The sequence below is a fragment of the Lynx canadensis genome, chromosome X (genome assembly GCF_007474595.2).
Source record: "Lynx canadensis isolate LIC74 chromosome X, mLynCan4.pri.v2, whole genome shotgun sequence".
Taxonomy (NCBI): Eukaryota; Metazoa; Chordata; class Mammalia; order Carnivora; family Felidae; genus Lynx; species Lynx canadensis.
Window position 1 is genome coordinate 109,974,946 of NC_044321.2, and position 144,179 is coordinate 110,119,124.

At 46.4% G+C, this 144,179-nt stretch overlaps 2 protein-coding genes and 1 long non-coding RNA gene across 7 annotated transcripts in view; 1 reads left to right on the plus strand and 2 right to left on the minus strand.

Moving 5' to 3' along the window:
- The window catches only part of CD40LG (CD40 ligand), an 11,100-nt gene extending 9,392 nt beyond the window's left edge, over positions 1-1,708 (plus strand). The window contains exon 5 of the mRNA XM_030305717.1: positions 994-1,708. Within this exon, the coding sequence (XP_030161577.1) occupies positions 994-1,370 (377 nt within the window). The 3' untranslated portion in view covers positions 1,371-1,708. The remainder of the gene's footprint in view (positions 1-993) is intronic.
- Positions 1,709-1,896: 188 nt separating this feature from the next.
- LOC116737901 lies at positions 1,897-3,820 on the minus strand. The gene is made up of 2 exons (XR_004343229.1): positions 2,977-3,820; positions 1,897-2,409 (listed from the first exon to the last, which is right to left on the minus strand). It is a non-coding gene; the product is annotated as an uncharacterized LOC116737901 (long non-coding RNA).
- A 9,325-nt stretch (positions 3,821-13,145) lies between these two features.
- Positions 13,146-114,904, minus strand: ARHGEF6 (Rac/Cdc42 guanine nucleotide exchange factor 6). 5 transcript variants are annotated; one of them, XM_030306338.1, is made up of 22 exons: positions 114,502-114,904; positions 113,252-113,335; positions 84,327-84,411; positions 81,344-81,465; positions 79,787-79,988; positions 69,478-69,548; positions 55,263-55,357; positions 52,171-52,266; positions 50,412-50,534; positions 34,247-34,385; positions 31,924-31,983; positions 29,494-29,640; positions 26,692-26,778; positions 25,943-26,021; positions 25,180-25,325; positions 23,926-24,051; positions 22,435-22,455; positions 21,234-21,327; positions 19,922-20,011; positions 17,869-17,968; positions 16,129-16,183; positions 13,146-15,572 (listed from the first exon to the last, which is right to left on the minus strand). In XM_030306338.1, the coding sequence occupies exons 1-22, from the start codon at positions 114,664-114,666 to the stop codon at positions 15,432-15,434; spliced, it is 2,328 nt and encodes a 775-aa protein (XP_030162198.1). In that variant the 5' UTR covers positions 114,667-114,904; the 3' UTR covers positions 13,146-15,431. The 5 variants fall into 5 exon arrangements, with proteins under 5 accessions (XP_030162198.1, XP_030162202.1, XP_030162201.1 ...); XM_030306342.1 differs by lacking the exons at positions 113,252-113,335; positions 114,502-114,904 and adding an exon at positions 105,786-105,841; XM_030306341.1 differs by lacking the exons at positions 113,252-113,335; positions 114,502-114,904 and adding an exon at positions 104,494-104,541.
- Between the last annotated feature and the right edge of the window lie 29,275 nt (positions 114,905-144,179).

The following is a 144,179-nucleotide window of genomic DNA, read 5'->3' on the forward strand; positions in this document are numbered from 1 at the left end:
TTTCAGGACGCCTTTCCTGTTACCGAAGGATGAGTCTTGACAGGTTGAATCTGACACCCCGATAGACCACCAAATAGGAAATTAAAAAAAAAAAAAAAAAGAGCTCAAGGAAGCAAATGATCGATACTTTCACTTCTCCCCAACCCCCACAGCCGGCAGTCTAGCTCTCTGTGGGAGCTGAGATTTGAAATCGGGCGCACACACTACTTTGAACCCACTCAACATCTCAGCCGAGAAAATGGCACACTGTTGGTGGGTACTCAGGTTTCGCCACAAGAACACAGGTACTTTCAAGTTGGTGACGCCCCACTACAATGGAAGATCAAAACACACAGTGAAATGACAGGTTTATTTTCATACTTCCTTGCCTAATTTTAGTCCTTGCTGTGGGAGGCAGGTCGGGCTTGCGACAGCACGATCGGGGAGGAAGAAATGGGGTCTCTCCCCTTGTGGGCTAAGGCTGAGCTACGTGGAACGGGCAGCTCTCGGACTTTGTGAAATCCCAGGAGAGCAAGATGCCAGTGTTCCTGTTAGCAAGGGCTTTGTCTGACCGGGTTAGCGTGCGTGACTTATGACGTGGAATTTTGAAATCACTCACACCTTAAAGTTCACGGGCAAATCGGCTTCCAAAGCTCTAAAGGAAGAAGGAAACTCACCGCGTTCAGTGGCTGTACTTAATCCTCAGAACAAGTTTCTGAAAGACGCTGTGCTACCAGCCCCGTGTTACAGAGGAGGAACTAAAAAGCTCAGAGAGGTTAAGTGACCTGTGCGGGCTTGCACGACGCCCGGATTGGAACCCAGCTCCGTCGGAAGCCGCTGCCGAGTTGTCAGTAGCTGCTCCGTGGACGGAGGTCCGGAAGGGTCCTCAGGAGCCCCTCTCCCCCCAAACTCTCATTCGTAGAGGCAGCCAGGTCCCACATTAGACTCTGTGTTGTGTTAGAATGCGAACCACGTACGCGTCATCTCACCATGAATCTCCCCTCTCCATTGCAGTTCTCCAGTGGGCCCCCAAAGGCTACTACACCATAAGCAGCAACTTGGTAACCCTCGAGAATGGGAAGCAGCTGGCCGTTAAAAGACAAGGACTCTATTATATCTACGCCCAAGTCACCTTCTGTTCCAATCGGGAAGCTTCGAGTCAAGCTCCGTTTATAGCCAGCCTCTGCCTGCATTCCCCGAGTGGATCCGAGAGAGTCTTACTCAGAGCTGCGAATGCCCGCAGTTCCTCCAAACCCTGTGGGCAGCAATCCATTCACTTGGGAGGAGTCTTCGAACTGCATCCAGGTGCTTCGGTGTTCGTGAACGTGACTGATCCGAGCCAAGTGAGCCACGGGACGGGCTTCACGTCTTTTGGCTTGCTCAAACTCTGAACACTGGCACCTCGCAGGCCGCGGCTGAGCTCACGCTGGTGGTCTTCTAGTACAGCAGAGCAGTTAAGCCCACCCCCTGTTGAACTGCCTATTTATAACCCTAGGATCCTCCTCGCGGAGAACTATTTATTATACACCCCCAGGCCTGTAGGGCTGCGACTCGCGAACCGCGGGGCCAAGCAGCCCAAGCAGGCCCCGGTCCGTCAGAGTCTATAGTCTGAAGCGACAAGCCCCCCCACCCCCCACCCGAGGCAGACGTCCGGAGAGCCCCACGAAAAGACGAGACCATTATGCACAGATTGAGTTCAGAGTAAACGGCAGAAAATTCGTCAAGTTTAGTTTTGTGTCTTTGCGTGCAGTGTCTTTCCGTGGGTGATGTCTTTGATTGCCGAAGACGTTGGTTCCGGGTTCCTGCGGCCCCTACGATGGAGGGGGCAGGCTCTAGAAAGTCTGCTGCAGCGGAGAACTGAAAAACCCTGCCCCCCCCCGCCTCCCCCCCGCCCCACACTCATTCTCTCCCTCCTCCGCCCCCCTCATCCGCACACAGTCAGGCTGTTACTACTCGGTTCTCTTATTTCAACCCTGTCCCGTCTCCACCACTGTAGGTGGGAGGAAGAGAGCAGAGGCAGCCGCTCTCAGCCTGCCCACTCCTCCTCCCGAAATGACTGTATTTAAAGGAAATCTCTCGTATCTACCTGCAGGCTCCATTGTTTCCAGAGTGAACTTGTGATTATCTTGTTATTTATTTTTTGAATAATAAAGAGCCCTTAACATTACTGCTGTGATCCAGCCCCTCGAGCCCGCGGCCGCCGGGTTGGGGGCGGGGGTGGTGGGTGGGGGGTGGGGGGATCTTTCCGAGGGGGTCTCTTTCCGACCTTGGTGATGTTTTCGCAAACTCGGTTCTCAAGCTCGGTTGCACCACAAGGTATCTTGGTGACAGCACAGTCCCCGGAGGTCTGCGATAGCCTTTGATGAATGATGTGAAGCCCGTTCAGGGAAAAGCGATCGGGGTCTTTATCTCCAGCCTGCTCTGGAAAGGCTGCAGGAGATTAAAAAGAGACTTTGTTTTTCCCTTGATCAATCACAATTTAGCGAGGCTGGAGGTGGGGGGGGGGGTGCTTAGATGAGAAGCAGTTGCCTTACCTTTTTATTTTTAATTTTTTTTTCTAATGTTTATTTATTCTTGAGAGAGAGAGAGAGAGCATGAGCAGGGGAGGGGCAGAGCGAGAGAGAGGCGCAGAATCTGAAGCAGGCTCCGGGCTCCGAGCTGTCAGCACAGAGCCTGATGCGGGGCTCGAACTCACAAGCCGTGAGATCATGACCCGGGCTGAGGTCAGACGTTTAACCCACTGAGCCACCCAGGCGCGCCTGCTTTACCTTTTTAATAGCTGCCTAGGTGGTTCTACCTTAGGCGAGAGGGCCTGGAGCTGGGAAACTGGCCCTCCATCCTTCCACCGAGGCCGACAGGGCCATTCTTTGTCCCTTGAGATAGAGGGATTTTTCACATAAGAGACCCAGAGTGGCTGTACTTGCTCGGCTGCGCACTTCCACAAGAGAACTTTGGTGTGAACAGAGGTGACATGTGTTGACTCGGGGACCCACGTACCGATACGTCCACAGTGCCGTCTTGTCCTCCGGAGCGGAATATCTTGCTTCCGCGTTGTCCTCCGCATGGGACGCTTGAAGGAGGTGGGGCAGCGGCCATGACAGCAAGGAGACGTTGCTCGTGAGGTTCTTATAGATGTCAGGCTCCCGTAGGAAGGCCAGGACCCCAGGTCCAGCTGAAAAGAGGGCTTGGCCTGGTCCAGAGAAAAGAGACCATACACCGGGCCGTGACTCTCCCTGCCTCGCGGTAGCTCAGTGCCACTTTGTGCACAGTCACAGTTGCCTGGCGGGGTCATGGGGGCGGGGGAGGGCGAGAGGCATCACCCCTTTGGTAGGCTTCCTCCAAAGGGAACCTACGTCCAGCCTGGACGAAACGTTTAGTCTTCGTATCCTCACCTCCCGGGTTTAAACATCGCCCCTGCACGTCACCCCGCCTTCTTCTTCTTTGGGAATGGTATCTCCCCATTATCTTGGCCTCTGGCGACCGAGTTGCTGACCACATCTGTTACCAGAAGGAATGCTCTAGATACAAAGACTACATTTTCTAGTCTATTTCTCCTGCTCTCATACCTCCTACTGCTCCCTAAAGGACACCTCCCGTAGCTCCGGCCCAGAACCTTCTTTCCCCTGAGCGTCAGCCTCACCAAGCCAACTGCCTTCACCCCTCAGAGTACTTCCTCATGAGGACACCCTGTCCTTTCCAAGAACTCCAGGTCCCACCCGTTACCCTCTTCTCTTCCCGTCCCACATGCTCGCAGCAGGCCACCTCCCCCGCTTTGCCAGCTCATGGGTTCGAGCGCCACCTTCATGCCTGCAGTCCTGACCTGCCCCCCTGGAGTCTGTCCCCAACTGCCTGCATCTCCAAATGGTGGGCCCAGGCCCCCCAGCCCAATGGGTCCAAAGGGAACTGTTGACCCCTCCCCCAACACAACGAGACACGTGCTCCCCAAGCCAGAAACCTGGCTCGACTCCTTCCCACTGTGCTCACTCCACGTCCACACCGGCATGAACACAATCAGCTCTCTTTCTGGAACAGTTCCTACGTTAATCTACTTCTTTCTATCTCGGCTGCCACTATCCTAAGTCCGCGTCACTGTCACCTCGCTTCCTGAATGCCACACCAGGCTCCCAGCCTCCCCACCTCCAGTCTTGCTCCCTGTCATTTGACCTCCACACACAGCCAAGGTGACTTCTTGTGTGTTTTTTTTTGTTTTTAATGTTTATTTACTTTTGAGACAGACCGAGACAGAAGGCGAGTGGGTTAGGGGCAGAGAGAGAGAGGGAGACACGGAATCCGAAGCGGGCTCCGGGCTCTGAGCCGTCAGCACGGAGCCCGACGCGGGGCTCGAACTCACGAGCCGTGACATCGTGACCTGAGCCGAAGTCGGCCGCTCAGCCGACTGAGCCACCCAGGCGCCCCCAAGGTGAATTCTTAAACACAAGTCTGATTTCTCCACTCCCCTGCCTCAGCGTCTCCTGCCAATACGCCTCTCGGCGGCGTCTTAAGTTCCAACCCTCGGTACCGCATGTGGTTTACTCTGCTTGGAACACCCCTCCCCCTCCCCCTCCCCCACCGCGCCCACAGCTCTTAGCCAAGTGGAAGACGTCCCTACTCTTCTGTGAGCTTTTTGAGGACCAAGACTGTGTCCTATTCACCTGTTCATGGTGACTTCGGTGTCTACCGCAGGGCCTGACATAGAATTGGCTCTTTATTTATCGCATGAAGGAAAAATGAATAAATGCAGCTGCTTATCACTCGGTGAAGTAGCTCATGAAATAATTCTGGGGGTTGGGTAAAGCAAAAAAAAAAAATTTGCAATACTGTAAAAATAGTTTATGTCGACAACATTTCTATGATAAAAACGTACTCGGGGAGTAGAGAATGAGAATTATAGTGTAGATAAAAATAAATAATCTATTTCTATGGGGCGCCTGGGGGGCTCAGTCGGTTAAGCGACCGACTTTGGCTCAGATCATAATCTCACGGTCCATGAGATCGAGCCCCGCGTCGGGCTCCGTGCTCACCGCTCAGAGCCTGGAGCCTGTTTCCGATTCTGTGTCTCCCTCTCTCTCTGACCCTCCCCCGTTCATGCTCTGTCTCTCTCTGCCCCGAAAATAAATAAATGTTAAAAAAAATTAAAAATAAATAAAAATAAAAAAATAAAGAATCTGTTTTTATTATATAGTTCATGGTAGGTCGCAAAACGGTACATGCAGTTGTTCCAAACTTGAACATTTTCAAAGTTGTTCTACTAAATGAGGAGGACCTGAGGACATTTCTGGTCTACCTATAACGTTCTGATTGTAAATTATCTAACTTCATTCCATTTTTTTTTTTAATTTTTTTTTCAACGTTTATTTATTTTGGGGACAGAGAGAGACAGAGCATGAACGGGGGAGGGGCAGAGAGAGAGGGAGACACAGAATCGGAAACAGGCTCCAGGCTCTGAGCCATCAGCCCAGAGCCCGACGCGGGGCTCGAACTCCCGGACCGCGAGATCGTGACCTGGCTGAAGTCGGACGCTTAACCGACTGCGCCACCCAGGCGCCCCTCCATTTTTTTTTTTTAACAAACATGTTACTTTTACATTCCCTCTAAGGGTTGGGGGAGGGAAGGCTTGAAATGACCAATGCTTTTTATTTCCAAAGAAAGAGAAAATGAGCCTAGTATGAAATATTCACGATCTCTGTTACCTGGTAGGAAGCAAATGTCTACAAAATGCAGTGTGCTCCTCGTACGGGGAAATCGCACTTAAACGAAGGCAACAGAAACGCGGAACATGAAACTAAGTACAATTTTTTTCTCTGTGAAACCTCCAGTTAAAAAAGAAAAAATTGGAGGGGAGCCTGAGTAGCGCAGACTCTTGATTTTTGGCTCGGGTCATGACCCCAGGGTTGTGGGATCGAGCCCCACATCGGGCTCCATGCGGAGCGTAGCACCTGCTTGGGATTCTCTGTCTCCCTCTTCCCCTCTCCCTGACTCTCTCTCTCACACACACACACACACTCTCTTTCTCTCTCTCTCTCTCTCTCAAATTAAAAAAAAAAATGTTTTAAAGCAGAAATACTCACTGCAATGTAATGATTGTGTCTGGAGTCAGATACAGTTTTAATCGAGGCTCTGCTATTTCACTAACTTTATAACCAGGGCAAATCACTTCTCCTCCTGTGGGCCTCAGTGTCCACGTCTGGAAAGTGGGGATGATAATACCTGCTTGACAGGGTTGGTGAGGATTTAATGAGGTCGTTCCCCGAGAGCGCCCAGCAGAACCTGGAGTCCAGAACGGACCGTCATAGGCAGCAGCGCTCAGGTGGGTTTCCACGCGGCCCCCAGAACACCTGCCTGCACCCAGCGGTGCAAGTGCACAGGAAGGCATCTTAAAATGGTTGAGATGTAGGAGACCAAGGAAAATAGGCCTTGCCCAGGCAGTAGACCAAAGACCACACCCACATTGAGGGTATTTAGGAAGGTTTCTTTTTTCTTTTAATTTTTTTTGTTAATGTTTTTATTTATTTTTGAGACAGAGAAAGACAGAGCATGAGCAGGGGAGGGGCAGAGAGAGAGGGAGACCCAGAATCGGAAGCAGGCTCCGGGCTCCGAGCGGTCAGCACAGAGCCCGACGCGGGGCTCGAACTCACGGACTGCGAGATCACGACCTGAGCCGAAGTCGGACACTCTCAACCGACGGAGCCACCCGGGCGCCCCTAGGAAGGTTTCTTTTTAAAAAGACTGTAATCTGGGGCGCCCGGGTGGCTCTGTTGGCTGAGCACCTGACTTCGGCTCAGGTCACGATCTGCTTGTGAGTTCGAGTCCCGCCTCGGGCTCGCTGCTGTCAGCGCGATCCTCTGCCTCCCTGTCTCTCTCCCCTTGCCCCGCTCACACACACTCTCTCTCAAAAAATGAATAAAAAAGCCTGCGACCCTTGATTTCCAATCTAAAGGACATCAGCACGCAAATGTACCCCCTCCAGACCACACTCCTCTGAGTAACCCCAGCAGGCGATTCGGCAACTCTCAAGAACGCCAGTGAAATGCGCAGGGAACTTCCCACGGCCCGCTCCTGGAGCTCCTCTGAATTCTCCTGCACGCTTTCCTGTGGACTTGAGCCCCACTTGAGTCCAATAATCCGTCACAAACCCTACTCCTCTCTCCTGCACCTCTCTGCTGTGCATGTCTCGAACGCGCAGCCTTTAACTCAGATTTGATGCCCATTTCTGGTTACTGTTTCTTTTTGTTGTTGTTGTTACCCATCCGGCCACCCATCCAACGCTGATCGACGGTACGTGCAGTCTTCTGCACGACACCTGTGCAAGCTCCGGGAGCGGTGGCACAGACTGGGTCCTAAAGGATGTTGGGGTGGAGGAAAGGAGCCCCCGGGGGAGAGCACGGAGCACACAAGACCGCAGAGGTGTGCGCGTGGATGAAGGGTCTGGGGGCGCGGGCCGGAGTCAGCTCACCGCGGGCATCGTGTGCAGGGCAGTCTTGGTGTCCGGGCTGACTTCCCAAGCCTGCAGGGTCTGGCCAGTGACCCAGCCTCCTGGCCACTTCCTCACAACTTGCCCCGCAGACAGCTCAGACCCCCGGTTGGCTTCCACTCAACACATACGGCGTAGGTACTACGGACTTGACCCTGTATCGGGCTCTGAATTTACGTACAGGAAAGGAGAGAAGCTCTCCTCTTAAGGTACGTCACGTTAGGTGTGGAAAAAGACACAAGCAAATGAAGTGCAAGGCGGGGACACGGAAAAGGGGTGTTGGACTCTGGATTCCCTGAGGACGCAATCAATACTTGAGCTTTTTTTTTTTGTTTTTTTTAGAAATTCTTTCAGGGGCGCCTGGGTGGCGCAGTCGGTTAAGCGTCCGACTTCAGCCAGGTCACGATCTCGCGCTCCGTGAGTTCGAGCCCCGCGTCGGGCTCTGGGCTGACGGCTCGGAGCCTGGAGCCTGTTTCCGATTCTGTGTCTCCCTCTCTCTCTGCCCCTCCCCCGTTCATGCTCTGTCTCTCTCTGTCCCCAAAATAAATAAAAAACGTTGAAAAAAAATTAAAAAAAAAAAAAAGAAATTCTTTCAAAGTTACGGAAAAGTTGCAAAAATACTAATATAAATACCAAGTGTATCTTTTTTCTGAACCATCTGAGGTTTTGTACATCATGGCCTCGCCCCTGAATATTTCGGCGTGTATTTTCTTTTTTTTTTTTATTTAAAAAAAAATTTTTTTTAACGTTTATTTATTTTTGAGACAGAGAGAGACACAGCATGAACGGGGGAGGGTCAGAGAGAGAGGGAGACACAGAATCTGAAACAGGCTCCAGGCTCTGAGCCGTCAGCCCAGAGCCCGACGCGGGGCTCGAACTCACATACCGCGAGATCGTGACCTGAGCCGAAGTCGGACGCTTAACCGACTGAGCCACCCAGGCGCCCCTCGGCGTGTATTTTCTAAGAAGAAAGATATTCTTGTTTATAACCACAGCCCAGGTGAGCCTCAGATAACACAGGTTTTAAGTATGTGGGCACACTTACATGCAGGAAATAGGGTACAGTACTACAAACGTATTTTCTTTTCCTTAAGATTTTCTTAAGAAATTTCCTTTTCTCTAGCTTACTTGGTTGTAAGAATATAGTGTGTGATACATACAACATACAAAATATGTGTTGGCTGTATGTTATCAATAAGGCTTCTAGTCAATAGTAGGCTGTTGGTTTCGTTTGGGGAGAGTCAAAATTATACGTGGATTTTTGTGCGGGGGAGTTGGCGACCTCGCCCCCCATGCCGTTCAAGAGTCAACTCTACACTTGATCAACTTCCGTAAATTTAACGCTGATACTGATCTGCCATTTGTATTCCTGAAAATTCTGTTAAGTGATACAATAATGTCCTTTAATATCATTTTCCCCTTCCAGTAGGATCCAGTCTGGGGTCAGGTATTGAATGTAGTTGTCATGTCTCTTTAGTCACCTTTAATCTGGAACATTTCCACAGCCTTTCTTTGTATTTAATGACATTGACATTTCTAAATAACAATCTCTCCCCTTTAAAACAAAAAAGAATGTTCCGGGGGCGCCCGGGTGGCTCAGTCAGTTAAGCGACCGACTTAGGCTCAGGTCACGATCTTGTGGTTTGTGGGTTCGAGCCCCGCATCGGGCTCTGTGCTGACAGTTCGGAGACTGGAGCCTGCTTCCGATTCTGTGTCTCCCTCTCTCTCTGCCCCACTCATTCTCTCTCTCTCTCTCTCTCAAATAAACATTAAAAAAAAAAAAAGAATGTTCCTTATTTTGTCTGATGTTTCCTCATGCTTAAATTCCAGTTATGCCTTCCTGGATGGAAAACTACATACACGATGTTGTGTTCTTCTCAGGGTTCCTACCACATCTGGACGCACACAATGGCCATCAGCCTCTCATCGCTGATGTGAATTTTGATCACTCGGTGAAGGTGTTGTCCAAGGTCTCCATTCTATAGTTACCATTTTCCCCTTTGTAACTAGGAAGCAGTCCCAGGGGGAGACACTCTGAGACTACGCAAGTATCTCTCGCATCATCATCTCCCCCTTGATTTAGCATCTGACAGTCATTTTTGCCTGAATCAGTCTTTAGTACGCTGGTGGCGACGTGATGGCTTTCTCGCTCCCGTGTCCCTTGCGCGTCTACGAGTCAACACTAACCAGGGTCTGTACACAAGAGCTTGCTGTTTCTCCCCACTTATTGATTAGTATGGACTCACAGACTTCTACTGTTTCCAATGCTCTCTAATTCATTACTGTTCTTATTTTGGTGCCCAAACTTTCCCTTATGTGGCCAGTGGGAGCCTCTTCAAGTTGGCCCCTGCGTCTTTGAAACATGGCTCCATCGGGTTCTTTTTTTAGCATTCTGTTACTTTCTGGCACAACAAGATGTTCCAGGCTCATCTAGTACCTTCCCTGCGTTAGCCATAGACTCAGCCATTTCTCCAAGGAGCTCTGCTGCCTTTCAGCACGGAGTAGAAGTGCTTACTGCTCCCAGGAAACATATATATACACTAATTATATAGTGAGAGACTAAATATATATAAGAATAAACTAAGAAATATAAATATATATTTTATATACATGCACACATACAAAAGCTGTCAGAGTTAGCAAATAAAAATTCAGGAGACCCACTTATATTTGAATTTCAGGTAAACACTGAAAACCTTAGTATACATACATCCCATGCGATATTTGGGACATGATCTCTACCAACGTTATTTGTTGTACAGCTGAAACTCAAATTTTTAAAAAGTGAGTGAGCTCTACGCCCTTCGTGGGGCTTGAACTTGAGACCGCAAGATCAAGAGTCACATGCTTTACGGACTGGGCCAGCCAGGTGCCCCATCTGAAATTCAGATTTAACTGAGCACCTCGTATTTTGTCTGGCAATCGTAATACATACAGACACACATTCACATGCAGAGACATGCCTATATGCACGCATTTTAGAAATTGTGAGTTCACATAGATACTTGAGCTGCCCTCTAATGGAAAGGGAAGAATTTGCTCAATGGACAGGTATGGGAAAGGGATTTTAGGAAGGACAAAAGGCATATTACAGGACTTAGGGGAAATTCACGGAGACTAAATTTTGCTGTGTGCTGGGGAATAGCGAGAGATTAAATTTTGAAACAGAGGAGTGACATACATCTTGCAGGTAATCACTCTACTGGCACGAAAGAGGACAGACTGGAGAAGGTGACACAAGAGGGAAGGAGGTGACAAGTGCCAAAAATAGGCGATGGTCAGGAGGATGGAGAGGAATTCAGACGACACAAGAGAGTTAAAACTGGTAAGATGGATGGCTAGACTTATAAAGCATTGATGTATAAACTTATACACAGTTGAGGGAGAAGACAGAGTGGAGGAGAATGCCCATTTTCCTGGCTGGGGCAACGAGGTGGCCAGGGGTGCTGTTCACTGGGATGGGAAACACTGGACGAACAGACCCGGGAATGCAAATGAGGAGTCCAGCTTTGGATATGTTGAGTTTGAGGTGCTGAAGGACACCCAAGCTGAGACCGTCCAGCAAAAAGCTGCATCCATGGGTCTGGAACTCAGGAGAAAGATCGCGATGGGAAAATACGGACGCGGGAGTCACCTGCGTTGTGATAAATGAAGTTACAGGGGTAGACAAGGCTGTCCAGGAAGAGGCTATAGAAAGGAAGAGGAGAAGAAAAGTGTCGAGGATCAGCCAATGTTCAAGGGACAGGCAAAGGAGGCAGAGCCAGCAAAGGAGACGGGGTTGGTCAGGTTGGATGAATGCCAGAAAAGTTGGGCTCATGCAAGCCAAGGAAGATCTATTAAGGAGGCGAGGGTCAAACACTGTGGAGAGATCAAGATAAGAGTTGAAAAGGCTTCCCTGGATTTTCCAATTAAGAGCTCAGTAGTCTGAGGGTTGATGGGGGGTGGGATGGAGGGGAGGGGAGGTGATGGGCATTGAAGAGGGCATCTTTTGGGATGAGCACTGGGTGTTGTATGGAAACCAATTTGACAATAAATTTCATATATTAAAAAAAAAAGTTCAGTAGCGACTTCAGGCGAGTAGACGGCTGAGGCAGAAGCTTACTTAGCAGGTGCCAAGTATAGAGGAGGAAACGTGGTAGAGACAGCACGGATCCAAGAGGCAGACAGACCAGGGTTTCACGTCCCGGCTCCACACACCCCGCTATCTTGTTCAACATCTGCGCCTCTGTCCATTTGTAAGATGGGGATAACCAATACCCCATAGGGTCGCTGGGAGGGTTTTGTGAGCTTAGCCATGTAAAACACTTAGGATAGAGCCTAGCACCCGGGAGGTGCTGCGTCGTAGCTACGACTTCAGAGTAGGAAACGTAAACTGCCAAAGGCATGGTGAGCAGAAAGGTAATACTAGGTGCCTGCAAAGTCACTGGCTACGGAAGTGAAAGTCGGGGGGCCTCCATTGGACGGATGGATTCAAGGTCATGGTTGCTGCTGCTACGGTCTCCCATGCACAAAGCTGCACCCTCTAGAAGCTGGGGTACAGAAACCACCAACAGGTCCCTGGAACCACCCACATTGTATACGGAGCCTTAGCTGCAAGGGAGCCTGGGATAGGTCTTTTTTTTAAGGCTTCTGGGGAGAAACATAAGAGGGGGCACAACTCAGGAAACAGGTGTTGACGAGGATGCGGAGAAAGGGGAACCCTCGTGCGCTGCTGGTGGGAATGCAAACGGGTGCAGCTGCTCTGGAAAACGGTGTGGAGGCTCCTCAAAAAATTAAAAGTAGGACTTCCCTCCGACCCAGCAGTCACGCCACTAGGTATTTCGCCAAAGGATACATACAAAAATGATGATTCAGAGGGGGCACAGGCACCCCAATGTTTATAGCAGCGCTATTGACAACAGCCAGATGTCCATCGACTGACGAATAGATGAAGAAGACGTGGTATGTATACACGGTGGAATATTACTTGGCGAGCAAAAAGAACGAACGCTTGCCACATGCAACAACGTGGATGGAACTAGAGGGTATTCTGCTAAGTGAAATAAGTCCGTCAGAGGAAGACCAGTACCATATGATTTCACTCATATGTGGAATTTGAGAAACACAACAGATGAACACGGGGGAAGGGAAGGAAAAATAAGATAAAAACGGGAAGGGAGGCAAGCCATAAGAGACTCTTAAATACAGAGAAGAAACTGAGGGTTGCTGGAGGGGTATTGGGTGGGGAGATGGGCATGAAGGAGGGCACTTGTCGGGATGAGCACTGGGCGTTATACGTAAGCGATGAATCCCTGGGTTCTACTCCCGAAACCAATGCCACGCCGTATGTTCACTAGCTTGGACTTAAATAAAATGAAAAAAAAAATTTTTTTAAGGGGGCAGGACCAGATGCATCTGTCTCGAGGGGGAGCAAATATTTTCATCGTGACTGCTGACACCAGCATTCCAACTGTGGGCAAGATAGAGGCCACCACTGGTTGACGAAAGCCCTACACCGGGCGGAAAATGGTGTAGACAGGTCGTAGGCTGGGGCCAGAAGGAGAGGGGCGGAGAGGTTAAGGAAGGTCCCGTCTCATGGCATGAAGTATCTCTGTAAAGTGGGGAGCAAACGTCCCCTGCCCTGAGTGGAGACACGCGGGAGGAAACTGCCACCAGCTGGTGGGGGCGGGGGGAGAAAAGGAAAGAAACACAGGACTTAGTTTATAAAGCACTGTTATTCTTGTTTATTGAAAATGTCCGTTGGAAAAGTCTTCAAAATAAAAACAAGTTAGAAAATCTGAGCTTGTGTCAGAGGGACGCGACGGAAGAGGAGCTACAAAGCCTCTAAGGGCAGCGGTTTAATTACAGGGTGACAGGAACCCACTTGTAGAGTATTGTCAACGACACAACTACGGAGACACTGCTCTCGGGCTAACATGGCTTCGTTTCCTTTATATTATTGTTTAACGTGCGAGTGCGGACATCACTCGGCGCAAGCTTCAGTACCCAGCGTACCGAGGGCCTTTCCTGAGAAGGGCCGGGTTCCAGACACATGCATAGGTACACGTCACTTTAAAATAAAGACCTTTCGCTACGCTAAGCAATCCTACACCTTATCAACTAAAGGATTTCGCAATCGCAACAATGTTCCCTAGGGGTATAGTTTGTGCCATTCACTGCAAGCCATTGGTTAACCCCAGACGGGGCGGACGCTAAGATCTGTGTGGCTGTTGTTGAGTTTTAGGTGAAGGACGGCACATCTAGACTGCTGGGCTACCACAGCCTGGGGTTGGCTGATGGTGGGCGGCGGGAATAGTCCGTTTCCCGTGGATGGTGTGTGTCATTTCTGCCGGGTGGCAAGCAGTCAACAGCCCCGTACTGTGCAGCTGTGGGAACTTGAGACCCCCGCTACCAAAAAGGGAAAACGGGCTTAGCAGGCTGGGGGTGTTCAAGCTTCAAGTTTGGTTTCTAGACAACACTTGCAAAACCCACATTTATAGGCACCCGTCAAACGTATCTGGAAGACAACCTCGACCGGTCCATTGGCCCTCTGCCTCTCTTTCCAGTGATCGTCCCTGCCTGCCCAAGGGCACCTGTCTTTGGGAGAGAGAGGGGCGGGTTGTGCTGCTCTGTCCCGGAGCCTCGTGCCAACGTTCGATTGTGTCGAATTCGGATGGGTGCTGCTCTTCTGTGACCCTCTTCTAAACCGGGTTTACGTGGTGCTCATGTTTGAGACACTTACAGAGGCGATCACTTGATTCGAAGGGCAACTTTGGCGAACCGGTTCCAAACACTCAGCTTCACTAGTAACCAGCGCACGACCGCCGGAGGGGTCCTTTCTTTCTGGATGTACAAACCGGACCAATAGCACATCTCTGCAAATGATGCTTCGAGCCCTACTCGAAGAGGCTGACGAACATACAGCTTCTCACAGCGTATCTGGGAGGGCAATACGGGGAATTAAAGCCGTCTACTAGGGCACAATATCTCCTCAATGCAGATCGTTTTGAAGGATGAGAAGTCGCGAGGCGAATACGCAGTGTGGATGAAGGAGCGGCTCACAGTCCGTGTTTTTTAAAAGTAAGCAAAGCGCACACTTACTAGTTTACGCACCACTTGGTATGGTTGGCTTAAAGCACTGGGGAGACATAAACCTTACGCGGGAGGCAGAAGGTTAGGGGAGGAAACCTATCATGCGCTGGGGAAAGATGGCCAGCTCTGCTGCTGAAGGGGAAGATTGTCTAGTGCAATTTGCTAATGGGTGTGGCGTTGGCATGGATGCGTGGGGCTTCTGCCCCGTAGAGTGAAAATGTCAACCCGCACAAAAGAAATAAGGGTGCTACTGTCTTCTTGGCCCTACAGACAACACAGGGCGGTAACAATAATAATCATAATAATAATAAAAAGTGTGCATTGAGGGGTGGCACATGATCACCCGGGGAAGGGTGGCTGGGTCATTGGGCAAATGTGCTAGTCTTCTACTCACCCTACCCTAGTCACAGCTCGGGGAGCTTCGCCTTCATTAAATTGGGTACTGAGGGGCTTCCAGATACAAGAAAGCGTTCGAGAAAAAGTCAAGTTCACATTTACTAAGCCACGGCCAGCCACTTTGCTCTGGTAGCCAGCCGCAAAAGAGTGACCCAGGGGTAATGGCTGGTAAAGAGGCACTATGAATTGAAGGCCATCTGAAGACCATTTAAGTCACTTGCCTACACTAGGTTTCCCTTTTCTCATCGGATGGAAAAGACTCTGGGGAGATTTCTACCACCTGTCAGAAGGATCTGTCAGAAGGAAAACAACCAACCAATAACCAACCAACCAACACTCAAGCAAACAGGGAGACAGAGAGAGAAAGCGAAGGAGAGAGAGAGAGAGAGAGAGAGAGAGAGAGAGACTGACTCCGATACAAAATGAAAACCGAAGAAGTGAGCAAACAGAGCGTTTGAAGCTGGACATTTCAAGATGTCCCGAAGGCAACATCTGCCCAGCTGCACAGTGATGGTTATGGAAGGATGGAGATCTTGCTACTGGACTCGGCCCGAATACACTCATCAGTTTGCTTCAACAGCCTCCGGACCAGCTTTTCTAGGTCCCTCCTTGATTTCAATTCTTCTTCCAGGCATTGCTTCATTCTTTTATTTTCCTGTGATGGGAAAAGACTTGTCAATTCCCAAACCAAGTGGCCCCTTCTCAGGGCTCCTCCTGCTTATCCTGTTAGCAGCCGTCACCACTGACTGTACTTTCCTTTCTCGTGCTCCTCTGTCTCACCCTGAGTTTTGTGACAACCTCCCGAGTGTTCTTCCAGTCTCTGTTCTCCCCGCTCCAGTCCATCCTTTACCCCGTCACCAGGCACAGCCAGTCCCCAAACACTGGGAAGAGTGTGCATCATGAAACAGCGGGTCACATCTCTAGAGGAGCCCACAACTCAAGATTTATGGTTCTCTTTACACTTATCCACTCACGGATGACTTAGCTTTGTAAAAAAAATTCTGTTTACAAATGTCCGAGAGCGTGAAAGTTATAACTAAGTTGGGGACCCTTTTGTAAACTGCTAAATAGGTATATGAGCAATCCTGAGAAATTTAAACCCAAGACCACATGGGAAAACCAACAAGACCCACCTTGAAGACACAAGGAAAATAAAAATCCCCACCTCATCAGTTCTATGAGCTGAGAAAATGACTTTTATATTTCATTACCTGTTTCAGTTCTTTGACCTCATCCTTCAAGGCATAAACAGTATCGACAAGACTCCTAGAATATAAAGTTCAGAGTTTAACAGCTGGCACTGAAATACTGCTAAGCAAAACGTAACAATAAAAGCAGCTTTCTAGAAATACAGATCCTGAAAAGCAGTGGACTTTCCAGCTGGTTGGGAGACATAACCGCCAAGAACGGTCCTCGTGGGGCCCTATTTTTGTGGGTGAACAACCATCAGCACACGTGGTCATTCAAACACGATGTCATTACACCTTTTCTACACTGCCCTCCTCTTTGGCCACTTGCTTCCCAGCTGGGTGAACACAAAAGAAGAGACTAGGGCTCATCAAAAGGTTTCGATTCTTTCTCTGGGGCAGGAATGAACATCACCGAACATACAATGAGGGCCGTCATGAGGTCCTGCCTATCCTACAAGATCTGTGCCATGGCATTGCACTTTTCATCTCTCTGACCCTACATGACACAAAGTCAGAGGCATTATTTCTGGAAGATTCCATCTATTCCGAAAGAGAATTAAAGTGCCCTGGCTGAGGCAGGACAGTCACTTCCCGGCTGGCTCTCTTCCTGGACAAGAACTTTGGAGATCTGGGTTCCAGTTCTGATCCTACCACCCACCAGTCCTCCAACCTTGGGTAACCTTGGGTACCTTGGGTACCTTGGGTAGTTTCTTTCTCCTCCTCTCCTTGTCTTAACTTTCTTCACCGACAGAATGGGGATAATAGTACATTCCCCAAAAACCTCACAAAGTTATCGTGGGGATTAATATAGCTACAACAATTATAATGACAATGATTATCATCTATTAAGTGATGACCATGTGCTAGCCTTTGTATTTATTTTTCCATTTAACCTCACAACAAACCTTAAAGTAGTACTATCATACCCATTTACAGATGAGGAAACTGAGGCACAGAGAGGTAAAGAGGTTTGCACCTAGGCCATACAGCTAACATGATGCAGAATTTGGACTTGAACCAGGGCTGTCCCCTTGAGCCCAAGTGCCTTACCATTTTGCCACATCACTTCATGTACCAGATGGAAAAACACATCAACGATGTCAAGCACTTTGAAATATGCTGTCCTAGGCAAATTTAGGCCTGACTTCAGAAACGACTCCAGTTTAAACAAACCATTTGGCTGGCCACTTTGTGTTTATTTTATGAGCCCATGGGTACTTAACCTGCTTCTCGCCCATTAGGTCACCGTCCCTACTGTGCAAAGGTAGACCAGGGACATCATCTCCCTGAACCCCAGCTTCCTCTCCTATAGAAGTGGTGAACATAAAGCTTATCTCACTGGGTTTCTGTAGGATTCTAAATAGGTCAAGTATGTGAAAGTCCAGTGTTTGACTCAGTATGCATGAGAAGCATCCATGTGGGCAAGGAAATTGGTGCTGTGGCCTTCCCCGGCACCATCTAGTTTCATCTAGAGTGCTATTCTTGTGTGCCCTGAAGCACCGTACCGTATGAGGGACCTGATCCCAGGGGCAGCCACCAAGCAGAGAGTTCTGGCCGCTTGGCCTCCCTTTCCCCCTTCCCTTTGTTGGGGGGGGGGGGCAGCCCTCCCACCGCTCCCAACTGCATGAGAGCAAAGAGGGCTATATTCCCGGAGAAGGACGGACTATCCTTCAGTGCAGGCTTTGCAAGAGACCCACTGCCCTGCCAGAACCTTCTTTCTGGCCCCCAGACAGATCAGAAACAGCAGCCTGCTCTACTCACTTCTCTTCAATGATGGTCTGGCCGTTGCTCCTGGTTTCTTCAATGATGAGCTTCTCTTCCTCGGGGAGTAAGACCTGTGGAAGCGAATCTTTGCGAGCACCTACAAACAAGGATTGAGAGAGGGCGGAAAGGGGACAGTTACTGGAGACTATTCTAGGTGTTGGCCCCTTCCACTGTCGTCATCGAGGGGTCTTTGTGGATGGCATGCTGCTGCCTTGCACCCCAGAGAGCAGTCACCCAACATTTGGTGACTACACGTTCCCGACTGAGGAAACGGCCAAATACACCGATTCAGTCTCGAAGCGGGGGGCCGGGGTGGGGTGCGTTCAGTCAGTCAAGGCCATTTTGGTCAAGGGTAGAGCGGGGGTTGGGGATTATCACATCAGCTCAAAGATGTGGGCATCCTTAGGGCTCTGCTCAGACTGCCTCGAGGCTCTGGGACAGAAGAGGTGACGGAACAGACAAGGGACCTGGCCAAACAGCTCTCCTGTATGTCCAACCTCCCCCTCGCTTCCGGATCCTCCCTTTCAGAGCTCAAGCCCTTACACTTCAGTCTCCCTGAGCCACTGGCGTCCTCTCTTCGAAGCCTAATTCCTTCAAGTTGTGAGTGCTCACTGCCTCTCCTTTGCTGAGGTGGCCCTGTGTCTGCCTTCCACGGGGCCCAGCGCTTGGTAGGTGCCTAATAAGGAGACAGCAGACCGACTGACTGATCGGTTAAATGCAGCAGGAAACAACAGCAGTCGTTTCCAGGGAAGCACGACTTCTGGCCGGAGAGGGACAGAGGATGGGAGGTCACCATGATGCTAGACGCTTGCCACGTGTCAGGGGCAGGCTGGGCAGGAGGGGCGGAAACGTGACTCTTTAGGCCACAACACCTGCCTGCCCCGTGACACATCTACAGACACTGTCGACATGAAGAGAGCGGGTTCGGGGAGCAGGTGAGGTCAGGTTTTGCACGAGGGAGGCTTCTTCTGGGGCCTCCCTGTCCCCCTCGCTTTCCTAGTTTTCACGACAGACATTGCTCTCCCTTTCCTTTCCTGCCTCCTCAAAACTTGTTCTCAGAGCTGGCCACGCCCAAGGCCACAGCCAGGATTTGTCTGTGAACTACATGGTGTGACAGTCCTCCCTTCACCGTCAAACGTGTCAAGTTCGACATCAAACATCTTCCTCCTGCCAGCCTCAGGGACAAGTTACTCTGAAGGCATCGGTCAAGGCAACCCACCAAACTGATCCCCTCCCCCCCCACCCAAGTGATTGGGCAGTGGCTGTGTTACGGAGCACTCGTGTCTTAGGCAAATGCAGACAGCAGACACCTCACTTGTGGTCCCCTGAACGCCTATAGTCACGGAAGACTCGTGTCTATGTGACTCGGTTTGGAAAAAAAAAAAAAAAAAAAAAGCTCAAGGATCAATCAGAAAACATCCGCTTGCTTTCCTTTGGTGCCTGAAAGTTGCTGGGGGGAGGGGTGCGGGGAGGGGGGGGATTACCCTCCCCCAATAGCTCCCTGTAAATTGCACCCATTCCAAACAGCCCCGGCTAAGCAGCTACATTTCCAGAATTTCAGAGCAACTTTGAAACTTGAGCTTGGTGAAGCACTGTTCGCTTAAATATGCAGCTGATCGGAGATAGTATTGTGACTTCCTTTCCAAATCTGCCCATGAGAAGAGATTAGCATCAGTTCACAGACACAGGAACTCTCTGGGTTCTTTAATTCCTAACTAGTGCTGGTGAAGGCATCTGCGTACTTCAAAGGAGAATGACTTTTTAAAAAACTTCTTTTGTTTTCATTTCTATCACCTCCAGCTTTTTTACTCTTGCGTGTCTCTTTCTCTCCGGGTGAAAAGAAAACACTGCGTAAACAAACCGCCGGGCAGCTAAAAGCCCCTTATCGGAAAGATGCAGTTCTGCTCTTCTGCTCGCTGCTCCTCGGCACGAAGTCACCTGCTCTCCACGCCCTGCAACCCAGCTGGGCTGCTTTTCTCTTCTTCAAAGAGGCGCCGAGCAGTAAAGAAGAAACGGGGCTCATTAGAGAAAGTGGTTTGGGGGAACCTACTTGAGCCATGGCCTTGTTGAAAGTTTGCGCTGGTGCAGTAGGCTTCGATCACTTTCAGGATCTGAGCATCTTCTTCCAGAGCAGCCGTACCTGTGAGATTTAATTACCAATGAGTTTGCAGAGACATCTACGCCCCTGGACCCTCAGAATCAGTGGCTTTCTTTCCAGTTTTCTTTCCTGAAGAAATGTCCTCATCACTTTGGGGCTTTTGGTTTTAAGTTTATTTTGAGAGAGAGAGAGAGAGAGAGTGTGTGTGTGTGTGTGTGAGAGAGAGAGAGAGAGAGAGAGAGAGCGAGAGCGGGGAAGGGGCAGAGAGAGAGAGAGGAAGACAGAGTCCCCTCCACGTTGTCAGCACAGAGTCCGACGCGGGGCTCGAACTCACGAACCTCAAGATCACAACCTGAGCTGAAGTCGGACGCTTAACCGACTGAGCCACCCAGGCGGCCCTGGGGCTTTTACTAGACTCTTAGAGGCCGCAATGACAGCCCTAGCCTCAGTTCTCATCCGATATATACCACAACCTGCCTCTCCCTCAAACTTCAAGGCTTCCCTTCTCTGGGAAGCTTTCCCCCATAGACCTCACCCGTTTTTCCAACCAGCCAGCAGAGTCATTGATTCCCCCTCCTGCCTCTCCTCCTCCAACTCATTCTTGAAATGACTGGAGGGCGAAACCCTGCTAGCTAGTGGGGCGGCGGATGCGCACATCCCGGTGGGGGGTGGGGTGGGGTAGATGCAGAAGCTGGAGTCCAGCAGATCTTTCCAGACTGTATTTTTGGCCGGGACGCACAGATCCGTCACCCCTTGGTGATACATCACTTACTCCTTCATGCGTGTCCCAAAGGACCTCGTTCCCAGCCATAGAGGCAAATACATACATATCCACTGGCTGACCGACTCTGCAGCCTGACTCTGAATCCAGCTGCTTCTATGCAGCAGCTGCCCGATTCCTCGGCTAACTCAGAGAACGTCACTGAGCATTAACCTTCCAGAAGGATTTCAGCCTTCAGGTCTATTTAGTGTATCCTGGTAGAGGAAAATATCTTGGGCATCAGAAACTAAGGGAAAAAATGTATCCGTAGCAAACAGGTCCCTTTAGTGGTTCTCAACCAGGCGGGGCAAGATATTCGAAACGAAATCATACAGGCGGCAGCTGACTCAAAAATCTTAGAGGTGACCAAACCCTTGAATGCATGCATTTTTTTCTTCACGAAACAGGGGGTACGGAGGACAAACTGCTCTAATCATCTGCTTTCAAAAGAATCCTTCTGCTAGTTCATCCATAACCGACCTTCCAAAAGTACAAAACACATACTTTTCCGAATCACATACTCCTCCTCCGATGGCTTTCTTTCCGTCTTTCTTTTATGAAGAAACTTCTTCATCGTTTTGGGGCTTTTACTAGACTCCTGTAAGGACAGAGGTTTGTTTAGGAATTAAAATTCTCCCCCCAAGACAAATTAAAAAGAGCAAATGAAATGAAACCGAATGGCTCTCTCTTATTTTGACAGTCCCAAAAGGGCATCAAAGTTTAATAATGTACACAATAAAAAATGGCTCCAAGAAACTCTAAAAGCTTCCATAAAACAGAGGCAGTGACACTGGCCTCTCAATCGCCATAGGGACGGGTGCCGTGTGCAGAGAAAATAGTGGGTGTAGATCCTAGGGAAACAACCGCATTCCTAACTTGGTTTATAGTCCTCGCTGATACAGTTTCCAGGGAATCAAGTAACAGTTGTAAATACTAATATGGTACATACTGCTTTTCAAGGAGCTTCAAAGCTTTTTAAATACATTTTCCTTAGCGACAGTCCCACAAAGAAGAATATTAATTTCCATTTGTCAGATGGGAAAATTAAGGGACCAAATAATTTCCCTGAACTCAGAGAGAAGAGCCAAATGAGGGATGTCCTGATAAATAATTTGGCGTCAGGAGCGATGGGTGTAGACCGAAGCTTAAATGTACATACAGAAAGCCGTATTTTTAATTAGCAGATAAAAGAGCCATGGATTACTGAATTTGCTTTTGCCGGATAAGTAACCGGTGCTCATTATCAGGTATCCAAACAAAGAGATGAGAATCTCAGACCCTAGTGACCGTCTTATCCCAATGTCCCATGCAAGGTATATACGTGATGGGTGGGTCATAATTAGTACCTTAAAATATATGGGACAAAAGAATTTAATTTCTTCCGCTTAGCCACAGCGACCCACTTAGACTTGAAAACGGACATGGAAAACTCACATGTGACAAAAAGGATCGGAAAAAGAGTGTTTACCAAAAAGACACAAGGAAAACAGGCATTTTCAAGGCGTCTAAGACAACATTTTCATGTGGATTTCACAAGAGGCTGCTTTCTGAAGAAAGTACTTACATGTCAGAACTGCATCTTCGTACTTTAGCCACCAATGAGAACAAGGGACAAAACAAGCATAAAGGAAAAGCTTCATTCATCAGAGGTGACAGCACAGCATTATGAGGCCACTGTAAGCCAAAGATATTGTTCTACCCTTACCTTTAAGATATAAGACATCCTCTAAAGTGAATATGTAAAGAAAGAGAAAATGAGCGTGAGAGGTCGATGGTTATAATGATCAAATCCATTTATCAGTAATTCTAAAACAACAGTCAAATGTTAGTGTCATCATCAATTACACAGAACATCATCATGTTTCCTGCATTAGTCTCAGATGCAATATTGTCATGCGAAAGCCCAAGGAATACAGTTCTGTGCAGAATAACAAATACTGAAAATAACTGAAATACACACTATACGGTAAGAGTATATTAATAGCTCTCTTCTCCCAGCAGAAACAACGTGATCATGCCTTAGTTTTAATGGATTAGTTCTGCGAAGGATTAAGTTAACTGGACCCTTCAAGGCTCACCTGAATTCGAACTTAGGAACTGACAATTACAAAATAGCGATCGTTAAAAAGGGGACCCAGATAACTACGATTTTCCCGGGTCGATTTCCACAGCAAACCTGTGGGACTGTTTCCTGGCCCAATTCTGAACAGAGGTACATAATAAGGATTCAGCTCAAACATTATTTCTCCTGTCATGCCCAGTTGAAACGATCAAAAATTCCTCCGGTGTCAATACCGCTCTATTTTTACCGCACTCGGAGGCAACAATTAATCGAGACAGTAGCACAGTGTTTGAAATCAAAACAAACTTGAGATTGAGCTAAATCTGTGTCGCGCATCAAAACACACAGTCGATATGGCAATATATGCTGTCTTTGCTCCCTAATTCTAAGATGCGTCTCATAACCGCCACGATCTTAAACCTTCACTCAGGAAGACCTAGTTAAAGAACAGTTACTTATAAATGAGGCTCTTTACTGAAAGCTGAAATGATGATTAACATCTTAGGGAAACAAAACAAAACAAAACAAAACACCATTTGGATGGAAAAACTAACACTCCACACAGTTACAGAAGCCAGTGACTGACATTTCCTGACTGCGACTTTGAGGAAAAAAATAGAAAGAACCTTGAAGTCCCCACACTACCCAAATATCCAATGTTGCTTAGAAGCCTCACTTGAAAAGACATTCTTTTCATTAAATTCTTTTCCCTTTCCAACTGCAGCAGAAGGTCCAGACTCTCATAGTTCAGACTTATGCCTTGGTCCCATAAGACTTTCCTGATTTGGCTTTAATAGATCAAAATGATCCAAAATGCAGAACTGGGTCTGCTTGGTCGCAAACTGAACTCCAAGGAAGTGGCTTCTGTTTAAGATGTGTGGACATTATATACAATTATCAGGAAGGGACCGGGGAACCCAGGCAGTGCACATAAACCCTTCTGGATAAATATTTGCACAGGGACAATGGGGAAATGGAAAATTAAGAAATAAAAACATCCCCGAGTCTAACGATTCACGACTGACTGACATGTATCACCCAGCATAAATTCTAGCACATCCCCACAGAACTCTTCGGAATAAGCTGTGACATTAGCTTGACAGACACATTTTATACCGTATGTAGCAAAATTACCTCTTTATAACCTAGTGCTGCTGATGGTCTAAGTGGAGGTGCGGGTCGTAGACAACTTAAACTCCACGGTTTTATAATTTGAGGAGGCTCCAAGGGTCCTCGGGGCTGTCCGGTAGAGCTAAAAGACTGGGAAAATGTCTGATGAGATGCTGGCGATCTGCCACCTGAACCCGACCTTGTGCCGCGCGGCAAGAGAACAATAGTTTCATTGGATCAGCAAAGCCAACCACAGGAAAGGAAAGGTGGGAAAACAAAAGTCCAGATGATGGGGTCTCTAGGGAACGGCACAAAATCGACTCAACATCCTACGGGCCTGTCTTCCCTCTCTCTTCTGGAATTTGATTCACTAAAGTCAGGGGTGGCTTTCCTTCATAAGAGAGGAGAGTGGAGTCAGCACTGGATGGCTTCAGTCGGGCGCTTGGCACTCTATCAGGTGCTGAAATAGGTTATCTCAGCAGAACTGCCTACGACAAACCTTAGCGAAGTGAAGTAACTAACTAGCTGGCAATTGACAAAGCCAAGATTTGACCTCAGATCTGATGCCGGAGCCCTTGTTCTTCCCACCACATCGCACAGTGCCTGAGACTGGAATTTTGGCATCACCGGTTGGAGTGTTAACAGCACTGCAATCTTCGCTCTCACTCAACAAGTACAGTAAAATCTCATCAATTCCAAGTCCAGGAATTCCAAATTCGTGATGACTTGGAAGAAGGCAGCGGCTGCAAGTTTACCCTTGAAGGTTGCCCGGTGAATGTGGTAGCCTAAATGAGATTACGTGGAGATGGTGAAGTACTTGGGCAGGTAAACTATCTGTTTTTTGACTCAGCACACAACAAATAGGAGAATAACGGCTGCTAATTAACCCGTTGGGATGAGCACTGGGTGCTGTATGGAAACCGATTTGACAATAAACTATACGTAATAAAAAAGAGCGAAAAAAAAAATAAATAAATCTCGTTTACCGCTAAAACATCTCAGTGGGACTTCTGATTAGACAAAACTTTGCGGGCAGTTGGCGGGAGCTCCTCAACGCCGTCCGACAAAGCCGCACACCTCTACGTAAAACCTCTCATTAATTTGGATGGACCTCCCTCCACAAGTAATCAGAATTAGTGAGGTTTAACTGTACTTCAAGACCTACGAATATAGACAACCCAAAGACTAAGGGCATGCTCACTGCTTCTTGTAAGTCCTCTGCAGGCAGGTGTGACGAGAGACTCAGGAGTCCCCGGACCGCACAAGTGGACAACTTACGGAATGAGCACCAGAAGACGACGACGATGTTTTGGATAACGAGCTGCAAGAGGCAGGTCCCCTGATCAGTCTGCACAGCTGCTCCAGCCATTCCTGGAAGTCCTGGCTGTTGTTGCAATGGACCACAGTCCTCTCTACTAGGTTACCTGCATTGCCCCATTGGGAGCATTTGGAGACAAAAGACACGGAGGGCCTTGAGTTCACCTCATTCATGAACACACGTCGAGCAACTAAGGCTGGGGTGTCTGTTTCCATGAGTGTCCACACCGATGAGATAACCCCTGTTGAAACCCCTGCTGAAGCAAGGCCAACATCCGATCTCAGGCTCCCTACTGGGGAACGAAGGGGGTAAGGCCCGGGGCCACCATCCCAGCGTGAGCTGCTGCGCCCTCTCGGTGCAGAGCGCAACCGTCACATGGAAATCACACGGGCCTGGCAAAAGGGACCGTAGGCCAAAAGGTCAGGCCTTACCAGGCCTGCTCAATTTGTGCCTCTACATCAGTCCATTCTGTTAGTTCTAACAAGTAGCTCCGACGCAAGAAAAGATTGAAACCAATGGCCACGCTGAGGCTTTTGAGTGGCCAGGAGACTTGCTTCTATCGCCGGACCCTAATTATCCCAGAAAATGGAAGACACCTTGCTGTGGCCAGGTAAAACTTGCTCACGGACTTAGAGCAGAAAATAATAGCTTTTACTTACTCGAATCCCACTTTATTCCAAAAAGGATTTCAAGTAGCTACTTGAAAAAGACAAGAGTGCCTACCTGTGATTTCAAATGTGTAGTCATTTCCTTCGATTTCATCTAATCTGGTCACCACGATTCCCGCGACTGGTATTTTTCCCTATCAGAAAAGGAACATTCCCATCAGTTCTGTGGTTAGATGTGCCCCGGCTTATGTCTATTAGATTTTCTGACCCTCTCGGAAATCACTGCTGATTCAGGGCTCGACATATTTCTCTGGCCTGCATGCTTCCCTGCTTTCAAATGTGATCAGACGAGAAAGCAAGGGGGCAATGTGGCTTGTGTTTTGCTAACACATCCTAAACCATACGGTCAGGATTTACAAACAGGCTTACTTGTTTTCTAACACATTTTCCGGAGAATCAGTCAACAGAGTAAAGATTCAAAAAAAATTTTTTTTTCCAGTTTCATGAACATTAGTCATTGCTAGGCCAGCTATAATAAGCAACAGTAACTTATAGCACTCCATATTTGGGGAGCGGACTGAAGGAAGTTTAATTTCCCAACGAGTGGAAGGACTTCTATCGGAACATTCGTAACCTAGCTCACAGCCAGCACGATGGACGTTCAAGATAAACTCATTACAGCAATACAAAGGTTTTCCATCTAAGGAACATCTGCTCTTATAAGCTGTATAATTACAACAAAGGGTCGGAACATTCTGCATTTTCTGGCTGGAGCTTTTAGTGCCATAGAACAGATATTGCAACGGGATGCAAACCTGTTTTCATTCTGGGTCCTGCTGTTTGTTTTATATGAAATCTACTGACCTGATAGATAAAGCCACTCATCCGAGGACTTGCGGATAACATTATCAAGACACTTGAAAACAACATGAGGTACCGCTCCTCTTTTTCCTAAAGTGAAACGGAAAATATTAAGTGGAGGACAGAAAGTGGACATTTTGTTTGTTAAGAATTTGTGGAGTCACTGTCGTATATCACAGGGCTTATATAAGGCAACGAAACGTGAACAGTGACCTTTTAAAAAAGATACCCAACTTAAAAGCACAAGACTAGTTGAATTCGACTTCGAAGTGAATATAAAGCCACAGTTTATCCCTCTTTTTCCTATACATAACGGTTAAATACAAATAACGTGCCTGTTTCCCAAGTACGTATGCCTGAGCAGTCACACAGTTAATGCCTTGCTACGCAAGCTGTAGCCAAAGCACAAGTCTCTAGGTTCACAAAATGAAAATGATTTTACTCTGAAAAGTAGCAAAACAGAAGGGGCTTTCAGGTAGGAAAGCCTGAAATAGGAAATGTATTATGCTCTGGCATGTGTGTTAAGATCTTATCCATAAAATTACTTTTAATCAGTAAGAACATGGAAACTATCGTACTCATGTGAAACAAAGAAATAAATACCTTTTGAAAATGGCACCAAGGGAGATTTTACACGTGAGGGCTTCTCTGAACTCTACAAACAGATGCACATGTAGTAGATGCGGAAAAAATTACATCCAGGGGTGCCTGGGTGGCTCAGGTCACGATCTCACGGTTCGTGAGTTCGAGCCCCGCATCGGACTCTGTGCTGACAGCTCAGAGCCTGGAGCCGCCTTCGGATTCTGTGTCTCCCCGTGTCTGTCTCCCTGTCTCTGTCTGTCTCTCTCTCTTTCACAAATAAATAAACATTAAAAAAATTTTTTTTTAATTACATTCGGCTTACATGTCCAGCCATGTTAGCTCCAATTATCTCCATGCCCTTCTACAGACACTTAATCTCTTCTTCCTCCTTCCAGCAGCGTCGCCTGCTTAATGAGCTTTTCCTCTTTTGCCTTTAACATACGCACATCTCCTGTCCTAACAGGCCTTCCCGGGCCCCCGTGGCGCCTTCGATATAATACAGGCCTGCCTTGTTTTCTTGCGGTTCACTTCATTGCGCGTCACAGGTAGTCGTGTTCTTTAACAGACTGAAGGCCTGTGGCATCCCTGCGTTAGGGTAATTGTTGCCATATTTCAAGCTTTTTCATTATTACTGTATTTGTTATGGGGATCTGCGATCAGTGATTATGACTCACGGAAAGCTCAGACGATGGTTAGCATTTTGTAGCAATAAAGGATTTTTGATTAAGGTAAGCCCGTTTGGTAGACTACATGGCATTGCACACTTAATAAACCACTGCGTAGCGTGGAGATAACTTTTATACACACCGAGAGACCGCTCTGGAACCAAACCCCCAGGATCTCCCGAGGTATGTCAGTACCCTGTTTCTCGGTATTTTATGGCCAAGTGACTTGCTGCCTTCATTTTTCTCCTCATTGATTCCTCCCTAACTGCAGCCCCACCGCTGTCTCCGAGCCATCAATAACTGCCTTCTAGCAAAATCCGATGGCTTCTTCTTGGTCTCCATACTGCTTGACCTTTGAACCTTCTGCAGCACCCACCAACCTTCCCCAGGGTATCTGCGTCTTAAATGAGATTGCTTATTAACCCAAAGTAATGAATCTCTGACAGAGACCTGCCAGGGAGTATAGGAAGATGTCTGGGGACGGGGAAGGCAATTCTAACAGCCGATAAATCAGGCCAGGTGACATAACCAACCTTCCCCCCTCGCTGGACTGCCCCCTTCCTAAAAGACCTATTCCATCTCAGCCCTCCGTGCTTCTCTCTGGATACTTACTTCCTAGGAAGGCACATCTGTCAGGGACATCTAATTCCCTGCCTCTAACTCTGACCTCCCGCCCACGTTTCTCTACTGTTTTAATGGCCGCCCACAAGACATCTCCCCCTGGAGACCCACGGTCACTTGGAAGTTAAGAGGTCTAAGATGGCAGCCATCATCTCCTCCAGCCCATACGTCACTGCTTCCTATCGGCTTTCCCTCCTAAATGGGGCTCAGATTTGGCCCCGAAGTTTCATTTTCTGCCCCCACCAGCTTCGTGGGGAAGCGGGGGGGTACTGCTCACTTGCCAACCCAGCCGGTCCTTCTGTTTACCTGACGTATGTGGTAGTCAGGTTAAGTATCATAAACACCCCTTTGCTCCCGTTTCTCTACTACTCGAGCCTCTAACAGTTCCTTGTTGCCTGCTGGGTGGATCCGAACGACTCTTGCCTGACGCCCAGCGTTCTCATAACCTGACTCGGTCTCGCTCCACGGCTTTCCCTCTCCCAACACACTTCCTCTGCTCCCGAGAGACCGGCTTCCTCGCCTTCCTGCAGCAAAAGGCCACGCTCCTGTTCTCTCCTGAGATAAGAAGGACCTCTACCTTACGACATGCTCGCCTTTTCCCTTCGTGGCCCTCCTCCTCGAGTCCCCTCTCCACAGCCTCCTTGCTCTCTCCCTTCTCTGAGCTTCCGTGCAACCCACTGTTGAGGCGCACCATCTACACTGACTAGCTGGGTTCGTTTTCTGGCCGCAGCCTGTGTTTTCATCTGTTTTTAAGGCACGGCTCATCGCGTGGTCTCTCCTCCTCTCTCCCACAGCACCTAGCAGAGTGTGGGGCAAAGAAGAGGCACTCGGTTTCCTGGCACGTTCGAGCAACCTGGCCTGGACGGACGGACGAACGAATCAAAGAAGAACGAGAGGAAAGATGGCAGCAATGGCGTTGAGCTGTGAAACCTCTTACCTCACATGTTCCATACTGCACCATTACTTGTGACATAAACAGAACATTCCCCAAGGTTTTAATACTCTCTCCTTCCCACGCCTGAATAGGTTCAGAAAGTATCTGCAACTCCAGCTGTTTTCTCTTCCTTAGATCTTGGCACTGCCCCTATGGAACCAAAACAGAACGTACTGGAAGAGGAATTCTTGCGAAACAGACCGAAAACAAGAGCAGAGTTAGAGGAAGCTTTGGGCTCTCAGATTTCCACAGCGTCCTGATTCCTCACCACGAATCCCATCACCAGATCCGTTCCTCACGGACAGAGAGACCCACGGCCCTGAAGCTCTAGCCTGGGGCCCCCAGAGGTTTTGCGAGGAAGAGCCACCTTTCTCCATGCCAAAACGAGTGGCTGGCTGGGGTCCCTGCTCTAGCTCCTTTCCAGCTCGTCACCAAGCCGTTTTATTTTCCTAACACACGCTCAGTTTCCAACCAAGCGACAGCTTAGTAAAGCAAACAAACACAAAATGACTCCAGGGGCTCTAGAAAAAGGGAAAACTAAATTTCTCCTGCCGCAGTGAATCAAATAGACCTTACAACGAAACAGAGGCACTGCCTATACTTTGTTTAGGGACTGGGAGTAGGTTGGTATGGAGAAAAAATACTACATTAATTCTGTTCCTAAAAGAATTGTAAGAAAGAGATACAACTGAATTTTATGAATACAAAGTGAAAACACAAACCAGGAAACAAAATGTGGGGTATGAATACTATATCTATCTACCTATCTATCTATCTATCTACATATAGATAGATATAGATCACTGTTTCAGAAAATGTGAAGTCATCTTAGAATAATTTTTTTTTTTTATTTATTTTTGGGACAGAGAGAGACAGAGCATGAACGGGGGAGGGGCAGAGAGAGAGGGAGACACAGAATCGGAAACAGGCTCCAGGCTCCGAGCCATCAGCCCAGAGCCCGACGCGGGGCTCGAACTCACGGACCGCGAGATCGTGACCTGGCTGAAGTCGGACGCTTAACCGACTGCGCCACCCAGGCGCCCCCATCTTAGAATAATTTTTAACAGTATTTACACATTTGTTAAAAAATGTAACAGCCTTTACTCCAAATTGAATATGAAAATAAGCATATGGTTAGTTATGTTACTGTTTCTAAATAAATGTCACAGTTCCTTGGGGGCTGTGTTTTCTATAAAATCTCTGCTGCCCCTTTCGGCTAAATGGAAACTTGAAGAAATCAGTTCACTGGACACATGTTTCTGAAGCATCTAAAGTGGGAATAAATATACTAGAACCATCAAAGCAAGCTTCACAACATGTACTATGGTCAGAAAGAAATATTGTTTTCAAAAGGAATTTTATATTCCATTTACGTAGGACAAAATAAGAGGGACCCAAATAGTAATAAATGCCATGTAAAACTGCCAAGATTAAACTGTTTGTGACCTATGACGACAAAAGGTATTTAATGTAATACCTTACTCTGGACTTCAACTTGCTGTTTACCTGTGGACGCATCAGGTACTGATCTTTCGACAGCAATAAAAATGAGGTGATGGCGAATGTTGCATCACAACCTTATAGCAAGAAGCGACAACTAACCATGGATCCCAATCCCTTGGAATGCTACATTAATGTCTAGAATGGGGGCACCTGGGTGGCTCACTAGGGTAAGCGTCTGCCTCTTGGTTTCAGCCCAGGTCATGATCTCACCGTTCGTGGGTTCGAGCCCACACTGACAGCCTGCTTGAGATTCTCTCTCTCTCTCTCCCTCTCTCTGCACCTCCCCTGCTTGCTTGCTCTCTCTCTCTCAAAATAAATACATAGACATAAAAAAAAAAAAAGAAATGTCTAGAATGAAGCTAAACTTAATCAATCACCCAAAGTGATGCTTTGTTTTCTCCTAAAAGGCCACCAAGTGCTTTTACATCAGTGGGTTCAAGAAGACATTAACAATCATGCTCAAGATACAAGATTACAAAACAGTTGCATTTTAGTAGGGTTTTTTTCCTTTTAGATTTGATGAAGGACTTCTTTTTCATACGCAAAGAGTAAAACTCACACCCTTTGGCATAAATAGATGAATCCAGCACCGATGGCTATCAGTGAGTGACAAGTCGCACAGACACAAGGTGAACGACACGGGGGCAAAGACAAAGAGACAAAAGGAAACCCCCCACCTACACAACAATGCTTAATGTGGCAGAGACTTCAAATGTGAGTGCTTTATACCCTCGGCCCGGCAACCTTTCATAGGTGAGCATGATTTTTGGAAGACAAAATTAAATGAAACAATCACTGCGATACTGTCGCCAAAGCTTATTGTTTCCACTCTAAAGACCTTTGCATTGGGAAAGAGACGTTACACACAAATCACTCTTTTAGGAACAACGCATACACAACGGAGAATCATAATTTGAGAGCATCACCTACCATGAGAGTTTTGAACGCTACGATTGCTTTCAGAATATCCTGATGATCTGGATGTGTATCCTAGTAAAGGAATACATTGTAAAACAACGTTAAAGGAGAACAGATGAGCGGTCGCCAGGGGTTAGGGGTGGGAGGAGGGCTGCGGCTGCAAAGAGAGGGGAAATCCGAGGGGATGACGGAACCGTTCTGGATCCCCGTTGTGGCGGTGGTAACACAAATTTAAAGACTGCATAATACAACAGCACTTGAGCCTTTGGAATCTCGGCACCTCCGATTATCAGGCGAGCAAGAAATTAAGACAGCCGGTAACACATCATGGGTTTGGCAACAACATACCAGGTGCGGTTATTGGGGCCAGAGCTCTCGTTTCCCCTTTTGCTGCTATACTTGAGATAAGAAATAACCATGAGTTGGCGGGGGGCATCGTCAGGCCACGTTGTTAATAAGTGACCAGAGGTAGGGAGTTGCGGAAACAGAGGAGTGGTCGGAGAAAAATCGATCCAATCTCGTTTCCTAAAATGCCTCCATTTTCTTTCGGCGGGTTCAACGTGGCAGACGGGGAAAACAATTCCAAGCTTCATACCGTGTGTTCTTTTGCAAGCGAGGTTCTTACATATGGTCCGCAATTCCACGGTACTTACAACCCCGAAGAGTGGACAGCTTCAAAAACTACTACGAAGGGAAAGGGGTGATGCTTGGGGAAGCTGTATACCTAACATGGGGGGCACGTGGGGTGCAGCTGCGTACCCCACCTTGGGGGTATATGTACACCTAACCTTTGGAATTCAGCTGGAATAAATGGAAGGGGAAAATCCGCCGTTCGGCCAGCCTTGGGTCACGAAACGCGGCTGAACAGACCAGGGGTCTGCCCCAAGCCAAGAACTGGAAGCAACAGAAAAGGGAGAGAGGAGGGAACACGGGTTCCACTTCAAGGAAGGTCAAGAGAGAGGATCCCGGCAGCGGGGGCATCTGGGGAGTCTTCTCCTCAAACGGAGCCCATATTAGCGCCTCAGCCCTGAGCCGTAACAGAAACTGGTGCCGCTGCTTTCTGGATTTTTGCTCAGAGTACATGCTTTCAATCCTTACAAATGCTGACGAGACCGGCAGCGTGCAACCTTTTTCTTTAAAGATAATCAAGCCCTTTAAAACCGCAAAACCTTTCCCCAGACACAGGAAGAGCAACTAGGGTAAACGCCGCCTCCCCCAGAGGGCCCTCCTCTCCCACCCACACCACCTCCGGCGCCCATGCTCGATGGCACAAGGACAATTCTGGAAGCTATCCCTGTCGATTGGTTTTTAAGAAAAGGATTGGGCCTCTCAATGAAATAATATTCAGTTATCAGGCCTCGGTGCAAACCTTAATATTCAGAGAAGATTATAGCGATGCCACGGCTGGGGCAAGCCAACTAGAAGTTTATAAACAAAAACGTGAGGGAACTTTGGTGTAGATCTACGATGCGTAGACAGATAAACTAATATTGGACCCGTCTATGGATCTTTAAGGAAATACCAGAATCTTCCAGTGTCATCCAGGGTCAGAAAGCTGAGTGATCACAGGGCTGTAGAGATATCGACCCCTGTCTATAGTGAAAGCGGTATTTCTATTTTCTGACGTTTTGCTCTGTTTGTCTCCCACAGTCAGGTTGGTTCATATACCGGAACAAGGGAAGATCTTGGTTGATTTTGATTGAACTGCCGTCTACAGATGAAGAAAACCTAAGTCAACCGGTTAGCATGGGCTTGAGAGAAGCGGCTGGACCGAGAAGGGGAATGATCATGAATACTGAGTAGTGAAGGAGGTGGGACCTTTGGTCATAAGATGAATAAATTCGGGGGATCTAATGTGCAGCGTGGTGGTCACAGTTTACACCACTGTGTCGTTTACTTGAAATTTACTGAGAGTCTATCCTGAGTGTTCTCATCCTCTCTGTGAGGTGATGGAGGTGTGAATTCACTTGCTCTGGGAATCATTTCACAATGTAGACATATATTAAACCATCATATTGTAACACTTTAAAACTCACAATGTACCACCTAAATATACACAATTTTTATTTGTCAATCAGACCCCAGTAAAAGTGGGAAGATTAAATAAACTAAGTAAAACTTTAAAAAAAATCTCCAGAAGGGGGAAATAAAGGAATGCTCCCCCCCCCCCTTATTTTGCTGCATAATGAGGAAAACTAGAAGCCCAGGGAAGCGGGAAGATTGAATCAGGTAAAATTTGAAACCCAGGCCTTTTCTGAATTCCTCGACAAGCTTAGTCTGGAAGGAGACTGGCTGCTTCTTCCAGAGCACAGGCCCATGCGTGGCCTTCCCTTACCTCCATATGGCGTTCCAGCTCTTGCAAGAGAGTAACATACTTTTCCAGTCGCATGAACGGTTTGCTGAGGCTGGTTGTTAAAATGAGGATACCTGGGCTGGACGCACCTTGACTTTCCATAAATTGTTCCAGATCATCGCTAGAAAAAGAACGAACGTGGCTTTGCTATTGCTTCATGTTCTATGCAAAGAATTATCAACCAAGCATCATTTTCCCATGTTTCGTACAATATAAAACCAAATAGAAGTTAGTCGCGCTAATCCAAATGCTGTCCCATTCACATCAGTGCAAGTCGGGGAGGGGCAGAGAGAGAGGGAGACACAGAATCCGAAGCAGGCTCCAGGCTCGGAGCTGTCAGCACAGAGCCCGACGCGGGGCTCGAACTCACGGACCGTGAGATCATGACCTGAGCCGAAGTGGGACACTCAGCCGACGGAGCCACCCAGGCGCCCCAACATACGGTTTTAAAAAGTATTTTCTCAGTCGCCGCAAACATTCAAGTTATTGGCTGGTCAAAGGCACAGGGTAGCGACTCACCACATGCTCCCTATCACCGGGCACCCACTCATAATGTTCAGAATCAAGGTGAAAATTCGGATAGCTGCGTGTTTGTGTGACTAACCACAAAGTCACGGAGCCTAGGATCTGAAACCAGTGCGGCAGGCGACACAGACAATTCCCATAAGGCAACAACTCGGTTAAAAGAAAAACGCTATTCATATGTTGTGAACTGTGCCCAGGAAGCTCGTGCTTCTTCTGCCTTTTTGCACCATCTGGATTGTCTCCTTTCCCCCCCCCCCCCCGCATGATATTGAGGCCTGGGGCTGAAAGATCATTTTAATATTCATTTATGCAAAATAAAATTAAAGAAGGACACCCACTGCCTACCTGCCAGCCTATTCGGAAACTTCTGCTTATTACTTGGCCCCTTTTACCTCTTGGCTTGCCCGGGCGTATCCAATCAGTCTCGCGTTTATTCCTCTGCATTCCTGCTGCCACTGCCTTGCTTCGGACCTTTCTTTCATCCCATCTGGTTCACTCCAAGAGCCCAACTGGTCTCCTGGCTTCCGGGCCTTTTTGCTTCCAAGCCGTCCTGCAGACCACGGCTCTAAGCCTCTTCCTTTCTCACTCAAGAACCTCTGCTTGCCTCCAAAACCAAGCCTTAACTTTGTAGACTCCTACTGGTCCCACCAATCTTTCTCATCACCCTCGATCAGGAACCTTCTCCTACAAAATGACCTACTTCCTTGTGTTCAAGGAAACTTGGGGAGGGGGTGCATGGCAGGTCACCCCTATTAATAGACACCCTCCCTCCTTGGGCTTTTGTGAGTGAGAGAGAAAAGGATGGCGTTTCAGCTGATGTCCCAGGAACATGCCGTGCAGGGAAAATGGGCTGGGAGTCACTGCCTTAACGGAAGCTGGATCGCATGGGAGAGGTCACACCTGACAATCCACACCGAGGACTGTCATCGGTTGTTGCAGTCTGGCCCCCGAAGCCCCTGAGAGGAGAGAAGTACCCTGACCTGCAGTCGTAAAACAGGTCTGGTCACCCTGGATTGCTTACCTAGCCTCAGCTGACTCATCTGTACAACAGAGATAAAACCCACTTCCTAGGGGCGCCTGGATGGCTCAGGCGGTTAAGCGCCCGACTTAGGCTCAGGTCATGATCTCATGGTTTGGTTCGTGAGTAACGGTTCGGTTTATGAGTTGGAGCCCCGCATCAGGCTCGCTGCTGTCAGCACAGAGCCCCCTTTGGATCCTCTGTCCCCCCTCTCTCTCTCTGCCCCTCCCTCGCTAGCCCGCGCTCTCTCTCTCTCTCAAAAATAAATAAACACTTTCAACAAAAAACCAAGGGGGCCTGGGTGGCTCAGTCAGTTCAGCGTCCAACTTTCGGTGTCAGCTCAGGTCATGATCGCACAGTTCGTGAGTTTGAGCCCCGCAGTCGGGCTCTGCGCTGGCAGTGAGGAACGGGCTTGGGATTCTCTCTCGCCCTCTCTCCCTCCGCCCCTCCCCAACTCCCGCTCACGCTCTCGCTCAAAATAAAGAAATAAACTTAAAAAAAAACAAAAGATAAAAACAAACAAAAAAAAACTACTCCCTACTAAAATTCTGAAGATTCGGTATTGGGGTTTAGAAGGCTACTGTTTCATGCTAAGATCTTTGCACACATTCATTCTTATTTAATATGGATGCCAACACTTCAAAACAGATGTTACCCTCATTTTACAGATGAGAAACCTGAGATTCAGGAAGAGAGAGTACTCCTGAGTAAGTAGCTAAGTTGCCTCTGTACAGAAAAGTATTTTGTAAACTTCAGCCCGAAAATGCATCTTTATTACTATTATTACTATGCCAAGGCAAATACCTTTTGCTAAAATCACATCTTTAAAAACTACCATTAAGCTGTGATTTCCAGCTTAATGGAAATTCAATTGATGTTAAGTTTCCAACCAAGAGCACAAGGAGGTCTAAAAATTCATTACATAAAAAATATAATTAGGAAAATAACTTGAACTTGGAGAAGGCATCTGAGAAGAAATGTAATTTAGAGAAAATCACTTTCCTAATTTCTTTTCAATTGGGTAAACAAGTTTTTCTATGACTACAGAATTGCCCGCATCCTCAATATTCTAACTCTAATTGATACAGGGGTTACAACAATTAAAAGCAAATGTTAGCATGTACTTTCTTATTACTTTCCGTGCAGCATTCCAACTTCTAGGCTTGCTTAATATTATAAGAGAATTAAAATTTTTTTTCCATTTAACATGAGATCATCGGCTATCAGGAAGAAATGAACATTTGACGAGTGCAACGGAAGAACAAAATGGTCTTAATAAAGCCACTGCCCATTACAATTAATAGGTCCTAAAAGACACATTTTACTTAGCCCGATAAATTTAATGCACAAATTAATATCGTTATACAAAAATGAAACACTCAAATATATATTGTGATACCAAAGAACAAGCTGTCTTGAAAATGCAGTTTTTAACTTTATGCAGCCTATTGGAAATGTCAACGGGCTGACTTGTTTTTCAAGCTTAACATGTTCTGTACACGTGATATTATAAAACACAAGCAGTTGTCAAGGTATGGATGCCGTTTTAGACTCAACATATAGTGTACCTCACAGAATGCATGGTGGATGGGGCTCTGGGACGTTCTGGGTAGGGCTGGAAAGCTCCAGAAAACTATCTTACCTTATAGTACCTATACAGAGCTTAACCACATCATATAAGAGTGTTTCTGTGGAATCTTTGCAGAGATTTCTACTTTTTTTTTTTTTTAACATTTATTTATTTTTGAGACAGAGAGTGTGAGCAGGGGAGGGGCAGAGATAGAGAGGGAGACACAGAATGGAAGCAGGCTCCAGGATCTCAGCTGTCAGCACAGAGCCCGACGCGGGGCCCGAACCCATGAACCGTGAGAACATGACCTGAGCTGAAGTCGGATGCTTCACCGACTGAGCCACCCAGGCGCCCCAGAGATTTCTACTTTGAATGATGAGAGGTCTACCTAGAGCAGCTGGAAAAGGATCAGAGATCTCCCCTCCACAGCCCCCTCCTTCCCACTCCCCTTTCATGGAAATCACTCTGTTGGAGGCCCCGGGGTGGGGGTGGGGAGTCTGGCCAGTGGAAGACCCCAGGGATGCCACTCAACTGGGCTGGGTGGATCCCTATCATTCCTTTTTCATTCACCTCGTCCCACAGACCAGGCTGTCTGCTTCTCTTTTGTTCCCACCACTTTTTTTTTCTGACCAGTCTCACTTGACCCCTTCCCCGGTTCCTCCAAGACACAAACGGAACAGAAGTTACTTTCAGAATGTTCCCAACGCTCCTTGTCCCGAGGCAAATACACAACACAGTTCTTTGGGTTTTTCTCAAAGTCTTCTGTTGCTGACAACATGGTAAACAGAGGGTGAAAACTCACAAGAGGGAAAGGGCCCAGCGGTGTTTGTCGCTGCAATGGAGACAGAAGTAGGTAGGGTTCAGACCTGTCTTAGCGCTCATTCTCCCATCTCCTTGCTCTCTCTTTAAATCCGGGCCCCTCTCTCTCGTCAAAAGGATGGGAGCCACACCAGAGCGCGGGAGAGAAGTGGGTATTTTTGTAAGGGAGAGGTTAATCCCAGGAAGAAGGAAGAGCTTCAGTAATAAGCCTGAAGGGGAGAGAGAGGGGAAATCCCAAAAGACCTCAACCAGGGGATAACAAAAGACTGGGGCAGCCATTCAAATATATGTAAATATGGGGACACATCAAGGTGGGGGTCTGCCTCTATATCCAAATTCAGATAATACATTACTGCATTTTTCACCAGGTGCTAACACGCCATGAATTTTAAAGCCTTAGACCTCATGGCCCATTGTCAGGCGCATTTCTGGTATGATACTGCCACCTGCAGGCTGAAAGGGAGAAGTTCGACTGACTGGCCTGCCCAGGCTCCAGTGATTTTCCAGCGTCTGACCATCCACAGATTCGGCAGGCAAAGAACAGAAACCCACCAGAGTCCTTATTTCATCTGACAGCTTCGTCTAAAACAGGATTTTAGACTGAAATTTCTGGAAATTTCATTCAACTACGCCTCGCCTTTACTGTGTCAGCATAAATCGCCACAAAATGCATGTAAAACAGCTGAGATTATGTTAGAACCACGTCTGGGGAAACCCCCCAAGTATTTCAATTTAATTTTCACTCCTTACATGCAAATCAAAGGTTCGATAAAAATTCCGTTCTATGGGACTCCAATGAGTCCTCCATCATTTCAAGGGATAGTATAAAATTCTCAAAAAACATCACCAACCCAAAGGAAGCAAACCGGATACAATCCCCCCCCAAAAGTTGAGAACCTCTAAATTAACTATGTGACAAACTTTAAATCATAATGTTTGAAGGAGTTTCTACGGTTATTCATAACATTAAATTCCGAATATGGGGAAATGCAGTCAGTAACATTTTAACACACAGTTACAACAGAAACTTCTCTGAACACTACGGAAGTCTGCTACTTGAGGCACACTGTTTCTGGAATTGCTACTCTCAGGTTAAAAGGAAAAGAATATGTGCTCATAAAAATGGTAAGCGAACATGAGGGGGATCTCTTTTTTCCATGTTTAGTTTATAATTGAGAGAGAGAGAGAGAGAGAGAGAGAGAGAGAGAGAGAGAAAGCAGGTAGGGGGCAGAGAGAGAGGAAGATACAGAATCCGAACCAGGCTCCAGGCTCCAAGCTGTCAGCACAGAGCCTGACACGGGGCTCGAACTCACGAAAAGTGAGATCATGACCTGAGCCGAAGTCAGACGCTTAACCAACTGAGCCACCCAGGCGCCCCAGAGGGATCTCTTTTTATTGGTATTAAAAAAATTGCCCTTTGGGCACCTGGGTGGCTCAGCTGGTTAAGCGTCCAATTCTTGGTTTGGGCTCAGGTCATGATCTCACAGTTCGTGAGTTCAAGCCCAACGTCGGGCTCTCTGCTGTCAGCGCAGAGCCTGCTTTGGATCCTCTGCCCCCCTTTCTCTGCCCCTCCCTTGCTCGCACTCTCCCTCTCTCTCTGAAAAATAAACAAACATAAAATTAAAAAAAAAAGAAATTTTCCCTTTTACACACAGGATGTTTATGTATCTGCCACAAGAAAAATGTCTCTGAACCATTTTTTTTTCTTTTTTTTTCTTTTTAAATTTTTTTTTCAACGTTTATTTATTTTTGGGACAGAGAGAGACAGAGCATGAACGGGGGAGGGGCAGAGAGAGAGGGAGACACAGAATCGGAAACAGGCTCCAGGCTCCGAGCCGTCAGCCCAGAGCCCGACGCGGGGCTCGAACTCACGGACCGCGAGATCATGACCTGGCTGAAGTCGGACGCTCAACCGACTGCGCCCCCCAGGCGCCCCCCATTTTTTTTTCTTTATTGAAGATGGGTGGTAAAGTATGAGAGCGTTCCTGGAAATGACAGAAACAAATCCAGGACTGCGGTCCCCTCCGGTGAGGGACGGAGAAGCAGGAAATACGAGGGAGCACACACACAGAACTCCAGCTGCAGCTATATTTTGTTTTATAAGCTGAACGGTGGCTACCTGGATGGGATTTATTTTATCTCTGGTTTTTGTGTGCTGGAAATATTACACACCTTTTTTCTAAAAAGGAACTAGCAGCTCGCAGCAGATGAATAAAGTCGAAATAAGGGGTGGTGACGACTACCTTGGTTTTGCTTTAAATTTGTTTATTTTGAGACAGAGAGAGGTGGGAGGCAGAGAAAGCGAGGGGCGGGGGCGAGAGAATCCCAAACAGGCTCTGTGCAGTCAGCACAGAGCCCAATGTGGGACTCGATCCCATGAACCATGAGATCATGACCTGAGCCGAAATCAAGAGTCGGACGCTCGACGGACTGGGCCAGCCAGGGGGGGCCCGAAGCCAGAGACTTTGGTGTACATTACTTCATTTAACCCACAAACCTGCAAGCTGGTGGAAACTATAAAAGCAACCATTTAAGGCCTCTAGAAACTGTCCTAATGGCATAACGATAAGTGAAAAAATACGTATTCGAGAAAACATTCTTATACTCACACAGAACGGGGAGAGTTCATGGCCCCTGAGCCAGGACCTGCTCGCCTCGCCTCTCCTTCCTTCCCAGCTCAGCCTGACAGAGACCCTAGTGGCCAAGAAGACAGGTGCCCCTCTCCCCTTCGCTTCCAATCCAAGGACACCATATCTCACTAGCATATCTCATGTGCTTCAACGTTGAACTGAAAAAGCCAATTCCTGGCAAGGGTGGCTGAGAGGCCGGAGGCTTCCTTCTGTGCTCAGCACCCCCACAGACAGACATAGGGAGGGGGCTCTACCCAGGAGTGGCAGGCTGAAAATACCGGGGCCCCGCACCCTCACCCCCACTCACTGTTGGGCACAAGTTCTGTGCGGGGTGAGGCAAGCAGAGAAAGGCAGAGGCTAGTGCCGTGCCCAGACCACTGGCACAAAGATTTTGCCAGGGGAGGAGGGCAGCCTACAAGAACAGAGGGCTCTGGAGCTCTCCCCAAAGGAACTGGTTTTAGTTGAAAAAGAGCGTGGGGAGGAGCTCGGGGCTGGCTCTGTCGGTAGAGCATGAGACTCTTGATCTCTGGGTCATGAGTTTGAGCCCCACATTGGGCACAGAGCCTACTTTAAAAAGAAGAAAGAAAGAAAGAAAGAAAGAAAGAAAGAAAGAAAGAAAGAAAGAGAAAGAAAGAAAAGAAAGAAAGAGAGAGAGAGAGGAGAAATCCAAGCCTAAAGGCTCTTGCAAAAACAATGAAGATTTTGGTGGTGAGCAAATGAGAGGGCGCTGGCAGCTTTTCTTAATTAAGAGCAAGAATGTAAACCATAGGCCACTGAGGTCACTAGACAGAACCAAGGAAAGAGACAGCTAAGAACGTCAGAACAAACTTCAAAGACTGGTCTCAAAAACAACCCCTGCGCAAACTTAATTGGATCAGATGACAGATCAATTTATGCCCCCAGGGGTAAACAGCTTAACAGGAAAATCAGGGAGAGATGGTCAAAGAGAACCCCGCTAAAACCACTGTCATTTCGGGGTGACTGTGTGTGCATGACCAAGGCTGTGCCCTCTGAGGCGTGACCTCAGCGGATGCACGCTGTGGGCAAAACAGACCTCACTAAGACAGTCCAGTCAAGTCACTAAACAAACAAATAAGCAAACAACAACAACAACAAAAACATCCCCCTCCAAGAGGGGAGAAAAGAATCCGTATCCAGAGTTGCTAAATCGAAAATTACATAAAGTGCCTAGTTTTCAAAAAAAAAAAAAATATGTACGACACTGGGGCACCTGGGTGGCTCAGTTAGTTCAGTGTCTGACTTCAGCTCAGGTCACGATCTCGTGGTTCGTGGGTTCAAGCCCCGCTCCAGGGTGGGTGACGGCTCGGAGCCTGGAGCCTGCTTCGGATTCTGTCTCCCTCTCTCTCTGCCCCTCCCCTACTCGTGCTGTCTCTCAAAAAAATGAATAAACGTTAAGAAAAAAAAAATTTTTTTAATGTAACACACAAAGAAAAAGGAGTGTGTGACCCATACACAGGAGATAAAAAGAGACAACAGAAATTGTGAGAGTGACAAAATATCAGATTTAACAAAGACTTCAAAGTAGCCATTATAAATGTGTTCTAAGAACAAAAGGAAACCATGCTTAAAGAATTACAAGAAGCTATAATGACAATGTCTCATCAAACAGAGAGTATCAGTAAAGAGATAGAAATTATAAAAAAAAGAACCAAATGGAAATTCAGGCTATAAAGTACAATCATCGTGGGGCGCCTGGGTGGCTCAGTCGGTTAAGCATCCGACTTCAGCTCAGGTCACGATCTCTCAATTTGTGAGTTTGAGCCCCACACTGGGCTCTATGCCGACAGCTCGGAGCCTGGAGCCTGCTTCACATTCTGTGCCTCCGTCTCTCTCTCTGTCCCTCCCCCGCTTGTGCATGTGTGTGTACGTGTGTGTGTGTGCGCGTGCACGTTCTCTCCCTCTCTCTCTCCCTCTCTCTCAAAAATAACACATTTTTTTCTAAAAAATTAAAATGAAGGGCACCTGGATGGCTCAGTCAGTTAAGCCTCTGACTTTGGCACAGGTCACGATTTCGTAGTTCGTGAGTTCAAGCCCCACATCTGGCTCTGTGGTGACAGCTCAGAACCTGGAACCTGCTTCGGATTCTGTGTCTCCCTCTCTCTCTGCCCCTCCCCTGCTTTGTCAAAAATAAATAAACATTTAAAAGAAAAAAAGAAAAATGAACAAGCCTCAGAGAAATGTGGGACATCTTTAAGCACAACAACACGTGCATCATGAGGGTCCCAAAAGAGAGCATGAAGCAGAAAAATATTTGAAGAAATAATGACTGAAAACTTTCCCAAACTTGAGGCAAATGTTAATCTACACATCCAAGAAATTCAATGAATTCCAAGTAGGAAAAATGCAAAGAGATCCATATATAAATTATCGTAAAAATGCTGAGAGACAAAAGCAAAGAGAAAATCTTAAAAAGAGAAAGAGAAAAACAATTCATGGTGCGCTAGGGAACCTGAATAAGATTAACTGCTAATTTCTCATCAGAATTAATAAGGGCAAGGAGGCAGTGAAATGATATACTCAAAGTAAAGGAACAAAACTGCCCACCAAGAATTCTATATCCATCCAAACTATCTTTCAAAAATTTAGGTGGAAAAGGGGCACCTGGGTGGCTCAGTTGCTTAAGCATCTGGCTCTTGATTTCGGCTCAGGTCATGATCTCTCAGTTTGTGGGTTCGAGCCCCACATAGAGCCCTGAGTCAGACTCCATGCTGACAGCACAGTGCCTGCTCAGGATTCTCTCTCTCTCTCTCTCTCTCTCTCTCTCTCTCTCTCAAAATAAATAAATAAACTTAAAACAAAATTTAGGTGGAATGAAAATATCCCCCAATAAACAAAAACTGAAAGAGCTCTTTGCTGGAAGACCCACCTTACAAGAAATACTAAAGTTACATGATAAAATCAAGTAAATCCAGATGTAAACTCAAATCTACCTGTAAGAAGAAGAGAGATGTAAAACGACCTATCATAAAAGACAGTAAAAATACATATGTCTCCTTCTTCTCTTAACTAATGTAAAAACAATTGCATAAAGCCTGCAACATATAGAAATGTAATGTATTTTACAACCACAGCACAGTAACTCAAATCCACAGGAAGAAATAAACACATAGTCAACGAGAATGTTAATGTAACTGATGCGATACATACATCCTTGCCCTCTTTTCTTCTCTCGTTTTCATTATTACACATAAAATAGTATTTGTAGCAATATACTATTGGGCTTGTAACTTACAGATGTAATATGTATAACAATTGTAGCCCAAAAAGGGAAGAGGAAACAGAGTTATACCAGGAATCACATTCGTATATCTCACTAGAATTAACTTAGTGTGACTTATAGAGGAGATTCTGATAAGATATATATGGAAAGCATCAGAGCAACTACCAAAGAAAGAATTCAAAAAAAACACAAAAAAACAAAACAAATCACTGAAGGACTTCTGGTTTCAGCTCTGACATGTAGAGTTCGGAAGGCATCATTACTATTCTCCCAAGTAAAAAACTAATTGAAAAATCAATGACTTTTCTTAGATCTACTAGGAATTGGGATCACAGGGAAACCACCACCCCCAAATCTGGAAAGACAGGTAAATACAGAGACTTAAAACAGAGATATGTTTCCCTGAAGGACAAACCACTGGCTCCAGTAACTGGCAGAAACATTCAAATGCTAATTTTAAGAGTCTGTTGGGGCCTGGAGCCTGCTTTGGATTCTGTGTCCTCCCCCAAGCCCAGCACTCTCTCTGCCTCTCCCCTGCCCGTGCTCTGTCTCGCTCTGCATCTCAAAAATAAATATTAAAAAAAATTTTTTTTAAAGAGTCTAAGTGTGGACGACCTGGACAGTTAAAAAAAACCCCAGCAACTCAGTCTCAGGATCCAAATATTTTTGTGGGTTTTGCATCCAAGAGCCCAACCAAGTTCTCACGGTAAAGATCAGGGGAAAATCCTCTCGTGTGATCTTTACACTTAAAAGTTTGTTAAGAGGACAGATCTCATGCTACATGTTTTTGTTTGTTTGTTTGTTTGTTTGTTTGTTTTGGTCACCATAAAAATAAAAGAGAAAAAAATTAAGTAGAGGAGAAATAAAACTTCCCCAGGCACACAAAAACTGAGGGAAACTATCGCCAATAGACCACCTTTGCAAAAATTGTTAAAACAAGTTCTTTGGAGAGAAGGAAACTTGGACCTACATACAAAAGGAAGAGTGTTGGGGTGCCTGGGTGGCTCAGTTGGTTAAGCGTCCAACTCTTGATTTTGGCTCAGGTCATGATCTCACAGATTGTGGGATCGAGTCCCACATCGGGCTCTGTGCTGACAATGTGGAGCCTACTTGGGATTCTCCCCGCTCTGTCTCTGCTCTCCCCTGGCTTGTGGGAACACTCTCTTTATCTCTCAAAATAAATAAATTTTAAAAAAGGAAGAGTGTTAGAGAATAATAAATTCAGGTAAAAGAAAACCTTTTCTTCTTCTGATTCTTCGTGGATCTAATAGATAACTTTTAAAAGTAATAATAGTGACGATATATTAGGTGGTTTTACCTTATGGAAAAATAAAATGAATGAGCACAATGTTATAAGAGATGACGGAGAATTGAGAATACTCTTTTATAAAGTACCTACACTACCTATGAAATGGTAAAGTGTTATGTGAAAGTGCTGTTAGATTAGTTATAAATGGATATTATAAACTCTAAAGCACTAAAGTTTTTTTAGAAGTATAATATGCTAGGAGAGAAGATAAACTGAAATCATATAAAACATTTAACTAAAATCAGAGAAGTCAGTAAAAGCGGGGGGGGGCGGATAGTAAAGAAACAAAGAACAAGTGCAATGAATAGAAAAGTTATAAACATGGTAAACATGAATCTGACTATATCAATAAGCACTTTAAATGTAAATGGTCTAAATACACCAATTAAAAGACAGAGACTGTCAGGGTGGGTTAAACAACAAGACTCAACTGCATATTGTCTACAAGACACAGACAGAATACAAGGAAAAGGATGCAAGAGATATATCATATTAACGGTAATCAAAAAAATAGCTGGCTTCAGGGCACCTGGGTGGCTCAGTCAGTTGAGCATCCGACTTCGGCTCAGGTCATGATCTCTGGGTTTCTGAGTTCGAGCCCCATGTCGGGCTCTGTGCTGACAACTCGGAGCCTGGAGCCTGCTTCCGATTCTGTGTCTCCTCCTCTCTGTCCCTCCCTTGCTCGTGCTCTGTCTCTCTCTGTTTCTCAATAATAAATAAACGTTAAAAATTTTTTTAAAAATGCTGGATTAGCTATATTAATTTCAGAAAAAGCTGATATCGGAATAAGGAAAATTATCAGGGATAAAGAGGAAGCATTACATAGAGATAAAAGGGCCAATCCCCAATAAGACAAAATAATCCTTAACATGAATACACCTAAGAAGGGAACATCAAAATACACAAGGCAAACACTGATAGAACGGACAGGAGAAATAGATAAATCCACTATTATGGTTAGAAACCTCAACATCTCTCTATCAATAAACAGATCCAGCAGATAGAAAATTAGTAAGGATATAGTTGAATTGAACAGCACCATCAATCTAGTGATCTAGTTGACATTTATAGAATACTTTATCTAATCACAGCAAAATATAAATTCTTCTCAAGCTCACATGGAACATTCACCAAGATAGACCCGATTCTGAGACATAAAACACAGTATAACAAATTTATAAGAATAGAAATCAACAAAAGGTGCTGGGACATTAGACATACACACACAAAAGAATGAAGTTGGACCCCTACCTCATACCATATGAAAAATTAACTCAAAAATAGATTAAACAGGGGCACATAGGTGGCTCAGTCGGTTAAGCATCTGACTCTTGGTTTCAGCTGAGGTCATGACTTCAAGGTTCATGAGTTCAATCCCCACATCGGGCTCTGCGCTGACAGCTGTGGAGCCTGCTTGGGATTCTCTGTCTCTCTTTCTCTCTCGGCCCCTCCCCTGCTCACTCTTTCTCAAAATAAATAAATAAACATCTTTTAAAAATAGATTGAAGAGCTAAAGGTAAGAGATAACACTATAAAATTCTTAATCAGGCATAAATCCTCATGACTTGGATTCGGCAATAGTTTTCTTAGATAGAACACCAAAAGTGCAAGCAACAGAAGACAAATTCGAAATTAAAACTTTTGTGATTCAAAAGACACCATCAAAAAACAAACAAAAAAGGACCCCATCAAGAAAGTGAATAGAAAATCCACAAAGTGGGAGAGAATTTCTGCAAATCATATATCTAATAAGAGGATATAAAGAAGAATATGTAAAGTATTGCAAGTCAACAGTGAAAAGAGGAATAACCCAACTGAAAAATGGGCAAAGGATTTAAAAAAAAAAATTTTAATGTTTATTTATTTTTAAGAGAGAGAGACAGAGTGCAAGCAGGGGAGGGGCAGAGAGAGAGGGAGAAAAGGAGGCTCCAGGCTCCGAGCTGTCAGCGCAGAGCCCAATGCGGGGCTTGAACTCACGAACCGTGAGATCATGACCTGAGCCGAAGTCGGAAGCTTAACCGACTGAGCCACCCAGGTGCCCCCAAAATAGGCAAAGGATGGAGGTACCTGGGTGGCTCAATCGGTTAAGCGTCCGACTTCATCTCAGGTCATGATCTCAGCGTTCATGAGTTTGAGACCCGCATTGGGCTCTCTGCTGTCAGCGCAGAACCCACTTCAGATCCTCTGTCTCCCTCTCTCTCTGCCCCTCCCCCACTCACTTGCGCGCGCGCTCTCTCTCTCTCTCTCAAAAATAAGTAAACATTAAAAACAAATAAAATAGGCAAAGATCTGAATAGACATTTCCCCCAAAGAAGCTATACAAATGGCCAAAAAGCCCATGAAAGATATTTAACAGCATCCTTCATCAGGGAAATGCAAAGCAAATCACAATGAGATATTACTTCACACCCGTCAGGATGGCGACAATCACAAACGCTGATGATAAAAAATGGCGGGAATGAATATAAATTGGTGCAGCCACCTTGGAAACCAGTCTGTCAGCTCCTCTAAAGGTGAAACATAAGTTTTCATATGACCTAGCGATTTCACGCCTGGGTGTCCACCCCAGAGAAATGAAAACATGTCCACACAAAGACTTGTAGCTAATGTTCATAGAGGCATTATTCACAATCCATATGTCCACCACCTTGAATGGAAGAATATTATGCTGTATATTGCATATAGTATATTGTATATTGTATGCTGTATATTGTGTATCTAAACAATGGAATCTTTTTTTTTTTTTTTGGTGATTTAAAAAACAAGGTACTTAGGGGCACCTGGGTGGCTCACTCAGTTGAGTGCCTGACTCTTGATTTTGGCTCAGGTCATGATCTCACGGATCCTGAGATCGAGCCCCGTGTCATCGGGCTCCAACAGGGTGGAGGTGACTTGGGATTCTCTCTCTCCCTCTCTCTCTCTGCACCCCCCACTTGCATGCTCTCTCTCTCTCTCTCAAAAATAAATAAACTTAAAAAAATAAAAATTAATAAAGACCAAGGTGCTAATAAGTGCTACAACACGGATGAACCTGGAAAACATTACGAGAAGGGAAAAAAGCCAGACCCAAACGGCCCTGTGCTGTGTGATTCCACTTAAATGAAATGTCCAGAGTGCCAACGAGTGCCTGGCAATTAGGATGGGTTTGTTTTGGGAGTGATAAAAATGGTCTCCAACTGATTGTGGGGATGGTTGCACAACTCTGAATATGCTAAGAATAATTTAACTGTATGTGAATTCGAACCCAGTAAGCCTGGTGTATAAAAAAGGAAGTGGTAATGTTTTATTTCTTAAGCTGGGTGGTGTGTACCATGGGTGCTCACTTTATTGCAATTCCTTAAATTTGCATTTAAGTCATTCTTTGTAGGTAAAATATATCTTAACAAACATATCTGTTTAGAAGTCTGGCAGACCTGGGTTCTAATTCTGGCTCAACCGCTTAACGGCTATGGGTTCTCAGGCAGATTCCTTGACCTTCCAATGTCTTATCTGTAAAGCAGAGACGGTAATAATAGTAATTCCCTCATAGGCTCTTACATCATGTGCCTGGCACACTATCAGTGCTATTATTAGCTAATATTAGCTCTAAGGAGTTGAGCCACTTGCCTAAATAACTCAGATTCACGGCTCCGCTTTCTTTAAACTCCAACTTCCGGGTTTGCTATTCTACAAGAATTCACGACGTTGGTCAGGGAAATAAAAACTGACCTTCGAGTAGGACCCACTGAATTCTACCTTAAAAATGCCCTTACTTAACGGCTCTATGAAGTCAATAACGCTCCTAACAGAGCAGGACAAAACCCAAAATTCCACCACCTCCGAGGGTTGGTGTTGACTAGTGTTCCAGTCCGGCTCTGGGAGTTCAAGTCTGAGCCAGATTGAGAGAAGAATATTCCTCTTGGCCGTGAGCAGTCTCTATAACTCCTATCCATTCTGAATCTAGTCTCCAGGTTAAGTCCTGAGAGACTCTGTGTGTTGTACTTGCTACTGTCCCCACCACGTCAGATTTCTAGCACATGATTTCGGAGTTCGAACGGCATCTTTAAACCTATCGTACAGGGGCACCTGAGGGGCTCACTTGGTCAAGCACCTGACTCTTGATCTCGGCTCAGGTCATGATCTCGTGGTTCATGGGATCGAGCCCCATGCTGGGTTCTGTGCTGACAGCGCGGAGCCTGCTTGGGATTCTTCCTCTCCCTCTCTTTCTGCCCCTCCCCTCCTCGCTCGTGCACTCTCTCTCTCTCTCCCAAAATAAATAAACTTACAAAAAAGAAACCCACCATACAGCGTGCTGGCCCAGATGAATGCATCAGAAAATGTGTCAGGGACAGGGAGCCCGAGGGTCAGGAGGGGTAGGAGAGAGAAGCATTTATCAAGGTCCCTTGCGAGGACTCTGAAAGGAGACACTATTCTGTTATTCCCCACGAATCTGAAACAATTTCTAATCCTGTACAATTATTATCACAACCCACTGCATAAAGTACCTGCCAGGTAGTTCACACCGCTCGCGTCCTTCCGCCCTCCATGTTAGTAAATATCTGCCTTCCAGTCACAGCACTGCTTGAGACGTCCCCCACCAGACAAAGGGAAAGTGAAACCGAGATGACCCCTGGCACTTGAGCTATTTGTCAGCAACTCAGAAAAACCATTCATAGGGGCACCGGAAGACTACACCAAAGGATCCAAATAGAGTTTCGCTTCAGGAAGGCCTTCCCTGAGCCTCCCCTCCCCCCACACTAAGCTGATACCATGTTGCACAGTCTAACACCATTCTTTTCATTACCCTTTTGTCCTACAACACGTTTATGGTGTTTGATTTCACGTCTGCATTGCTCTCAAGAGTCTATGCTCTGAGGGGAGGGACTTCCTCTTCCTTGCTTGCTGCTGTATCCCCATCAGCCAGTACAGGACCTTGCACATAGCAGCTGCTCAGTCATCAAAAGTTCAGCTGGCGACCTTGGACTTCCAAAGGAAGCAGTCCTAGGAAAGGATCTCGCTGTAAAGCAGCCTAGTTGGGGAAATGGTAACAATTTACCTGTGCTGCGTGAGTACATTGACAGCTGAAGGGTGGTTTGCGCAGTAAGCCAGATACATAGATTTAAAATGAGGCATGAGGTTCAGTAGACAGCCTCCTACTTTGTGTTGGTTTTCTGGAAACCTGTAAATAAAAACAGATGAAACACAGAATGTAAAATAATAAACGCAATAAAGGAAGATGGCTCCAATCAAACCTGGCAACGTGCAAACCTTTGGAATTCTTTTGCCAAAATTAAAAGAGAAACTCTATTGTAATCACTTCCTCCATGAAATGGAAGTTCTCGACCACCAAACACAGCACCGATACATAAGGTCAGGTACTTACCTGGAATTACGAAGTAGGGTGTTTTGGGTTTTTTTTTTTTAAGATATTTATTCAAGGGCGCCTGGCTGGCTCAGTCGTTAAGCATCTGACTTGGCTCAGGTCGTGATCTCATGGTTCGTGAGTTCGAGGACCACATCGGGTGAGCTCGAGCTCTGCTTCGGGTGAGCCTGCCTCTCTATCTCTGCCTCTCCTGGGATTCTCTCCTTCTCTGCCTGTCGCGCACTTGTGCCTCTCTCTCTTTCTCAAAAAAGGTATTTATTCAAATTATAATATTCAAGTTTTTGGCCAGGCACACACAAAAATACTGTCGGCTAATTTATATGAAGTTCAAGTACAGACACAACTAATCAACTCCAAAAATGACATATCACAAAAGAGTATTATGTAGTCTTAGTGACCTGGTGGTCCCTAGGCAGGATGGCCTCAAGATTTTTTTAATTAATTTTTTTTAAGGTACAAGCCACCTGTTTTTATTTGTAGAAAAATCAGAAACGTGCAAGAAAGAAAAAATATTACCCAGAACCCCACCATTCAGGGATAGCTATTATAATAATTTTGGCATTTTCCTTGGACTTCCTCCTACCTCTTTCTCTATAAAATGGAAAACGAAGATTACAAATCTAGTTTGTGATCTGCTCTTCTCACCCGGTGACTTCTCTTCCCTCATCAACAAGCGGGATCCCTATGCGCATTGAGGATGGCTCCACAGGTCTCTTTGGTGTGGGCTCTTACCATCTTCCTTCCTGGATGACCACCCGTGTCCCAGAAAGCTCAAGAAACAGGCAATCCCTCCAGTTTCGCTATAGACGATGAAAGTTGCCGACTTCTCCAAGATACACTGCTTGGAAAATGAATCTTGCTACAGAAATATACTGCCTGATGATCATTACAGCCCATTTCATAGTTGAACACTTCAACTATCGAGCTAGCCATCAAATATGTATTGTGGTTCACACAAAGATATACTTTCCTTTCCCCACTTCTTCAAGTTTCAACTGTTAATATAACAGATAAGATCCTGGGTGTGATTTAAAGAGAAGCAGCAGCTTGTGCAACCAAATGAGTCATCTGACTAATTTTCCATTTGCAATGTACAAAAGAAAATATCTAATCAATGTCAAAGGCATCATCCGCGGTCGATCGAGACCTTATTTGGCTCTTACACTGCCCAGGAGCAGTAAAAGCAATACAATTTTTCAGTAAAGTCAGGAACAATTTACTGCACGTAGAGCCCTGATATATACAACTAATGGTTTGGCCCTGTGAATGCCACCACCTAGTGTATTTTCTCTGTACCGGGACCGTTTATCAAAGTTGTAACAAATGAGTAAACATAAAATGCCCTTAATCTAAGACAACAGTTAAAAGGAAAACAAAACACGCCAAGGAAGCGATGTTGCTGGCTATCTTGATGGCAATATGTGACACTTACTTTGAACATTCTTCCAAGGCTTGGCAGAGCGTCTGTTGAAATGAGCATACTTCTTCAAAGTTCCCCAATAAAGATGTAAACTCCACAGTACTCAGACTGGGAAAAAAAAAAAAACATACATAGTTTCAGTGGCTAGAATTTAAGGATGACTCTAGTTATCTATCTCTGGTCTAGCGAGCTGATGATTTGCTAATAACTGGCAAAGGGGACAAGGGAAGCAACCCCTAGATTTTAACTTTCGCTTTTTAATTTACACCAAGTCCGTGTTCTTAAACAATTTGTAAAAGCATCTTTACTTGGGGTGCCTGGGTGGCTCAGTTGGTTAAGCATTCGACTCTTGGTTTCGGCCCAGGTCGTGATCCCGCGGTTTCGTGAGTTCAAGCCCAGCGTCGGGCTCTGCACTGGCAGCATGGAGCCTGCTTGGGATTCTCTCTCTCCCTCTCTTTCTGTGCCCCGCCCCCCGACGCTGTCTCTGTCTCTCTCAAAATAAGTAAATAAACTTAAAAAAAATAAAAGTGAAAGCGTCTTTCCTTGATTTTCTTTTCCTGCAGTAAGAATAATGATCGTCAAGCAAACGAAGGTTTATAAAAGCCATTTAGGCATTTTACAGTGCAACGAGTGAACGAATTACAACTGCATACTATCTAAATATCTTAATAGGCAAAATGCATCATAACGGGGGATAAACGTAAAGCATTTTGAGTCTTCTAGAGCCGCTGGGAGAGCAATCGAAGGATAGTATATATGCTCGCAGAATGCACAGGGGAAAAATCACAAAACCCAGTTTCTCCCAATTTGCGATGCTCATAAATCAACGAAAGGAAATGTTTAGGAGAGGAGGTCCAGGAGAAGAAACTAGTACTGATTTGTCTGTGGAGTGGAACGGAGCAGATAAAGGCAAACGGAACAGTTTTATCCAGAGCTTCCGCGCTGTGACTTCTGTCCATTCCTCCCCTACCAGACGGTACATGATAACAGACGCGCCAACCACACTCACCCGGCACTTAACACGGAGGCGGGCGTTTCACACATAACGCACCGTAACCTGCCCACAACTTTATGAGGTCGGGACTGTTGCCTCCGTTTTTAATTAATTTTTTAAGTGTTTTTTTAAATTTATTTCTGAGACAGAGAGAGACAGAGCATGAGCAGGGGAGGGGCAGAGAGAGAGGGAGACCCCGAATCGGAAGCAGGCTCCAGGCTCGGAGCTGTCAGCCCAGAGCCCGAGGTGGGGCTCGAACTCACGGACTGTGAGATCATGACCTGAGCCGAAGCCGGACGCTTCACGGACTGAGCCGCCCAGGCGCCCCTGTTGCTTCCGTTTTACAGGTCAGGAAAGCCAGGCACAGAGAGGTCCAGCAAATCGCCCGGAGTCACAAAGCCAGTGAAGGGTGAAGCCAGAATGCCAATCAAAACATTCTAGCTCCAGAGTCCATGCTCCTAGACCGTTTCGGGGAGGAGGCTTTTCTGAAGACTTAAAAGGCCTTTCTTCTTCATGTATTAATACCAGGGGCGTGTTTCCCAGAGAGTCATTTTTGCTGACAAAGAAAAGGAACACCCAAACAAACGTTACCCGAAACCCCTCGGGCATAAAAAGCTGCCAGCTTCTCTGCCCCCATCGCCCTCCTGAACCACACGCTGGAAAACCCCTATGATGGGGAGTCAAAAGCAAAAACCTTCAGCCAGCCAGCTTCCCTTTCCTCTTACTGTTTCCAGCTTGCTAATCAGTCACTCCTTCATTTGAAATCTCACCATCTCCCCTCCCAGGGTCACCGCCTCCGTGTCCTGCCTCTGCCCGTCACCTCCGCGAAACGGAAGGCACGTGTCACCGGTGGCAGGAGGCACAGTGGGTCGAGCGTGGCCACTTCCTGGCTGTGTGATGGGTACGGCAGTAAAGCCCTTCTGGACTTGAGCTTTCTTATGCGTTCAATGGGGATGGTGATTTCTTCCCGGGCGCTGGACCCAGTGATTCACTGGGGTTCCTTCCATTCAGCTCAAAGAAGCATGATTCACAGAATTCACTTCGTGCTTTACATAATAATAACAAAGGACACTTTGTTGTTGATCGCGTTTAAGCTCTTACAAAACATAGGACTATAAAATCCTTTCACGCTGGAGTAATGTTCCCATAGTGCCGTGGAAAATTCCCAATTGGGAAATTCAGCCAGGCTTTACGCCTTAGCAAACATGATGTGGAAAAAAGGGAGAAAAATCGTGAAATATATGAAACATATTTCCCTGACTGAAGCCCAATACTTCAGGCAGCTGTCCAGCAAAAGTAAACTCTTCCCCAGGAAAAAGAGGAGGCTTTTGTCCCCCATTACATGGGCCAACTGCTACATTTTCTATTTGACTTATAGATCGTAATCTCCAGTAAAGGGTAATCAAGTAAGATATAAACACAAACAAATGCAGTTAGCCACTGTTTAATATGCTATTCTAGAAGCGCACACACACACACACACACACACACACACACACACCCAAAATGAGCGGTCGATATTTTTCTTTCACGAAGACTAAGTTTTCAATTCCAGCCTCAGACAGTCACTTCGAAGACCAGAATAAGGTTTGAATGTTTTGTTTAAAAAACAAAAACATTTTAACATCTCTATCATTTCTCTTTTTGCCTGGCTGAAATACAGGCTTGAAGTGCCCTTATGAACATTCACAAAATGCCACACTCTTTCCGCTCTCAGACCGCGGGAAAGAGTTTCTGCCCTGGCAAGAAAAGGTCACGGGGAGCACGAAAGTTTCCAGTTTACATGTTTGCTGCATAGAAACACCAGCAGGCCCTCTTGGGGCGAGGTAAAACCGCATGTGTCGCTTTTAGGATGTACAAGATAAAAATTGTGACAGACAGAAATGCGGATCCGCTCATTCCTTCCACAGCCCAAAGAGACAGAAAGCCAAGCTCTCCAGCAGCAACGTCTTGCGTAATTTCCGTTGCCTTGACCGTGTTTCTTGGCAACCTGTGATCTGTGGAAATTCTTCTAAAGGGCAAAATCAATTATTCAGTGACATAAGAGTAATGACTCGATGCTGACATTATCTTGCTTTATTTAGCAACCGGTTTAAAACGTAAATCTTACTTGTTATTGGCCTGCAGGGGTCTTAAGTAAGTGACAAGTAGAGACTGAAGTTCCTTAGCATAATCCTTTTCCGTGTCCAAAATGTTCTGTAACACCTATGGAGAAACAAAGGTCAGGGTCTTGTATTTGTCAGGACAGTCCCAGGTAAGAAAGAGCTTTTAACCAAATTATGAGGCTAGCACTGTAAGTGAGAAGCACAAAATCCGAATGCCCTTTGTTTCATTCTAGCAAACTACTTTAATGATTATGGTTATATTGCATAAGTCATATGAATACAATTTTTCAAAGTCACCCATAACCGGAGGGGCCTGGCCATTTACACAGTACTGTTGAGAATGCTTTTGTTTGGGTACCAATTTGACAGTAAAATATATTTAATAAAAACAGAGAGAGAGAGAGAGAATGCTTTTGTGTGCTTAAATCATTGATCCTCGGGAAAGGGCTCAGTTAGCTAACAAAGGATCGTTATTCCCATTTTATGGAGGAGAACGTGGAGACCAGCCACCTTAGAACGCGCAGATTCAATGTCAGGACAATTTAATGAAAATGGACGTCAAATGCCGTCAAATGTCTTTACGTTTTTGGTGAGACCTTTAGGGGACAAAAATCTGAGGCCACGGTGAATTTTTAAGTAGAGCTAAACCTAGTCTTTCAAAAAAGGTAAAAGGTGCTGGGATGAACGATTCCAAGGGAAGAGGAAGCAGGAGTGTGAGGAATTTGGCAAGGGAAACAAAGCCTACCGGTATTATGAATTAAAACCAAATTAAAATCCTCTGGGCAAAACAACCCACGTACGGTCCACAGTCTCTCTTGCCCCACCAGTGCTAGGCCCCACCATGCCCCAGCCTCTTCCGGGGGCAGCTCCAACCTTCCCTTCAAGCTCCTCGAGACACACAAGCTAACATTTTCATACCTTTCCTCTCCTACCTCCTAATTCATTCAACAAACATGTACCGAACGCCTTCTCTGGGCCGAATGCCGCGCGGCCTGCCGGGAGCTTCCATGACGATCTGCCTTCGAAAGTTGGAGTGAGCAAGGCGAGCGGAGGCCCGGGCGACTGTGGGCGTTTGGGGGGACACAACCGGACTGGAGGGTGGTCGTCGGGGCTCTGCTCCCGACTGACAGCCTGGCTACAGTTTTAAGGCTTCACCCGCCTCACCTCAGATTGTGACATTTCACCTACCTCAGGGACCATTGTGAAGAGGCACTGAGACACTGGACAGGTAGGTGCTAAGTGAGCAGGAGACAGTCCCACCAACGTAAGGGGGCAAGAAAAGGTTTCTCCGCGGCAGCGCTATTGACATTTCAGACCAGATAACTGTCCGCTGTGAGGGGGCGCCCTGTGCGTTACAGCAGCCTAGCAGCATCCCTGGCCTCTACCCGAGAGATGCTAGACGCCACTAGCCAACCCCTGCTCCAGCCTGGCGATGACACACGTGTCCCGGCATTGTTCAGTGTCACCGAGGGACAATACTGGCCCTAGGTCAGAATCCCTGCTTTAGAGGGAAGCCGCCCACAGGGTGGCTTCTGAAGCGAGGACTGAGGTCACACGGCCTTCTCCTCAGCCACTTCTGTCTCCTTTCAGTTCCTGTCTTCCTCAGAAACCACTGTCGAAAGGTGTTAGTGGAAACAAATCCCGGGGCCTGGAGGTTCCACTGCTCCCTGAAATTAATCCAGTGACGGGCTGGCGATGCTTTCCTCCCCCCCCATAGAAAGTTTAGGCACCCCAAAGGAAGTCAGCAACTACCCTGAGATGAACAGAAAAAGAAAACGCAACGTAAAAACACTCACGGGATGCCCTTAAGGCAGACGATATGTAGCTATAAATGTCTCTATCGAAAAATAAGCAACAGGACTTCTGGTTTCTGGGCCAGCATTTAAGGAGCTTGGAAGTCATTACTCCAGCCTAACAATCAGCAGACTAGCTGAACTAACTGGGAAAAAAAACAAACAACTAACTCTTCTTCTCAGGGAATTGAGGTCACAGGGGACAATGCTACCCCCAGAACTGGAGAGACAGACAAGCGGACACGGAAAATCAAACCTTGCTGGAGCAGAAACCCATGCTGGGGGGCTCAGCGTGGCCCAGTCACGGGACAGCCCGCCCATCTTTTGTTTTACCTCCGCTAGCCACCAGGTTGTCTCAGTGAAGTGGGAAGAAAATCTGCGTCCCGCTTCAGAAGGGGGAAAGGAAGGGGAGCCATCTTGAAATACGCCACAGCATTCTGTTCATCCTAACAAGGTCTGCCCTCAAGAGAGAAACTATTTGACCAGAGCTTGATCTACCGGGTTTTTCGTCAGAGCCTAACCCACCTAGGGGAAAGGAAATACCCTATCCCAGTCCCTCTAGCCTTCCTGTCCCACCTAAGGGAGGAAAGCTGCTGAGAAGCACTGGTGAAGTTCGTAATCCAGAGACATAAACCCACCAAAAGACTGAGACCTAATCACCGGGCTCCAGAATACTGCCCCTGCCCCCCGTGCCATGCCACATTATTACTAAAGACCTATTTACTGCAGTTCCTTTCAACTAGTACATCATGTTTGGCTCTCAACAAAAAGCAACAAGGCGTACTACAAGGCAAAAAATGCAGTTTGAAGACACAGAGAAAACATTAGAACCACGGTCAGATATGGCAGGAATGTTGGAATTAATGAGACTAAGATTTTAATATAACTATGTAACATGCTCTACTGAAAGTAGACAACATACAAGAACAGACGGGAACTGTAAGCAGAATGAGAGAAATACTTAGAATAAAAATGAAACGGTAGAGGTCCAAAACGCTCTAATAGAAATGAAGAATGCCTTTAGTGGGCTCATTAGTACACTGGCCCACTAAAAAAACAATCTCTGAGGGGCTCAGTCGGTTAAGCGTCTGACTTCGGCTCAGGTCATGATCTCACGGTTCGAGCCCCGCGTCGGGCACTGTGCTGACAGCTCAGAGCCTGGAGCCTGCTTCCGATTCTGTGTCTCCCTCTCTCTCTGCTCCTCCCTGCTCATGGTCTGTCTCTCTCTGTCTCTCAAAAATTAAAAAAAAAAATTTTTTAATTAAAAAAAGAGTCTCTGAACTTGTGGATATATGTCAATACAAGATTTCAAAACTGAAAAGCAAACAGGAAAGAAAAAAAGACTAAAGAAAATGGAACAAGATACCAAAGATGACATATGTTTAATGAGGCTACCAGGAGAAGACAAAGAGAAAGGGACAGAAGAAATACTGGAAACAACAATGACTGAGAATTTTTCCACATTCATGTCAAACACCAAACAACAGATCCAGGAAGCTCAGAAAACACCAAGCAGGCAGATCATATTTAAACTGCAGAAAAAAACAATGATAAAGAAAAAGTCCTGAAAGAAGCCAGGGGGAAGGGTGGGGAGGGTTGGGAACAGCTTACCTAGAGAGGACCTAAGATAAGAATTATATTCAACTTATCCTCAAAAACTATGCAAGTAAGAGAGGAGTGGAGAGAAATGTTTAAAGTGTTGAGAAAAAAAAAAAAAATCTCCCCAACTTGGCATTCTGTACCTTGTGAAATTTTCCTTCAGAACTCAGGCATATAAAAATTGAGGGAATTTGTTGCCGGTAGACCTGCCTTGCAAGAAATGTTTCCCAAAAGGTTCTTCAGGAAGAAGGAAAATGCTATATAGGTCAGAGACCCAGATCTACATAAAGAAAGAAAGTACGAGAGAAGTAGTAAGTGAAGCATCTGACTATTTCAGCTCAGGTCACGATCCCAGGGTTATGGGATCAAGCCCCGCGTCAGTCACGCGCTGAGTGTGGAACTTGCCTGGGATTCTCTCTCCCTCTGCCCTTCTCCCCATCTCTCTCGCTTGCACGCTCTCTCTCTCTCTCTCTCTCTCTCTCTCTAAAATAAAAAAAAAAAATGAAATACAATAAAAACTCGAATTTTTTGTATTCTTTTTTTTTTAATGTTTATTTATTTATTTTGAGGGGGAGGAGGGGATGGGAGAGAGGGAGAGAGAGAAGCCCAAGCAGGCTCTGTGCAGCCATCACACAGCCCTCCGTGGGACTCGAACCCACAAACCACGAGATCATGACCTGAGCTGAAACCAAGAGTGGGTCGCTTAACCGACCGAGCCACCCAGGTGCCCCATCTACTTTTTTGGTATTCTTAATTGATCTAACAGATAACAGTTTGTTCAAAATAGTAACAGGAACAATGTATTCAATTATATATGCTTATCTACAAGCATATATATGATGCCTACGTATAAGTTTATGTATAAATGAAATGAATGACAGTAATGATGCCAGGGGTGGGAAGGAAGAATTAGGTATACTCTGTTATTATAAGGTGCTTGTGCTACCTGTGAAGCGGTATAGTGCTCTGTGACAATGGACCCGGATTCCTTCTAAATATATATTGCAAACTCTAGGTTGACCACCCAAAAAAGTAAAAAAAAAAAAAAAAAAAAAATCTACAAAGATACAAACTACCAAAACCGACTCACAAAAGAAATAGAAAATCCAGGAGCGCCTGGGTGGCTCAGTCGGTTCAGCGCCCGACTCTCGATTTAGGCTCAGGCCATGATCTCACAGTCATGAGATTAAGCCCCACGTGGAGCTCCGTGCCAGGCGTGAGGCACGCTTAAGATTCTGTCTCCTTCTTCCTCTGCCCCTCCCCCACCTCAAGAAAAAAAAAAGAAATAGAAAATCTGAATACATCTATAACAAGTAAAGCCATTGAATAAAGCATTCGAAACAATTCCCATCATTTAAAGCCCCGGATGAGATGGCCTTACTGGTCAGTTCTCCCGAAAGTTGAAAGAATTCACATCAATCCTTCATAAACTCTTATAATCTTAGAAAAGAACAAAGTACAGCGTACATTTCCCAATTCCAAAACACACTCCAAAACTACAGTAACAAGACAGTTTAGTGCTGGCATAGGATAGATACATAAATCAACGGGGTAGTCCAGAAATGAACCCCTGGTCAACTGATTTTTGACAAGTGTGCGAGACCTTTCAATAGGGAAAGAACAATCTTTTCAGCAAATGGTGCTGGGACCACTGGGTGTCTACACGCCAAAGAATCTGCACTCCAACTTTATAACATAATACAAAAATTAAGTCAAAATGGACTCAAGAGTTAAAACTACCAAACTCTTAGAAGAAAACAGAGGAGAAAATCTTCACGACTTCAGATTTGACACCAAAAGCACAAGCAACAAGAGAAAAAAAATACATAAATTGGAATTCATAAAAATTAAAAACTTGTGTGTGTCAAAGGGCATTATCGAGGACGTGAGAAGACAACCCACAGAATGGGAGAAATATTTACAAGTTGTATATCTGATAAGGATCCAGTATCCAGAATATATAAAGAACTCTTAGGGGCGCCTGGGTGGCTCAGTCGGTTAGGCGTCCGACTTCGGCTCAGGTCGTGATCTCGCAGTCCGTGAGTTCGAGCCCCGCATCAGGCTCTGTGCTAACAGCTCAGAGCCTGGAGCCTGTTTCAGATTCTGTGTGTCCCTCTCTCTGACCCTCCCCTGTTCATGCTCTGTCTCTCCCTGTCTCAAAAATAAATAAAACGTTAAAAAAAAAATTAAAAAAAAAAAGAACTCTTACAACTCAACAGTAAAAATAATTAATTAAAAGTTGGCTAAGGGGGCGCCTGGGTGGCTCAGTCGGTTAAGCTTCCGACTTCGACTCGGGTCATGATCTCACGGTTCGTGAGTTTGAGCCCCGCGTGGGGTTCTGTGCTGACAGCTCAGATTCTGGAACCTGCTTCAGATTCTGTGTCTCCCTCTCTCTCTGCCCTTACCCCGCTTGCACTCGGTCTCTCTATCTCTTAAAAAAATAAACAAACATTAAAAAAAAAAAAGTTGGCTGAGGATTTGAATAGCCCTAGAGTTACCATATGACGCAGCAGTTCAATAACTAGAGAAATGAAAACCTATGTCCACACAAAAATTTGCACATCAATTTTCACAGAGCGTCATTAATAGTACCCAAAAAGTGGCAATAATCCGAAGGTCCATAAACTGGTGAATGTCTACACAAAACCTCGTGTGTCTATACGATGGAATATTAGCCGCAAAAAGGAAAGAAGCCAGACACAAAGGAACAAATATTGTCAGCACAGAGCCCGTGCGGGACTTGAACTCACAAACTGTGAGATCACGATCCGAGCCAAAATCAAGCGTCGGACGCTTCCCCCACTGAGCCACCCAGGCGCCCCCGTGCAAGTTTAAAACGGTGAGTCTTGTGGTATGGAAATTATACGGCCAAAAAAGCGATTTTAGAGACTCAAAGCACATATTTCTCATCTGTTAATGGAAACTCTTTCCGTTTTTTTCTCCCTCACCCCACGTCCTTACCCAGGATGGTCCTTCCAAACTGTAGTTTGTCCATCAGTGAAACTGCCTGCCCAGCTGGGCTGGGGTCGCCTGTGGTACCTCAGCTAATCGCTTACATAAATGCGCTGCACTCGTATTCATTTTGTATTCTTAGAAATGGGGAGAACTACACCAGAATTCAGCAGCACCGTCTTTTAGTAAGTAAGAGGGAAAACATACACAGACTGCTTCATTAACAAGATTTATTTGTCTACAGCATTTGTATCAAGGGTGGGAAAAGGCTGGTAGCGTGCCTTCCTGCTAATGTTCAGGAAGGGATGAAATCATCTAATCATCTCCTTTTGTTCACATTTTTCTAAAAAGACCGGGTCTGGATACGAGCCATCTCACATCCTCACCCTCCTTTCGAGCACTGTTGCCTAGAGCTGTGACACTACCCAAATCATCACGTCTGTTGAAAATAAGAAAAACAAAAGAAAAAAAAAATCAAACCGAATCCGCTCACCCATTGCCCGAAGGAACTTTTTAAATTAGAAACTGCAGGCGTTATTTACCTCGTAAAATGAGGTTTTCATTTTCTTTTTTTACTTTTTTTATCTTATTTTAGAGAGAGCGTGCACTCATGTGCCCGGGGGAGACGGGAAGAGAGAGAGAGAGAGAGAGAGAGAGAGAGAGAGAGAGAGAGAGAGAATCTTAAGCAGGCTCTACGCTTGGAGCGGAGCCCGATGTGGGGCTCAATCCCATGACCCTGGGATCATGACCTGAGCCCCAATCAAGAGTCGAATGCTCAATTGACGGTGCTCCACAGGCGCCCCATAAAATGTGATTCTTAACACAATTGAACAGCATTGTTTGAATCCGACCTCCCTCTCACCACCAAAACAGCGTTATTGTTTCAACGTCCTTCAAAACGCTATCATCTGGGGCTCCTTCACAAGAAATCAGTAGGATTTTGCAAGAAAGGTGCCAACTGTCCTGCTCCAGTGGCTTTATTTGCCAGGTGAGGCGGCGCACTTTCTAGAAGTCCCACTCTCGCTGGACCCACCAGCCTGGGACACGCAGAAGGCAAAGGTGAGGGAAGCAGGCGGGTATCTCCCGCCGCCTTTCAGTGAGCAAAACTGAAACAAATTTCATAGCTAAACATTTCCTCCTTCAGAGCTAAACAGAAAACATACTTTAACTCCTATTGTTGAAAGCTTTGAGGGTGGCTGAATGCCGACTTTACAAAACTAAACTGATAGAGATGATCCACGATTCCTTCACTTAATAATGCAAACAACAACAACAACAACAACAACAAAAACCCAATCGAACGGTAACATGTTAAATAGCGCTGCCCTGGCTGCGGTCTGACGAGCAGAAATGCTCATCAGGGTGGACACTTAGGATTCTTTCTCGAATTCATTTGAGCTTTTATTGCTTTCCTCAATCTCAAAAGACCAACTGATGAACTTCTGAGACTGGCTCTTTATTTGTCAGGCCACAGGGCATGTACTGTAAAGGGATAAAAAGGGAAGCAGACAGAGGAGGCTATGTGTTCCCAAACAGAAGGCCTCAGTGGTGAGTCAGAGAGCAAGGGGGTTGGCAAACTTACTAAAATAGACTGCATGCAGACACTGCCTTTGCCTCCCTGACTCTGTCTTCACAAGGGCGACGGAGTATTCTTTTGCTCAATTAACCTTTGACTAAATTCAGAGCGAGACAGATGGTAAGAAGCCATAGAAAAACAGGTGGCGGCCTTTTATGCCTCTATCCTGGGCTATTGATTTTCCAGTAAAATATATTTCCCACATTTCCTGGAAAGGCTTTAGAGTGAGTTCGTTTTTATAACTCTTCTTCTTTTTTTCTTTTTCCAAAGGGAAAGAGTCATAGAATATGAAGAAATTATTTTAAGAGGCTAAAATGCATAAACAGCCGACCCTTGAACGACACAGCTTTGAACTGCGGGTCCGCTTACTGTAAATGTCTTTTCTGTTCCTTATGATATTTACTTTTTTTTTTTAAGTTTATTTATTTTTTAGGGAGAGAGAGAGAGACGGAGTGTGAGCAGGGGAAGGGCAGAGAGAGAGAGGGAGACACAGAATCCCAAGCAGGCTCCAGGCTCCGAGCTGTCGGCCCAGAGCCCGACGCGGGGCTCGGACTCCCGCACCGTGAGATCGTGACCTGAGCTGAAGTCGGACGCTTAACCGACTGAGCCACCCGGGAACCCCCCTGCTCCTTACGATATTTTAAATAGCATTTTCTTTTCTCTAGCTAACTTCGCTGTAAGAAGACAGGATGTAATACATATGACATACAAAATATGTGTTAATCAACTGTTCATGTTAGCGGTAAGGCTTCTGGTTAAGCTCTTGGGGAGTCAAGAGTTCTACATGGATCTTTGACCGTGCAGGGGGTCAGCGCCCCTAACTCCCGAGCTGTTCAAGGGTCAACCGTATATGGATGAGTAAGACAGGAAATGGGTAGGTAAAAAAAAAAAAAAAAGTACAGGGAATGTGGAGAAGGAATAAATGGGCAGATGTAGGGAGTAGTTCAGGCTGGTGGATTTAAAAGGGGAAGGTGCACAGAGGATTTTGAGGGCAGTGAAAATACTCTGTGTGATACTATAATGATGGATACAGGCCATTATACATTCGTCCAGACCCACAGAACGTACAACACCAAGAGGGAACCCCAATGTAAACGATGGACTTTGGGAGATCGTGACGCGTCAGCGTAGATCCTTCGCTTGTCACAAGTTGTCACCGATTCTGGTGGGAGACGCTGGTAGCGGGTGAGGCTGTGCGTGTGTGCGGGTGGGAGGGGTACGTGAGAAATCTCTGTTCCTTCCGCTCGATTTTGCTGTGAACCCCAAACCGCTCTGTAAAATAAAGTCTTAAAAAAGAGGGGGGGGCGGATAAGCGCTAAAAAGGTAGAGAAAACTCCGGGTGGGAGCAGGTGGGTAGAGAGATGAGTAAGAGGGAAAATGGGGTAAGCAGAAGGTGGGTGGTAAGAGCAGAAATTGCAGGAGGCTTCCTGGGATTTTTATGTGAGGTCACATGTTACACACTCCCCACCTTTCCCACTGCGTACGGGTTCTCCAAGGCATACCCTCTAGGCATCTGCCACAAGTTACAATGAAGTAGAAGAAAGTTAGGAGAAAAATAAATTGTGCTGGCCGCTACTGATTGTACCTTCCTGTTTGGAGGTAGGGAGAGATCATCTCTCCCTCTGCAGACGGATAGATGCTCGCGCCCAGAATCGAATATTCGGATCACTGCGTGTGAATACAGCACTCCACCTTCCCGGGGGGCATTTTGACGGGCGAAGAAGACAGTGCAGTCCACTCTATGACCAGCAGGGAGGGATCGCGGGCGCGCCCACTCTTGCCCCGGGGGGGGGGGGGGGGATGCGCCCATGTAGCCCCCCTGCCTGAATTCCCTTCCAGCTCTTCTCTGCTTAGCTAAGTCTCGACACGCTTGAATCCCGTCTTCCACTGAACCTTTCCCTTTACTGGTTCTCCAACTTCAGTTTAGTGAGCAGCAGAATCAGCCGTTTCCTGGGGCGCCCGGGTGGCCCAATCGGTTGGGCATCCGACTTCGGCTCAGGTCATGATCTCACGGTTCGTGGGTTCGAGCCCGGCGTCGGGCTCTGTGCCGACAGCTCGGAGCCTGCTTCGGATTCTGGGTCTCCCTCTCCCTCTGCCCCTCCCCCACTCATGCTCTGTCTCTGTCTGTCTGTCTCTCTCTCAAAAATAAATAAACATGAGGGGCGCCTGGGTGGCGCAGTCGGTTAAGCGTCCGACTTCAGCCAGGTCACGATCTCACGGTCCGTGAGTTCGAGCCCCGCGTCGGGCTCTGGGCTGACGGCTCAGAGCCTGGAGCCTGTTTCCGATTCTGTGTCTCCCTCTCTCTCTGCCCCTCCCCCGTTCATGCTCTGTCTCTCTCTGTCCCAAAAATAAATAAAAACGTTGAAAAAAAAAATTAAAAAAAAAAAAAATAAATAAACATGAAAAAAAGTACTGTTTCCTGAGATCTATGGCCAGAGATTCTGATAATACAGCAAGTCCGGTATGGGGCCCGGACGTGTGCACTTTTAACAAGCTCCCCGGGGCCTTCTGAGGCAGGATCCCCCAACCACGTTTTGAGAAGCCCATCTTAGGACACTTTATAACTGCATCATTCTCTGCCACGTGGCTTCCTATCACGTCTGTCCTACGTTCCCAGTGAGACAGACCACGGGCGCGAAGAGCTAAGCACTGCGCACAGATTCGGCCTGATCGCTAAGCCACATTGATCCCTTTTCCTGTTCTTTGTTTTCTCAGTTTTACTGAGGTATGATTGACAAATAAAAAGTGTCTATGCTTGAGGTGTATAACTTGATATATTTTCGAAAGATTTTATTTTTCAGTGATCTCTACACCCGACAGGGGGCTCGAACCCACAACCCCGAGATCAAGAGTCACACGCTTCTCCGACTGAGCCAGCCAGGGGCCCCTATAACTTGGGCTTTTGATATAGGTACGCAGTGTGCAGAGATCGCCACAGTCAAGCTAATTAACACCAGCGCCTCACATCGTTACCATTTTCCTTTGTTGTTGTTGTTCTTTATTTTTAAATGCCTCCTGGCACGTCACAGCAAGTTATGAAGGGCAGAGAAAGCCAACAAGCAGCATAAGATTATTAGAAAAACAATGGATAGAAAAATGGCATGCTGTTTCTCAGTAGTGAGAGAAGTTTAACAAACGGCAGTGAATTTTGAGAACGCGGAAGGAACCACGGTCAGGGGCAGCAAAAGCCTCCTGGGCTGCCACGGCCCTAAAGGGTCCTGAGCACCTATTCCAAGCACCAGGCCAGGAGTGGGCAAGCCTCAGTTAGACACACTGAACGTGGCTCATGGCACATGCAGGTCTGGGCTGGGTACCCAAAGCCACTTTGGTCACACTGGAGAACTTGCATCAAGGCCCGGGTGGGGCAGAAATCAGCACACGGTCCCCTGGAAACTTGAAAAGGGGGAGACAAATCTACAGACTTGCAAATTCAAGGAGCTTCTATCCTGCCCAAATTTATCGGATGCGATTGGTTCATTTTACATGTCAACTTGACTAGGTCACAAGGTACCGAGCTTAGACATTATTTGGGTATGTCTGGGAGGGTGTCTGCAGATGGCTTTGGTAGGTTGAGGAAAGCAGACTGCCCACCCCAGCGTGGCTGGGCATCATCCAATCTTTTGAGGGCCTGGAAAGAACAAAAAGGGAGAAGAAGGGAGAATTTGCTCCCTCTGCCTGACTTCTTGAGCTAAAAATATCAGTCTTTTCCTCCCTCAGACTAGAATTTACACCATTGGCTCTCCTGGCCCTCGGGCCTTTGGATAATTGAACTTCCAGGAATCCAGCTACAGCTCTTTATATGCCTTGCCAAAGTCCTACGTAGAAGATGTTCACTGCAGAATTGTTTAGAGTAGTAAGGTACGAGAAGCTATGCACATGGCTTTCATATCTCAACTATTGTAAATAATGCTGCAATAAACATAAGGGTACGTGTATCCCTTCGGATCAGTTCTTGTATTCTCTGGGTAAATACCCAGTAGTACAACTGCTGGATTGTAAAGTAGTTCTATTTTTAACTCTTTGAGTTAAACACACACACACACACACACACACACACACACACACCCCATTGGAATATTATTCGGCCATAAAAAAGAATGAAAAGAATGAAATCGAGCCATTTGCAATGACACGGATGGAGCTAGAGAGCATAATGCGGACAGAAACAAGTCAGTCAGAGAGAGACAAATGGCATACAATTGTATTCATCAAGAAACAAAACAAACGAGCAAAGGGGAACAAAATAAAAGAGAGGAAAACCAAGAAACAGACTCTCAACCACAGAGAACAAACTGACGGTTACCAGAGGGGAGGTGGGGGGGGGAACAGTTAAATAGGTGATGGACGTGCACAGTTAAATAGGTGATAGGAGGGCACTTGTTGTGATGAGCACGGCGTACTTTATGAAAGTGTAGAACCACTGTAGTGCACGCCTGAAACTAATATAACACTGTATGTTACGTAACGGGATTTTAAATACAAACTTAAAAAAATAAATAGAATCAGCAGAGGCAGAGACAGCTCCAAAGCAGTGTGATGGCATACTCCAGATGCAAAGAGAGAAGAAGCTACTGCAACGTTTTCATCCACCATTTGACTGCATACTTTCTTTAAAAATTAAATCACGGTGGGGAGGGGGCGCCTAGGTGGCTCAGTCGGTTAAGCGCCGGACTACGGCTCGGGCCATGATCTCACGGTTCATGGGTTCGAGACCCATGTCGGACTCTGTGCTGACAGCCCAGAGCCTGGAGCCTGCTTCGGATTCTGTGTCTCTCTCTGTCTGCCCCTCCCCTGCTCGTGCTCTGTGTCTCTCTCTCTCTCTCTCAAAAATAAACAAACATTTTAAAAATTAAAACAAAAATTAAATCACGGGGGGGTCATCTAGAAACTGGAAGAAATGGTCACGGAGGAAGGAAGAAGGGAGCCTAGCTCTGTTGGGTAATATATTTTAACCTCAGAAATGTAAGAAGAGGGGCGCCTGGCTGGCTCAGTTGGTTGAGTGTCCGACCTCGGCTCAGGTCATGATCTCACGGTTCGTGAGTTCGAGCCCTGCATCAGGCTCTGTGCTGATGGCTCGGAGCCTGGAGCCTGCTTCGGACTCTGTGTCTCCCCCTCTCTCTGCCCTTCCGCCGCTCATGCTCTGACTCTTCCTCTCAAAAATCAGTAAACATTAAAAAAAAGTTTTTTTAAATAAAAAAAATGTAAGAAGAAAAATAGTGACAAGATTGTCCCCTATGACTATATTGCCCATGTCCCCTATGAAGCTTCTTCTTGAGTTTTCATACCCACGACCACTCATGTCATCGTTATGGAGCAAACTCATGGAAGGGTGCAATTCTGACTTTTGGAACGCTACGTATAGAGATGTTGAACAAGATTATCCATGTGCAAAATGAAAGGAGTATGCAGTCCAAATGCACATCCAATACTGGGTGAAAAGTGACACTAAGGAGAGCCTGGGTGGCTCAATCGGTTAAGCGCCCGACTCTTGATCTCGGTTCAGGTCACGATCCCACGGTTCGTGAGAGCTGTGCTGATGGCGCAGAGCCTGCTCGAGATTGTCCCTCTCTCTCTCTCCCTCCCTCTCTCTCTCTCTCTCTCTCTCTCTCTCAAAAGTGACACTGTTTCAGACAAGAAAACTTAGAGCTTACAATGATTTGTCCTTTTCATTAGTGATTGGGCCGAGTCTGGAAAGGAGACGTGAAGGAAAGCAGAGGGAAGATTAAGGAGAATAATACAATTTTTTTTTCTCAAATGGGAACTTATTTTGAGTACTGTATCTGTCCTATTTATAGCTAATATATTTTGACATGTCTGTGTTCAAGCCAGAGTCATTCCACGCCTCCTGCTGTGCCAGAGGGCAGTCTTCCCTCCGGGCTCTCCTCAAATACAAGGTTCATAATATTTTGGAGGACACCATAATGGATTGATTGATTCGAAAATAAAATCACAGTATGCGATCACTTAAAACTAATAGCATTAGAGGAACGTGGGAACTCACCTTCTTAATATCTGGTAAGGCTATATCTAACTGCTGGGTTTCCCCATCACGCCTACTTATGAACCAATTTCTCTTTGGGCTACCTTGGAATTTTTCAGTACGGTGGATGTAAAACTTCTAGACATCTGTAAGAGGCCTACCAGCAGAAGAGCTCCACGGTAGCACAGCTGACATTAGACCCTTGCGATACTTTACCCAGTCTCCTGTGAGCGTCACCTCAACGCATCAGTGGCTCAGCAAGTGAAAAGGTTCCATACAGAGAGTCAAGAAATTTTGTTAGTTCTGATCTGAACACTCACCACAGTATAATAGTTCTTGGTAAGTGGAGTAGTTTCGAATCCTTTGCCAGCCTTGGGGGAGAGGGGTCTCTCTGTGGAATAGACATTTAAATTATGTTAAGATCACACAGATCTAAGATGAACATTTTATAACTGAAGTCAACTCACATACTATAAATTTTGTCAAATGGAAGGATCAGTGGAAATGTACATTCCCCGACAAGTGACACTCTAATTTTACTAAACTCTAGATGGTCCAAGCTCGGGTTCTTGTCCAGACCCCTTCAATTTCCGAGAAGTTAAGGCCTAGCTAATGAATGGCAGGGCCAGACCAAGAACTTCACTCCATTCGGGCTCGTTTCTTTACTCCAGTCTGCCTCTCCACTCACTTCATTCAAAACAGATAAGCCAAATTAATGCTAACCAAATACACATATTCGTAACTTGTAAGTTACTATACAAGTATAGTATAGATATATATTATAACATAGGTAATAGCAGCCATCCTTTCTTGGGGCTCTCTACTGTGCCAAAAATAAAATAATCAGAATCTCTAACACACTGAAAACGAGCAGAAAATTCTTCTTTCTTTTATGTATCGTTTGAGTATCATGACATCGTGGTACAAAATGCTGCCTTTCTTTTACCAAGTTAATCTTACCTATTAAACTCATGACTAAGAGACATCCTAACACATTCTTTCTTAAAAAAAAAAAAAAAACACCTCAGGAAAATACAAGATGGCGATCATAAATGTTTAACAGTGTCACTAACACTATCGTTCCTCCCCTCATTTTCTCCTTTGCTTCATTTTGTTTTACATTCCATTTTTATCTTGCTATATTATATGCTGCTTTAAACTCTTTCTGAAGTATAGTCGAGTACATATAAGTAACCAATTCATAAGATACCATCACACTTGATTTTTCTTTTTAAAAAATATTTTCTAGTTTTAAATCATCCCAACCCTAAAAAATGCAAATTATAGAGAAAACATAAAAACCAATGATTAGTCTGAGTTAACCATCATCAGAGTAACATTATAAAGCATGTCTTCTCAGTCTTTTTTTTTTTTTAATTTTTTTTTCAACGTTTTTTATTTATTTTTGGGACAGAGAGAGACAGAGCATGAACAGGGGAGGGGCAGAGAGAGAGGGAGACACAGAATCGGAAACAGGCTCCAGGCTCTGAGCCATCAGCCCAGAGCCCGACGCGGGGCTCGAACTCACAGACTGCGAGATCGTGACCTGGCTGATGTCGGACGCTTAACCGACTGCGCCACCCAGGCGCCCCATCAGTCTTTTTATATATGTATTTGTGAACACACACACACACACACACACACACACACATACACACAGAGGGATCTTTCTTACTTTACTTATGGTTTTGTAATTCTCCTAACAACCTTTTTAAAATTGTTTTATTTATTTACTTATTTTTAAGTGTTTTCTATTTATTTTGACAGAGAGAGAGAGAGCCCCAAGCAGGCTCCGTGCCATCAGCGCAGAGCCCGATGTGGGGCTTGATCCCACCAACTGTGAGATCATGACCTGAGCTGAATTCAAGAGTCGGACGCTTAACCGACCGACCCACCCAGGTACCCCTTTAATCTTATGTTTTTAGGTAAGCTCAAACCCCAGTGTGGGGCTCCAACTCATGACCCCAAGGTCAAGAGTCACATGCCCTACTGACTGAGCCAGCCAGGCGCTCCTCTGTAATTCTATCACATTATTGCATGAATATTTTCTCATTTAACCTTGACTTTTAATTATTATTATATTTAACATATTATTATATTAAAATAATCCTTTTATTTATTTGGCACTTAATAGCTTTTCAGACATTTTATTTGAGCCTCACGACCCTAGCAGGCAGAGATGATTGCATTTTGCAGAGAAGGTCACTCAGGTCCAGGGAGGTGAAGTTAGTTACCTAAGGGCATGTATCTAGGACATGGCAGGGCCAAGACTGAAGCTCAGGTGTGCCTTGACAAGAGCCTGTGCTCCTAACCAATATGATGTCCAGAGGTAAATCTACCGAGAAGGGCTTGGTCAATGGCATTTGCAGTGATCCTACTGGCGTTCAGAGAGGCCATCAGTTTGAGTTGGGATGCTCAGAGAAGACCTTGCTGGGCAGGAGGCACTCGATCTAGTCCTGGAGGGTGGTGAGAATTCAAACCAGGAGAGAAAACAGTAGAGAACTTTCTGGGCAGGGAAGATTCCAGAAGCACAGTTGTAGACATGGCAATGCTCAAGGCAAGACTGTTCCTGTGCCAATCAATTGTCCAGCTGGGCCTTGCTGGGTAGGGCGAAAACAAGGCAAAAAGGCAGCCCTCTGGGCCAACTGTGTCACGTCCGAGTGATGACAAGTGGGGTACAGCCAGTTGCTGGAAGCTTCACGCCATTTCAAGATCCTCCTGGATCTACCTGGTGGCTTCACAAGATTGTAAGTGGCAGAGCCAGGACTTGAAATCAAGTATTGTACCAAGCCGGCTGTGCTTCCCAGGCACCACTGTTGGACTCTTAGACTTATTTGAAATTGACAGTTACCAAATTCTTTCAGTGTTTAGGAGGCCAGTTTCCTATAACGTAGTGATAATGGTTCTACTTAGAACTCATAGCCGAGAGCACCTGGGTGGCTCAGTCGGTTCAGCACCCGACTCTTGGTTTCAGCTCAGGTCATGATCTCCCAGTTCGTCAGTTCGAGCTCCACACTGGTCTCCGTGCTAACGGTGCGGAACCTACCTGGGATCCCCTCTCTCTCCCTCTGTCTCTGCCCCTCCCCTGCTCGCTCGCTCTCAAAATAAATAAATAAATAAATAAATAAATAAATAAATAAATAAACAAACAAACAAACCTAAAAACATTTTTTTCTAAAAGGACGCACAATCGTTTTGTGCGACTGTAACGTAAGCCAGTCTTGATAAAAATGAAACTTTCTAGAGATACCGGCAAGATAGGGTCAGCTTTCAAAAGCCAGGCTGAACGGGAGGGTAAACAGTAATGGAGAGCCTGCCAAGACGGAGAAGCAGGAAGGAAAGGCCACAGGAATGGGTGATTGCAATGGAAACAAAATGTTACCTATGCGGAGTAGGACGGAGAAACATGAACCGAAAAGAAAGGACTGGCTGCATGGAGGTTCCTGGGTGGCTGAACGGGATGCAAAAAAACAGCTGGTGCTTTAATGAGATCAATACCATTGTCAAACCTCTAGCAGGATTGACAGAGGCCAAAAGAAGACACGGATTACCAATATCAGGAGTGAAACAGGGGCTGTCACTACCTATCAAAAAGATGACAGGGGCACCTGGGTGGTTCAGTCGGTTTATGATCCGACTCTTGATTTCAGCTCAGGGCATGAGCCCTGAGTCATGGGATCGAGCCCCGGCGGGCTCTAGGCTGCTCGTGGAGCCTGCTTAAGATTCTCCTTCTCTCTCTCTCTCTCTGCCCCTCTCCCCTACTCGCACTCTCTTTAAACAAAAAAAAAAAGATGATAAAGCAATACTCTGAGCAACTCTACACATATTAACTTGATAATTAGATGTGAAACGAACCAACTCTTCAGAAAACAAAAACTACCACAACTCACCCAGTATGGACTAGACCATTTGAACAGACTTAGAACTATTAGGGAAATTGAATTTCTAAACTTGAAACTCCAGAAAAAGAAATCTCCAGGCCTATGTGGTTTCACTGGAGCACGCTATCACACGTTTAAGGAAGAGGCAATACCAATTCTTCACAATCTCTTAGAGAAAATAAGAGGAGGGATAACCTTCCAACTCATTTTATGAAGTCACTATCACACGGACACCAAAGCCAGACAAAGATAGTATAAAAAAATGACAACTGCAGACCAATAGCCCTCATGAATATAGATGCAAAAAACCTTAAGAAAATATTAGCAAATAAAATTCCGCAACATTTTTAAAGCATTGTAGACCACGGAATCCATCCCCATGGACGCCAGGTTGGTTAAACATTCCAAAATCAATCAATGCAACCCACAATATTAACAGCCTACAAAGAAAAATCGCATGATAATACCCGTCAGTGCAGAAAAAGCTCCTGAGAAAACTCAACAATCCCTCAAGGGGAAGAAACTCCCACCTCCTATCCCCCCCGAAATAGGAATAAAGTGGAAGTCCTTCAACTCAATAAAGAGTATCTACCAAACACCTGCAGCTGGCGTAGACATACATGGCACAAGATGTAAGGCTGAGCGTGGTCCCCCTGAGATCAGGAACAAGGCAAGGTGGTCTCTCTCACCACCTCTTATTCAATTCAGTTCAGCTCAATTCAATTCAATTCAATTCAACTCAACCGCTGACATCAACCAACGTCATGAAGAATTCAAATGGGTTACCTGGCATAAGAGAACTCCAACAACAGCACTGTCCCACAGATAAAGCCATACGAAACCCTCCTAATCCTGATATAAAGAGCCTTTTCCGATTAACGTTTGGTTCTTTCCCCTCCTCTGCTGCTGTACAGATTCCTATTGCCTGTTGGTGGTGATGGGACAAAAAGAAATCTAGTGACAATGGGTTTCTCTGGATATGAAACATCTATGTGACATACCCAGGGGATTACAACAGGAAGTCTAAATATAAAGCTCAATCTTAGTTTTGGTTTACAATCAGCAGGAAGAGTCATTTCTTAAGCTGCCTTAATACAAATTTAATTAGCCAGCTACCTAATCTCCTCATCTGATAACTATATTTACCTGCTAATAAAAAGTCTTAGAAAGATTTAATGACCCTTTAACGGAACCAGTTGCAGAAAACAGAATTTGCTTAAAATATCTGTTCTGATCCTACTTGCTTCAATACTTCCTTGGCACGGACATTTTGCTAGGAAAATTTTAATGCAAAGTCCTTAGCTTTTCTCTAAGACAGAAACGAAAAAAAGATACAATTTATGGTGTTACTGATGTATTGGCAGGAATTTTTTTTTCATGCATAAATAACATGTTAATTTACAGGTCACCACTGATTCTTAAAATAAAGGACTGAAAATTGTCACCAATGGCTAATTTTCTTATTTGTAATGTATCTGACTCAAACAAAGGAGCAAAGGCCCTTAATATATCCTCTGACACTTATATAATGCCTAATTGATTCATACATATATTTTTCATGAAACAAAATCTTTGAGAAAATGTTTTTGTTCAAAAGGGTTTATTTTTCTCATGCAACAAGAAAACGAGAGGTATGCAAGCAGGACTGGGAACAATGGCTCCATAATGTCACCACCGTCCAGGTCCCATCATTCTTGGTGAGAGGCTTTTATTATCACGGTCACCAAATCCTACCCTACCTTCAGCCTCAAGCTCATGTTGAAAGGAGTCTCGTGCGTGCGTGTGCGTGCACGAGATACTCAAATATTCTACTTCCTCACTTCCTACGGTAGTAGACTGGTGGCTTCACAGGTCCTCTGAAACCAGCCTCCTCCTGATGGGAGGGAAGAAGCTGTCCCCAGGGCCTTGACCATAATCATCTTCTAGACAAAAGTTACAGTGGAATCTCAAACTTAACATGCCACTCCCCAAGGGCGACTTTACCAGAGCACAAAGTGCTCCTGTCCATAGCAGGCTCAAGGGAAGAAAAGCGGGCACAGCGCTCCCACGGCACCGAAATCTGCAGGGTGGGGGTTTGCACAGGGCCAGGGTTGCTTTGTTCCGTTTTGAAGACAATACAAAGGCACGTGGAATACCGGCCCGAATGAAAAGTACCCCAGGCTACCACGAATGAAGGGCAGAATCACTGACTATTCAAGTGACCTCAGCGTTACCCGCTTGACCCAAGAGTAAATGGAGATCACAGGAGTTCTTGACTTCCATGCCTGATTCAACCTCCCAAACGACCCAAGAGTTTGTGTGGCCGTGGGGTTTAAAACTCTAAATGGATGGTTTCGTTTCAACGAAAGACGCACTTAATCTAGGAGTCATTTTTTTTTAAAACTCCTTACACACAAATCTTCCCTAAGCTTACACATCAGTATGAACTTCATGAAAAGAAATAAAACATTGCGGGGCGCCTGGGTGGCTCAGTCGGGTAAGCATCCGACTTCAGCTCAGGTCATGATCTCGCGGTCTGTGAGTTTGAGCCCCGCGTCGGGCTCTGTGTTGACAGCTCGGAGCCTGGAGCCTGCTTCAGATTCTGTGTCTCCCCTTCTCTCTGCCCTTCCCATGCTCATGCTCTGTCTCTCTGTCTCTCAATAAGTAAACATTAAAAAAAATTTTTTTTAAAGAAAGAAAATGTTGACAGGTGCATTTTCTACACCAAACATAAAATAGCACAACACTGAACTTAACGTGTCCCTCGGCAGCATCCTAAATAGGTTCTGGCCAAGTTGCCCCCCTGTGGAGACAGCGAGAGGTGGTATGGGCAAGAATTCGGGTCAACAAAGACTCATCACCTCCTTCCCAACAAGACATTTTCATTACACCGAGCTGATCTCCTCCACCACCCCAAGCTCCCTCTGCTCAGTCCTACCACGGATCCTCTGTGGCTTTGGTCCTCCCTGACCAATCACTATGGCTTGGATTGTCCTCCCCTCTCATCTGGACCTATCCACAGCCTACGTGTCTCAAGCCCTACCTCCTCCACGAAGCCACTTCCAACCTCTCCAGCCACAGCACACTCTCTGTCCGCTGACAATCTGCTATGTATTTTTACGCTTTATCATCTACCACTTTATGGCGTCAGTTGTCAGTTTCATCTCCGGCTGTTAGCTCTGCCCCGGACTCCAAATCAATAATGACAGCTACCCGCTGGAAATCTTCAGAACGATGACTCTCTGGTGCCTCCACTCAACATGTCCAAAGCAACTCATCATCTTCAGTGAGATCTCCCCGTCACTAGACTATAAACATGAGGACAAAACTCATGTCTTAGGTTTCTCTGACTCACCAGTGCCGGGACAGAGCCTGATATCCCAGTCATGGCAAAGAAACCTTTGCTGGCTGGCTGGGTGCATGACGCCACATGCCCTTAAGGAGCTCACCCTCAAGCTGGACCTCTAGACTTGGAATTATCTTCACCTCCTCCCTTCTGCTCATCACAAATCATCAGCAAATTTCCCTGATTGTTTTTTAACAGTACTGCATCCGCCCACTTTTTCCGCTCCACTATCACAAAAGCAGCCCGCACGGCTCTCTGGATTGCCAAGATCTCAGCAAGAGTCTCTACTGGCTTCCCCACATCCTCGTTGGTTACCCCTGCCACTTCTCTGCCATCCAGCCCCCACTTGATGACTAGAAACAGCTTTCGAAACCACATACCGTCCCCTACTATCCCCTGCTTTGTGTTGACACCCTTCTTCATATAGCTCCAGCCGAAGCCCCACTCCTCTTTATGTGCCTTACCCTCAACCCAAATCACCCTACCACCCACTCCACACCTTCCTACCTCCATGCTTTAACTTACTAATGCCCTCTAACCTTCTACCTGTCAGAAGCGTCTTTTCATCCTTCAAGGCCCGATTCAAGTGCTTCCCCCTCCTGCCGAGGTTATTGTTCATAGAACCTTTTTTTTTTTTTTTTTGCCTGCACCAATAGCATCTTGTCTAGACTTAGAGCTTTGTCTGCGTTACTTATCCCATGCTACCCTGTTACAGTTGTCTATGTACACTCCTATCTTGACCACTAGACTGTAAGGTCATTAGAGGCAGGGTCCCCGAGGACAGACTAATATAGCCCCACCACCACTACTACCAAGTATCTAACTGATGCTCAGTGAACAAGCTGAACAGAATATAATGACCTGCCCCACGGTATCCATTCATTTTACAGATACTTAGAGAGCCTAAACAAAACAGAACATCTCTGCCCTCATGGCGCTTACATTCTCATGGGAATATACAGATGGTAAGTGAAGTAAATAAGCACACGTACACTATGTGAGGTGGAGAGAAATGGTTAACAAAAAATAGAGCAGGGAAGGGGGAGAGGGGCAATGGGGATAGGGTTCCATTTTCTTGGGTGACCAGGGAAGGCCCTACTGCAAAGCAGACAAGTAAGCAGAGACCTGAAGGAGGTGGGGGAACCAGGCATGTAGACATCCAGGGAGCGTCCTAGGCAGAGGATCAGTAAGTGAGGTAGGTGCCCATTTGGCACAGGAAACCGGGAGCCAGTGTGGCTGGAGTGGAATGAGTGAGGGGGAGAAAGGTCAGAGAGGAGGTCAGAGGGGCAACGGGAAGCTGAATCCTGGAGGACCTTGTAGGCTAGTGAGATGACCTTGGCTTTTACTCTTTTTGAGATGGGGAGCCATTACCCAAGTTCCATTTTGAAAGAATCACTCTGGCTGCTGAGTTTAAATTCGGTTTAATTTAAGTAGCAGGCTTCCTGGCCCCAGCTGTCCAGACCTATCCTTGATGGCTGGGTAAGACGCTTCAAAGGGTTACCTAGGTGCTCCAATCGGAGCCAGAGATTGCCACGTGAGTCCTTAACTGAGCTCCAAACCAAAGAGAGGATAGAAGAAACCCTAAGGGAAGGGTCCAAAGCCCAGAACAAACAGCCCAGGGCAGTCCACAATGCAGCAGCCAGACTGTGCTACAAGGCATCTCAGCGAGGGACATGATGATGAAGGCATGCTGTCTGTCCACTTCCGGTGTCCTCGCGACAATGCTTGGACAATGCCTTGGGGAATCCCCAGGCAAGGCGGCGAGACCTGTGGCTTTCAATCTGGGGGATGAAGACACTGAATCAACGAACAAAGCTAGAGTGAATCTGGAAAGATAGAGAGCGTAACAACCAGACCAAAGCAACTGAAAGATGTAGCGAGGGGTAAAAATCAGCTGTGAGAACCATCAAAACCAAGGAAATTCCAAGAAGGCCTGTGAAAATATTTCAGGGATCCACAGAAACATCTCAATTCCCAGTAATAAAAAAAAAAAGCTAAGGGGCACCTGGTTGGCTCTGTCGGTACAGCATGCAAGTCTTGACCTTGGGGTTGTAAGTTCGTGCCCAATGTTGGGTGTAGACATTACTCAAAAATAAAATCTTCTAAAAAATGCTAAGAAGTCTACACATACATATATAACTATAAATCTTTTAGTAAACATTTATTCCATTAAGGGAGGTGCCCCCTGCCTTAAACCAACACATGACACAGAAAAGCGTGCAAACCAAACTTTCTCTTAAATGCGTTCGGGAAAAGCTCCTAAGAGGGGTTATCTGGGGGAGGATGCAAAGGAGAGAGGAATTTGTATCGCCTATATTATACATCTTTGTAATTTTTTAGTTTATTTACGATGAGCCTATGATTATATTAGCCGATAGTATTAATTTTGAGTCATTAAAAAAGCAATGAAGACGTCTACAAAAGAAAAAGCACACTGAGCGGCTAACCACTCAAAGGAGCCCTTGGGTAAATATTTTGGGGAAGCGAAGAGATATAACAATGTGAATAACCGAACACTACTTTATCTGTATTGTGACATATTTTTATATATCAGGGTTTTTTTGGTGATATAGGCAGGGCCTCCTTGCTTAAATAACAAAAGGCAAGGAAGTGACCTAAGAAAGTTCTAGAAAGACTACTGAAGAATTCTTAGGTTTCATTCTCCCGATATTATTACAAAAGAGGATAAGCAGTTAGCAGTACGTAAGAGTTAAGGGCAATTTTATTCAGAATCAAAGCAGCCAGACGGCTTCCTGCAGCCCTATGATTGTTATTTCTCGAACACATGTCTGAGGCATTTAGACTTAGGTCTGCTTAAAGAGCTTAGGGCTAAAAAAAGGAAGTTAGCACATGGCCTCTCTTATTATTCTTTTCTACCATGGTGATTCTTAGAGTGGCAGGAAGGGGACATAGTTAAGGTGGAACAGTTGTCTGAGCTTTGAATTCTTTAGCTTTTTTAGGTTTTTGCTGTCTTGATGTAATCGAAATGCAACTTCGTTTCAAAATATCTAATCATCGATTTTTCCCAGTTCCCTCCTACCCTAATTGTCGGCTTATAAATGCAAATACAAACAGTTTCTGTTGACCAACTAAAACTACAAGATTGTCAGTAGGGGGGCGCCTGGATGGCTCCGTCGGTTAAGCGTCCTACTTCGGCTCCGGTCATGATCTCATGGTTTGTGAGTTCGAGCCCCTCATCAGGCTCTGTGCTGACAGCTCTGAGCCCGGAGCCTGCTTCGGATTCTGTGTCTCCCTCTCTCTCTGCCCCTACCCCGCTCACGCTCTGTCTCTCTCTCTCTCTCTCAAAACTGAATAAACGGTAAAAAAAAAAAAAAAATTAAAAAAAAAAAAAAAAGATTGTCAGTAGGAATACAAGAGAGTACATGAGTCACGTTCCAAAAGGCTTTTGAAAGATCCACTTACCACTGGACTTAATTTCTCGGACATAATTACTAGGGAACCAGCCTGTTCTGCCATTTAATGTGCCTTCCCACCAGCCTCCTTCTTCAACTCTGGTGACATAAATGATGTCCCCTTTACAAACTGACAGTTCATCTTCATTAGTCTGCTTAAAGTTGAATCTTGCCTTTACTATCAACTGGTGGCCTCCATTTTCCATCATCTCCTAGGGAAATAAAAGCCACACCAGATTAAGCACCCATCTACATGGGGCAGGGGCACAAATGACATGAATTGAGGCAAATGACGTGGGATGCGCAAGGACGGAACCCCAGGTCCACAGCCGTCTTGAGTCTTTAACTGAGGAGTGGGGCTGGGGTGGGGGAGGGTAATAAACGGCGCAGAAGTGCATGCGACCTTTTGTGTTTACGAGAATGTGTACTTTGAAGGGGGCCATAGCTTTCATTCCCCTCTCCCCTCACCAATTGCCTGAAGATACTTGCTAAATGCGCCAGGAAACAAAGTAGAGTGATAAACTATTCCACCCTGCCTCTCCCCAACACCCAGACACGGTCTTACATAATTATAGGGCCAAGATTAAGTACTAATCTACACATAAAATCTGCCTCCCACCTCTCAATGGCTAAGAATATCTTAAATTGGCTGATTTAGTCATATGCAAACATCAAATATCCCGTAGATACCTAAGGCGGAGTTGTTAACCTGTCACGGGCCCCTTTGAGAAGCTGATGCGCACAGGGATCTTTACCTAAACCACCCGTAAGTTGCTGCACAGGAGGTTTGCACACAATTTGAGAGGGTCCAAGGGGGCGCGGAACCGTAGTGTTCATCAGCTCCCCAACGGGAGCCGGGAGCCGTGATCTCAAAAGGTTAAGCGTAGTGTTCATCAGCTCCCCAAAGGGAGCCGTGATCTCAAAAGGTTAAGCGCTTTGGAAGTAATTAAAGTCTTTGGAAGTTACAGCTCCTGATGGCTTAAAGCAAGTGGGTGGCTTTTGACAAGGAATAAAGGTCTCCAAAGAGCCAGCCGAGGATGAGGCGGTTCCTCCCAAATAAAAGCTCCTATTAAGACCAAATGCAGAGCTAACTGGGCTACCCCACGAGGGGAGTTCATCATCACAGGCTCGATAGGAAGGCACAGAGAAAAAGCAAATGACAGTAGCGATGATGATGGCAAGTAATGCATATTGATTGTCTGTTATGTGCCAGGCACTATCTAGTTCTCCTAATAAGCCAGAGGTAGAGGAAATGCCAGCAAGCTGCCATCAGGAAGCCGTTCTAACGACTTCCATTTGCACGGCATTCCCCGCTAAACGAGTCACTCGGTCCCAGGAAGGGAAAGAACTCTGGGACTTCAGCCCCGATTTTCTGACCCTCTGCCCCACATGCCTTTGATGCGCGCCAGCGGGCCAGCCCGAACTGGCGCTAGGTTTAAAGTAGTTTCACCGGCGACGCCCCAAACGCACAGGACGGCTATCTCGCCACACGAGGAGATGAAACCAGGATATCGATTTCATTTGACAGACTGTGAAACAGGCAAGGGGAATTGGCTTCTATACTTACCACTGCCTTTGACTGCCTCTGCAGCCCTGGAGCTGTGCTAACAACTGCTCCCTGTGGGCTTGTCTGAGAACTATTAGCACTAAGAGAAGAGGAACGTCCACATGGTCTTTCTGATAGCTGATCTGTGAAAAGAGGAAAAGGCAAGATAAAGGGAGCCACTCATGTCAGAAGCACGTCTAGAACATAACACAATCTTTCACGGGACATTAGCACGGGCGCCCTGGCCGTAATCCTCACGGTTACCATTCGGAACGTGCCAAGTGAATTTCCTCCCCCCGCCTCCCATTTTGGTGGCCAACTTCTTCATAGCCTTACTGGCCATCGCTGTCCAGTAGAATGAAAAACAGCGACAGAGCCACATTTTCTCTTAACCCATTTCCCTACGACTCTCCCCTCTTGAACCGGTTGAGACAGTACGCCCTGTTATCCAAGGCAGAACTATATTGGGTACCAAACAGCTGTTTGTGGCTCTTATTACTTTGAAATATTTCAAACTTCTCTCTTTGTGTTTTGGCCCTTAACTGGGTGGTTCTTGTCTTCCTCATATGCGGTAACGTGTGTAGCGTATGTAATGTAAATTCTCACAGAAACTGGGGGTGCGGCGGTGGGCGGGGGGGGCGGTGGGCGAGGCGAAGGAGAATCGGAGACAGAGTGTGTCTGGGAAAGATGCGATCTTCAAAAATTACACTCGACAATCTTCTCTTCCTTGAAACCTTGTGAAATTCGATCAGACCAGCGCTGAGCTGGGTGTTTTCCGTATGCTGGCTTCTCGACAAATTCAAATGAGGGCTTTTTTCCTCTCCGTTTATTTTTAAAAGACATAAACTGCAAAAGTCTAAAGCCCAAACATTCCCTAGGCGACAAGCTCAGTATCCAAGTAATTTCCTTGATGCTGTGGGTTTTAACTTTCACCTCCTTGTATTTTATAAATATCCGCGGCAAGGGAAGAGACTATAAAACTTGCTAGCAGAGTTTGGCAAAGGAACGTATAATTTGGATGGCATAATGCTAGAATGATACGATCCTCCCTGCCTAGCACTGGCTAGTTGTCATATGTCTTAAATATAGTTACTCGAATTAGCTGTACTTCTGCTATACGCCTTTGCAATAGCTCAAGAGCCTCCTTTTTTTTTTCCCAAATAGCAAAAGAACAACTCTAGAGAAGTATTTTTACATTTATTGCTATTATGTACAGCTCTTTTGACTAAAACTATAATTACTTGATAGCTTCCTAGATGCTCCATTCTATTTGGCTCTCGACTATATTGTCTGCTCTCGTGTGCTAATTGTTTCACGTGGGTAAGTTGAGTCTCCCGAAATAGATGGTAATTTTCTCAGGGGCGGGGACCATATCTTACACTTCCTTCGTAGCACCTGGCAGTGCTGGGCACACAGCCTGTGGACTCTCCAACAGTCTGAGCACCAAGACCTATGTTTGGGGGGCGGTCAGTCTGATGTGGGTTTGAACCCCAGCTCTGCCACTTACTTCCCGGTTGGGCAACTGTGGGCCGGACTTCCCTTATCTGTAATACGGACCTAATAATAATACCTACCCCCAGGGTCATTTCAAAGAGGAGACCACCGATGATTCTTAGAATTGCTTAGACCCGTGGTGAGGGCTCAGTGCATCTCAACTATGCTTATTCCCACCCAGCTGTAGGAAAGATGCTGTCTCACAGGAGTAAGGTTATACTCCAAGGCTATGGGGCGTTTTCTTCACATTTGCTAGGATTTACAGTTAATGCCTCCAATGTGGTGGGTATTAAACATTTAAATAAAAAATATTCTTTTCGGGGCGCCTGGGTGGCGCAGTCGGTTAAGCGTCCGACTTCAGCCAGGTCACGATCTCGCGGTCCGGGAGTTCGAGCCCCGCGTCAGGCTCTGGGCTGATGGCTCAGAGCCTGGAGCCTGTTTCCGATTCTGTGTCTCCCTCTCTCTCTGCCCCTCCCCCGTTCATGCTCTGTCTCTCTCTGTCCCAAAAATAAAAAAATAAACGTTGAAAAAAAATTAAAAAAAAAATATTCTTTTCACTCATTATGACCCTGAGGTTTCGTTTCCAGTGCAAGGTTACTGACAACTTCTTTTTTTCTTTTTAAAGTATGTGGATTTCTTTTTTTTTTTTTAATGTTTATTTGATTTATTTTTTGAGAGAGAGATTGACAGAGTGTGAGCAGGGGAGAGGCAGAGAGACAGAGGAAGACACAGAATCCGAAACAGGCTCCAGGCTCCGAGCTATCAGCACAGAGCCCGATGCAGGGCTCGAACCCACAAACTGTGAGATCATGACCTGAGCTGAAGTCGGGCGCTCAACCGACTGAGCCACCCAGGCGCCCCACTGACAACTTCTTTTACGTGGACAGACACATACAAAAATCTATGAGAAAAACATGGCTCTAATGGGGAAGTAACTGCTATCTTCTGTAAACTTTATGAAAAGGGGAACTCTATCTTTTCCTTTTCATTTTCTGTCTTGTTGTTCTCAGTTGTGTATTCTGTAGCTTTGGACGAAATAGTTCCTTGGTTCTTATCATTATATGAAGGCCATTACAATAACATCTGTGATAGATGTGTTTAAATCCTAAACTCTGAACAATTAAAAGGGGCGCCTGGGCGATGCAGTCGGTTAAGCGTCCGACTCTTGGTTTCAGCTCAGGTCATGATCTCACGGTTCATGGGTTCGAGCCCTGCATGGGGCTCAGTGCTGGCAGTGCAGAGCCTGCTTGGGATTCTCTCTCTCTCTCTCTCTCTCTCCCTCTCTCTCTGCCCCTACCCTGCTCACTCTCTATCCACCCCACCTCAAAATAAATAAGTAAACATTAAAAAAAAAAAAAAAAGCATTTGACACCCACTGGGGTTGACTTGCAGGGAGGGGAGAGATGTGCACCGATCGAACAATCGTGGCCAAAGTTGGCTCCTAGGGGAATGAGACGCCCGTGGATCCAAACGTGTCACGCACGACTCACAAATCGCAAACCCAGCTCACCTTCTGTTGCTTTGTTGACAGCTAATAGCGTGCTCAGAACCTTGGAGAAATTGACCCCTGCATAAAGGTCATCAGGATCGAACACCTATGAGAAAGGAAATTGAAACTGTCAGACGCCGTTAAGGGTTCAACTCAGCAAACCAACCTTTCGAAAAGGCCACTCCCTCCAGCTCTCAGGAGAAAACGATGTAAAAGCCAAGAGCCAAACCTCCATAGAGCCTTGCGAGAAGTGAAAGCGGCAGCTGAGCCGCCTAATGACATGTGGCAGGGCCCTCGGTGAGTCAGAGCGAAGCAGTGCTGGGAAATGAGAGCCGAGCCGAGAAGCTGAGCCCATCAGCAGACGCGCGCTCTGGCCCTGAGCGTGTCAATGCTCGGCCCCGTTACCAGAGCCCCGTAGGCACCTGTTACAGTTCGTGCCCGCCACCTACACAACGCCCTTCCAGCCCACGAAGAAGGTGCTGGAGCCCTTCTGACACGTTGCCACCTGCACAGTTCAATCGCTGGGCTCAGGAGGGCCACTGGGGCATGCTGTCTCTTCCTCTGCTGTCCTCCCTGCTGCCACCCACCGGGTCCCAACGGCCTGGGATCCCAGCTCCGTGGTCACTCAAACTTTTCCAGGTGGGTCTTTTGCTCCCAGCCTTGGTTCCTGGTTTCTGCCGTTTGACCTCGCCCCTCTCAGCTCATCGTCGTGGATTTGAACCTGTGCCGGCTCTTCCTGGCCTCAGGTGACTTTTCCAGACGTGACCTCTGGCCTTCCTAGTACTCCGCAAGTGTCAGCAACAAAACATGAAATAGATATGATATTTCACTTCGCCTTCGTTCTGGTATGCCACCGTCCCTGGTGAAGACTCCTATCGGTTGTTGTCTTAAATACAAATTAATTATTGATTTGTAAATGTCTTCAATGTATTAAAATGCACATAGAATTCTTCTAGTCTCATATATGGATATTTGAAGCTAGCAAAATTCTCAAACACAGGCACAATCTATTCATCTGCCAGCCAGCCCACAATATAGATATACATATCTATAGGTAACCAGATGCCCAGGTTCTGGATGCAAGTTCACCTTCTAAAAGCATTTCATTCTTTGGGGCGCCTGGGTGACTCAGTCGGTTAAGCCTCCGACTTCGGCTCAGGTCACGATCTCACAGCTCATGAGTTCGAGCCCTGCATCCGGCTCTGTGCTGACAGCTCAGAGCCTGGAGCCCACTTCAGGTTCTGTGTCTCCCCCTCTCTCTGCCCCTCCCCTGCTTGCACCCTGTCTCTCTCTCTCTCTCATTCTCTCAAAAAATAAACATTAAAAAAATTAAAAATAAAATAAATAAAATCATTTCATTCCAGGAGGGCTAGAAGTCTGAATCTTCTTTTCCCAGATACAGTGACAGGAATAAAATGTACCTTTTCATGTGGGCCGTCCCATTAGATGGAGCCATGTGTTTCATTCCTAATCTGCGTGTTTTCTGAAAGCCATGTCAAGGCAAAATTTTATCTTTGTGTACATATTCTCCAAGACCTAAACTCTGTCTCTAGAATGAAGGTACATAGTATCCATTTTTTTCGGGGGGGGGGGGGCGTCAATATAGATAATATATGCAAATGTGAACCTATAAAATCTGTGTATTCTGGGATTGACGATGATACTGTTCATTTAATCAATGGATGTTTCGCATTCAAACTTAATATGCCTGAAGAGCCCAATCACATCTAAAAATGACGCACTAGGGACGCCTGGGGGCTCAGTCGGTTGAGCGTCTGACTCTTGATTTCGGCTCAGGTCGTGATCTCACGGTTCGTGAGGTCAGGCTCCGTGCTGGCTGTGGATCCTGCCTGAATTTCTCTCTCTCCCTCTCTCTCTGCCCCTCCCCTGCTCATGCTCTCTCTCTTAAAAAAAAAAAAATGACACACTCATTCTACTTTTAGTAAAGGGGTAATCCCAATATTACTAAAGAGTCAAATGACAGTACGATCCAAATATGTCTCTGAATCCCACAATATGAAATTCAAAGTTGTCCAGGAATAAAGGGGTAGGCACTCTGTTTTAGTCTGCCAAAGCCTGGGTGAACAAGATACAACAGACCCTGGAGAGCCTACCTAGTATCCCAGAGGATTCCAGATTCACTGAATCTCCCTTAGAGCACATCGGTGGGGAAGTCTTAAGGGCACGGGTGCCACGATGGTAACCAAGCCAAAAGGTCATTTGTTTTTAGCCTCTAATTCCTAACGGGAGCGTGAATACGTGTGCGCGCGTGGATGCGGGTGCTGGGGAGGTGTGGTGGGGATGAGCAGCCTAAAATAAAAACCACGAGTAAATATTAGTAGGATGGGACATGAGAGCAACAGCTGTGAGAAAAACGTCCCCCCTTTCCTTTTCTGTTGCTCCCTGATCCAGGTGAATTGACTGCCTACGTGCGGCAGATACTGGCCCACATCAGGGGCCCGTACCCGTACAAGGGCACTTGACTGAGATTAAGACAAATAACCCGATCAGAAAATGAAACACGCATCCACAAGAGTCACCGCCTGTACTTGTGGGAAGCTGCCGGGACTATACAGGGTTTCCTTTTTAGAAAACCCCCATATGCTAGAGTTTACCCACGGACACTGTTTTTCTCCCTGCAAGCCTATTCTGTAGCAGCAGCAACTACACAGGAAGGAGCTGGAAGAGGCCTCTAGGGAGTAGCAGAGACAGCAGAGCCTAAGAGTTATGATTTCAGAGCAGTTGGAAGATTAAATATAGCCAGGAACACCCTCCACCGCACCACACCCTTCTAAACCTCAAACTGCATGCTATTAAAAATTCCGCCCCAGACTTTTCTTCCGCGCACCGAGATGGGTCCCTTACTAAAATGGAAACACTGGGAGGGAGCCTAACGCTTTCAGCTGTTAGCAGTCTTGTAGACCTTAATGGAAATGACAGGCATGAGACCAAGTTTAGAGCTGATGGTGTGGAAAACGTAAAGACATTAGCGCGCAACTTGGGAAAAAGCGAGGGAGAACGGCCGGACGACGTGGGGAGGGTAGGGGAGAACGAGGAGAACTGGACTGCAGTACGGGGGGGGCCGTTTGCCTGGGAGCGATCCCAACCATTTACACACACAAAATGGAGAGCCAATTCCCCTTTTCTGTCCGCAGAGCCCCGGGGCTTGTTAAAGGAAACGCACATTTGCACATTTACGGCGTTGGTGCTTTTCCGACGGGAAGCCGTGATGTTACTACTCCCCGTCTGCTACTCCGCGTGAGCCCGAGTGCCGGATTAGCTGAACTTGCTCTATACCATTTGGGTCCAGAAATTAGCTGGTTAGTCGCAGTTGGGTCTGTGAAGGTCGGATGAACGGCAGGATTCCTTCCCTCCATCTACCACGACTGTGATGCAGACAAGAAAGGGCGGCTTCTGGAACTACTACGAGATGCTTTCAAGGTCCCGCCTCCTGCAACGGGGAGGGGGGGGGGCGAGGTTCAAGGACAACAACGACGGACGTTTACTCTACTCTGGGTAAGCAACAGGCGAGACGGAGATTAAACCTCATGAAAGATGTTTTTTTAAGTGCCGTTGACCCTTGAACAACACAGGTTTGAACTGTGCGGGTCCACTCACACGTGGGCTTTTTTCGATACGGTACAGTACTGTAAAAGTATCTGCTCTTCCTTATGAGTTCTTTTTTTTTTTTAATGTTTATTTATTTTTGAAAGAGACCGAGAGAGAGCAGGCGGGGGAGGGGCAGAGAGGGAAGGAGACCGAGGATCCGAAGCGGGCTCTGTGCAGCAAGCACCTAGCCGGATGCGGGGCTTGAACTCATGAACCGTGAGATCAGGACCTGAGGCGAAGTCGGAGGCTCCACCGCTGAGCCACCCACGCGCCCCTCTTCTTTATGACTTGGTAACAACATTCTCTAGCTTACTTCATTGTAAGAATGCAGTATATAATACATCTAACATGCAAGCTGTGTGTTAATGGACTGTTGGTGTTATCAGTAAGGCTTCGGGTCAATGTACATAAGGTCAATTTACATAAGGCCCAACACGACATCAGCGGCTGAAATCAGACGAGGCATTTAATTTTTAAATGTTTCCTCGCATTTTTCCATTTCGGATATCCACAATGACCGCACAATTTCTTTTCCGTCCACTAAACACCAGGTGTTAATTCTGGACTGTTGGGCATCTGGCAGTATAAACCACGCAGACATGTAATATTTTCATGGTTTTACAAGTAGACCCTTTGGGGACAGTTTTCACTTTCAATCTGCACGCCATTCGGTGACGTTTTCCCTAAATCGACCAGCGCAAGGAAGCACATGAGAAGAAAATCTCCAAGCCCCCCCCCCCCCCCCCGCTCTATTCCCTCACTAATCTTACAGGTACACTGTACTGATTTACTGAGCCCTTGCGACACGCCAGCACCGTGCCTGGAGATATTTATATGTCTCCATTCACTGCACACGATTCTCCCAGCAAGCCCGTAACATGGGCACGTTTATTTCCCCCATTTTACAGATGAGCAGACTGAGACTCAGAGCGGTTGCGTCACCGAGCAAGAGAGTGATGGAACCAATGCAGATACACGAGAGAGAGCTCTGGGGGACATCTGAGCCCTGTCTGCATACTTCCCACTGTCACGAGGCACTAGAAAGAAGAGGAAGAAATCTGTGGGTTTGTACCCAAAAAGAAATCCCTGCCTGCTGTCAACACAAGTTCGTTACAACCGCTACGATGACTAATTCGACTAATCGTGGCAAGGAGAAAATGTCCCACAGGACCAGACTGTCTCCGCAGGGGCTGTGCCACATTCCCGTGCTGGCCTTCTCCTTTCAAGCCCCGACCCGGTAGGCACCGGCTCATGTTTGCCGGAAGCGGGGAAGGGCTGCACTGAGCCACTCGCTATGTGTTCATCTGGTTCCACCTTGTGAGCCGCTGTCCATATTTGTGAGGTGTTGCTTGGGCGGGGGTTCAGCCCGGGGTTACAGGGCAAACCTAAACTACTCCTTGGCGCCTCGCTCTAACCACCTGACATAACCAGTGACAGCTCCGGCCACGTCCTCGTTAAGAGAAGAAGCCACACCACAGAACAGGGTGTCGGAACAGGGTAACGTCACCAATGTCATGAGGCTTCAGTACCCCTCAATCGACTTCCATTTAAAGTTAATTTAGGGGGCGCCTGGGCGGCTCAGTCGGTGGAGCGTCTGACTCTTGGTTTCGGCTCAGGTCACGATCTCACGGTTTGGGGGTTCGAGCCCCACATCCATCAGTGCAGAACCTGCTTGGGATTCTCTCTCTCTCCCTCTCTGCCCCCCCCCACTCATGCTCACGTGCTCTCTCTCTCTCTCTCTCTCTCAAAATAAAGAAATAAACTTAAAAAAAATGAAGTTCATTTAGGGTCTGGAGTGATCCCAATAGGCTCCGTCACTCAACTGTTAAAACCTAATCAATTAAAAAGCAAGTGATTCAGTGGAACCACATGGACACAGCTTCTGTTTCGGGCCCGTTAAAAAAAAAAAAAAAAAAAAAAAAAAAACAGACTCCAAATGTTTTAAGAACATTCCATCTCTCCCTTGTTCCCACTGCGTAAAATCTGAAATGCACTTAGCCCATCTTGAATCACAGCCTCCAGTTATCACAGCTGAGCGCGCTGCCTCTGTTGACCCCTGAACTTTGGAGGAAATGTCATTACGTGGTGCAACAGAGCAAAGCAAATCCGAGCTGCTTAGTCATATCTCACGGGGTGGCACTGCTCCTGGCTCTGTGAACCCGGGATGCTTCCGCACGGCTCCTCCTGAAAGCACTCACAAAGTCAGCAACAGTGCCACTTTTCTGCGGCTCTGTTTCCCACGAGGGACGTGAGCGACGTCTTTCACCAAACCAGCACAGCGAAAGGCTCGCCGGCCCACGATCTGAATAGGGGACTCTCAGAGGCAGCACCTCGGCCGTGTCCCCAAGGTCCAGAATCTGCTCTTCAATTCTCATGGCTCTGGAGAATGGACTCACGCGAACCAAGTTCGCCCAAGGCCAATGCATTACCCCAAAAGGCCAACTTGCATAGTTCTGCTAAAAGAAATAAACCATTAAGAAGATTGGATACTGCCATTTTATGGCCAGCGTATCACTCTCTCCCGAGAGAGAAATCCGCGTGATAAGCCAAATCAGAAATAGAAATTTGTTGGGTAGTAGAGCATCTAAGCAGAGGGGTTCTGGGAGATCACAGGCTAATGTCACTACTACCTGTTTACAAGTGGACTTGTTCAAACTGTCATTAAAAAAAGAAATGACCGATTTGGGGCACCTGGGTGGCTCAGTCGGTTCAGCGTCCAACTCTTGATTTGGGCTTGGGTCATGATCTCACGGTTGATAGGCTCGAATCCCGTGTCAGCCTCTGTGCTGCCTGCTTCGGATTCTGTGTCTCCCTCTCTCTCTGCCCCTCCCCGGCTCACTCTCTGTCTCTCTCTCAAAATAAATAAAACTAAAACTGTTAAAAAATAAAAAATAAAAGACGCCCTACTTATAAATTCTGGCTCTAGCTTTGACCATCTACGTCCTTGCGTCTCTGTGGATTTGTGTGGCGTCGTTCTCCGGAACTAATATGGGCTTCTCGATTGCCTGGACCTTAGAATGTTCAGAGCCAGGAAGTTCCGCTGCATAGAGCTCCCGTGACAGGAGCGAAGACCTGAGTGCGACCCCCTCGTTGCTCATGTCTCGTCACAACATCACCAAATCCTGATGGCCGCTTCAGAATCGCCAACACCTCATGGCCTCCGATCTTCCTTGTTAGCACTCCTCCAGGGGAAAAGACCCTTTTGCTCCCCAACAGGGAGTTATCATCAATCGACGACTAAGTGTTCGGGAAGGAGGGGGATGACTGCGGAATGATCTAGGCATCTTGGCCGGGATGGTCACAGGATTAAGAAGAGAAAGAGACAATAAAGGGCTTTGGATAATTGCCCCAAGAAGAGAGTAGGCATCAGCGGAAGGGAAAGATGAAATCTCTCTTGTTAACAGGGCTTGCCAAGCCGAGGACAGGAAGCAGGGCGCCCAGAACCAGCTGCTGTTCAGCCAGACGCCATCGCGGCCCGCCCCGCCACCCCTCCTGCACACCCGTCACCAGAGCCTTTGCAGGAGCCGCACTGGCTGCCGCTTCTGAGGGGCGGGGCGGACGGGTGATTCCTCAGCTGCTAGAAGCATCTGGGTGCCAGACCTGGGGGTGTCCTCCCCAAGCTCCTCACCCCCACCCCTCCGGAGAAGGGGACTTATTTCCTCGCGTTCCAAATTGGAATGCGGAACACATTTTCCCAGAGACACAGGGTGAATTCTGTAGTTCGGCCGCACTTATTAAACAGGCTGTTGTGGGCCAGCCAGAGAACATAATCCCTGCGTAGAACCTGGTTTCTAGGGGGAAAAAAAAAATGTCTTCCGGGTTCCTAACAATAACTTGCAAATCAACCTTCGGAAAAGAGCCCGCTTTACGGTGAAGAATGCCTGGACGTGCGGTCCCAGACGCGCGTCCACATCCTTCATGCTGTCTCCTTGTCCTCGCACGTCAAGGATGAACGATGACTCTAGACACCCCGAGCACTATACCTGTTTCCGCGCGGCCCGGAACGAGAGAATCGAGGGATACAACAGGAAGGTGAGAATAGCCTCAGAAAGTCTAACGGTCGACCAGTCCTGGCTGTTCAGCGGGCCGGGCAGTTGAGGAGGAGACGCACATGTGAAGACAGGGCTTCTGCAGCCCCAGCTGGCCTAGGAGTCCGCTCGGGTTCAGGGTGGGAGCCCTGCAGCCCAGCAGAATCAACGGCTTCACCGCGAGTCCCAGGCACCGGAGACACTGGCGTCAGATGCACCCCACACGGAGATTAGGCAGGGGGGAGCACCGCGGACAAAGGAACCACGGCGCGGTGGCTTTACACGCCCTGGCCTGCTCATCCGCTGCCTTCCCCCAAAGTCCCACATCCGCTTACCCTCGGGCTTCCGTCTTCTGAACTGCCACAGCCTTCCGGTCCGTACGGGCGCTGTACAGTTCAGCCCTCAACCAGCTACCGCTGTAACATTCTCTGTTTATTCGGTGGGCGTTAAGATCGGGTCTGCGTTTCCAACTAGAAGGCGGGCTCTTGGGAGTCCAAACTGCCCCACAGACGCGGCCCGGTATCCAACGCATGTGAGACGCTCGATAAGGGATCATTCATCGGCCGATCGACAGGGAGTGCTGGCAGAGACACTTAAGCACAAACGATGCCTCGGATGTGAGCCCCATGAGGCCAGGGCTTAAAAAAACGTTTTCACTCCTGTATCCTCGGGGTCTAGAAGAGTGCCTGTCACGCAGCAGGCGCTTAATACGTATTTGATGAATTCACAAGGGTTGAGAAGCTCTTGCCAATCGATGGTTAATCCTAACTGAAGAAACAGCATTGCCGAAATTACGGTAAAGTTAAAAAAAAAAAAAAAAGCATACGATTATATATAAAAAGTCAGGGGGCACCGAGGGGGACTCAGTCGGTTAAGCGTCCAACTTCGGCTCAGGTCACGATCTCACGGTTCGTGGGTTCGAGCCCCGTGTCGGGCTCTGTGCTGACAGCTCGGAGCCGGGAGCCTGCTTCGGATTCCGTGTCTCCCTCTCTCTCTACACCACCCTTGCTTGCACACTGTCTCTCTCTGCGGCTCAAAAATGTATAAACGTTAACAAATTTTTTTTTTTTAAAAGACAGATGATTGTATTGAGGAGGGCACCTTTTGGGATGAGCACTGGGTGTTGTATGGAAACCAATTCGACAGTAAATTTCATATATTGAAAAAAATAAAAAATAAAAAAAATAAAAAGATGATTAAGGAAGAAAAACTCAACTCCCACGTGACTTGCCAGGAAACACCTATCGGCTAAAATAACATACACCCGTATCTGTCTGCAAAATTAGGCCCTGCGACTGTGAGGTGACCTACGTACTTCAAATTCCATGCTTGTGGATTTCACTGAGTTTCTGTGCCCAGTCTGGGCAGAGTCTGCAATGGCTGGCCTGTCCCAGTACCGGTGCCTTTTGGTCTCCCCACAAAGCACCAGGACCTACGAATCAGACAGCAGGGAAGCACCAAAGAGCTGAGGGGTTTTACCGCTTTGCCGGCGGTTGGCTCTATCGTTTGAACTGCTTCATTGTCAATGGCTTAAATGACAAACACCATAAGCCACACTCACCTGTTTCACACCTCGCTCTAAAACGGGCTCTGCCGAAGGAACTCAGGAGAAGCAAGAAGGGGTGACAGATTGAAAGCTTCCGATCCACACGCCCGAAGACCCCCTTCCACCAGCTCATCAGGGTAGGAAGGATGTTGTGCCAAAGAGATTACCGTCTTCTTCATTGAGAGATCACCCCCCACAACATCCTTGGCAAAGACTTTTGGCACCCCCCGCTCACGGCCACATGCGAGTCACATTTTCAAAAGTAGGTCCTTTTCAGAGATGCCCCATCAACGCCCTAACAGATGTCAATCAGTTAACTTTCCTCCACCCGATCCCAAGCAAGATGTCCACGTGGGATACAATCCACGCACGGCAAGGTGGGTGTTTGCGAGCTCTCATAGCAGACACATGATGCAATGGTGCTTTCCACGAACACCCAGGTCTCTCAGCCTGACGGAACCCCGCCTGCCAGTGCCAATTCATCTCAAGCCCGTCATTTCTCACCGTGGTCTCCTCGTTTGCCCCAGAATTCTTCACGTTCTTCACCGTGCCTCTCTCTGACAGGTGCACGTCTCCTGATGGAAAACTTCCCTCACCCATTTGGTTTGGTTTTCTTTTTAGTTTATTCATTTTGAGAGAGAGAGAGAGAGACAGCAAGTGACCCACTATTTCAAGACCTGAATCAAAGTCGGACGCTGAACTGACTGAGCCACCCAGACGCCCCTCCTCAACCATTTGAATCCCCCTTGTCCTTTGGGGCCCGAACAACATCACTCCCCTCCACAGGGTCTGCCCCAAACACGACACCTCAGGCTACAATGGGCTGCTTCTTCTGAACTCTGTATTATGTTCTAGACCTTGGAATCACTACGCTGGATACCTCGGCATACACTGCAATCCGCTGTTAAATGCGGCGAGTTCCCACAATGCCAGGCATAGCACCCACCCTAGAGACAGTGAACGAGTACTTGCTGATCATTAGTCTTTGCTTTTCCACCTAAAAGCTAAACAGGTATTTCTTCCACCAGAAACACCTGCCCTTTTGGTATGCCTTCCCCCGAAGGAAAGACAGAGAAAAGGTCTTTTTTTTTTTTTTTTTTCTGGCAGAACTTGATAAATCGGGGCTTATTTATTTTCCATCGCCTGGTAAAACAGATTCTTCTCCTTGAAGACGGTGATTCAGAGAAGGGAAGAACGTTGAAGGAAGCGAAGGTACCGCCTGGGATCACATTCGAGAATCAAAGTTACCGAGTCCTAATGCGTGCAAGCGTCATGCCTTGAAAACCCAACGAAATCAAGAGAGTTTGGGTAACGGAAGAAATAAGAGGTGAGCGGAGGACTGGAAAAGCAGAAAAGGTCTTCCCTTCGACATGATGGGACCTAACTCGCCTACCATTAACTGTCTTTTCTTTGTTTCTTTTTAATTTTTGAAAACCATGCAACGGGTAGTCCAGCTTGGCAGAAAGAAGTTGAGTAGGTCCTGTATTAGAAGAGACTCAGCTTTCTCCTTACCCTTACTTACACTCATTACATTACACTCAAAGAGTCATTTCTCCGAATAAAAGTCAACTCCTGAAATTTTACATACAGACTCTTAGATACACAAGCTATCTAAAACAAACTTTAGGGGCGCCTGGGTGGCGCAGTCGGTTAAGCGTCGGACTTCAGCCAGGTCACGATCTCACGGTCCGTGAGTTCGAGCCCCGCGTCGGGCTCTGGGCTGATGGCTCGGAGCCTGGAGCCTGTTTCCGATTCTGTGTCTCCCTCTCTCTCTGCCCCTCCCCCGTTCATGCTCTGTCTCTCTCTGTCCCAAAAATAAATAAATGTTGGAAAAAAAATTAAAACAAACTTTAAAAACACGCATCCGGTCATTCTCCACTGGACAAATACTTACTGAGCCCCTGGGAGATGCCAGGCACTAAGAGAGACATTTGTTGTAGGATGAAAACAAAAAGGATAGTATGTAAAATGTAGCAAATAAAGAAGCCACCCATGCATGGGCTCACCAACCACGAAAGCTTGGTTTTCCATCCTGTTGTCTTTCCTGAAAAGTCATTTTTCGATCCCAAATCAAGATTTTCCCCAATCCATAACACATTCCCAAACACCAGCATGTCTTCAAGGAATGCTATCACAACATTTGTGCCCCCAAAGAAGTGGTTACATTTCTTTTGTTGGTAAAATACTGGCTGGCAGACGCTTCTCACAAATTATTGGTAAATATCCTGTTTTCTGGAGACCTAGCCATGAAGAATAGACAAAGGGGCACCTGGGTGGCTCAGTCGGTTAAGCGTCTGACTTTGGCTCAGGTCATGATCCTACGGTTTGTGAATTTGAGCCCCGTGTTGGGCTCTGTGCTGACAGCTCAGAGCCTGGAGCCTGCTTCGGATTCTGTGTCTCCCTCTCTCTCTGCCCCTTTCCCGCTCACGCTATGTCTCTCTCTCTCTCTCTCTCTCTCTCTCAAAAATAAATAAACATTTTTTAAAAATAGACGAATTACAAGATGAAATGTTCAGGCCTGCTTCTCAGGCTGGGCTCTTCATAAAAGATGCTAAGAGCTTAACACCTTAAACATGCCTTGTAAAATGATGTCTGCACTTCCAAGGGTAGAGAAACGTGTCTGCTATTGTCCAGGGTGAGACAAGCCCTTAATAACCGTGTCACTCACTGCTTTGCAAAGTGCCGTTTCCCCCTTTCCCTTAATTTAATCCTTCCTTTTCCCTGTTGCCCTTTTCAATCCCTCAACTGATACGGCTGATCTCTGTAATAATATTCAAGTTCCCAAGAAAGTATAAAGCTGGGATTTGACTCTATTTGTCTAAGCAGAACTTAATTAGGAAGGTAGATCTTCTGCCAGAAGGCAAATAGCAATGATGGGTGGCTCTATGTTCTCTCAGATGAGCCAGCTCTCTGAACCCACACACCCCTCTGTGCGGTGGGGTCCAGTCCGCCGGGGTCTGCCTGAGCCCGGAGCTAAGCAGACAGATGTCTGGCGCCCTAAGTCTTTCTTCCAGATGAAATGCAGATATGAAGCAGCTTCTGAACCGGGTGGACATCTATCCCCTCTAAAAAGTGGGTAAGCAGAGGCCCTGAAAAACTAGCAAGTGCCCTCACCCTTCTTCATTTGCATTTCAAAGGCCAGACCTTGCGCCTCTTTTACGAAGGAACTCCAAAGTCATCACCCCTCACACTGATCCCTGGGGGCTCCCGCTCAGGGATAGCATATGACCAGATTAGGAGGGGGCTGGAGTAGGGGATAGCTGGCCTACATTGTGTGGTTTTAGTAAAGAGCTACATTGTGCTCTGTTGCCCCCCGAAACGGCCTGGATTAGAATCAACGTTAAAACCAAATTAGAGGGGCACCTGGGCGGCTCAGTCGGTTGAGTGTCCGACTCTTGATTTTGGCTCAACTCATGATTCCAGGGTGTGGGATCAAGTCCTTCCCCTCCACAGGGTCTCAGCGTGAATCCTGCTTGAGATTCTCTCTCTCTCTCTCTCTCGCTCTCGCTCTCGCTCTCGCTCTCGCTCTCTCCCTCTGCCCCTCCCCTACTTGTGCTCTCTCTCTCTTTCTAAAATAAAAAAAAATTTTTTTTTAATTTGAGTGAGATTTAAAACAAGATAACTTGTATATCTCCCATCAGAAAGATCCAATTGATCAAATTTTCTAACAAAACACATTCCTTTTGGTATTATCAATATATATTCAACCCAGGGGCGCCTGGGTGGCTCAGTCGGCTGAGCATCGGACTTCGGCTCAGGTCAGGATCTCACAGCTGGAGTTCAAGCCCCGCATCGGGCTCTGTGCTGACAGCTCAGAGCCTGGAGCCTGCTTTGGATACTGTCTCCCTTTCTCTCTGCCCCTCTCCCACTCATGCCATGTCTCTCTCTGTCTCTCAAAAATAAACATTTAAAAAAAATTTTTTTTAAATATATATATTCAATCCAATTCAGAAATGACATGCTTCCTTTTTAAGTACTGCCTACCGTGGTTTTTTGTATAGAGGCAGTTGGTTTTGATTTCCCCCCTCAACTATGCCCAATTCATCAGCTTTATTACTTATTTCCCAGGGGCAAGGGAAAATGTTTTTTGTCAGTCGTCACCAAACATAGAAAGCCATTTGTCGAATTGTTTAACTAAAACAACAAGCAAAAAACAAAAACAAAACAAGCATCTTGCTCTGGAGTGCATTTTTATTTTTTTAAACCTTTTTTAAAAATTATTATATTTTATTTTATTTTTGAGACAGAGAGAGACAGAACACGAGCAGGGGAGGGGCAGAGAGAGGGAGGGAGACACGGAATCCGAAGCAGGCTCCAGGCTCCGAGCTGTCGGCACGGAGCCCAACGCGGGGCTCGAACTCACAGACTGTGAGATCAGGACCTGAGCTGAAGTCAGACGCTTAACCGACTGAGCCACCCCGGCGCCCCTGGAGTGTATTTTTAAGTTTCAAGCTACTGTAATTAAGAAATGAATATGTTGGTCTTAAAAGACACAAAAGTTAAACTATCTCCTCCAGGTAATCAACGCGAGAAACTGAAAATATTCCTTTTTCACATTCTTCTAGCTCATGCCTAGACTAGAAAAGAGTGAAAAGCGTTCCTGATTTTTCGATTCCAAGAGGAATCCGTCCAAACGGTTTCTATTCCTCGCACACAAAATGGCGGCTGAGGAAGTTCCTGTGGTCAACAACTGAATAATTCGTAGTCTCTGAAGAATTCGGTGGTTTTGTCTTCTCCAGGTCCTCCTTGGAATGAGAGCCCCACACACATTTCTAGTCCTGAGTTCTTACGAAGGAAACCATATACGAATTGTCTTCAGCAGTTAAAAATTGGCCACGCTAAGCATCGAGAACAACACTAAGACGACCAGCCAGAGACCTTAACGTGAACTTTCATAACCAGTTCATAAAACTCTTAAGATTGCACATAAATTGACAGAAATGACAGTTAACGTTTCCAACCTCTGCTCCGGGGACATCACTGAGCCACGATATCACAGAAATTTCAACCGCCTTCATGTAGCCTTCCGAATAAAATACGTAAACAAATTAAATAGGACATAGGAATAATTTTAAACACACTTCAACACACTCTCATCTAAATTCAAATTGTTTTCTGTGATGTGAGGCACAGAGAATTTCAAGTACAAGTGAAAAGAAGAAGCACTTCAATTAGTGAATGAACGATATTAATAACGGTCAAAGGACTGATGTCTGCTGGTAAAGACAAGGAGGGCTGCCACTATTCATCCAAAGTTTCCAGAAAATGCTCAACTTTGTTTTGCCTTCAGAAGAGGGCTGTTAAGTATTAGAAAATATGCGGAGATTTTACCATCAACTTTACTTTTAAAAAATGTTCTTTTCCAGGGGCGTCTGGCTGGTTCAGTCAGTTAAGCATCTGACTTTTGGTTTGGGCTCAGGTCAGCATCTTGCAGTTTGTGGGTTGGAGCCCCACATCGTGCTCTGTGCTGACAGTGCAGAGCCTGCTTGGTACTCTCTCTCTCTCCCTCTCTCTCTCCCTCTCTCTCAAAATAAATTAAAAAAAAAAAAAACCTTTAAAAAAGGTTTTTTTCCCCAAAATCACGCGGTCTCTGTCCAATAAATCATGGAACGAAGGAACAAGATGGCTGGATTTTGTTTTCCTGTTTTAAGGTTCCTCCCTGTTTAAATTCTCAAAGTAACTGGTGTAAAAGCTCAGAAATCTGGGAGAAGCTATCATTTTACAGAGGCCGCAGTCTACCCCTGCCTGTGTCCCAGTTGGGTTTTTTGTTTGTTTGTTTTTACTTTTTTTTAAAGTTTATTTATTTTGAGAGAGAGAGAGAGAGAGAGAGACAGCATGAGCAGGGAAGGGGCAGAGAGAGAGAGAGAGAGAGGGAGAGAGAGAATCCCAAGAAGGTTCCACAATGTCAGCGCAGAGCCCAACGCGGGGGGTTTGATACCAAGAACTGTGAGATCATAACCTGAGCTGAAATCGAGATTCGGAAGCTTAACCGACTGAGCCACCCAGGCGCCCCTGTATCCAAGTTGTTTTTAATGTTAAGATTTCAACAGAAGATCTTCTCTCTAAAGCATGACTCACTTCTTAATAGACTTTGCTTAACACAGCTAAAGACTTAAGCAAAATTTTTTTGTTTTTTGATAACGCGATGTTATCATTTGCAAATAATCGTCTACTGGGGGGGGGGGGTTGCCTGACCCCACGCCAAAAGGCCCCGGGTGGTTATGTATTTGGGGGTCTGCTCTTTTTAGAGTTTTCCTGGCTCCTTCCCTGACGCGCTGTTGACTTCATTGCCTCCATGTGGTACATGGACGTGAACTCTCTCTACCCCTGCCGGTACGTCTAGTCCCCAGCAGCACCCCCCCCCCTTCTCCCTTTATCACGACCTTCTATCCAGATGCTGTTCCCCAGTTTACAAAGTGCTTCCACAAACCTTATCTCATCTAATCTAATTTTCTATTTCTAATCCGTTTAGGGACAAGCAACCAGATGATCCGTAATGCCCACGAGCTCAGTTAGATAAGTAAAAGTCATCAGGCTCCGAGTGAGATCCTGAAGCAGTCTCCCAGGAATAGAGTGCGTAAGCCTTAAGGCAACGATGCGGTATCTCTCTGCAGCCCAGACTTTCCCTCACCGTTCAGTCATTCTATTGATCGCTCACTTCGTAAGCAGTTCCTGAGTACCTGCTACGCGTACCTGTTAAGCTGAGGGCTGGGATTATAAGAATGATCAGACCCAGGTTCCTGCCTGCGAGCAGCACCAAGACTAGGAGAGAGATCAACGTGTCCACAGTTCCCCATAGTGAGAATGGCCCATCAGCATTAAGACAGCTTGGCCCAGGGGCGCCTGGGTGGCTCAGTCCGTTAAGCATCTGACTCTTGGTTTCAGCTCAGGCCGTAATCTCACAGTGGGTGAGTTCGAGCCCCGGGTCGGGTTCTGAGCTGTCAGGGCAGAGCCTGCTTGCGATTCTCTGTCTCCCTCTCCCTCTCTCTCTCTCTCTCTCTTCCCCTCACCCATTCGCGCTCTTCTCTCTGTCAAATAAATAAACATTTTTTTGAGTTAAAAAAAAGATAGCTTGGCACAAAGGATTACGAGAACGGGAATGATAGTTCCCCAATCCGGCAGAGAAGATTTTCCAGAAGCTCTCAAGCTGCGGAAGGAGCTTGGCATGTCTTTCTTTACGGTTCTCAGCTGGGTGACGGACCCTGGAGGTTGCTAGACTGCTGAACTCTAGACACACCACGGAAATGGTTCTCAAATCTGGCTGTGCATTGGAACGACTGGGGGGACCTCTCGAAACAAAATAATTACAAGACACGGTGCCTTTGGGAAACTGTCGGGCGGTACCTACTCAAGCTGAACATATACCTACCCGATGACCCCGCTGTGCCATCCGTAGGTACAAACCCCACAGAAACGCGTACCAGAAGACATGCCCGAGGCCAGCACTGTCACAGCAACCAAAACCTGGAAGCCACCCAGATGTCCATCAACAGGTGAACGGATAAACCAACCATGGGACGTCCACGTGATGGGACAGTACCAGCAATGAAAAGAACGAGCCACTAGTATCCGTAACGTGGGTGACTTGTACAAATGTTACCCTGAGTGAAAGAAACCTTATATAAACGAGTACACGCTGTATAATTCCACTCATATAATGTGCCAAAGCAGAAAAAAAAAATGTATCTATTGTCTTAGAAGTCAGGGCCGTGGGGCCCACTGGTGAGGGGTGGTGACTGGGAAGGAGCACTGAAGGTGGTTTCTGGGTGCTGATAATGTTGTGTTTCTTTTTTTTTTTTTAATTTTTTTATGTTTATTTATTTTCGAGAGAGAGAGAGAGAGAGTCAGAAGGTGAGTGGGGGGAGGGGCAGAGAGAGAGGGGGACACTGAATCCGAAGCAGGCTCCAGGCTCCGAGCTGTCAGCACAGAGCCCCGAGGTGGGGCTCGAACCCATGGACTGCGAGATCATGATGTGAGCTGAAGTCGGACGCCTAACCCACTGAGCCACCCAGGCGCCCCAATGTCGTGTTTCTTCATCAGTGTGCTGATTATACGGATGTGTTCAATTCGTAAAGATTCGTCAAACGGTATACTTAGGATTTGCGTGGTTTCCTGAACTCATGTAATATTTCAATACCAAATTTATTTAAACGTTAAAAAAAAAAAAAAAAAGAAGAAGAAATACCTAGGCCTGGGCCTCACCGCAGGCCAATTAAGCTCAGCGGGGGGGTTGGGGTGACCACAATGTCTGTATTTTGTAGACGCACCCAGGTGGCTCTGATGTCTGGCCATATCTGAAAGCCAGGCAGCTTGGTGTTCCTATATTTATCAATAGCTCCTTTGTGGGGACAGCCTGGCACATGGCAAAGGGAACGAGCCCTGGAGTAAGGCCCATCGGCAGCGCCGTTCTGACTGGCGCATTTGCCCGGATCATCCCCAAACCTCAGTTTCCTCCACTGTGTAATGGGCACAACACCACCTCCCTGCCAGGACTGTCGGGAGGATTAAACAAGCTAATATGCCTAAAGTACCTAGCACAGTACCTAGAACACAGTAGGTGCTTGAGAAGCGGTAGGCACTCCACTCCTTTTCCTCCTTTGCATCCGAAGTTCCTAAGCAGGGTGATGAGCGGGCCGCTGTAAAGGAACCAAATTCGCGCTCTCCAATTTCTCCTCCTGAATGAGTTTCTTTGTAAAGACTGAAGTAATATTATACTTGGACTGATGGTGTCAAACAAATATCGGACATTTCCGGGCCCTGGTTTGCTGACTCTATTCAGCACCTGCTGTCCCCAAAGATGCATGGGGAGGACAAAGACAGCAGATACATACAACAACCACAGACCCTCCTTTGGAAAGCTTTACTCCTGTCCTCACCCTTAAGCACAGCGCCAGCCCTGTGCGAGCAAAGACAAGGCCAAGATGTGAGTTGGCAGAAAGAATCGAAAAAATGAGTAGCTCAGAAGACGTACCACCCATGAAATGTGCCAAATGAAACACTTTTGTATAAGAGTGTTTTAGGGGTGCCTGGGTGGCTCAGTCGGTTAAGCATCTGACTCTTGGTTTCGGCTCAGGTCACGATCTCACAGTTCGTGGGTTCGAGCCCCGCATCAGGCTCTGCGCTGACAGCATGGAGCCTGCCTGAGATTCTCTCTCTCTCTCTCTCTCTCTCTCTCTCTCTCTCTCCCTCTCCCTCTCCCTCTCTCTCTCTCTCTCTCGCTGCCCCTCTTCTGCTCTCTCTGCCTCTCAAAATAAATAAACTTAAAAAAAAATTTTTTTAGCTTTAAAATGTCCTCTATTGGGGCGCCTGGGTGGCGCAGTCGGTTAAGCGTCCGACTTCAGCCAGGTCACGATCTCGCGGTCCGGGAGTTCGAGCCCCGCGTCGGGCTCTGGGCTGATGGCTCAGAGCCTGGAGCCTGTTTCCGATTCTGTGTCTCCCTCTCTCTCTGCCCCTCCCCCGTTCATGCTCTGTCTCTCTCTGTCCCCAAAATAAATAAACGTTGAAAAAAAAAATTAAAAAAAAAAAAATAATAAAATGTCCTCTATTAGTAAAAACAAACCAAACAAACTCCTGGGTAGAGAGCAGAAGATCTATATTGGAGCTTTAACGCTACCACAGGTAAGCTGTCTGTATGACTTCGGTGAACTAACTTTTCCGTTTCTCCGGCAAATGAAAAGTAATGCCACCTCTCCTACACGCTTCTACAAGGGCACGGCGAGTTTCAGATAAGGTTAAGTACAAGACATTCTGAAAAATTAAGCAGCAAAGAAACCCAAGCTGAGAATCCAAGCTGCAAATTTCACTTTGTTCCAAACTCCAATCACCAACCACCACCACCCCCGGAGACTGAGAACTCTCTGATATGAACTGCTCCAAGCACACACCCAGAGCCTGGAGCCGGCTTATGTAAGAGTGAACTGCGGTACCGCCTGGCATGTAGCATAATACTTTGCTTCAGAGAAATCCTTGGAAATGCCTCAGCTGAAGTACAAGGGCAGGCCCTGGCCTTACGTTTTGCAGAGAGGTGCCCTCAGTCACAGAACACCAGGACCGTGGCTGGAGCAAATGATGTCATCCCAGCTCCCCTTACCGTGGTCAATGTCAAAATTAAGATAGGAAGTTCAAGGACAAATTGTGGGCTTTCCAGGCAAATAGAAGTTAGAAAGGCAGTTCGCACCTTAGGATCTTACAGTTTAAACTGTTAATACTTTGCAGAACCTCAACCGAAATCTACCCGTTTCGGTGATGGTTTTTAGGTTATATAAAGCTTTTTATTCACAAAAAGCTAAGTAGCCGCATAGACAAATATATTCCCGTATTCTATTTTTACTCCCGCTACACGTTAGGAAAAGAAAAACAAATCATGTGAGTCACCCCTATAGCCCCAAACAATAACAAACCAAGAAATGAAAACAAGGTTTTTGAAGAGACAGAGATAAACTTGAGGGCTCTCCACTCGAGAGCTAAGAAACGAAATAGCTCAAATACCTGTTGGGTTCCTAAATGACTGGAAAATGAAAACTCGAAATTAACTACGGGCACGTTGGTACACCTTGTAGAGTACAGCCACAAACCCTTCCTGCGACAGACCTGTGTACTCGACGCCAAAGATATCCCCAAACGTGCGGATGCCCGGGACTGAGGGGGTGGGGAGGGGGGGAGGCATCAAATTAGTATCGAAAATAGTGCTGTTGACTCCCGCCCTGGTGGGGGGGTGGGGGGGGAGAAGGACTCCCGTCCGCTGCAAACCCGGCGGCCAGGGCCGGACAACTCGCCCCTAAGTTTGGCGCGTCCTCGCTCCGCGCCCTCGGCCCCCCGCCCCCCGCTCCCGGCCCCCGGGATCCCAGGGCACCGCCAGGCCCTGGCCCAGCACCGACCCCGCGGCCGGGGCTGCGAGCCACGGCAGGGGGAGGAAGGGCGGCTCCTCTGCAACCCCGGTCCTGCGGCACCACCCCGGCCCTCGCGCTCTCCCCTTCCCCTGACCCCTAGCCCCCAGGCAGGTCACCTGGCTCGGCCGCTGCCCGCTGCTCCTCCCGCTGCTCGCTCGCTCGCTCCGGCCGCGCCGCCGCCGCCGCCGCCGCCTCCTGGAAGCGGCTCGCCCTCGCGAGTCACGGGGCCGGCGAGCGGGCGGGCGAGCCCGTGCCAAGGCTGCGGGAACCGCGCGCCCCGGCCGGAGCTGGGACCCTGCGCTGAGCGCGGCCGCCACCCGGGCGAAACTGGAGAGCTGGGGCTCGGCTCGCCCGGGCGGGGAGGGGCGGCTGCAACTTTGCTCCCGAACGCGGGCGAGGAGGGGGCGCCCGTCTCCAAACTCCGTGCCGCGCCCGCCACCTCTCCAGCCGAAGGATTTTCTTTATGCCTTTTTTTTTTTTTTTTTTCTCTAAGATCTAAAGGGAAGCCAGATTCTCGCCCTCAAGTTCTGGCTTCCAGGGCCGTGCGGCTCGGCGGGCGGAGGAGCGCGGCGCCGAGCGGGGTGCGGGAGACGCTCCCGCCGGGTGCGCTGGCGGCGAGCCGGGCCGGGGCGCGCGGGGCGGGCGGGAGCGGCTTCCCGGGGACCCCGCTCGGCCGCCGCGCGCTGGCCCCTCCGGCCCGGAGCCGGAGCCGGGCAGGGAGAGCGGCCTGGAGGGACCGGGCCGGCGGCGGGGAAGCGGTGACCCGGACCTGGATCGCCGAAGTAGGAACTGGAAGTGACAGCGGCAGGGCAGAGCAGCCGCCGCCGCCGCCGCCGCCGCCGCCGCCGCCCGGGTAGCCGTGGCAGCGGCAGAAGCCGCGGCGAAGCGGCGGCAGCATGCGCAGTGTGGCCGCCGCCTGCTCCGGCCGAGCCCGGGGCCCGCTGGCGCCCGGCCTGCCGCGGGCCACCGCCGGGGCCTCGGGCGGGAGTCCCGGCCTCCCGGACGCGCCCTTCCCGGTGGCCTTGCTTCCTCCTGCACCCCCGGACCCGACCAGGAACCCCCCACCCCCACCCCCCAGCGCCGTGCGGAGCCGCTGAGACCGCCAGAAAGCAAGCGCTCTCCGGCGGCCCTCGGCATCCGTCCCTTCCCCAACTCTCCTGGATGCCCTTCCCGGGCTCTCTGATAACAGGACCCAAGTCGAATGGTCCCTCCGGGAGAGCCTCACCACGTTCGTGGGGGGGGGGGGGAGGGTGCGGGGGTATTTACCGCCTTCCTCGAAGTCTTTTTACAGAAAGACAATGCAGTCGGTAAAAGATGAGGCTGCCAGAGCCCTGTCAGTTCCTGTAACTCATGGAAATTCCATTAGGAGTGTCAGATTTGCTCAACAGACCAAAAAAGAAAAACTTACCAAAATCCTCCTTAGTCTTCCCCCTGGCACAAACTGAGCAGCTAAATATACAAAGCTTTGCCGGGCAGAAACTCCTGGAATTGGGCCAGTCAAAAACAGAGTGTCCAACAGTTAGACGTTACCAGTCCCTACTCTAGTCTCCTCTTGCACAGATGAGTCAACCGAGGCCTAGGGGAGGGGACTCTGACTTCACAGCGGTGGCAGACTGGGGCTTGAGGGAGGGTCTGATACCCATTACAGCTATTGGTTAGTCGCGTGACCTCATGCCTCACTCCTCCAAGATGGTTTTGCTCTCCTAGAGCTGGAGCGCTCTTAGGGGAGAGCCAGCCCTGACTCTTGGTCATCAGTGGACCTGCCTTCCTTCCAGAACTGCCTCCCTGCAGAGCAGCCCCCTGGGAAATGGCAAATCGTCCATCCCACAGGCCCCACTTTGGGGACGGCACCCAGGCTGTTCCAGTGACAAGGCAGATGGAGTGACTCAGGGAGACAGGAGGCAGTGAGGGGGTGGGGGCAAAGAAAAACCATACTGATACCAGCTGGTACTGGAAAGAGAAGGAGAGAGAGAAGAAAGAAGGGAGGGAGAGAGAAAGAGAGAGAGAAGGACGCACTAAGTGAGCCACATATGCATTCAGTGAAATCCCTCATGAACAAAACATCTCTTTATAAAAGTAGGCTTGGGGGCGCCTGGCTGGCTCACTCAGTGGAGCGTGCAACTCTTGATCGCAGGGTCGCGAGCTCCAGCCCCACGTTGGGTGCGGAGCCTACTTACAAAAATAAAAAATAACTAAAAGTAGAGTTGGCCCAGGAGCAAAATAGGAGATAGCAGGGTAAACCTGGCGATGGGTTGGTAGTAAGGCGGGCAGGGGACAAAGCAGGAGTAGGCGGGGCGGGGGGATGAGGCCAGGAGGAAATCACAGAGGAAGTAGCCAAGAACAGCCCAGAGAGGTATCAATCACTCAGGCCACTCTCAAATGATCGGAACAACTGTATCTGTCCCTACACCTCCCAAGTTCAAAGGCAGAATGAAAATAAAACTACCATGGCTAGAATAGTGTTGTCAAAGGACTTCCTGGTCGCATTAGTGACACTCTACCTAGACATCAGGGTTTTTCCACGCGCTCTAGAACATTTTCTCTTGAGGCCTGAGTGTCCTCCCTGCCTTCTCCATTTCCATAAAAAAGATCTAGTTGGTTCACAGGAAAGGAAATACAAATGGACCATAAAAGGGTCAGAAGATGCCCAAACTCACCAGGAATCATGAAATTCAAATTACAGCAGTAAATCAAATACCATTTTCACCCAACATTTGAGCAAACATTGAAGCTAAATAATACCCAGTGCTGCCAGGGACATGAGGAAGAAGGCACTTCCTACTCTACTGGTGGGGGTATAACTTCACAGGGCGTTTTTATAGGGATTTGAGAACAGCTATCAAATTTGACACAGTAATTCCATTTCTGTGAAGAAAGACGTCTCAAGAATAATCACAGATGTACACAAATCTATCTCTATGTGCACATACTACAACATGACCCACTGGGATTTATCCCAGCAATGCAAGATGGAACTAACATATGAAAATCAATCAGAGTAATACACCATATCAATATAATAAACCAACCGTCACCTTAACAGATACAGAAAAAGCATTTCACAAAATCCGGCACCGTCTCATGACAAAACAAAAGACAAAACAAAAAACAAAACTCAAAAAAACTCAAAAAACTAAGAATAGAAGGGGAACTCCTTCAACCTGACACAGGGCATCGATGAAAAACCCACAGCTAACATCCTACTTAATGATGAAAGACTGAAAGCTTCCCCCTAAGATTAAGAACAACACCAGGCTGTCCACTTTAATCACTTCTATTCAACATTGTTCTGAAGGTTCTAACCAGGGGAATTAGGCAAGAAAATGAAGTAAAAGGCATCCAGATTGGTAAAGGAGGAAGTAAAACTATCTGTGTGCGCAGATGACATAATCTTGTACAGGAAAACCACAAGGAATCCAAAAAACTATTCAAACTAATAAATAAGTTACACAAAGTTGAAGGATACAAGATCGATATGCAAAGGCCAATTGCATTTCTACACGCTTGCAGTGAGCAATCCAAATATGAAATTAAGAAAACAATTCCATTTACAACAGCATCGAAAGGAATCGAATACTTTGGAATAGATTGGACCACGGAGGTACAACACGTGCACACTAGAAACTACAGAACAATGTTGAATGACATGTTAAAAGGCCCAAATAAGTGGAAAGACATCCTGTGTCCATGGATCGCAAGACTTAATATTGTTAATGTGGCAATACTCCCAAAGCCATCTACAGATTGTACACAATCCCTATCAAAATGCCAGCTGGGTTGTTGGTTTTTTTGGGTTTTTTTTTTTGTTTTGTTTTGTTTTGTTTTGTTTTTCACAAATGGACAGGCTGATCCTAAAATCCATATGGGTACACAAGGGATCCAGAATAGCCAAAATGATTTGGAAAATGGAGAACAAATTTGGAAGGCTCATGCTTTCTGATTTGAAAACTTACTACACAGCTACATTAATCGAGTGGGGGAAGGAATGGTCTTTTCAACAAATAGTGTTTCAGAGAATACGGTTGGACCCCTACCTCACACCATATACAAAAAGTAACTCAAAACGAATCGAAGACCTAAAGGTAAGAGCTTAAACTATAACACTCTTAGAAGAAAACATAAGGGTAAATCTTTACGACCTCGCATCGGGCAATGATTTTTTTTAGATACGACACCCAAAACGCAAGCAACAACAACAAAATAGATCAATTTGACTTCATCGAATTTTTTAGAGGATCTTTTCTTTAATGTTTATTTATTTATTTTGAGGGGCGGGGAGGGAGGGCCAGAGAGAGAGGGAGAGAGAATCCCAAGCAGGTTCTGTGCAGGCCTGAACTCAAAAACCATGACGTCATGACCTGAGCAAAAATCAAGAGTCAGACACTTAACTGACTGAGCCCATCCAGGCGCCCCTGACTTCATCAAACTTAAAAAACTTGTGTGTTTCAAAAGATACCATCGGGGGGGCGCCTGGGTGGCGCAGTCGGTTAAGCGTCCGACTTCAGCCAGGTCACGATCTCACGGTCTGTGAGTTCGAGCCCCGCGTCAGGCTCTGGGCTGATGGCTCGGAGCCTGGAGCCTGTTTCCGATTCTGTGTCTCCCTCTCTCTCTGCCCCTCCCCCGTTCATGCTCTGTCTCTGTCTGTCCCAAAAATAAATAAAAACGTTGAAAAAAAAAATTAAAAAAAAAAAAAAAAAAAAGATACCATCGGGGTGCCTGGCTGGCTCAGTTGGAAGACCCTGCGAGCCTGGATCTCAGGGTCATGAGTTTAAGCCCCACGTTGGGGATGGAGAGTCCTTAAATAAACAAAACTTGAAAAAACAGATACTATCAAAGTTAGGAGGTGCTTCAGCGAGCGCTTTGTTTTTTAGATGTCTCAGCAAACCTCGCTGACCACTTACTAGCTGTGCGATCTTCTAGACACCCTCGGACACTACCGCCATATGAGCACACAAAGACGGAGGTCCCTTGGAGAGGCCCGCTGGACCCCTAGAGATTCAGAAGGCAGCAACTCTTTAATGGGGCCACCATGCCCCACAGCCAGCACTCGAGCTGTCATTCTGCTGTATCTCTGGCTTCATTTTTCTGCATTTCCCAGCTGACCGTTTCAAACTGGCACTCTCTCTTTCGATAAATAATAATGTGTTCTGGGCAACGGTCAAGCCCTACTCTCCTTGCGTTTTGTACGTTAACAGCTTTATGGCATTAATCAAAATCTATTAAGTATGTCCTATACTAGGCACTGTTGCTAGGTAAGGTAGGCCCGAGAGATACGGTAGCTGAAGCGACGAGAGACGGAAACAACTTAAATGTCCATGGATGGATGGACGGATAAAAAAGACGTGGTATGTATACACAATCAAGTATTATTCAGCCACGACAAAGGAGCGTATCTTGCCACCTGTGACAACACGGATGGCCCCTGGGCACATTACGCTAAGTTAGAGAAGTCACAGAAAGACAAGTAGTGTGTGACCTCACTTACATGTGGAATCTAAAAAAGTCAAACTCGAAAAACTGGGAGTAAAATGGTAGTTACCACGGGATGGGGAGGTGGGGGGATGAAAAGCGATATGGTTTAAGGCACGAACTTGGGGTGCCTGGGGGGCTCGGTCGGTTAAGCGTCCGACTTCAGCTCAGGTCATGATCTCCCGGTTCGTGGGTTCGAGCCCCGCGTCGGGCTCTGTGCCGACCGCTCGGAGCCTGGAGCCTGCTTCGGATTCTTTCTCTCTCTGTCTGCGCCCCCTCCCCATCTGTCTCTCAAAATAAAATAAATAAGCATTTTTAAAAAAAAAGAAAGATTTGTATCCGAAGTGGGTGAAAATATTTTAAGCATTGGTACTTACAGGAGTAAGCTTTATTTATCAGAAAAATCCACTTTTGTGAAACGACTCATTCTCCAACAGCGCCGGCTAGACCCAGCTTCATAGTGCAGAAATCATTGGCAACCTCACCATGTTTTTATTTGTCAAATAAAAAAGAAAATACCATGATCTGTTCCGTAGAAGACATTATTCTATAAGATACATACAGTCGTCCCAGGCTCCACTTACCTCAAAAAGCATACACACACACGTGCCCGTGCATACACACGCAGCTAAAATTGGGCAACAGGGACACCTGGAACACGATATTCTGAGACAAGCATAGCCTGATGCTGTGGCTAGCTTTGGGAAAAAATCCTGAAGCAAACCAAGTTTTATCTGGGGCAAAGCGACTTGCATTACTACTAATAATGATAGCTAACACTTGGAGGATAGTTACTATGTACGAGGCACTCTTCTGGGGACATGAATTCATTGGCATCTGACACTGATCCTATGAGATGTGTGCTGCTATCCTTCCCATTTTACAGGTGGGGAGACTAAGGCGTAGTCAAGTAACATGCCCAAAGCCACAAAGCTACTAGTAAGAAGAGAACTGAGATTTGGACCCAAGCAATCCAGCATCGGAGGGCATGATCAACCCACTACTAATAATTCTCCACAAATAACACTGCTAATACATGTCTATGCTTCTTATGTCCCTGGTTCTCTGCTGAGGACTGTACATACATTATCTCACAGATCTTTTTCAGGTTGGAGCTCTTACTTCTAAATTATTATGTATTATCTCATTTAATCCTTAAAACAGCCCCATGAAGTAGTAATTCTTGTGTCGGTTGTACAGATCAAAATACTGAGGCACATACCCAAAGGGGGGAAAAGCACAAATTCAAAAAGATATGCACCCATATGTTTATTGCAGCATTATTTACAATAGTTAAGATATGGAAGCCACCCAAGTGTCCACTGATAGAAGAATGGACACAGATGTGTATATAAAGATGTGTATTAAAAAAAGAATGGGGGTGACTGGGTGGCTCAGTGGCTCAGTCAGTTAAATGCTCGACTCTTGATTTTTGGCTCAGGTAATGGTCTCAGGGTTCGTGAGTTCAAGCCCCACATCGGCTGCTTGGGAGTCTCTCCCTCTCTCTCTGCCCCTCCCCTGCTCGTGCTCTCTCTCTCTCTCTCTCTCTCTCTCTCTCTCAAAATAAAAAAATAAACATTTTATTAAAAAAAAAAAAAGAACGAAATCTCGCCATTTGTGACAACACGGATGGACCCAGAGGGCATTATGCTGAGTGAAATAAGTCAAGACAAAGAAAGACCATTATCATGTTATTTCAGTGATAACGTGGAATCTAAGAAACAAAACAAACAAAGCAGAAACCGACAAATACAGAGAACAAACCACTGGTTGCCAGAAGGAAGGGAACTGGGGGGCTGGGTAAAATAGGTGAAGGCGGTCCAGAGGCACAAACTTCCAGTTATAAAATAAGTAAGTCACGAGGATGGAAAGTACAGCATGGGGAATATAGTCAATAACGAGATAGTAACGTTGTATGGTGTCGAACAGTAGCTATACTTATAGTGATGAGCGCTGTGTAATACACAGAATTGGCAAATCACCACGTTGTACGCCTGAAACGAATACAATATGATATGGCAACTGTACTTCCATTTTCAAAACTACAATCTTTTTTAAATGGATGTATAAGACTTCAGCATCATTTGAATGTACTTTATTTATTTGACTACTCCCCTATTGCTAGATAGTGACGTTGTTTCCCTGGTTTTTGCTTCTGCACATAAAGACGTGATACACACACGCACACACACACACACACACACACACGTTGAGGAACAGAAAAGTTAAGTAATTCAACACTCAGGCAAAGTATCACCTCCTTTCCAGCAACGCCCCCATATGTACTGTAAGGATCCATATAACATGACATAATGCGATGTAAGTTCATATACAATTTCTACCACAGGCCCACGTTTTCTCAGCTTTCCAAGGCTTCTGTTCTAAAGGGTTAATGGGAGGGGCGCCCGGGGTGGCTCGGTCGGTTTAAGGGTCCGACTTTTGATTTCGTCTCAGGTCATGATCTCACGGTTCATGGGATCAAGCCCCGAGCTGGGCTCTGTGCTGAGCAGGAAGCCTGCTTTGGGATTCTCTCTCTCCCTTTCTCTCTGTCCCTCCCCCACTCACACTCTTTCTCCCTCTCTCAAAATAAATAAACATTTTTTTTAAATGCCCTTAAAGTGTTAATGGGAAAAAGTGACAACATACTTTCCTCTCTTCCCAGTTCAGGGGGATTATGGTCAAGGCTTGGATGCTGTATTAAAAGATAATCATAGGGGCGCCTGGGTGGCGCAGTCGGTTAAGCGTCCGACTTCAGCCAGGTCACGATCTCGCGGTCCGTGAGTTCGAGCCCCGCGTCAGGCTCTGGGCTGATGGCTCGGAGCCTGGAGCCTGTTTCCGATTCTGTGTCTCCCTCTCTCTCTGCCCCTCCCCCGTTCATGCTCTGTCTCTCTCTGTCCCAAAAATAAATAAACGTTGAAAAAAAAAAAAAATTTAAAAAAAAAAAAAAAAAAAAGATAATCATATTCCGGGGTGCCGGGGTGGCTCAGTCGGCTGAGCGTCCTACTCTTGATTTCGGCTCCAGGCACGATCTCGCGGTTCGTGAGTTCGAGCCCCGCGCTGTCAGCACAGAGCCTGCTTGGGATTCCCTGTCCCTCTCTCTGCCCCTCCCCTCCTCTCTCTCAGAATAAATAAATAAACTTGAAAAAAAAACACCTTATTTAAAAAAAAAAAAAATATATATATATATATATATATATATATATATATATCACATTCTGAGTTTTAGATTTTGTTTTCTTTTGCTTCGGAACTGGTTTCTGGAAAAGACAGACTGATGAGCCACCACTGCAGAGCACCAATCTTAACCACGGTTTCCCTAAAGCGCTACCTCTGTTCAAGGGTCAAAATCAACCAAGCGCTCTTAGTACAACAGCATCTTCCTTAGCAGGGCCTGGGCGGGCTTACCTCCACCTGAAGGGTTGCACATCCTTTCAGGAAGTCACTGATGTTGTTGAGGCAGTCAGCTTCGGTTTGCGGCTCCAAACAGAACTAGAGAAACACAGTCAAATGTCACTTGGATGCTGTCATCCCATGCCAAGCACGCCACATTCCTCATTTGCTGATAATCCGAGAGGTAGGCTTTTTAAGGCAGGGGCAACACTGCTGTCAATCCAGGAAGAGAAATAACCACCGGAGGAAGTGATGTAAAAGTCTAAACGGTCGGTCCCGTTTCAAATGTCACTAAACCTCTAGTCCCAAACCATCTATCTCGGCGTGCAAACTTTTTCTTCGCCTTCTGCCAAAGTGTGGCGATGGCGAATTAGATCCAGGCTGTTTTTTGAGCTTGGTTCTTGCTTTTAATCTAAAATTATACTTTCCCCTTGGCCGTTTGCAACATTTGGTCATAGTTCTGTGTGTTTTACCACCATGTCAGCAGTGGTTTTCAAGTTTCGGAAAACTTCTGAGTCAATCAGTTGGCTCACTAAAAATGCAAACTGGTTCAAGGAGGCAAAAGAAGTCACGTTACGCTCACGGTCACGTTCCCTGCCAACCTAAAGAAAGTGACAGGAGGACTTGACCTCTAAACTCACTTAAAGTGCCTACTTTAGAAATTAGCCATCCTCGTGATCATGGGTTCCCATCATTAAAACTTTTGGAGTTTAGAAGAGAGTAAGGTTAGTTTCGCTTTGAACGCATGTTGCATTCAAAACCTATATTTGGTTTCTATTGTTTTACCAAAGCTTTCCTGACATTTTGGATTATTTCTCCCGGTTGCTAAATAGCCTCTGTTTCAATGGATATTTTCTTTCTTTGAGAAGAAAATCGCCATGGATTTTAGTCAAACTGTCAATAAACACCATTAGTATCTGCTCTAAATGATGCCATGATTACACAGACTCACATAGACCCCAAGTTCAACAGATACCTTTGATACACAGGGAGGGACCACATGGATCTCTATGACAGAGCAAATGATAGCAGTATTTTTTCCTTGTCCCCTGGCACCAAAGGTGTATCAGTTGTATTATATTTGCAGGCCAATCGTTAAAGGAGAATATTTCACTTTCAGAGTTTTTCAAAGTAGAAAAACAACAAGACAGAATGCCAAACTCTTAGCGATTAAAAGTAGGAGAGTCCCTGGCAATAGAACACCTCCAGAGTTACATTATTACCGCTCTCTGGCGGTAAGCAATGCCAAAGAGCCTTTCTCTTACCTTTTCTAGAGAGCCAGGCCTAAGTCTGTTGATCAGTTTGCACAGCACTACCCCATTTTTCAGCGAAGACTTCAAGAACTCCTCCGGATCACAGATGGTCTTTTTGGGGGAATCTAAAACCCCCAAGGATATAAGCCATGTCACGATTCGCTCTTCTGGATTCATTGCTGAGGACTGTCTGCTCTGAACAGTTCTCTGGGGCAGCTGCAAAGACTAAAGCCACATCCGTGATTGCATCTGCTACTGTCTTCCGTTTTTATGAGTTCTCTGCTGGTGCTTGCAGAGCAAAGCATTTAAACAACTTTTCTTAGATAACGGGGGAGCCCACTCAACTTATGGGATCTTAAAGCCACAGAGATCACACGTAAAAGATGTAGAAATCGAATGCATAAAAATCCTGGAGAACGCTGGGCTTCTTTTTCAAAACCTGCAAAACAAATTCACTAGGATTAAAAAGAAGAAGAAACACACGCAAACACCGCCCCTCCCCCCCCCCCAAAAAAAACCCACAGTGCAACAAGCTGTAAGGGAAGGAAGTGAAGGAGAGAGTAGGAAGCAAGTGCTCTCGGAAAACAGAAAGGACCTTGGAGATGAGACACCCAAGGGCCAGTCTGGGAGAACACTGTCAATAAATAGTCTAGCCCCAGTGAAAATCTGGCCTCTGTCAGGAGGAAGATGCCAACTGGCTCTTAGGTCAGACAGATGTGAGCCTCGTGGGGAAGGTAGGCTGAGAAAACGTGCCAAGTGAATGAAGATTGTGCCTGCTGTCAGCCATCACGGTGTATACGCAGAAGCTAGAAGAATGGCATTTTACTTTGCAGCCAAAAAAGCTATGTTTAGGGAAATAGGCTAAGGATAACATCTGACATCCTGTTTACTTGCATTCTTTAGCAATTCCTTTTCTGGACCTGGTTCCACTACACAATCCAGCTGCAGTACCCTTAGCAAAGGCTCAGACACAGTCCCATAAGTGGGTCCAAAACACTTGAAAACAGAACTTTGGAGAACAAAAGAGCCCTTGTCCTCTGTCTATACTACAGTCTGGAAAGTGCACGCTTCCCCCAACAAGAAACACTTTGCGTTAAAAATCCTGCTCTGAGAAGAGAGAAAAAAAAAAAACTGGTCTATAACAGACCTTGTTACCCTCAAACATTGTCACCACCCAGTTGAAATAGTCATAGAATTGGGAAACTTACGATAAGGCCAGTGTGAAGAGCATAGTCTTTTTTTTTTTATATTAAACATAACTTATCGTCACATTGGTTTCCAGACAACACCCAGTGCTCATCCCAACGGGTGCCCTCCTCCATGCCCATCACCCACCTTCCCCTCGCCCCCACCCCCCCATCTAGCACAGCCTTAAACTAGCCAATGCACGGTACTCCCCATCAGTCACCACCCCTCCTCACACAGAGGATCTTCCTAAGCTTCCGAATCCTTCTCAGCACAGCTTTAGACATCTACCACCAAATAACCAGCTTAGATGAGCTTCAAAACTTCCCCTTCTTGCCCTGTCCTAACACTTAACCACGCTTTACTATTATTACTTTTTGATACGTCTCCCCCACCAGAACGCAACCTCCCTAGAGCAGAGAGAGGTCTTGTCCGTCTGGTTTAACACCGTTCTCAGCAGCACCAGGGGCACAGTAGATGTTCCAAAATGAATGAATGAATGAATGAATGCGCACATATGTCTTAAGACAAACACGTTTTTTTTTCCTGGACAATGATTTTTACTTTTGAGATATAATTGACACGTAATAAATCGCACATATTTAAGATGTATGTACGATATAATGAATTTTGACATATGTATATACCTGTGATAGAACCACACACATACACACTCACACAATCCAGATAAAACTTTCCATCACCCCCAGATGTGTCCTTGTGCCCTTTCAATCCCCTCTTCCCCCCCTTCCCTTCCCATCTGCTTTCAGTCCCTGTACATTAGTTTGCATTTTCTGGAATCACATATAAATGGAAGCATACAGTATGGTACTTCCTTTTTTTGTTGTTAAGTATATTTATTTATTTATTTTGCGAGAGAGAGAGAGAGAGAGCGCGCGTGCGCGAGTGTCTGAGTGAGGGAGGGGCAGAGAGAGAGGGAGAGAGAGAATCCCAAGCAGGCTCCACGCTGTCAGCACACAGAGCCTGATGTGAGGCTTGATCCCACAACCACTAGATCATGACCTGGGCTGAAATCGGAAGTTGGACGCTCAACCGGCTGACCCACCCAGGCACCCCTGTGGTACTTCCTTTTACCTGGCTTCTTTCACTCAGCAGTATCATTTTCAGATTCATTCATGTTGTTTTATCTAATAATAGTTTTAAAAGAAGGATTTGACCTCCAAATGTTTGATCTGATGTAATTATACTTAGAAGCAAAATACGTACAATCAAAAGTTTTTTTTTTATTTTTTTTTAACGTTTATTTATTTTTGAGAAGAGAGAGACAGAGCATGAGTGGGGGAGGAGAGAGAAAGAGGGAGACACAGAATCCGAAATGGGTTCCAGGCTCCGAGTTGTCAGCACAGAGCCCGACGCGGGGCTTGAACCCACGGACCGCGAGATCATGACCCGAGCCGAAGTCTGACGCTTCACCGACTGAGCCACCCAGGTGCCCCCCATCAAAAGTTTTAAGTGACGGGGTGCCTGGGTGGCTCAGTCGGTTAAGTGTCTGACCCTTGGTATCGGCTCGGGTCATGATCTCAAGGTCCGTGAGTTCAAGCCCCGCATCAGGCTCTGTGCTGACATCTCAGAGCCCGGAGCCTGCTTCAGATTCTGTGTCTCCCTCTCTCTCTCTGCCTCTCCCCGACTTGTGCTCTCTCAAAAATGAATAAACGTTAAAAAAAATTTTTTTTTAATAAAAAAAAGATCTGCAGGAAGTAAGGTCAGTGTTAACATCTGCTGGGTACTAGTTATACTGTTTACTTTTACATGTTTGAAACATTCATAATTGATGTTTAAATTTTTGGATCTACCTGGGCACTTCAAAAACAGAGTTGGGAGCCGTAGTCCCCAGTACCCTGCTTCAGAAGATCCGCCCTAAGGCACCAGAATCTAAATTACTAAACGCCCCACTTGATTCTGACACAGGTACACCAAGGTCACACTTGGAGACACAAGTGGGTTTTTAACCTTCCACTCTACCCCAATTTCCGCCAACACCTGGGTCACGACCACCCGGTTCCTTGACTTTCCCTACTTGCGATTGATGGGTTACCTCCAGCCCTTCTGTGAAAACGGACCTGGGCCTTTACATCATTTTTACTTTGCCAGCTGGCACGAGAGGAAGTTTTATCGGTAGCGGTAGCCGGTGATAGAGAGACATTGCAGAAGAAGGGGTTTTACTTCCTGTTTCCTGTGTGCTCGCTCCACAGGCTCTTGCCGGGTTTCCAGCTTTCCGAGTGCTCCCCTTCTATGACACTGGCTCCCTCCAGTGCACAGTGGGGAGCAGGTTCTCCTGGCAGCCAATTTGGGGGGGGGGGGCGGTTTCTAAAGCAAGGTGCCTTTGGTGAGACACCTCCCCCATGAATAGGAAACAAGCACCGTAAAGGGCACATTCTCAGCAAGTTCTAGAGGGCAGATGTCCAGCAAGTTCCATCGACTCAGCCCCATGGCAGCTTCTATAACAAGGCCTGGATTTCAGCTGCATATTTTTTTAGAGTTCCCTTTACTTCTTACTAGCCAATCCCTCATTACTCCAATCCCCTATTACTGTTCACAGTCCTATTCAAATCTTGCTGTGGTTTCTCTGTCCTGATTGGACCCAGACTGACACGCCTCTTCATCTTCAATGAACACTCTTCCGTGTTAGCCAACCGCTTGTACTTTGTCATCACAGATTTCTCCCCTTCCTAAATCGTGAATTCAAACATCACCTGTCTCTAACCACAACCTACCGTCTTTCCAGCTGCTTGTTTGGTTTTTCCCACTACAACTAGCCCCTAACCTTGTAGGGATCTTCAAAGCACTATTTTCCAAAATGATTATGCCATTTCAATAATCAGGGTCTGATTTCCCATTGCTCCACATCACAGCTAATACTTGATATTTCCGACATTTTTTTATGTTCGTGGCTGTGAAATTTACTTTTCTATGATTACTAATAAGGTTGAAGCATTTTATCATATGTTGATTGATAATATTTCCTCTTCTGTCAAATACTTGCTCATTGCCATTATCCACTTTTCTACTGGGTTGTCTGTTATTACTGCCTTGTAAAAGTTTGTTATACATAATGGATACTAAACCAATGCTAGTTATATGTGTTTGTACATAGCGTCTTCTTTTTTAAGTTTATTTATTTATTTTTGAGAGAGAGAGGGAGAGAGAGGGAGAATGAGTGGGGGAGGGGCAGACAGAGAGGGGGACAGAGAATCGGAAGCAGGCTCCGTGCTGACAGCAGAGACCCCGATGTGGGGCTCATACTCACAAACCGGGAGATCATGACCTGAGCCGAATTGGATGCTTAACTGACTGAGCCGCCCAGGCGGCCCATCTTCTTTTTTTGAAGTTTATTTACTTATTTTGAAAGAGAAAGAGAGATAGTGGGGAAGGGGCAGAGAGAGAGAGGGAGACAGAATCTCAAGGAGGCCCCGTTCTATCAGCGCAGAGCCTGACATGGGGTTCGAACCCACGAACCGTGAGATCATGACCTGAGCTGAAGTCGGACGCTCAACCGACTGAGCCACCCAGGCGCCCCCGTGTATATCTTCCTGTACTCTTGTCTTTCTTCGTGGCGTAACATGTGGTGTATTTTAGGAAACAGAAGTTCTTGATTTTTAAAAATAAGGTACTTTATCTCAGTCTCGGGTGAAATAAATCCAGAATTGGGCAGCCCAAGGCCAGCATGCAGCTTCATAGTCACGAGAGACCCAAGACTCTGCTCTCTCACTACCTCACCGTCCTTAACTTCCCACCTCATCGTTCAAAACGACTGTTTATGTGAACGTGGACTAGGCAATGATTTCTTAGATATCAGACCAAGGCCACAAGCAACAAAAGAAAAGATAAGTTGGTCTTCATCAAAATTGAAAATGTCGCGCTTCAAAGGACACCATCAAGAAAGTGAAAAGACAACTCCAGAATGAGAGAAAACGTTTGCAATCATATATCTCATTAGGGACTTGTACGCAGAATATATAAAGAACGCTTATAACTCAATAATAAAAAGACAAATAACTAAAAATAGGCAAATTATCTGAATAAACGTTTCTCCAAAAGAGATACACGAACAGCTAATAAGCTCAAGAAAAGATGCTCAAAATCATTAGCATTCAGCGAAATGCAAATCAAAACTGCAGTGAGGGGCACCTGGGTGGCTCAGTCGGCTCAGCATCGGACTCTTGGTTTCGGCTCGGGTCATGATCTCACGGTTCCTGAGTTCCAGCCCCACCTCGGGTGAGCTCAAGCCCCGCTTCAGGCTCCTCGCTGACAGCTTGGTGCCTGGGTAGGATTCTCTCTCACTCCCTCTCTCTCTGTCCCTCGCTCACTCATGACCTCTCTCTCTCAAAAATAAATACATAAATAAATAAATTAATTAATTTTTAAAACCCCCCAATGACACTGAACTTCATACCCATTAGGATAGCCATAATCAAAAAGACAGATCGTGGGGCACCTGGCTGGCTCAGTCAGAAGAGCATGCGACTCTTGATCTCGGGGTCATAAGTTCGAGCCCCACACTGGGTGTAAAGATTACTAAAAAGAAAAACTGGGGGGGCACCTGAGTGGTTCAGTTAAGCTGCGGACTCTTGATTTCAGCTCAGGTCACGATCTCGAGGTTCATGGGATCCAGCCCCGCGTCCGGCTCCACGCTGGCAGTGCACGGAACCTGCTTCTGATTCTCTCTGTCCCTCTCTCTCTGCCCCTCCCCCACTCATGCTCCCTCTCTCTCAATAATAAATGAATAACCGTAAACAATGTTTTAAAAGGAACCCCAAACACGTGCAGTTTAAAAAAATTTTTTTCTTTAATTAAAAAAAACAAACAAAAAACCTGAAACGATAGGCGTGCCTGAGTGGCTCAGTTGGTTAAGTGTCCAACTCTTGATTTCAGCTCAGGTCATGACCCCGTGGTTCATGAGATCAAGCCCCACGTCGGGCTCCGTGCTGACAGTGTGGAGCCTGCTTGGGGTTCTCTCTCTCCCCCTCTCTCTGCCCGTCCCTTGCTTGTGCTCTCTCTCTTTTTCTCGAAATGAATAAATAAACTCAAAAAACTGAACAATAAAATTTAAAAACCTGAATCGACAGACAATAACTCGTGTTGGTAAGGATGTGGAGAAATTAGAACCCTCATACATTGTCGGTGGGAATGTCAAATAGCTGAGCTGCTGTGGTAAACAGTTTTGCAGTGCCTCACAACGTTGACACACACACACAGTCACAATATGACCCAGCAACTCCTCTCTGAGAAAACTAAAAACGTGTGTGCGCCTACGAACTTGTACACAAATAATCACAGCAGTATTATTCGTAATAAGCAAAAAGTTTAAACAATCCAAATATCCATCACTTGATGAATGGATAAGTAACGTTGCAATCAAATATTACTCATGACAATGAATGAATAAGCCTTGAAAACACTGTACTAACTGCCAGGAGCCAGACACAAAAGGTCATACATTGTGTGATTCCACTTATACGGAATGGTCAGTAGAGGCAAGTCCGAATGGACAGAAAGTAGGACAGCAGTTGCCCGGGACTGGGGTTGGGGGGTGGAGGGGAAATTGGGAGTGACTGCTAAGGGATATGAGGGTTTCTTTGGGGAAGAGGTGAAGAAAATGTTAATGTTGTAAACTTGATTTGGTGATGGTTGCACAACTCTGAATATGCTGGAAGCCATTAAACTGTATGCTTAGAATAAGTGAGTTATATACTCTCTGAATTATGTCTCAATAAAGCTGTTATTTTTTAAAATTTTTTAATGTTTATTTATTCATTTTGAGAGAGAGAAAGAGCACGAGCAGGGGAGGTGCAGAGAGAGAGAGAGAGAGAGAGAGAGAGAGAATCCCAAGCTGTCAGCGTGGAGCCTGATGTGGGGCTCGAGCTCACGAACGGTGAGATCATGACCTGAGCCAAAATCAAGAGGGAGATGCTCAACCGACTGAGCCACCCAGGCGGCCCCAAAGCATTATTTTTTTATTTTTTTAAGTTTACTTATTTATTTTGAAAGAGAGAGAGAACACACACGAGCGAGCAGGGGAGGGGCAGAGAGAGAGAGGGAGAGAGAGAGAATCCCAAGCAGCCTCCATGCTCACAGCAACTCAGGGCTCAGTCTCACAAACCATGAGATCATGACCTGAGCCGAAACCAAAAATCGGACGCTTAACCAACTGAGCCGCCCAGGTGCCCCAAAGCTATTATTTTTTTAAAGGCAATTGTGAGTTAAAAAAAAAAAATAGGCTGCTTGAACTCCAACCGTGTCTGCATTTCAGCCACCAGGAAGAAAGAAGGGGAAATTAAAACGGTACACACACACACACACACACACACACACACACACCATTTACTAGGAAAAATTTATAACATAGTGAAAAATTGAAAGAATAGTATGATGACCTCCTTTGTACCCAGCATCCAAATTTAATAATTAGTAACATTCTGCCATATTTCACTTGCCTCCATAGGTGCAGTGGCTATATTTTTAAAAATAAACTATGTGCAAATACACTGAAGGCATCATATCACTTCAGCACGCCTCTCCTAAAATTAAGGGCATTTTCAATGTAACCAAAGGTCTATTATCACAACTAAGAAAATTAACAGTAGTTAACGAATGCCTTCTAATTTTCAGTCCATATTAAGATTTCTCCACGTGTCCCTAAAAATGTCTTTTAGAGATTTTTTTTCCCCCAAAGCAGCATCCAATCAATCTGCCCTTCTTTGGGGTCGTAGTACTGAATTCGTTTTGAGGCAAAACAATCTGAGTGACCCTCGGGGTCTTCATCCTTTGTTTCCCTTCTCTTGGGGACCAACGTTCTGCACTGCTTGTTGTCTCAGTATTTGGAAAGAGCTCATTCGTATACTTTGTCCAGTTTACTAGTTGTTTATGTTAGGGGAAAAAGTCCATACCACATAATCTTTTATGGGTAGAAGCAGACATTGGCTTAGTCTACTTTTCTTGCAATATGTATTTATTTTTTTTTTAATTTTTTTTTAACGTTTATTTATTTTTGGGACAGAGAGAGACAGAGCATGAACGGGGGAGGGGCAGAGAGAGAGGGAGACACAGAATCGGAAACAGGCTCCAGGCTCCGAGCCATCAGCCCAGAGCCCGACGCGGGGCTCGAACTCACGGACCGCGAGATCGTGACCTGGCTGAAGTCGGACGCTTAACCGACTGCGCCACCCAGGCGCCCCAATATGCATTTATTTTTGAGAGAGCGCAAGTGGGGGAGGGACAGAAGGAGGGGAACAGAAGATCCAAAGCCGGGTCTGTGCTCAGCACAGACCCCGACGTGGGGCTCGAACTCACGAACCGCGAGATGGTGATCTGAGCTGAGGACGGATGCTCAACAGACTGAGCCACCCGGTGCCCGAAGTCTACTTTTAATTATTCTTCTACAGCATGCGACAAATGAGACCCAATACAGTTCATTGTTGTTACGAGGGCTCTTTAGATAGTCAGAATATTGACCTTTTGGTATATGTGTTTTAAATTTCGGCTCACGCCATGATCTCACAGTTCATGGGTTCGAGCCCCAAGTCAGGCTCCGCGCTGTCTCTGCACTGGCAGCCCAGAGCCTGCTCGCGATTCTCTCTCTGTCCCTCTCTCTCTGCCCCTCCCCTGCTCGCTGTCTGCCTCAAAAATATATATATATATATTTAAAAATAAAAAAAAAACAATCTCTCTCAACACTCAACAGTTAAAAAGAATCCAATAGAAAATGGGCAAACGACACACACAGATACTTCATGAAATAGAATACATAGATGATAAATAAACGCACGGAAAGATGATCAGTATCATTGGACAATGAAAATTAAAACCACAGTCAGAGATCACTGCACACATATCAGAAGAGCTAGAATAAAAAACATTGACAACACCAAATGCTGCCGAGGATGCAGAGGAACTAGATCCTAACTCATACGTTGCCAGCGGGAAGGTAAAAGTGTTTATAACCGCTCCAGAAAGTAGTTTGCAGTTTTTCAATGAACTAAACAGGTTATTGCCATACAACCCAGCAGTTGCACCCTCGGGCATTATCTAGGGATACCAGATCTGACTTCTGCACTTTGTATCTGTAGATGCCAGCTTTCTGTTGGTCTGTTAATTCAATGTTTGCCTTTTCTGCATCGACCTTCCAATCAAACCAGTTAACGAAACATTCCTGTGTTAGATTTAGAGCTTGAGTATGTATGTAGACGCATACCAGCCACGTCTACTTTGCTACGATCAAGAATTACTAAGAAAGACGGCCCCGCTTGTACTGTGCCAATAATCAGATTGCTGGATTTATAAACCCAGATCGTGTCCATACCAAGAGCGCAGAAGGAAAAGGCAGTGTAACAACGCTCGTCTTCTTAGTAAACGTGATTTTTAAAAAAAATTTTTTAATGTTTGTTTATTTTTTGAGAGAGAGAGAGAGACAGATTCACAGAATCCGAAGCAGGCTCCAGGCTCTGAGCTGTGAGCACAGAGCCCGACGCGGGGCTCGAACCCACAGACCGTGAGATCATGACCTGAGCCGGAGTCGGACGCTTAACCGACTGAGCCACCCAGGCGCCCCAGTAAATGTTATATGGGTGATCAGCAGCATTTGAAAGTGTCCCTTTCAGGGGTGCCTGGCTGGCTCAGTCAGAGGAGCATGCAACTCTTGAGCTCGGGGTCGAGGGTTCAGGCCCCACGCTGGGTGTACAGATTACTTAAAAATAAAACCTTAGGGGCGCCTGGGTGGCTTCGGCATCTGACTCTTGATTTTGTCTCAGGTCACGATCCCATGGTTCGAAGCGAGAGCTCCACGTCGGGCTCTGTGCTGACAGTGCGGAGCCTGCTTGGGATTCCCTCTCTGTCTCTGTCTCCCTCTCTCTCAAAACAAATAAATAAACTTAAAAATTAAATTAAATTAAAAAAAAAAAAGAAAAAGACAATGCACACACCCGCCAAAAAACTAAGTTCAAAGGGAGAGCCCCTGCTTGCTTCCAGGGGCCACTTTAATTTTTAATAAGGCTCTAGGTCATTTTAACCTGGTAGATTGCTGAAGCTTGGCCAAGGAGTTTGATGCATTTGATCTGCATATCCAGAGGACTGAGGCTTACAGGAACCTGCAAACGTCAGCAAACATAATTCCTGGACAACAAGAGAAATAAAATGACGTCCTCTGTCCCACTCAATACGCTGCAGGATCCCCAAAGTGGGAGTTACGTGCATTAAAAGAGCCTTTGCCACTGTCTGCAACATCAGCTTTTCAAGTGGGAAAGAATTCAGGCCACCTAAAGGCCATACATACCATAATGAGACAAAATCTCTTACCTTCTGCAAGCATTAGTTCCATGAAATCCAACTGCCACCAGGCTCCTGGTAAAATCTGGTTAGGGAGATCTTTCTGGGCTTAGCTTGGGAGTGGCCTGGAAAGAATTCTGCTGATAGGGCTGCCTGGGTGGCTCAGTCGGTTAAGTGTCTGACTCTCGGTTTCGATTCAGGTCATGATCTCAACAGCTCTTGAGTTTGAGCCCCACGTCGGGCTCTGTGCTGACAGCTCGGAGCCTGGAGCCTGCTTCGGATTCTGTGTCTCCCGCTCTCTGTGCCCCTCACCTGCTTGCAATCTCTCTCTCTCTCTCTCTCTCAAAATAAATAAACATTAAATTTAACAAAATTATTTTACTTTTTCTTTTTAATATGTATTTATTTTTGAGAGAGACAGAGACAGAATGCGAGTGGGTTAGGGGCAGACAGAGAGGGAGACACAGAATCCGAAGCAGGCTCCGGGCCCCGAGCTGTCAGCACAGAGCCCGATGCGGGGCTCGAACTCACGAGCCGTGAGATCATGACCTGAGCCGACGTCGGACGCTCAACTGACCGAGCCACCCAGGCGCCCCTTAACAAAATTATTTTTAAAAGAAGTGTTGTCAGGTAATTCCCATAGCCCAGTCAAATTCAGCTTCTTTCTCAATCCGTTTGCCCCTTTCCCTTGGTGAAGTACATGATTTATTTTGCCCATTTTTTTTTTTTTAGTCAACACAAGTTTCTTACTGTAGGAAGTTATCCACGAGATATTGTTTTCCGTGAGATATGCTTTCGCTCAACAAAGTAAAAATGCTCTATTTTTTTTTTTTTTTCAGTCGCGCTGTTGCACGACCAACACCAAAGACAGATCTGGTATCAGTAGATTTCATAGGTCGATTCTAAGTCCAGAATTAAAAATGGCAGCTGTAGTGTAACTAACTGGGATTAGCTTGTCGGCCTTGCGCAGGTTTAATTCCAGACCAAACATGAGTTTCCGGGGCCGTATGTTAAGTCATCGCAGCAGAGGAGGCCTTAAGCGGGCCGCTTTTAGCCACAGCACCTTACCCATTGGTAAATATTATTACATCTGCATTTGGAACAAGAACATCATATAAATCAGGTCAGAGTTTTCAAAATTTGGACGCCTCAAAGCTGGGAGAGAGCTGGCAGCTTCAGTTGTCCAGAAGTCTCTTCAGATTCTAGGCACCACACGAGAAGGTCTGGCGGATTATCATGCAATTGTTTCATCCGAGGTTTTACACACTCTGCCAAGCCTGGAATCCACTGTCTATGGTATTGTGCTGGTCTCAAAATTGTCTAAGTTTTTTTTCTCTTAGGAGGCTGTTTGAGCTGCAAAATGGGTGGCCTCCTAGACTGTCACACTCTGTGGCTTACGGCTGACAACAGACGCCTTAAATATTCCACCTCAGATAAGCAATACTGAGACTTGTCTAGTGAGGCCTTATGCCCTTGTAAAGCAAAGAAGGAGAACCAAGCCAATGCATCAACCAGTTTTCCATTGTTCTTTGGCTTCTAAGGCTGCCAGCAAACCATCTACATTTTGAAAATCGTTGATCCCTCCTAGTGGCACAAATTTCTCTAAGTTTTCCTGTCAATGATGAGAAAAAACAGTAGGGAGTCTCAAAACCCTTGAGGAATTCTTTGTCATAAATCCCAGACTCCCCCATAAGCAAAAGCAAACAAGATTTCGGATCCACCTGCTACTGGAACAGAAAGAGGAAGGAAGGGAAGGAGGAAGGAAAGAAAGAAGGGAGGGAGGGAAGAAGGGAGGGAGGGAAGAAGGGAGGGAGGGAAGAAGGGAGGGAGGAAGGAAGGAAAGGAGGGAGGGAGGGAGGGAGGGAGGGAAGAAGGGAGGGAGGAAGGAAGGAAGGGAGGGAGTCAGGGAAGAAGGAAGGAAGGAAGGGAGGGAGGGAGGGATGTGAGCCAGGACTGTAGGCCTGACCCACAGGTATCTAATGAGATGACTCATAAAACATTGTGTCCTAGGGGCAAGATATAAGAACAGCCAACAAGGGTATTGCTTTATACATGTATAAATATATATAAATGTATTTATTTAATAAAAATTAGATAAGCAGCTATCTGAGGTGGCTATAGTTGAATGTTTGTGTCCCCCTCAAAATCCGTATGTTGAAACCTAATCCCCAGTGTGAGGGTATTTGGAGCGGGGGGCCTTATAAAAGAAGCCCAGAGAGCTCCTTCGCCCCTTCTGTCATACGAAGTTAGAGTGAAAAGATGGCTGCCTGTGAACCAGGAAGCAGATTCACAACAGACAATGAATCTGCCATCACCTTGATCTTGGATTGCCCAGCCTCCAGAACCATGAGAAATAAATGTTTAGTTTATAAGCCACCCGGTCTCTCGTGTTTTGTTCCAGACGCCCAAACAGACTAAAACAGAAGTCAACTGCCCCAATGGGAAGTCACACCCCCATTCCGGAACTAAGCCAGTTTGCAGACCCCAGAACCCATAAAGTAAAGGAGAGGCCAGGTTCCCATGAGGAAGCACGGTACGACATGACAAATACATCGGTAGCGATTTCCCCCGTCCTTCTCCAAAAGCATCTGTGACCGTTTACTCAGATAGCCAGGGAAAGGGGAATATACACAGAACTTTTGAGGTCTCCTGGAACCAGGAAGTGAAGGAGACACTGATACTGAGCCCAAAGTGGGTAGAGAGAGGGTTTACAGTGGTCAGGTAATAATAAGGAGGATAAGGAGTATTGGCTCAGGTCTCACAGTAGGTCTAGTAGTCATTTACGTGGCTCCCAGATGAACAATGGATGAATATATTAGCAGTTACCAGAATCCTTATATATCAGCTCATTGATCTACAGAGTAAGAGCTATCATAATAGGAAAGGTCCTGTGGAAGCCCCCGAAACCTTTCCCCTCACAAAAAGTCCCCCAATGACCAAGAGAGTAAATAAAAACCAGTATCACATCCCTGGGCAGGGGTGGCAGGAATGGCAAAAATTAGTGTCACCCTCAAAACATACAATGATGCAAGAGTCACGGTCCCCATCACATCCCCATTTTATCAGTCTGGCATCTGCCCAATAACAGTCCCAGTAACGGAGCGCCTGGCGGGCTCAGGTGGTTGAGTGTCCAACTCTTGATTTTGGCTCAGGTCATGACCTCAGGGTCGTGAGATCAAGCCCCGTGTAGGGCTCAGTGCTGGGCTGGGTGTGGAGCCTGCTTGGGATTCTCTCTCTCCCTCTTCCTCTCTCTCTCTCTCTCAAAAAAAAATAATAATAATAATACTCCCAATTACATTTACTGAGCTGGATGTGGTATCTTTACTAGAGCAGATTAACACAGCCTCTGGCAAGTGGCAGGTGGCTACAGATTTGGGAAAATATACTCTTTCATACCCACCAGGAAGAAAAATCAAAAACAGTTTCCAATTGCATGGAACAGACACCAATACATATTCACAATCTTACCCCAGGGCTATGTAATTTCTCCTGTTCTCTCTCATAATAAAGCACAAAGGTACCTAAGCCATCTGGATATTTCATAGAACACCATAATGATCCCTCAGATTGATGGTATCATGTTAATTCGATCTGATGAGTAAAAAAGCAAAAGTACCCTGGATGCTCTAAGACATATGCACTCTAGAGAGTCAGAGATAAACCCCACAAAGATTCAGGCAGGGATAAGCCACATGAGTGAAGTTTTTAGAGATCTAGGGTCTGGGGAAGGCTGAGGCATTTGCTCCAAAGTGATTTTGAACTTTGAATCTCCTACCTCTAAGAAAGAATATAAAAGTGGACCTCTTCGTGTCTGGAAGCAGCACGTTCCAATGCTTGGGAACACTGCACCAGTCCATTTAGTGAGCGGCGTAGAAGGCAACTTGTTTGGAACGAGGCCCAGAGCAAGAAAGGGCTCTGTAGCAAGTTCAAGCTGTACTAAATGCAAACCTGCCACTTTGGTCATATGATCCAGAAAGTTCCATAATACTTGAGGTATCTGGGGGGTGGGGGTTACGTTTATGTATTTATTTTTTTCAGTAATCTCTACACCCAACGAGGGGCTTGAACTCAAGAGTTGCATGCTCTTCCGACTGAGCCAGCCCGGTGCCCCAAAAGGTATCTGTGGCTTAAAAAAATGCTGACAGGGGCACCTGGGTGGCTGAGTCGGTTAAGCGTCCCACTTCAGCTCAGGTCATGATCTCGCGGTTCGTGAGTTCGAGCCCCGTGTCGGGCTCTGGGCGGACAGCTCGGAGCCTGGAGCCTGCTTCGGATTCTGTGTCTCCCTCTCTCTCTCTGCCCCTCCCCTGCTCATGCTCGGTCTCTCTCTGTCTCAAAAATAAATAAAACATTTAAAACACTTAAAAATAAATAAATAAATAAATAAATAAATAAATAGATAGATAGATAAATACTGGCAAGCCCAAAAAGGAGCAGGGCAATGCAGATCCTCAGGGTTCTGGAGCAAGGCCAGGCCATCCAGAAGCAGAGAAGTATGTATCATTTGAAAAGGAGCTCCTGACATGCCAAGGGCCCTGGTAGAGATCTGAGCACCGACCTCGGGACATCAAGTGACATCATGTTCCCAGAACTGCCCATCACGAGCTGGGTTCTGTGAGATCTACCCAGTTTGGACAGACCCAACAGCAATCCATTGGAAGATAAAGTGATACATGTAGCAGGATGAGGCTCAAGCAGGCCCAGGGGACACAAGCAAGCTGCAGGAACAGGTGGTCCAGACACCTATGTCACCTGCCACTGTTGTGCTGGTACCTCTCCCTCGACTCACACCTATAGATAGGCATATGGACCGTCTGACGTAAAAAGGAAAGAGCTCAAACTTGGCTCATGGTTGGGTAGGCTCAGTTTGGGCACAGGCTGAAGATGTGCACCCCACCCCCCTCCCCATGGCCACACTCGAGGATTTCTATGAAAGACACGAGCAGAGCTTTCGGTGGTATCCTTGGTATGGGGTATACTTGGTCATCCACCTTGTGCGGAAGAAGCGTCCTGGGGTTACAACACGTATTGGCTCATGGCCACAGGGAATGGTTAGCTTGGTTGGTCGGGGGCTTCAAAGGGAAAGATGGGAAGATTGGGGTCAGGGAGGTCTGAGGAAGAGGCATACGGGTGGACTTAGGGGAATGGGCACAATGTGACGGGTTTTGTCTTTTCACGCTAACAGCCACCAGAGAGCAGAAGAAGCACTAAATGGCCAGGGAGACATGATGACCTGGCCGCTTGGTATCGGCCACAGCGGCAGAGATAGAGGCTACGCACGGGCCCAACAGCACCGTCTTCCTCTTACAGGGCTGATCTACACATGGCCGCGGCCAAATATCTGACCTTCCAGCAACAGAGACCAACACTAAGTCCCCAAAATGGCACCATCCCTTGAGGATAGCAACGAGTGGCTTGGTCCCAAGATGATTATATTTGACCCCATCCCGTTGGAAAGGTCAGTGGTTCCTTCCGACAGAGACTGACCCGTGTGCCAAGTACGGACTTGCCTTACCTGCCCACAAAGAAGGCTTCAGCTGGCACCACTATCTACGGGTTCGCGGAACATCTGATCTATCAACATACACCAAATTTCTAGTCCTCAACTCACAATTCAGCATGTCGGTCCTCCTCCCGTGGGGAGTAAGTGAGGGGCACAGAAGCCTGGAGTGTTACCTCAGTAGATGTCCCTCAACCTGAAAACTGGGGGAATACGTGACCCGCCTTGTCCCAGGGTGGGTTTCCCAGCAGCAGATGCTGAGATGAGAATTCCCATACATGCAATTAATTTAAAGAAGTGCTCCCAGGAGAACCTGATACGAGAATGGAGGAAGCAGAACAAGAAAGGGGAAGAAGCTAAACCCGTGGGTAATTTCTGGCAGCATCTTGCGGAAGGTTGTCGCTTCGGCATGATCCAATAGGGGAGCTCTGAGTGTCAACTCTGCCTTGCCTGATGCAGGTGGGGAGGAAGAGGGGTGTGCAAGGGTGAATGTGAACTCACGTGCACTATCAGCCCTCTGCGTGCACGAGCCAAGCAGCTCCAGCGGGCCTCACAGACACCCCCACAAGTGTGTCTTTACCTGGGCATCCCTTAGCCCCGTCCAGTTGACACATAAAATGAACCATCACAGGTACCCTGTGGATTGGAGCAATTAGCACGTACCTTCTAAGTTCTCAAACGTAGGAGCGGCCGGTTGTTCCTGACACTCCCTTTTGTATCCTTTCAGGGTCTGGAGATTCCGTACTGATTTCCCTGTTTGGCTCCCGATATTGGTAGTTGTGTCTTCTCTTGTGATCAAACTTGTTAGAGGTTTATCGAGGTGATTGATTTTTTAGAAGAATCACGCCTAACATCACTTATTTCTCTACTGTTTTCCCTTTTTCAGTGTCAGTGATTTCTGTTCAGATTTTTATTAGCTCCTTCCTTCTTCTTTCTTTGGTTTCATTTTGCTTTCTGTTTTCTGGTTGCTTAAAGAAGGAAACTTAGGTTATGGATTTGGGAACTTTCCTCTTTTCTTTTTTTTTTTTTTTTTATTAAAATTTTTTTTTTCCAACGTTTATTTATTTTTGGGACAGAGAGAGACAGAGCATGAACGGGGGAGGGGCAGAGAGAGAGGGAGACACAGAATCGGAAACAGGCTCCAGGCTCCGAGCCGTCAGCCCAGAGCCCGACGCGGGGCTCGAACTCACGGACCGCGAGATCGTGACCTGGCTGAAGTCCGACGCTTAACCGACTGCGCCACCCAGGCGCCCCAACTTTCCTCTTTTCTAATGTAAACAGCATTTGGTGTTAAAAAGTTCCCTGTCGTGGGATTTTGGGTGGTTGTAGCCACTGTGGAAAAGAATTTTGTATTAACTCAAAATGGTACAAAACTAGTTACTATATGATCAGATACTGTATGATCTGGGTGTCTATACCCAGGAGAACCGAAAACACGTTCACACAAAAAGCGGCACAGGAATATTCACAACCGCATTATTCACGATAACCAAAAAAGGCGCAAACTACTCAAACGTCCACCAGTTGTTGAATGGATGAACGAAATGTGTTATATCCAAACAATATAATTATTACTTGATTCATAAAAGGAACGAAGCACTGGGGCGTCTGGGTGGCTCAGCTGGCTGAGGGTCCGACTCTTGATTTTGGCTCAGGTCATGATCCCGGGGTTATGGGATGGAGTCCCACTTCCGGCTCCACACTGAGTGCTTGAGACCCTCTCTCTCCCCCACTTTGTGCCCCTCTCCCCCACTCACTCTCTCTTTCTCTAAAGTCAAAAGGAACGAAGCACTAACACATGCTACAACAGGGATGAACTTTGAAAACATGTTAAGTGAAAGAACCCAGTCACAAAAAGCCACATATCGTAAGATTTCATTTACATGCAAGAATACGCAAACCCATAGAAACAGAAAGCAGATTATTTATTTCTAGGGGCAGGGAGGAACAGAAGGAATGGGAAGTAACTGCAAACAGTTACAGGGTTTCTTTTTGGGGTGATGAAAATAAATTAGTGGTGATGGTTGCACAACCCTGAATATACTCAAAACCACGGAACTGTAAAGGATAAATTGTATCTCAATGAGGCTACTATATAAAAAACATTTCCCCTCCAGCACCGCTTTACATGAGTCCCACATATTTTGATATGTTGGATTTTCATTTTCATTTAATTCTATGTATTTTAAAAATTTCCTTTGGGGCGCCTGGGTGGCGCAGTCGGTTAAGTGTCTGACTTCAGCCAGGTCACGATCTCGCGGTCCGTGACTTCGAGCCCCGCGTCGGGCTCTGGGCTGATGGCTCGGAGCCTGGAGCCTGTTTCCGATTCTGTGTCTCCCTCTCTCTCTGCCCCTCCCCCGTTCATGCTCTGTCTCTCTCTGTCCCAAAAATAAATAAACGTTGAAAAAAAAATTTTTTTTAAATTAAAAAAAAATTTCCTTTGAGACTGTCTCTTTGATCCACGGATTGTATAACAGGGCTAAAGTTTTATTTCCAAATGTTCATTGATTTCCCTGCTGCATTTCTGTTGCTGATTTTTTTTTAAGTTTATTTATTTTGAGAGAGAGAGAGAGAGAACACGTGCAAGTAGGGGAGGGGCAGAGAGAGAGGAAGAGAGTCGAGAACCCCAAGCAGACTCTGCACTGCCAGCGTGGAGTCGGATGCGGGGCTTGAACCCACAAACCGTGAGATCATGACCTGCGTCGAAACCAAGAGTCAGACGCTCAACTGACGAAGCCACCCAGGCACCCCTCTGTTACTGACTGCTAATTTGGTTCCATTACAGTTAGAGAACGTACTCAATGTGGTAGGCAGAACAATGGCTCCCCACAAAGATGCCCATGCCTTGATCCTCAGCCCCTGTGAATATGTTATGTTACATGGAAAAGAGCTAAGGCTGCAGATGGAATTGAAGTTCCTAATCAGTTTACATAAAATTGGGAGAGAATTCTAGATCATCCACATAGGCCCAATCTAACCACATGAGTCCTTAAAAGTAGAAGTGGGGGGCCGAAAAGGTCAGAGGGACACAAGACGATGAGGACTCAACCTCCCTTTACTGACTCTGAAGATGAAGGGGGATATAAACCAAAAAACAAAATGGGTAGCCTCTAGAAGCTGGAAACTTGCCTCAGTTTACAGCCTGCAAGTAACATGGACGTCAGTTCTATAACCCACAAGGAAATAAAATCGGCCAACAAGCCAAATGAGCAAGGAAAGGGATCTTCCTGGTTGTGTCATTATCGTTTGCCCAGTTGTACAATTGTTTACGGTGGGAAAGTAGGTTTCGGACCAATTACTCCATCGTCATCACAAGTGGAAGTTGCTTAGTTTACTCTTCTGTGTGCTATATTTCAATGTTATTAATGTTTTTAAAAAGTAAAAGGAAGATTAGTACAACATACAGCTAGAACCACAAAGGGGGCTTACCCCTCAGAAATAAAGGTTTAGGTCATACCACCAAGTAAATAGCACCCTTAACAGAGGTAAAAGGGAATATAAAGTGGATCTTTTAAAAAAAATGTTTAATGTTTATTTTTGAGAGAGACAGAGACAGAGACAGAGACAGAGACAGAGTGAGCAGGGGAGGGGCAGAGACAGAGGGAGACACAGAGTCCAAAGCAGGCTGCAGGCTCTGAGCTGTCAGCACAGAGCCCCATGAGGGGCTCGAACTCATGAACGGCGAGATCATGACCTGAGCCGAAGTTGGATGCTCGACGGACTGAGCCACCGAGGTGCCCCAAAACGGATCTTTTAGAAAGAACATTATACATACCAGTATGGTCTTGTGACCAGTTACCAAAGCAAGTGTTGTAGATTACATTCGAATTTTGCCCCCTGCTCTGTAACATTCTTGTTTCCTCCCAGTACTTTACATAGAATATTTGGAGATAGGGGTGCCTGACTGGCTCAGTCCGTGGAGCATGCGACTCTGGATCTTGGGGTTGTGAGTTTGAGCCCCACGTTGGGTGTACAGATTATTTAAAAATAAAATCTTTAAGGGGCACCAGGGTGGCTCAGTCAGTTAAGCATCCAACTCTTGACTTTGGTTCAGGCCATGATCTCATGGTTTGTGAGTTCGAGCCCCGCATCGGGCTCTGTGCTGACAGCATGGAGTCTGCTTGGGATTCTCTCTCTCTGCTCTCTGCCCCTCCCCCACTCATGCTCACTCTCTCTGTCCCTCTCTCAAAATAAATAAAACTTAAAAAATAATAAAACATAAAATCTTTAAAAAGGAAGAATGTTTGGAGATAAATTTAACACGTTTAATCCATATATTAGAGAATATGAGATCGGTTCCCAGAGATTCTGCACTTAGGAGCTGAATGTAATTATTCACAAACTTTGGGGTCTTTCTTTGGGGTGGCCGTGAAGCAGTACATTCGCGGATATATGTGAAATAAAGTGTGGTAGGCAGATACATTTCTGGAAGAATTGGTCTGAGGAGTAAAGTATATTCATTCATCCGACACACATTTGTTGACCTCCTACTGTGCCAGGCACTTTTTAGGCTTTGGGGGAGACATCAATAAACCAAACAGGTGAAGTTCTCTGATCTCATGGAGATTATATTCTAACAGGGGAAGACAGAAAAGAAACAATGGATATAGTAAACAGGTAAATTATATGGTATGTATGAAAGGAATAAGCATTACTGGGGGGAGGGACGAGAGCAGGGTAAGAGTTCAGGCATGCTGGGAGTAGGGTGAGACGGGATGGACAGATGGAGTATTAAATAGGACAGTCAAGGTAGGCCTCATGGAGGGCATGGGTGAGATGTGAACACAGACTTGAGGGAGGGGAAGGAGGGAGTCAAATGAACACCTAGGATAAGTAGTGGGTCAGAAGCCCAATCAGGCCCTCCCGGGGCGAGGGGGGGCGGGGAAGGTAACACGTAAGACTAAAATCAAGGTGTAGGCTGGGGTGTTCTCTGGAGCTTCTGGGGGAAGAATCTGCTTTCAAGCTCACTTAGGCTGATGGCAGAATTTAGTTCCTTCCCTTTGTTGGCTGACAGCCTGGAGCTGCTCTCAGTTTCTAGAGGCTACCTTCATTCCTTGACACGCAGCCCTCTTCCCATTTGTGAGCAAGCAAGAACACAAGAAATCCTTCTCATGCTCTAATCTCTGACTTCCTCTTGGGGCAACCTGGGTGGCTCAGTCAGTTAAGGATCTGACTTCGGCTCAGGTCATGATCTCACGGTTTGGGAGTTTGAGCCCACATCAGGCTCCGTGTTGACAGCTCAGAGTCTGGAGCCTGCTTCCGATTCTGTGTCTCCTTCTCTCTCTACCCCTCCCCTGCTTGTGCTCCATCAAAAATAAAGAAATGTAAACAAGAATTTTGAAAACAATCTCTGACTTCCTCTTTTGCTACCCGAGACCATCCTTGTTCTTAAAGAGCTCCCATAATTACAATGGGCCTACCCAGATAATCTCCCTTCTGATTAACTCAAAGTCAAGTGATTAGTAACCTTAATTATATCTGCAAAATCCTTTACCTTTTTTCTAATTTGTTTTTTGTTTTCGTTTTTGTTTTTAGTAATCTCTATCCCTAACGTGGGACTTGAACTCATAACCCCAAGATGGAGAGTCGCATACTCTTCCAACTGAGCCAGCCAGGTGCCCCTCCCTTTTATCTTCTACATAATACTATCATGACTATGACATATCCTATCCACAGCCCCGAGGATTAGGGAGAGAAATCTGGGGAGCCACTTTGGGATTCTGCCTACCAGAGACACAAAAAGAAGTAGAAAACCTGAAAAGACCTGTATCTACTCAAGAAATTAAATCTAAAACAACAAAAATTAATAAACAAAAAGCACAATCAGACCTATATATACAGAGAACAAACTGATGGCTGCCCGAGCAGAGGGGGTGAGAAGCTGGGCAAAATGGGTGAAGGGCAGTGGGAGGTACAGGCTTCCAGTTATGGAACGAATGACTCATGGGAATAAAGGGCACAGCATAAGGAATATAGTCAATGATACTGTAACAGCAATACCTACACCTGTGGTAAACATAGCATAATATATAAACTTGTCCAACCACTAAGTTATGCACCTGAAACTAATGTAACACTTTGAGTCAACTACACTCAAATAAACGTAATTTTTAAAAATAATTTAAAATTTGGGGCGCCTGGGTGGCTTAGTCAGTTAAGCGTCCGACTTCAACTCAGGTCACGATCTCACAGTCTGTGGGTTCGAGCCCCGCATCGGGCTCTGTGCTAACAGCTCGGAGCTGGGAGCCTGCTTCCCATCCTGTGTCTCCCTCTCTCTCTCTGCTCCTCCCCTGCTCACACGCTGTCTCTCAAAAACAAATAAAGATAAAAAAAAAAGTATAAAAAAGTTTTTAAATAAATTTGCAATAAAAAAACACTCTTCCCACAGAGAGAATTCCATGCCCAGAAGATTTCATTCATGACTTCAATCAGACATTTAAGAAAAAGACAATACCAATCCTAAACACGCTTTCAGAAAACAGAGGAAGCATTTTTGAGTTCATTTTATGAGGCGAGCATTACCCTTCATACCAATTATTGATTTATTGCCTCAGCTCCACATTCACTTTTTGCCTGCTCTGTGAAAATGAATCTGAACCCTTTAAATATTTTCCTTTTGTCAGCTGGCGTAACATTATGTACAAGAAAAACTTGTTTCCTGTTACTTACTACTCTCAATAACTCTGGCCACCAAATGTGGGTTTTTCCCCCACATTGACCCATTGTCTGACAACGGCTGGGTGGCCTACAGTTCAATTCTATCTGGAGTTAGCATCAGATTCTACAAGTGAAGGGTTCAGTCCCACAAGGCTGCCGTCCTTTAGATGCCAATCACAAGTGTGTCTATAGATTGGTAAGTTGCTAGAACGGCTCACAGAACTCAGGAAGAGCTTTACTATTTACTCATGTGTTATAAAGGATACGACTCAGGAACAGCCAAACTGGAGAGACGCATAGGGCCAGGGACGAAGAAGGGACTGAAAAACACCATGCCCTCTGGCAGGGCACGCCCCCTCCCTGGCAACTGCGTGGGTTCACCAGCCAGGAGCTCTCCAAATTGATGGTTTCCTTAGGTAGGTAGGACTGATAAAATCATTGGCCACTGGTAATTGAATCATCCTCTTCCCAAGGTCAAGGGGGTGGAGCCGAAAGTTCCAAACCTCCACAATCACGTGGTCAGTTCCTCTGACAACCAGCCCCACCCCTCTTAGGGACTTTCCAAAAGCAAATTTAACGGAATGCCTATGTGGCTCAGTTTGGTTAAAGGCCTGGCTTGGTTTTAGCTCAGGTCATGATCTCATGGTTCATGGGTTCAAGCCCTGTGTCGGGCTCCATGCTGATGGTGTGGAACCTGCTTGGGATTCTCTTTCTGTGCCCCTCCCCTGCTCAATCTCTCTCCCTAAATAAACTTTAAAAAGAAAAAAAAAAGTAAACTTAACAAACTTGGGTGTGGTTGAAAGGGGCTTTTTAGGAATAAACAAAAGGCATTCTCTTCTCCTTTATCACTATGGAGCTATTTCAGGAACTGGGGACAAAATCTAAATAGAACAAAAGATGAACCTCTACCTTTACCACTGCAGAGTTGAAAGACCAAAACAGGCCTTTTTTGTTTGTTTTAAAATTTATTTCTTTTGAAAGAGAGAAGGTGCAAGTGGGGAAGGGGCAAAGAAAGAGGGAGAGGGTCCGAAGCAGGGATCAAACTCATGAACCGCGAGATCATGAACTAAGTCCTGACACAACCAACTGAGCCACCCAGGCACCCCCAAAAGATGTATTTCTTAATGTATCACAATACATTAGGTTTTGTCGGTAAAGGCCATTAAAGAGACACTTGTAGGAAGAAAAAGGGTTTTTGCTTCCCGGTTCAGGTATGCTTCCTTGGAAGGCTCTTACAGGAAGGATGTGCTTCTCCAGCTTGGGCAACTCCTCAGGTCTGGCTCCTGCAGTAAGGGTGGGTTTCTCCAGCCTCAGGCGCTTAACTGTGCTCAGAGCCTGTCCAGGGTCCGGGTCCTGCAGTATTCAAGTCGCAGTGGCTTCCGCAGAAAGCCTCCCAGGCAGTTTTAGAGCCAGGTACCTCTGGTGAGACCGGAGAACCACCTTCTCCAGTACCCTGGAAAACCGTTCTAGTAAGTTCTGTAGGTTGGGGGCAGGGAGAGGGACCCCCATTCCATAGGCCACAGCCATGCCTCTCCAACATGGTGTAGAGATTGGCCCTGGGGTGCTGGCAGGGCTCTTGATCACTGCTCTTGGCAGGAGTGGGGGGGGGGGGAGGAGAGGTTCCTGCAGTACTCACTCCGTCTCAGCCTTAGGAGCAGCGGTTATCACGTATACTGTATGTTGTTGCATGTTCTATTATATCGGTATTCTTTTCTTAAGAGCTGTTTTCTTAGTAATCCCTTATTTTCCTCTCCATGTTAAACTTTCTATAAACCTTCCCTGTTCAAACTACTGTGTGGCTTCTGATTGGACCTAAACATATACTGCATTAACCTAGCGATAGACCCTGGAGTGGCAACTGGAAATGGACCTGGCAAAAACAGGATTTGGGGGACTGGTCTGTTCATGCCTTTGGGCTTTATTGCAGATTCTGCCACAGGGAAATGGGATGCTAGTAACCCACGCAGGCAGGAGCATCACGATGAACTAATAAGAAGTGCCAACCGAACCACGTGCTCCGAGTGCCCACATGCTTGCTGCTTAACCCTTATACCGGTAAGATGACCAGAAAGACCGTAGCGTTGGGTGGGGTCTTTGGAGTTCACGTGAAAGCTTCCGAAGAAGCAATTACAAGCCCAAGTCCGGTAACTCTCAGCTCAAGTCAGTCTGGGAATCAAAGAGCTTCTGTAACTAGGGTCAAATCTCAGCCTGCTCTAGGCAGCCAGTTACACTACAATCCAAGAAGGAATAGCTTGCACACCAAACTGGCAAGTGGATAGACAAACTATGGGGGATGCACACCATTAAATACTATACTTAGAAGCAGCGGACACGATGGATGCTGGGTACATGTCCAAAAGACGGTGATGAGAAGTTACGAAGGGATATTTAAATACCGTAGCGTTTAAGTCAATTAAAAATACATGCATATAAAACATCGATATCCATTAAATGCATTAGATGCTTCCCACTGGGGAGGGGCAGATGGTGAATGGGAGTAGGAATGGGAATAAAATGTGAAAATAAAATGAGAAGGGCCCTGTATGGATTAATCACCATAGTGTCCCCCAAACAAACAGACGACTAGGACTCAGAAAAAAAAGGAAGAACCTTGGTTTATAATAGGGACTTCCAGTCCTTGACAAGATTCTACCATAAGGTGCTGGGCTCCCTCCCCCAAATCCAGCCCGGATGAGGACACACAACAGGAAAATTGACAGATGATGATGAAGTCTACCACTTAGGCGGCATTTTCTATGTGCCCGGCACTATTAACTCATTTAATCCTCGCGCTAGGAGACGGATACTATGAGCTCCACTTTACAGGTGAGAGAACAAGTACAGAGAGGTTCAATAAATTGCCTGAGGCCACACAAACGGTAATGCTGGAGTTCCAAGTCCAATTCTAGATAGTCTAGATAAAAGTGAGAAACACCTAGAGACTGGAGAAGGTAAGTCTCCAGCAGGGATGGAGGTCAGGAGAGCGTGGCCTAAAATAGAACAGAGGCAGGCACCACAGAGAGGCCAGAGAAGAAATTTCTAACTGTGCCTTTCTTCTCCCCCAACATTACTCTGGAAAGATCATTCTCCTCCCCATCACCATGGAAAGACAAAGAACAGCGCTTCCAAGCCACCCGGAGATGGGTTACATCAAGGCGGCACTGAAGCCGCTGCCGTGGGGGGCAGAGCTCGTGTGCAAGCACGGGGCCAATCACCACACACCCGTACGGCGAAACCCCAACCTTATGTATTAAACCAGTAAATACCCCCTGCGCCCTCAAGGTAGGAACTTGGCCAAGATTTCCTTGAGGTATCTGACTAGCCCAAGAGCAAAGCCCTAAAGGCGCTGGCCTCAGGGGTTCCCCAACGAACAGCCCCACAGTGAAGCTCAGCAAAGCGTTGAAAATCCCCCGGAGCTTACAACTTCATCCCCTACCCCTTATAGTCAGGAGCACAAAACCAAAAACCTCCATTTGTTTAAGAAAGCCTCGAACAGGGGCACCTGGGTGGCTCGGTCAGTTGAGCTTCCAACTCTTGATTTCAGCTCAGGTCATGATCTCAGGGTCCTGAGACTGAGCCCCACGTTGGGCTGAGCGTGGAGCCTGCTTGGGATTCTCTCTCCCTCTCTCTGCCCCTCCCTTGCTCGCTCTTGCAAAATAAAAATAACAGAAACCCTCTAACATAAGATGGTTTGAAGTAAAAAACAAAAACAAAAACCCAGCAACAATAACTTCAAGGAAGAAAAACATCCTACACACACACAAAAAAGAATTTATCTTTAGTCAGCTTACGATACATAGTGACAAAAATTAAGATCAGACACGTTACTAAAAAACACATAGTAATGGGGCCAGTGCATACACTGTTCCTACAAAGACAGAGGCAGTAATCCAATGGAAAAGTAGTCTTTTCAACACACATTAGAATAAATGGTATTCCTGGGGCGCCTGGGGCGCCTGGGTGGCTCAGTCGGTTAAGCATCGGACTTCGGTTCAGGTCATGATCTCGTGGTATGTGAGTTCGAGCCCCGCGTGGGGCTCTGTGCTGACAGCTCAGAGCCTGGAGCCTGCTTCGGATTCTGTGTCTCCCTCTCATTCTGCCCCTCCCCCTCGCTCTCTCTCTCTCAAAAATAAATAAATATTAAAAAAATAATTAATAAAAGATTAAACGGTATTCCTATTTTTTAAGAATTTCAACTCTTGCCTCCCCAAAGGAAAAAGAAACCCAACTCAAAATGAATTATACACCTAACAAAGTTAAAACTACCAGACTGTAAAACATATGCACCAACGTTCATCTCTTCGTTTTGACAAATGCACCAAAACGATGTAAGATATTGAAATTAGGGCAGCCTGACTGCCGGATATATAGGAGCTCTACCCTATCTTTGCAACTTTTCTGTAAATTTAAAATGATCCCAAAATAAAGTTCATTTTTTTAAAAACGCGCTCCGCATTAGTCATCAGGGAAATGCAAATTAAAATCTCAATGTTATACCACCTCGCCCACCCACTAAAATGGGTAAGAGGAAATAGACCAACAGCGGCAAATGCTGGAAAAGCAACGAGAACGCTCATAAATTGCTAGGAGGGCATCAAATGGTACTCTGGGAACACTATTCAGCAGTTTAAAAATTAAACATATATAGTCCACTGTATTACTCATCAATCCCTCTCCAAAATTTATCCAAAAGAAACGAAACTATATGCTGAAGACTTACACATTACTCACAGCAACATTATCCCTAACAGTCCAAAGCTAGAACTCCAGATGTCCATCAACAGAACAGGTAAACTACATATACAATGGGGTTCTCTGCACCAAAAAGGAATTCATACAAACTACATGGAGGAATCTCAAAAACATGCTGAAAGCAACTAGACACAAAAAGTACATTGCGGAAGGATTTAACTTATATGCAGTCCTAAATATGCAAATATATCGTACAATAGAAACCAGATTAATGCTGTTTCTCTGGGCATGGGAGGAGATACTGACTGGTAAGGGACACGCAAAAACTTCCTGGACTGGAAAATACTGCATCTTTTTTTTTTTTTTAATTTTTTTTTTCAACGTTTATTTTATTTTTGGGACAGAGAGAGACAGAGCATGAACGGGGGAGGGGCAGAGAGAGAGGGAGACACAGAATCGGAAACAGGCTCCAGGCTCCGAGCCATTAGCCCAGAGCCTGACGCGGGGCTCGAACTCACGGACCGCGAGATCGTGACCTGGCTGAAGTCGGACGCTTAACCGACTGCGCCACCCAGGCGCCCCACTGCGCCACCCAGGCACCCCTGGAAAATACTGCATCTTGATGAATGGGTTAAACAGTCTTTTTCAAGACTGAACACAAGATCTGTGTGCATTTCACTGTAAATTATAGGTTTTTAAATACAAACGGTACTCCTTCATCAGGGATATACAAATTTAAACAAGATGAAATGCACCCACCAGGATGGCTACATTTAAAAGCACCAAATACAGGGGCGCCTGGGTGGCTCAGTCAGTTCAGCGTCCGACTTCCGCTCAGGTCACGATCACACGGTTCGTGGGTTTGAGCCCTGTGTCCAGCTCTGTGCTGACAGCTCTGGAGCCTGGAGCCTGCTTTGGATTCTTTGTCTCCCTTTCTCTCTGCCCCTTCCCCACTCGTGCTCTCTCAAAAATAAATGTTAAAAAAAAATCTTAAAAAAAGGGGCACTAAATACGGATACGGGCAATGTTGATGGCAAGTAAAACAAGTTTGGGAGAACATCTGGCAATTCCCTATGAAAGGAAGTATCTACCCTACAATCCAGCAATTCCACATTGAAGTGTTTTCCATCTCCTTGTTAAATATTAGAATGTTCACAGCAACTTGTTTTCACCTCATTGTGTACACAGACTTAAATGTTAGAACATTCACAGCAACTTCATTACTAGCCAAGAGCTGAAAAAGGCCCAGGTCTCCATCAACAGGCAAACTGTACCATGCTTCTTCTACTCGGCAATAAAAAGGGAACTGATACACTTGCAGAATCTTAAAGCATTTTGTTTAAAAAAAAGTTAAGAAAAAAAAAGCTTTACGCAAGGTTCCACTTTTATGATTGCGTTTATTCTAGAACAGACAAAACTAGTCTCCATCTTTGAGGAATGATGGCAATTGTCTGCAGCAAGTCACAAGGGAACTTGGCCTGGGTGATAGCAACGTTCTCCATCTTGATAGTGTGGACTTTTGCTAAATTACACATACTTAAAACAATCCAAATTAAAATTTTAAAACTCATCTTCAAAATCTGTAAATATTGAGGTCGCTGTTTTTTAGGGAAGCGCACAGATGTGTGCAACTTAACAATTGATGGGAAGGCCTAGTTCCTCTGGAAGTGGTGTGGAGCTAATTTATTTACAGGTCAATACTTAGGGCTTTTTCTGCCATCCTAATGCTCAACTAACGTTACTTTCCCACGCAATGATTTCTGTTCAACTGACTATATAACCCAAATCCACATTTTAGGTGCAGATGAATTTAAGGGGGACCCAGAAAACAGAGACTGCCCCAGTGGTCTGGCCCATGTCTCAAATCTAAATGTCAGATGTCTAAATGCGTGCACAGAAATCCTAAAATATCAAACAATCCAACTTAGCTTTACCTCCCCCTTTACCCTAGAATATAGGACCTTGTAGCCAGCCAATCCTGCCTTCCCACACCTCGAAATACTCTATGAAACTCACTCATGCCCCAAACCCCACTGGGAGCAGTGCCTGTTTGAGGTACTACACTCCAAACCATGGGTGGCCTTCCTTTGAACAAAGGACACAGGTGAACAGTGCAGGAGTCAGAAATACACAGAAGACAAAAACAGAGAAAGCGGTCAATACAGAAGCACGTTAATCAAATGGCACTGTGTTTAAGAACATCGCTGAAGATCCCCATTGGGATTCGCTACCAAACTGAGCCAATGGACCTGTGCCTCCCCCAAGAGTTAAGCAGTAAAAACCAGAGTATACCTTCTAGTCTTTTAGCTTCTAGTTCTTTGGTGTCACTGCCTATGTAGGGGTAGAGATTAAATGGGCTCACCTCATTTACCTTGAT

Coding starts and splice junctions, on each gene's coding strand:
- ARHGEF6 (XM_030306338.1), bottom strand. CDS start 114,666: ATGAATCCAGAAGAGCGAATCGTGACATGGCTTATATCCTTGGGGGTT. Junction 79,989..81,343: donor AGAGGCAGTCAAAGGCAGTG/GTAAGTATAGAA, acceptor TTATTTCCCTAG/GAGATGATGGAAAATGGAGG. Junction 52,267..55,262: donor CCCCTGCAGGCCAATAACAA/GTAAGATTTACG, acceptor TTTTTTTCCCAG/TCTGAGTACTGTGGAGTTTA.